Here is a 144,179-nt window from a genome sequence, read left to right as displayed (position 1 = left end):
GTGCAATTGAGTGGGAGCGCTAGCATAAACATGGAATCTATAGCTTCTATCTGGCGAATAGTAAGCAAAGGATGATCTCCTTCGAGCTTGACCAAACGAACATAAATGGTGGAGTACTCATTTCACATAAGCTGAAATATCATTTATACGGGGTCAAGTGTTTTAAGGAATAAATACATTGTAGGGTGTAACGGTAATTTGATCCCTTTACAGTGTAGATCATTCATATAGAGGATCATTGATCACATTAGGATTATAACAATGGATAACTAATGATGTGCCTATATGGTGGAACATATAGAGCATTCTATATACTGAGAGTGCAATTCTGAGTTCTATGCGTGGATTCAACGAAGAATTAATAAGTTAGTGAATTTTAGTGCTAAATTCTTGATCTACTTATTGGAAGCTCGGTTATATAGACCCATGGTCCCCCCACTAGTTGAGATAATATTGCTTGTAAGACTCATGTAATTGGTTTTGATTAATCAATTATAATTCTCAAATTAGACTATGTCTATTTGTGAATTTTTCACTAAGTAAGGGCGAAATTGTAAAGAAAGAGTTTATAGGGGCATATTTGTTAATTATGATACTTTGTATGGTTCAATTAATAAATATGATAAATGACAATATTATTTAATAATTATTTATAGTTATTAAATAGTTAGAATTGGCATTTAAATGATTGAGTTAGGAAATTGGCATTTTTGAGAAAATCAGATGCAGAAAAGATAAAACTGCAAAATTGCAAAAAGTGAGGCCCAAATCCACTAGTATAGGGCCTGCCACTTTTGTAGGAAATTTAAACTGATATTTTTATTATTTTAATGTCAAATAATTCAAACCTAACCCTAGTGGAATGCTATAAATAGATAGTGAAGGCTTCAGGAAAATTACACTAAAATTTTCTATTTTTCCTTCAGAGAAAAACCTGAGCCTTTCTCTCTCCCTATCTTTAGCTGCCACTTCTTCTTTCTCTTCCCTCTTGAAATTTCGAAATTTCTTAGTGTATGAGTAGTGCCCACACACAGCAAGTTATACCTCAATCATAGTGAGGAAGATCGTGAAGAAAGATCATCAGCAAAGGAGTTTCAGCATTAAGGATTCAGAGAAAGAGATCCAGGTTCAGATATTGATAATGCTCTGCTACAGAAAGGAATCAAGGGCTAGATATCTGAACGGAAGGAGTCATATTATTCCGCTGCACCCAATGTAAGGTTTCTTAAACTTTATATGTGTTTAATTTATCGTTTTAGAAAGTTCTTATTTAGGATGTTAATAAACATACTTGTGAGTAGATCTAAGATCCTGGTAAAATAATTTCCAACAAGTTTCGTGGTTGGGTGTTTTCCTATTTCCAGAGTTGGTGTAACCTTAAAAGAATATAGCAGAACCTAGGGTTATGGGTTCGGGTTTCCCGAAATTAGGGTTTTAATCAGGTAACTTATCCGGTTTCATAATGTGATTAGGGCATCCATCTAGCACGAGACTTCTCGTTCAGGTCGGCCCGCACACTTGAATCTGGAAAGAAGGTAAGAACTGCATACAATGTGTGATATGAATATCTGAGTGTATGTATATGTTATGTATATATGCATGCTTAAAGTGTTAGTTGCACTACCAACACTTGTACAGTTAAGGTACATGGTGCATTGGCATAGTTAATGTTATTTGAGCGTACATTACAGTGATACCAGCACAAGTACGGGAAAGTACTGAGGGTGTGTGGTATATCACTTAGTGGTACTCAGGTTATGTAATAAACCCTACCAACACTCTGTTGGAAATTATTTTACCAGGATCTTAGATCTACTCACAAGTATGTTGATTAACACCCTAAATATGAACTTCTAAAACGATTATGAAATAAACACATATAAAGTATTAGAAACCTTACATTGGGTGCAGCTAAATAATATGACTCCTTCCGTTCAGATTTCTAACCCTTGTATCCATTCTGTCTCAGAGTATTATCAAGATCTGAACCTGGATCTCTTTCTCTCTATCTTTAGTGCTGAAACTCCTTCTTGTTGAATGTCCTTCTTCACGATCTTCCTCACTATGATTGAGGTATCACTTGCTGTGTGTGGGCACTACTCTAATCACTAAGAGATTTCGAAATTTCAAGGAAGAAGAAAGAGAAGAAGGTGGTGGCTAGGTATAGAGAGAGAAGGCTCAGGTTTTTCTCTGAAGGAAAAAGTAGAAAGTTTAGTGTGTAAATTTCCTGAAGCCTTCACTATCTATTTATAGCATTTCACTAGGGTTAGTTTTGAATTATTTGGCATTAAAATAATGAAAATATCAGATGAAAAATCCTATAAAAGTGGCCGGCCCTAGGCAATATGGATTTGGGCCTCACTTTTTGTAATTTTGCAGTTTTATCATTTCTGCATCTCATTTTCTCAAAAACGCCAATTTTCAAATTCAACCATTTAAATGCCAATTCTAACTATTTAATAACTATAAATAATTATTAAATAATATTGTCATTTATCATATTTTTTAATTGAACTATACAAAGTATCATAATTAACAAATATGCCCCTAAAACTCTTTCTTTACAATTTCGCCCTTACTTAGTGAAAAATTCACAAATAGACATAGTCTAAATTGAGAATTAGAATTGATTAATCAAAACCAATTATATGAGTCTTACAAGCAATATTATCTCAACTAGTGGGGGGACTATGGGTCTATATAACCGAGCTTCCAATAAGCAGATCAAGAATTTATAACCTAAATTCACTGACTTATTAATTCTTCGTTGAATCCACGCATAGAACTTAGAATTGCACTCTCAGTATATAGAATGCTCTGTATGTTCTACCATATAGACACATAATTAGTTATCCATTGTTATAATCCTCATTTGATCAATGATCCTCTATATGAATGATCTACACTGTAAAGGGATTAGATTACCGTTACACCCTACAATGTATTTTATCCTTAAAACACTTAACCCCGTATAAATGATATTTCAGCTTATGTGAAATGAGTACTCCACCATTTATTTTCGTTTGGTCAAGCTCGAAGGAGATCATCCTTTACTTACTATTCGCCAGATAGAAGCTATAGATTCCATGTTTATGTTAGCGCTCCCACTCAATTGCACTACAGTGTTCCCAAAATGTACGTATCACCCTGACCCAAAAGTAGGCTTAACTAACAAATCAAAGAACACGAATAGCCTCTTGAGATTGAGCCTAATCATAACAGGATTAAGATCATTTGATCTAGGATCAACTAGGCGATATTGACTTGAATAGATATTACGGTAAGTTTAATAAATCTAAGTCAAAGTTCAATATCGGTCCCTTCCGATGCATACTCCATGCATCCAACCTGAGCTTTACTTTAACCAATGCTCTAGAAAGAACATAGCATTTCTCCAAATGCAAGTAAACTCTGTTGTAGATTATCATATCAGTAAAACCCTGTGTCTGATAAATCTAGGAAACTTTATTCACATAGTCATGTTAACTTTCCAAAATGTTGACAACACAATAAACAGGATCAAGTATGTGAAAAGGGTTTCAGATGAATTCATACATTATGTACATATAATCATGAAATAAATCATGTGAACCATGCAACATTAAATGTTATTTCTGATCTATATTAATAAGTAAATCTGATTATATTGAAATGAGTTTTATTTAGGGTATAAAACCCAACACACTCTTACAGTGAGGTACGAAGTGTATGTGGTATAGTGGTTGTACCCTAGTATTTAACGTTCTTACTCATCTTTTGAGCCTTGTAAATAGGTGTATGGGCGCCTAAATACAAGTCGAAAATTATATGATATATTATATGCTTTTCTTACTGAGTCTGTCGACTCACAGTTCTGCTTCCATGTGTAGGTAAAGGGAAGGCGAAAGCTGAACAGGAGTGAACCTGAGCTAGGATGAGATTATACATGTCGAAGCAGCGCGACCTGGAGTGTTTGGTCTCGGGACATCTGGGAATTGTATTTTGTAGTCGCTGAGCGACCTGATTAATATGTATTTTGGTATATTATATTTTAGAAGTTTAAAAATGGGATCCCGACACTTGTAAATATTTGGATATAATATAAAATTTAATATTTAATATAAAAGTTTTAATTTGACACATTTTTCAAGAAAAATTCTTTGATTAGCAAAGTTTGCACTGCAATTGAAAAAACACTGTAGCGTGCCTTAGCATTAGGGCGTTACAATTTTGGTATTAGAGCCGCCAAGTTTGCCTACCGAAGCTTGTCAAGACATGTACAATCTTCATCAGAGAATGCCCGGTTCACGGTTCAGTAAGCCCTTACTTGTTTAGTATTTTAAATGATTATTAAATCATGCTAAGAAGCTTATTAGAATATAATTATTTATTTTAAGTGTGTTGCCTTTAAGTCCATAAGAGTGGTATTAAGTTTTTGATCGCTGTCTAACCTGCCTGGCTTATGGGTTCGCAGGCTAAGTCCTATAAAATGGACGCCTAGTGAAATACAAGAATTCATGGTAATATGGTTGAGACCGGAGGCGGTCAGGGAAATCAAAACCCCCAGAATCCCCGTGGTCGCGGCCGTGGCCGTGGCAGAGCTCAGGGTGGTCACCCTGTAAATCCACCACAAGCTCCTCCAGATTGGGAGCAAAGGTTGTCAGAAACAATGGAACTATGGTTGATCCAAGTAAGATTGAGTCAGTGAAGAATTGGCCGAGTCCAAAATCTGTGACGAAAATTTAAAGTTTACTCGGTTTAGCAGGGTATTATCGACGTTTTGTTGAGGGATTTTCTAAAATATCTATGCCCCTAACCGAATTGACTAAGAAAAATCAGAGATTTGTGTGGTCAGACAAGTGTGAAACAAGTTTTTAGGAGTTGAAGCAATGTTTGATAACAGCTCCGGTGTTAGCTCTGCCATCAGATAAAGAGAAATTCATTGTTTATTGTGATGCATCCAGACAGGGTCTGGGGTGTGTTCTGATGCAAGCTGACAGAGCCGTAGCTTATGCCTCTCGTCAACTGAAAGATTATGAACAGCGTTACCCAACTCATGACCTAGAGCTTGCTGCTGTGGTTTTTGATCTTAAAATATGGGGGTATTATCTTTACGGTGAAAAATGTGAGATTTATACTGATCATAAGAGTCTCAAGTACTTTTTCACCCAGAAAGATTTGAACATGAGGCAGAGGAGGTGGCTGGAATTGGTTAAAGACTACGATTGTGAGATTCTATATCACCCCGGGAAGGCCAATGTTGTGGCTGATGCTTTGAGTAGAAGGGGTCCCGGGCAGGTTTGTACCACGGTTTTGATAGCCCTTCAACTAGCCTCTGAAATGGTTAGTGCAGGGATTGAGTTTGTAGTTGGAAAGTTGCATAACTTAACACTTCAATCTGATCTGTTGGAAAGAGTTAGAAAAGCTCAACTTGAGGATCCTGAGCTAGTCAAAGTTCGAGACAAAGTAATGGCTGGTCGGCCTAAAGACTTTTCTGTCTCGAATAATGGAATGTTGTTGTATAATGCTCGAGTTTGTGTTCCTGGTGTTGATGAGCTTAAGAAAGAGATACTTAATGAAGCTCATACCACACCTTATTCATTACATCCGGGAACCACCAAAATGTATTAGGATTTGAAACCCTACTTCTGGTGGTATGGGATGAAAAGAGATGTGGTGGACTACGTGTCCAAATGCTTAACCTGCCAAAAAATCAAGGCTGAACATGAAAGGCCGGCAGGGTTATTGCAACCTTTGGTCCTTCCTGAGTGGAAGTGGGAGGAAATTGCAATGGACTTTGTAACTAGATTGCCTAAATCCATTGGAATGTATGATTCGGCATGGGTCATAGTGGACAGATTCACAAAATCAGCTCACTTTCTACCAGTGAAAGTTACATATTCAGTGGATCAGTACGCTGTACTGTTTGTAAAGGAGATAGTTCGTCTCCATGGTGCCCCTAAATCTATTGTTTCAGATAGGGATCCAAAATTTACATCAAAGTTTTGGGTGAGTCTTCAGAAGGCTATGGGTACTAAGTTGAAATTTAGCACGACCTTTCACCCTCAGCCTGATGGTCAGTCAGAAAGAACAATTCAGATACTGGAAGATTTATTGCGAGCTTGTGTCATGGACTTTGAGGGTTCAGAGAGTAAGTACTTGCCTTTGATTGAGTTTTCTTACAACAATAGCTACAAGAGTACTATAGGGATGGCTCCCTATGAGATGTTATATGGTAGAAAATGTCGCTCCCCTATTCATTTGGATGAAACTGGAGAAAGGAAGTACTTGGGTCCAAAATTAGTTCAGAGGACCAATGAGGCTATGGACAAGATCAAGGCTCGGATGCTTGCTTCTCAAAGCAGGTAGAAACGTTATGGTGATGCGTGTTGGAAATATTTTACCAGGATCTAGATTTACTACAAAGTATGTTTCATTAACATCCTAATATGAATTCTAAAACAATGAAAAAAACACATATAAAGTTTAGAAAACCTTTCATTGGGTGCAGCGGAATATAATGACTCCTTCCATTCAGATCTCTAGCCCTTGATTCCTTTCTGTAGCATAGCATAATCAAGATCTGAATCTGGATCTCTTTCTCTCCTTCCTTTGATGCTGATTCTCCTTCTTCTTGTTTGGATTCTCCTACAGTCTTACACACTATGATTGAGATACCACTTTATGTGTGTGGGAACTACTCTATCACTCAAGGATTTCGAAATTGGAGAGAGGAAAAGAGAGAGAGGGGCGACAAAGGCTTTTTCTGAAGGAAACAATGTGCAAAGTCATGAGTTTCCTGAAGCCAATACTTTCTATTTATAGAATGCCTTCTAGGTTTAGGATAGAATTTTATGGCATTAAAATAATGGAAAAATAAATGGTAAAAGGCTTGCATAGTGGCTGGCCATATAAGGAAATTGGGCCTCACTTTGCAACTTTCCCATTTTGTTATTTTTCATTACCACTTTCTCAAAAATGCCAATTTTCCAATTTAACCATTTAAATGCCAATTCTAATTATTAAATAACTAAAGAATAATTATGAAATAATATTGTCATTTAATATATTTATTAATTTAGACATATAAAGTCTCTTAATTAATAAATAAACCTAGAATCTCTTTTCTTTACAATTTTGCCCTTACTTAGTGAAAATTCATAAAGTAGACATAGTCTAACTTTAGAATTATAATTGATTATTTAAAATCAATTAACTGAGTCTTACAAGCAGTATGGTCTCAACTAGTATGGGGACCATGGGCCTATATTTCTGAGCTTCCAATAAGTCAAACCGAATTTACCAAGTAAATTCCCTAACTTATTAATTCCTTATTGAATCCACACATAGAACTTGGAATTGCACTCTCAGTCATATAGAACGCTCTATATGTTCCACGATATAGATACGTCATTAGTTATCCATTGTTATAATCCTAATTTGATCAATGACCCTCTAATAGATGATCTACATTGAATATGGACTAAATTACTGTTACACCTTCAATGTATTTTATCCTTAAAACACTTAGCTCCGTATAAATGATATTTCAGCAAAGTGAAATGAGATCTCCACAATTTATCTCTGTTTAGCCAAGCTCGAAGCATATCATCGTTTCACTTCTAAATTCCTATAGAAGTTATAGACTCCATATTTATGTTAGCGCTCCCACTCAATCATACTATCATGTTCCCAAAATGTACGTATCACCCTGACCCAAAAGTAGGCTTAACTAACAAATCAAAGAATATGTATAGTACTCTTGAGATCGAACCTAAACATATTAGGATTAAGATCATTTGATCTAGGATCAACAGGTGATATTGAATTGAATAGATATTACAATAAATTTTAATATATCTAATCAAAGTTCAATATCGGTCCCTTCCGATGTATACTCCATACATCTGATACTGGTAAACTTTGCCAATGCCCTGGAAAGGACATAACACTTTTCCAAGGTGTAAGAATACATATCGCTGATTATCATGTCAGTCTACATCTAGTGAACTAACAAATCAGGGAATAAACTTTCAAACATATAATTAAGATTATATTCCACTGTGCTTACAACACTATAATCATTAACAAATTTATATGTTCTGGATTTAAATAGAATTCATACATTATATATATAATCATGAAATAAATCATGTGAACCATGCAACATAAAATGTTATTTCTGATCTTTAATAATAAGTAAATCTGATTATATTGAAATTGGTTTTATTTAGGGCACAAAACCCAACAAATTCCCACTTGCACTAATATAAAACAAAATGTGCATTTCAAATAATCTCAACACCTTGATATACATATCAAGGGTAGTAGTAGTAAACTCCTCGTAATAGGATCTGATAGGTTGAATTAAACACAACCTCTTGTCCACCATTACTCTTCCTTAATCACAAAATCCTTGATAATGTGAAATTCCTCTCTATATGTCTACTCTTTTGGGATACTGGATTCTATAATTTTGGCAACTACTTTTTGGTTAATTAGGAAAATAACAATAGTAGTTAAGACAAGTTGGAACGGTGCCACAAATGTATAGAACTTTCCTTAGACTGAATAAGTACCTTTCCTGCAACTTTAACATTCAGTCTCTCTCTGGTAGACTTAGAGACTTCAGATAGGTTTTTACACTTCTCCAAAATCACTACTCTACCCCCAGAGTAATCACCACCTTCTCTGGTAGTCTAAGAGTTTTAAACACACCCTTATTGACCTTCATATAGTTCCTCTCCTTAATCTTAAGATTTACTTGATTGTCTTCCAATGTTCTTCTCCTGGATTAATCTGATACTAATGTTGGGTTTTGTGCCCTAAATAAAACTCATTTCAATATAATTAGATTTACTTATTAATAAAGATCAGAAATAACATTTTATGTTGCATGGTTCACATGATTTATTTCATGATTATATGTATCTAATATATGAATTCTTTTTTAAGTCCAGAACATATGAGTTTGTTAAAGATTATAGTGTTTTCAGCACAGTGGAATATAATCTTAAATATATGTTCGAAAGTCTATTCCCTGATTTGTCAGAACACTGGATTTAGACTGACATAGTATAATCAGCGATAGGTATTCTTACACCTTGAAAAAGTTTTATGTCCTTTCAAGGACATTGGATGTATGAAGTTTACCAGTATCGGATGTATGAAGTATACATTGGAAGGGACCGATATTGAACTTTGATTAGATATATCAAAACTTACCGTAATATCTATTCAATTCAATATTTCACCTGTTGATCCTAGATCAAATGATCTTAATCCTGATATGGTTAGGTTCAATCTCAAGAGTGTTATCCGTGTTCTTTGATTTGTTAGTTAAGCCTACTTTTGGGTCAGGGTGATACGTACATTTTGGGAACACGGTAGTGCAATTGAGTTGGAGCGCTAACATAAATATGGCATCTATAGCTTCTATTTGGCAAATAGAAAGTAAAGGATGATTTCCTTCGAGCTTAACCAAACGAAGATAAATGATGGAGATCTCATTTCACTTAGCTGAAATATCATTTATACAGGGTTAAGTGTTTTAAGGATAAAATACATTGTAGGGTGTTACGGTAATTTAATCCCTTTACAGTGTAAATCATCTATATAGAGGATCATTGATCACATTAGGGTTATAACAATGGATAACTAATGACGTGTCTATATTATGGAACATATAGAGCGTTCTATATGACTGAGAGTGCAATTCAAGGTTCTAAGTGTGGATTCAATGAAGAATTAATAAGTTAGGGAATTTACTTGGTAAATTCAGTTCGACTTATTGGAAGCTCGGTTATATAGACCCATGGTCCCCATACTAGTTGAGACCATACTGCTTGTAAGACTTAGTGAATTGATTTTGATTAATCAATTATAATTCTAAAAGTTATGTCTACTTTATGAATTTTCACTAAGCAAGGGCGAAATTGTAAAGAAAAGAGATTTTAGGTTTATTTATTGATTAAGAGACTTTATATGTCTAAATTAATAAATATATTAAATGGCAATATAATTTAATAATTATTTCTAAGTTATTAAATAATTAGAATTGGCATTTAAAAGGTTAAATTGGAATATTGGCATTTTTGAGAAAATGGGAATGGAAAATAACAAAATGGGAAAGTTGCAAAGTGAGACCCAATCCCTTTGTATGTCCGGCCCTATGCATAGGAAATTCCATTTGTAGTTTCTATTATTTTAATGCCATACAATTCTAACCTAAACCTAGAGGGTTTTCTATAAATAGAAAGTGTTGGCTTGAGGAAACACACACACACATCTTTGATCACTTTGTTTCCCTCAGAAAATGCCTCACACGCCTCTCTCTCTTTTCTTCTCGCTAAATTTTGAAACTTTGAGTGAATGAGTAGTGCCCATACACATCAAGTGGTATCTCAATCATAGTATGTAAGACTATGGAAATTCTGCATCAAAGAAGGAGAAAAGAAGATCCAGGTTCAGATCTTGGTGATGCTCTGCTACAGAAAGGAATCAAGGGCTAGAGATCTAAACGGAAGGAGTCATATTATTCTGCTGCACCCACTGTAAGGTTTTCTAACTTTATATGTGTTTATTTTCATTGTTTTAGAATTCATATTAGGTTGTTAATCCAACATACATGATAGTAAATAGATCCTGGTAAAATAATTCCAACAACTGGCACCAGAGCCATGGTAATGATTTACTTTCATGTAATATGAATTAAAACGATAATTTATACGTTTTTGTGTTGATTTGGATAGTTTCATGTTGGTTTATGTGTTGTTTGATGAATGTTGATGTTGTACAGTACCTTTTTCAAAGAAAAATATTTTTTCGATTTTTGAAAATATTTTATTTGGATTCCTTGTGAAAAATTAAGCAATTTTGTTTTTTACGGAACTTAATTCCGATAAAAACTGAGAAAGTTATGAATTTTGGGAAATTGGGATTTCGGGTATGCATGGGTGCTCAATCGCACGCATCAGGAGCTTCGGACAAGCCCCATCCGCGCGCGGGAGCACCCTGCTGTTCCGCCCGTGTCACCCCTACTGTCCGCCTACTCACGCCCACGAGAATCCTGCAGCCCGCCAAGGTTCCTCGGCAGACAGGGCTGCAAACTCTTCCCGTCCGCGCGCATAAAAGTGATTTTGCAGCCTTTGGAGGCTCAACGTGCAGCCTCCTGGGTTGCCTTTCCCAAAATTGCGATTTTTTGGGATTTTTTCCCAAAAATCCAATTTTTTCATGGGATTGTTTCCCAAAATTCATTTTTCCTTTTTTTTTAAAATATTTCTAAATTGAAATGTTTCCAATTTTAAATATTTTCAATTTGGAATTTTTCCAATTTTTAAATATTTCTATTTTGGAATGTTTCCAATTTTAAATATTTCCTATTATGGTCAGATTTAAAAATTTGTTAACTTCTTTAATATTTATTTATTATTTAATTATAAGATTAGATATTTTGATATTTAAGATATTTTAAATTAAAAGATAAATTTGTCTTTTTATTTAAAATATTATATTAAAATTATCTTATATGACAAATTAAATAATTAATAAATTTGAAATTAACATAGATATTTTTATAGATATACTTACCATAATAATTTCAAATTTAAAATTTGTTATTTTGTTAAATATTTAATTATTTATAAATTATAAGTATAAAAATGATATTTTTCTAAATATATCATTTTTTCCTTATTAGAAATTTATAAATCATATCTTAAATATTTAAATAACATAGAAATTTTTGTAGAGATTTGAATATTGCTTAATTTGAGATATTTTGAGATATAATTATGGTAATTATTATTCAATTATTATTTTATTCCTAAAATAATAATTATCTAACCAAATCTATTTTAAAATTAGTTTATTTTATTAAATTATAAGATCTGAAAGTGATATTGAAGATTCTTTCCTTTTAAATCATTGATCTTATTAGATATTTAATTTAATTTGATTCAAATAAACCTAGATATTTTAAAATTAGTTTCCTTTATTTGGTAAGTTTAAGAATAATAATTTAATTATATTAATATCTTATTTCACATCTGTTACATGGACAATGTTTGTTTGTTTATATTGTTTATTCAAAATTTTTTAACAAACCTATTATTTATCTGATCTAAATTGCTATGATTAACTTGTTGACAGATCCAATGATCTAATTTTAATCATAGTCCAATTGATGATATATCTTATAAATAATTTGTAACAAGTAAATTTTGTACTTCTTTCATCTGTGTAAACCTAGCAACATGATAGGGCCCTTCCAAATCATTTGACCTGTGTGAGCCTATATGTTTGCTATTGAGCTTAGATGCATATAGGAAGCCCATTTAAGTTTTACTAAGTAAATGGACTAGGTTGCTAAAATAAAATTTGACATAAGTAATTTTATTTAGGCCCAATTAGATTTGGGCTTATTCAATGAATAACAATTGTTTATTTAAAGGTTAAATTCCTCTCTTTTGGGCCTTGTGTGAGAGTTGGGGGCCAATAGAAATGGGTACGACATACTGAACCCAGCTCCCCCTCACATGAACTACCCCAATTGTGAAGGCCCATTTGCGTTATTTAAATAATTGTATTAGGTTAATTATATTAGTCTAACTTAATTAAAATTGAATTAGCAACATAATTAACTTTTAAAATATATGAAATTTATTTTTCATGTAATATTTTAAAGTTAATTTTAGAAAAACACTTAGTTATGATATATAATCTAGATAGTTATTTCTAGTACTAATTATTATTTCTAATATTAAATAGGAAAATATCATATATTGTGAAATTAATTGTTTCTTAATTAATTTTGGTACAATCTAAGTTTAGTATATTTTCCTAGTATTAAAGTAGAATTAATAATTAAGTTTCCTCTATACTTAATTATTTATTTCTTGATTTTAATACATTTAATTAAATTGAAAATTCAATATCTAAGTTAATTTTCATCATGATACTTAAATATTGATTGTTTTCATGGTATTTAATTAAAGTTGAAAATTATCTTAAGTCTGGAATCTTATTTCAGAATAACTTAAAGCTGAATAATTTTCAGAATATATTTTATTTTATTTTATTAATCATTTCCCAAAATTTTGAAATTGCATTTCTTTAATGCAGAAATTTTGAATTTTATTTAAAAAATAGATTAAAGTTGAAAATTATTTATTTAATTTTGGACCAACTTAAATCAATGATTTTTCATTTAATGATTAATTAAAATAAATGAACTAAAATATATAATAATTAGAAATTGAATTAATTAGTCTATAAAAGTCTAGATAGATATTATCTATTTTGCTTGAAGTATTTTTCTAGTGTATTTAACTAAATAGAAAATTAATATTTAAGTTGATTTTTAATCATGATACTTAAATATTTGAAATTTTTCTTAGATATTTAATTAAACAGAAAAATTATATTTTTTGTTGAAAATTAATTTTATTAATTAAGTTTGGGCCAAGATAAAATTAGAGTAATTTTCCTGGATTTATTTTTATTTTATTTTAAAGCATTTTCGAAAGTAGTATTCTTATACACTCTTTTTTTTTTTCAAAATACAATATATATTTATAGAAAATTAAATTTGAGTTGTAAATTAATTTAAATTAATTTTGAAATAACTTAAATTGAATAATTTTCTAAATATTTATGGAAATTATTACTAAGATGGAAATAATTCACATTAATTTTTATATCCATCTAAGTATAATTTATAAATATTACATTAAAATTTATATTTAGAATTTTTCATTCTAAATTGGAAATTTTAATTAAATATATATTTAAAATAAATGGATTAAAATAAATATTAGGAGAAAATACAACCTTCATTAAATAATGAGCTTTATTATTAGGATATTCGATCTCCATTGTTGGTTTTACATAGCTATTGTTTTAGTGAGTAATCCTTCCTAATGGAGGAACGTTCATTAGCAAGTTAGCACCGTTTAATCTCGAAAGATAAGTAATCTTGTAAGTTTTTTATATAGTTTATGATCACCCTAATGGTGGCGACTGTATAAGACTTGCAAGAATATGAAACAATGGTGGAAGCTCATAAGATAGAATAGCCTTGACTCTCGCCTAAACGGGACAACGCGGATTCACATCTTGATCGAATAAAAGGTTGCTAGAATGTTTGACATTTTAGATGAGCTGACAACTCTATTCAATGGATGGTAGCTTTGACTCTCGCCTAAACGGGACACTGATATCAGTTTGTTGAAAACCTTGGAAATTATTTAGGATTGTATGTTTTAGTATTTTCACTTGTCATTCCTACTTGCTATGTGCTTCATAATTTCTGAATTGTGTATGAATTTGTATTGAACCATGTTATTTTCTGTTATTAAATTGTAGTTTACTTTTGAATCTTCATTGTTGGTCTAACTTGGTTTGTTTTTCTAATGAGATAAATCCCTAATGGATTTTCACCATTAGACTAACATAATAGTGTTAGATCTCGAAAGATAAATATTGTATATGCAACATCTAGCTGTTCATCAATTGATGACACCTTAGACTAGTATTTTACAATATGAAACAAGAAGATTGTATAAATAAGATTACTTTGACTCTCGCTAATCGGAGCATCGTTGGATTCTTATTTAAAACGAAATTATCCTAATTCCTCTTAGCTTATTCATTTCGAATCAACTTAATAACATATCATTGGATGAATGGTCTATAAATCATATAAAGTCATTCCATATTTTCTCTTAAGAAATTAAATGACGTATATGATTATATTCCGGGAATTCTATCCCAAAATGATATAAATCCTCAATCTTAGAAATCTCCTACTTGTATGGGCAAATCATAGAGTTAGATTAGTAGTGGTGGTCCAAGAAAGAATTACTAATTATACAGTTACACTTTTACAAGTGTTTAATAAACATTTTCTTTCAATGGATTCAAACTGTATGAGTTTAGTATTCTGTGACTAGAATCCACTTGCACTATTCTAAGAACTCTTTGATGTAACTAAACTTAAGTCATCGAAAGATTCAACCACATATTTTAAAAATCTATGGCATTTGTATCTCGTTCATAGTGGTTTTGACAAGATCATTCTCTGCAAAGAGTTAATATGCCTATATCCACTGAAAGTAATTTCATCTCATTCGCAGATGGATGTACATTCAGGGGTGGATATGAGTTTTCGTTGTATTCTTAAAACGATCACTCTAGATTTTACCTTGTGCAAAAGAAATTTGAAATACTTGAAAAATTTCATGAATTTCTAGCAATGGTAAGTGGTTAAAGATCCTGCGAACTGATAGGGGTGGAGAAAAAGTTAGTAGATATGCAGTTCAAAGATCATTAATTTGATTTTGAATTATATCCAAACTTACCTCCCCAAAAATTCGAGTTGCATATTGATGATTAGTTACTAGTCGTTGGCTAAATCCTTCTATGGTAATAAAATTTCAGAATGATGCAATGGTTGTATACTTTATGTAAATCATTACTAGATTCATGGATGACCTAATCGAAATCTTAAGAAAAGCTAGAACTGCTAACCTTGGTTTGCATGTTTGTTAGCTATTCTAAGTGATTAAGGGTGGAGCATCCCATAGTCATTAGATAAGAAAGTGTTTGTTTAAACAAATACCACTTTTTCTAAGAAAATGACTAAGTCTGAAAGTAAAGTAGCAAATAAAGGAGATATTTTTTTCTTGATTCCAAAAGTGTTCTATCATCTTATTTTACAAGATGATCCCACTGCCTCTGTTGTCTTCACACAACTGAAGAGGTCTATACCATTTAGTTTTCTTAGACATAGTTCACGGTACCTTGTTGTAGTGGGAGAGTTTCTAGGAACTCACCTTTTTATAACTTGGAAGACACTAGTGATTAAAATCCATTGTGAGTTTAAACAAGTAATGGATTGTCAACATAAGAAACTAAGAAGAAAGCCAATAGAACTATGGTTTGATCCATTCACATGGAGTAACCTAAAGTTTTCTATTACAAGGACATGAAAGGAAATTTTCGTTCATATGTCTATTCAATGCATTTAACAAAAACTTCCTGTTCCTAGTATTATAGGTTTGAGTTTATCTAAACCTATGGCTTGTGGTACACCTGGTAATTACTTACTCTAATGCAAGCATGAGATGCTGAAGCATTTTCTTTCCAATGGCAATCTATAGAAGCTTCACAACTTCTAAGCATAGATTTTATTTATCTAAGGAAAAGTTTCAACTATTCCATAGAAGATAAAACCATGGAAGAATTTCTTAAATCAACAGTGAGAGGTCTCAGATATGCTTTTGTATGCTTAGACCAGACACCTGCTGTTGAGTGGGAGTAATGAGTAGGTATCAGATTAATCCAGGAGAGGAACATTGGAAGACAATCAAGTAAATTTTAATATTAAGAAGAGGAACTATATGTTAGTCAATAAGGGTGGTTTTGAAACTCTTAGACTACACCACATCAGATTTCGAGACTTGCCTGTGTGCTAGAAAGTCTGCTGATGAGATGGTGATTACTTTGGGGGTGGAGTAGTGATTTTGGAGAAGTGTAAAAACCTATCTGAAATCTCTTAGTCTACCAGAGAGAGACTGAATGTTAAAAGTTGCAGGAAAGATACTTATCCAGTCTAAGGAAAGTTCTATACATTTGTGGCACAGTTCCAACTTGCCTTAACTACTAGGGTTACTTCTTGAATAACCAAGAAGTAGTTGCCCAAAAGTATAGAATCTAGTATCCCAAGAGAGTAGACATATAGAGAGGAATTTCACATTATCAAGGATTTTTTGATTAAGGAAGAGTAATGGTGGAGAAGAGGTTGTTTTTAATTCAACCTGTCAGATCCTATTACGAGGAGTTTACTATTATTACACTTGATTTGTATATCAAGGTGTTAATGATTATTTGAAATGCACTTTTTGTTTTATATTAGTGCAAGTGGGAGTTTGTTGGGTTTTGTGCCCTAAATAAAACTCATTTCAATATAATCAGATTTACTTATTAATAAAGATCAGAAATAACATTTTATGTTGCATGGTTCACATGATTTATTTCATGATTATATGTATATAATGTATGAATTCTTTTTTAAGTCCAAAACATATGAGTTTGCTAAAGATTATAGTGTTGTCAGCACAGTAGAATATAATCTTAAATATATGTTCGAAAGTTTATTCCATGATTTATCAAAACACTGGATTTAGACTGACATGGTATAATCAGCGATAAGTATTCTTACACCTTGGAAAAGTGTTATGTCCTTTCCAGGACATTGGCAAAGTTTACCAGTATGGGATGTATGGAGTATACATTGGAAGGGACCGATATTGAACTTTGATTAGATATATCAAAACTTACCGTAATATCTATTCAATTCAATATTTCACCTGTTGATCCTAGATCAAATGATCTTAATCCTGATATGGTTAGGTTCAATCTCAAGAGTGTTATCCGTGTTCTTTGATTTGTTAGTTAAGCCTACTTTTGGGTCACGGTGATACGTACATTTTAGGAACACGGTAGTGCAATTGAGTGGGAGCGCTAACATAAATATGGAATCTATAGCTTCTATTTGGCAAATAGAAAGTAAAGGATGATTTCCTTCGAGCTTAACCAAATGAAGATAAATGGTGGAGATCTCATTTCACTTAGCTGAAATATCATTTATACAGGGTTAAGTGTTTTAAGGATAAAATACATTGTAGGGTGTTACGGTAATTTAATCCCTTTACAGTGTAAATCATATATATAGAGGATCATTGATCACATTAGGGTTATAACAATGGATAACTAATGACGTGTCTATATTATGGAACATATAGAGCGTTCTATATGACTGAGAGTGCAATTCCAAGCTCTAAGTGTGGATTCAATGAGTAATTAATAAGTTAGGGAATTTACTTGGTAAATTCAGTTCGACTTATTGGAAGCTCGGTTATATAGACCCATGGTCCCCATACTAGTTGAGACCATACTGCTCGTAAGACTCAGTTAATTGATTTTGTTTAATCAATTATAATTCTAAAAATTAGACTATGTCTACTTTATGAATTTTCACTAAGCAAGGGCGAAATTGTGAAGAAAAGAGATTTTAGGTTTATTTATTGATTAAGAGACTTTATATGTCTAAATTAATAAATATATTAAATAACAATATTATTTAATAATTATTTCCAAGTTATTAAATAATTAGAATTGGCATTTAAAAGGTTAAATTAGAAAATTGACATTTTGAGAAAATGGAAATGGAAAATAACAAAATGGAAAAGTTGCAAAGTGAGGCACAATCCATTTGTATGGCCGGCCCTATGCATAGGAAATTCCATTTGTAGTTTCCATTATTTTAATGCCATACAATTCTAACCTAAACCTAGAGGGTTTTCTATAAATAGAAAGTGTTGGCTTGAGGAAAACACATACACATCAAAAGATATAAAAGATCTTTGAACTGCATATTATTCTTAACTTTTCTCCACCCCTATCAGATCAAAAGATCTTTTTATTAAACAAATTCTCAAATAATTGTTTTAGAAATAACAATTATTCATAAACATAAAAATAATTTCTAGTGTTTATGTAGCAATAACTCTGTAAGGAGTTTAAATAACTATAGAATTTGTATCAATAATAAAAACACATACACATACAAACATAATAAATATAACAATTGGTAATAGATTTATAAGATAAAGTACTGAAGCTCAACTCATAGATTGCAATTTATTTAAAAAAAAACTTTATTATAAACCAAATTTTTTTTTTTGCAATATTATGAGAACCAAACAGGGAATAAAATCCCAAAACTTGAAATCCAAATTGTTTGAAAAACTAAACAATTAATTCAAAAAAAATTAAGTGAGCTTCTTCTTTATCATAGACGACATTCATCGACCATCCAACTTTCTAATCCAACTCGCTAAGACAACATCTGAGTTTAAGAAGCTTGGGCTATAAGAAGAATAATAAACAAAATTAGTAGTCCATAATTAATAATCCAAAAGGATAATAATTCACTAAAACACATCAGTTTATAAAGAAATACCTTGTTTCTTTGCAAGAAGCTTAGGACATTGGGATTTCCAATGGCCTTTCTCATTGCAGTAGAAACATTTTCCTTTTGGTGTATCACCAGAAGCTCCAGCCTTTTTGTTCTTAGCTGCTTTCGCAGCTTGAGCTCACTTCTTGGCATTTTTCCACTTCTTCTTATGATTGGATTTGGAAGTAGAAGCAACGTGTGCCTCAGGATTACTCGTCTTATTACCATTTCCAGAATTCTGAGGTTTATTCCCTCTTTTCTTGGGACCTCCAATCAAATTTTCATATGTCTGAAGGTCGTTGACTAAAGTATGAAAGTCTTGTTCCTTCTTATTCATGACATAATTTGATGTATAGGGCAGAAAATCTGGAGTCAGAATATTCAAGATGAGACTCACTTGAGTAGTCTAATCCATTTCAGCCCCATGATTCTGGGCTTCCTGGAAATAACTAGCCATCTGGAGAAGGTGATCACGCACATTCTGATGGGGTTCCATCCGTGCGTTGATGAACTTCTTAGTCGCATCAAAGCGAGACTGGATAGATGCCATACCGAATAGCTCAATTAACTGCGTCATGATTTCTGCAGCCGTGACAGTGTTAGCAAACCTTGTTTTCAAGGTGTCAACCATGCTGGAAAGCATGAAGTATCGAGCTTTGTTGTTAGCATTCTACCAACGCTCGAACTTCTCTTTCACAGTTTTGGTTGCATTGTCACCTGGCTGCTCAGGGGACGGCTCAGTCAACACAAACGAGGCACTTTCACCTATGAGAGCAATGTTAATGTTCTCTCTCCACTTTGGAAAGTTAGATCCATTTAGCTTATTTTCAGTTAACAGTGACAACATGGGATTCGACATTGCAATTCAGGATACTACAAGATAATAAATAGATATCAATTATGGTTTAACACAAAATCTTATTCACAAATTATTAGCACATAGCAAGTAGGAATGACTAGAGAAAATACTAAAAAATGCAATCCTAAATAATTTCCAACGTTTTCAACAAACTGATATCAGTGTCCCGTTTAGGCGAGAGTCAAAGCTATCATCCATTGAATAGAGTTGTCAGCTCATCTAAAATGACAAACATTCTAGCAACCTTTTATTCGATCGAAAAAAGAATCCGACGTTGTCCCGTTTAGGCGAGAGTCAAGGTCATTCCTATTTCATGAGCTTCCACCATTGTTTCATACGTTTGTAAGTCTTATACAGTAGCCACCATTAGGGTGATCAATACTAATATAAAAAACTTACAAATATACTTATCTTTCGAGATTAAACGGCGCTAACTTGCTAATAAACGTTCCTCCATTAGGGAGGATTACTCACTAAAACAATACCTATGTAAAACCAACAATGGAGATCGAATATCTTAATAATAAAGCTCATTATTTAAAATGTATTTTCTTCTATTATTTATTTATTTTAAATCTATATATATTTAAATTTTAAATTTAAAATAAAAATTCTAAATAAAATTTAAATTAATATTTATAAAATTAAACTCAAATGGTTAAGAAAATAAAATGAATTATTTCCATCTTAGTATTAATTTTCCAATAAATATTAAGAAAATTACTTAATTTAAGTTGTATTAATTTAAATTAATTTGCAACTCAAATTAAAATTTTCTACAAATATATATATTGTATTTCCAAAAATATACAATTTTCGAAATACATTAAAATAAATCAAACTTTACTTAGAAAAAATACTTCAATCAAAAATACTATCTGACTAGATTTTCTTGACTAATTATTTCAATTTCTAATAATATATTTTAGTTCCTTTATTTTAAATTAATCATTAAATGAAAAGATCATTGATTTAAGTTGATTCAAAATTAATTAAAATAATTAATTTACAACTTTAATCTATCTTTCAAGATAAATTCAAAATCATCTTGCATAATTAAATGCAATTTTGAAAAATGATTAATAAAATAAATAAAATATATTTTGAAAATTATTCAAATTTAAGTTGTTATGAAAATACCCAACTTAAAATAATTTTCTATTTAATTAAATATCATGAAAATAACAATATCTATGTATTATTATGAAAATCAACTTAGATATTTAATTTTCAATTTAATTAAATGTATTAAATTCAGAAAATAAATAATTAAGTATAGAGAAGGCTTAATTATTAATTTCCAATTTAATACAAGGAAAAATATTCTTAATTAAATTGTACCAAAAATTAATTATTAAACAATTAATTTCACAATCAATGATATTTTCCTATATTAGAAATAATAATTAGTATAGAAATAACTATCTAGAAAATATCTTAATTCAACTAAGTATTTTTTCAAGATTTGGAAAATATCTGATTTAAGTTATTATAGGAAGAATCTATAATTTACAACTTAAAATTTTCCAAACAAAATTTAATTAAATATCAAAATTAGGTGGTAACTACCTAATTTAAAGATATTCTCTTTTAAGTTTAAAACCAACTTAAATTTGAATATCTTTTGAATTTAATATTAAGACTTTCTAGCACAAAGGCAAGTCTCAAAATCCGATGTGGTGTAGTCTAAGAGTTTTAAACACATCCTTATTGACTAACATATAGTTCCTCTCCTTAATCTTAAGATTTACTTGATTGTCTTCCAATGTTCTTCTCCTGGATTAATCTGATACCTACTCATTACTCCCACTCAACAGCAGGTGTCTGGTCTAAGGCATACTAAAGCATATCTGAGACCTCTCACTGCTGATTTAAGAAATTCTTTCATGGCTTGATCTTTTCTGGAATAGTTGAGACTTTTCTTTAGATAAATGAAATCTACGTCTAGAAGTTGTGAAGCTTCTATAGATTGCCATTAGAAAGAAAATGTTTCAGCATCTTACTAAAGTAAGCTGTTTGCATTAGAGTAACTAATTACCAAATATACCACAAGCCATAGGTTTAGATAAACTCAAACCTATAATACTAGGAATAGGAAGTTTTGTTAAGTCCATTGAGTAGACTTATTAACGAAAATTTCCTTTTATGTCCTTGTAATAGAAAACTTTAGGTTACTCCATGTGAATGGATTAAACCATAGTTCTCTTGGCTTTCTTCTTAGTTTCTTATCTTGACAATCCATTACTTGTTTAAACATACAATGGATTTTAATCACTAGTGTCTTCCAAATCATAAGAAGGTGAGTTCCTAGAAACTCTCCCACTACGACAAGGTACCGTGAATTATGTCTAAGAAAACTAAATGGTATTAACCTCTTCGGTTGTGTCAAGATAATTGAGGCAGTGGGATCATCATATATAGAATAAGATGATAGAACACTTTTGGAATCAAAAAAAATTATCTCCTTTATTTGCTACTTTATTTTCAGACTTAGTCATTTTCTTAGAAAAGTAGTATTTGTTTAAACAAACACTTTCTTATCTAATGACTATGGGATGATCTACCCCTATTCACTTAGAATAGCTAACAAACATGCAAACCAGGGTTAGCAGTTCTAGCCTTTCTTAAGATTTCGATTAGGTCATCCATGAATCTAGTAATGATTTACATTAAGTATACAACCATTGCATCATTCTGAAATTATATTACCATAGAAGGATTTAGGCAACGACTAGTAACTAATTATCAATATGCAAATCAAATTTCTGGGGAGGTAAGTTTGGATGTAATTCAAAAATCAATTTAATGATCTTTGAACTGCATATCTACTAACTATTTCTCCACCCTTATCAGTTCGCAAGATCTTTAACCACTTACCGTGATGGTTTTTCACCATTGCTAGAAATTTATGAAATTTTTAAACATTTCAAATTTCATTGCATAAGGTAAAATTTAGAGTGATCATTTTAAGAATGCAATGAAAACTCATATCCACCCCTGAATGTACATCCATCTGCGAATGAGATGAACTTACTTTCTGTGGATATAGGCATATTAACTCTTTCCAGAGAATGATCTTGTTAAAACAACTATGAACAAGATACAAATGCCATAGATTTAAAAAAATATGTGGTTGTATCTTTTTATGACTTAGGTTTAGTTACGAGTTCTTAGAATAGTGCAAGTGGATTCTGGTCACAGAATACTAAACTCATATTCTATACTAACATACACTTTGAATCCACTGATAGAAATGGTTATTAAACACCTGTGAAAGTGTAACTGTATAATGAGTAATTCTTTCTTGGAGCACCACTACTAATTTAACTCTAAGTTGATTTGCCCATACAAGTAGGAGATTTCTAAGATTGAGGATTTATATCATTTTTAGGATAGAATTTCGAGAATATAATCATATGTGTCATTTAATATCTTAAGAGAAAATATAAAATGACATGAAATGATTTATAGACCATTCATCCATTGATATGTTATTGAGCTAATTCGAAATGAATAAGCTAAGAGGAATTAGGATAATTTCGTTTTTAAATAAGAATCCAACGATGCTTCGAGAGTCAAAGTAATCTTATTTATACAATCTTCTTGTTTCATATTGTAAATATTAGTCTAAGGTGTCATCAATTGATGAACAGCTAGATGTTGCATTTACAATATTTATCTTTCGAGATCTAACACTATTATGTTTGTCTAATGGTGACAATCCATTAGGGATTTATCCCATTAGAACAACACCCCAAGTTAGACCAACAATGAAGATTCGAAATTAAACTACAATTTAATAACAGAAAATAACATGGTTCAATATAAATTCATACACAATTCAGAAATTATTAAACATAGAGCAAGTAGGAATGACAAGTGAAAATACTAAAACATACAATTTTAAATAATTTCTAAGGTTTCCAACAAACTGATACAGTGTCCCGGTAGGCGAGAGTCAAAGTATCATTCATTGAATAAAGTTGTCAGCTCATCTAAAATGCAAACCATTCTAGCAACCTTTAATTCGATCAAAATAAGAATCCAACGTTGTCCCGGTAGGCGAAAGTCAAGGTTATTCTCATTTTATGAGCTTCCACAAGTGTTTCATGTTTTATAAGTTTATCTCTAAGTAGTCACCGAAGGGGAGAGTCTAATAGAGACGAACACTTACAAAACACTTATCAAATGAGATTTTACGGTGATAAATGGGTTCAACGAATAACCATCCATAAGGGGGACGAAGTCTAGCGTCTCGAGGTTATATTGAAAACATTTAACTATTGTAAGACCAACAATGGAGATCGAATGTCCTAATAATAATAAAGCTCATTATTTAAAGAAAGTTGTATTTTCTTCTAATATTTATTTTAAATATATATATTTATTTAATTGAAAATTCCAATTTAGAATGAAAAATTCTAAATATAAATTTTAATTTAATATTTATAAATTATACTTAGATGGATATGAAAATAACGTGAATTATTTCCATCTTAGTGATAATTTCCAATAACTATTTAGAAAATTATTCAATTTAAGTTGTTGCAAAATTAATTTAAATTAATTTACAACAAAAATTTAATTTTCTATAAATATATATTGCATTTCGAAAAAATTGAAGTATATAAGAATATTATTTTCGAAATTGCTTGTTAAAATAAAATAAAAATAAATCCTGGAAAAATTATCTTAATTTTATGTTGGCCCAAAATTAATTAATAAAATTAATTTACAACAAAAATATAATTTTCATATTTAATTAAATATCTAAGAAAAATTTCAAATATTTAAGTATCATGATTAAGAATCAACTTAAATATTAATTTTCTATTTATTTAAATATCACTAGAAAAACACTTCAAGCAAAGCAGATAATATCTATCTAGACTTTCATTGACTAATTAATCCTTTTTCTAATTATAATATATTTTAGTTCATTTATTTTAATTAATTATTAAATGAAAAAATCATTGATTTAAGTTGGTCCAAAATAAATAATTTTCAACTTTAATCTATTTTTCAAATAAAATTCAAAAATTCTACATCAAAGTGATGCAATTTCGAAATTGTGGGAAAACGATTAATAAAATAAAATAAAATATATTTTGAAAAATTATTCAAATTTAAGTTATTCTTAAATAAGATTCCAAACTTAAAATAATTTTCAATTTTTAATTAAATAACATGAAAATAATAATATTTAAGTATCATGATGAGAATCAACTTAGATATTTAAATTTTCAATCTAATTAAATGTATTAAATTCAAGAAATAAATGATTAAGTATAGAGGAAACTTAATTATTAATTCTAGTTTAATACTAGGAAAATATACTTAACTTAGATTGTACCAAAAGTAATTATTAAACAATTAATTTCACAATCTATGATATTTTTCTAATTAAATATTAGAAATGTAATTAGTATAGAAATAACTATCAAGAAAATATCTCAATTTAACTAAGTATCTTTTCAAGATTTGGAAAATATCTAATTTAAGTTGTTATATAAAGAATCTATAATAACCAACTTAAAAAGTTTCCAAATGAAATTTAATTAAATATCAAAATTAAGCGATAACTACTTAATTTAAGAATATTCCATTTTAAGTTTAAAATCAACTTAAAATATATCTTAAGAATCTTCAATAACCAATTCCTAAAATTCCTCAACTTAATATTAAATTCAAAAGATATTCAAATTTAAGTTACTAAGGAAAATTAGTTAGAAATAACTAATTTATAACTTAAATAGGAATATTTAATGGAATAATTAAAGTAAGTTTCAGAAAGAATCTAGTTAGTTAAAATTCTTTATTTAATTAAATACAAGAAAAATACAAATAGTTTATCTAGAAATTAATTCATTAAACTAATTGTGTTTTTCTTAAATTAATTTAAAAAAAAACTTTAAAATTAATTATGTTGCTAATTAATTTTATTAGGTTAAACTAATTTAATTAACCTAGTACAGTTATCCAAATCAGGCAAATGGGCCTTCACAGTTGGGGTAGTTCATGTAAGGGGGAGCTGGGTTCAGTATGTCGTACCCACTTCTATTGGCCCCCAACTCTCACACAAGGCCCAAAAGAGAGGAATTTAACCTTAAAATGAACAACTGTTATTAATTGAATAGGCCCAAAAACTAAATGGGCCTAAATAAAATCTATCATGGTGTGACATTTTATTTAGCAACAACCTATATGCATCTAAACATAAAGTACATATAGGCTCACACAGGCACACAGATTTGGATGGATCCTATCATGTTACTAGGTCATACACAGATGAAAGAAGAATGTAAAATTTACATGTTACAAATTATTTACTTGACCTATTGACAATTGAACCATGGGTTAAAATCAGATCATTTGATCTGTCAACAAGTTAACCATGGCAATTTAGATCAAGCAATAATAGGTTTTAGAAAAATTTACAAACAATCTAAAACACATACTCCTACAACAAGTTATATTGGATAGTTGGATGTAGGATTTATATAATTTTAAATTAATTAATAAAAAAAAAATCGAAAATAAATTTACATAAAAATATTTTCGAAAAAAAATTTAAAAAATAAACTTACATTTTTCAAAAATTAGGTTTCAACTAACCTAAATATCATTTCAAAAAAATTTGCTAAACGCCTTTTATATTTCATGTTATTTTATAAATTAAATATTCAATAAAATAAAATGATAAATACATACCCTTTTCTGATTTTATAATTTAATTTAAGTAAAAATAACAAAATTTAAAAGTTAGTAAAAATATCTTATTCTATTTAAAATACCATGATTATAGTAATCTTATTTTAAATCTAAATAAGGTCAAATTACTTAACATAGAATATTTTATGAAAAGAATTTAATATCTGACCTTAGATTTAAAAATAAGATAAAATAATCAAATTTTAAAAAAATAAGAAAAGAAGTAAGCAAAAATAGATTTTTATCTATTTTCAAATTCAAATTACACTAATATCTAAAATTAATTTTTAAAAAATCAAATTAATTTATTTTTGATAATTAGATTTGAAATATGAAAAGTAAAAATCAAAATACAAAACTACACAAAAAATCGGAAGTTAATTCCATGAAATAGCATGAAAAATCGAAGAAAAACGAAATTTTTTTGAGCTGTAGGGATGGTCTGCAAGGGGCTACTTGGGCGCACAAAGGGTGCTGCCAGCAGCCAGCCACGCGCACAAGGGTGTGTCACCACCCCTGATTTTTTCAAAACTTCAAAAAATCATAACTAATTCAAATAAAATCGAAATTGAGTTTTGTAAAAAAGAAAATTGCTTAATTGATTCCAAAATATCCAATAAAAATAATTCTAGAAACGAAAATTCAATTATTTTTTATAAAATTTCACAAGCATCAATCAATCATCATGTAACACACAGATCAATATGAAATAATCCAAATCAACACATAACATCGTTTTAATTCATATTTCATGAAAGTAAATCATTACCATGGCTCTGGTGCCAGTTGTTAAAAATATTTTACCAGGATCTAGATTTACTACCAAGTATGTTTCATTAACATCCTAATATGAATTCTAAAAGAATGAAATAAACACATATAAAGTTTAGGAAACCTTACATTGGGTGCAGCGGAATATAATGACTCCTTCCATTCAGATCTCTAGCCCTTGATTCCTTTCTGTAGCAGAGCATAATCAAGATCTGAATCTAGATCTCTTTCTCTCCTTCCTTTGATGTTGATTCTCCTTCTTGTTGTTTGGATTCTCCTATAGTCCTACACTATGATTGAGATACCACTTGATCTGTGTGGGCACTACTCTATCACTCAAGGATTTTGAAATTGAAGAGAGGAAAAGAGAGAGAGGGGCGGCAAAGGCTTTTTCTGAAGGAAACAATGTGCAAAGTCATGAATTTCCTGAAGCCAATACTTTCTATTTATAGAATGCCTTCTAGGTTTAGGTTAGAATTGTATGGCATTAAAATAATAGAAAAATAAATGGTAAAAGGCTTGCATAGTGGCTGCCATATAAGGAAATTGGGCCTCACTTTGCAACTTTCCCATTTTGTTATTTTTCATTCCCATTTTCTCAAAAATGCCAATTTTCCAATTTAACCATTTAAATGCCAATTCTAATTATTTAATAACTAAAAAATAATTATGAAATAAAATTGCCATTTAATATATTTATTAATTTACACATATAAAGTATCTTAATTAATAAATAAACCTAGAATCTCTTTTCTTTACAATTTCGCCCTTGCTTAGTGAAAATTCATAAAGTAGACATAGTCTAACTTTTAGAATTATAATTGATTAATTAAAATCAATTAACTGAGTCTTACAAGCAGTATGGTCTCAACTAGTATGGGGACCATGGGTCTATATAACCGAGCTTCCAATTAGTCGAATCGAATTTACCAAGTGAATTCCCTAACTTATTAATTCCTTATTGAATCCACTCTTAGAACTTGGAATTGCACTCTCAGTCATATAGAACGCTCTATATGTTCCATGATATAGACACGTCATTAGTTATCCATTGTTATAATCTTAATGTGATCAATGATCCTCTATACAGATGATCTACACTGTAAAGGGATTAAATAAACGTAACACCCTAAAATGTATTTTATCCTTAAAACACTTAACCCTGTATAAATGATATTTCAGCTAAGTGAAATGAGATCTCCACCATTTATTTTCGTTTGGTTAAGCTCGAAGGAAATCATCCTTTACTTTCTATTCGCCAGATAGAAGCTATAGATTCCATATTTATGTTAGCGCTCCCACTTAATTGCACTACCGTGTTCCCAAAATGTACGTATCACCCTGACCCAAAAGTAGGCTTAACTAACAAATCAAAGAACACGAGTAACACTCTTGAGATTGAACCTAATCATATCAGGATTAAGATCATTTGATCTAGGATCAACAGGTGATATTGAATTGAATAGATATTACGGTAAATTCTAATATATCTAATCAAAGTTCAATATCGGTCCCTTCCGATGTATACTCCATACATCCGATACTGGTAAACTTTGCCAATGTCCTTGAAAGGACATAACACTTTTCCAAGGTGTAAGAATACCTATCGCTGATTATACCATGTCAGTCTAAATCCAGTGTTCTGACAAATCAGGGAATAAACTTTCGAACATATAATTAAGATTATATTCCACTGTGTTGACAACACTATAATCATTAACAAATTCATATGTTCTGGACTTAAATAGAATTCATACATTATATATATATAAAATCATGAACTAAATCATGTGAACCATGCAACATAAAATGTTATTTCTGATCTTTATTGATAAGTAAATCTGATTATATTGAAATGGGTTTTATTTAGGGCACAAAACCCAACAGTTAGCGCTCCCACTCAATCATACAATCATGTTTCCAAAATGTACGTATCACCCTGACCCAAAAGAAGGCTTAACTAACAAATCAAAGAACATGTACAGTACTCTTGAGATCGAACCTAAACTTATCAGGATTAAGATCATTTGATCTATGGTCAACGAGTGATATTGAATTGAATAGATATTACGGTAAATTTTAATATATCTAATCAAAGTTCAATATCCGTCCCTTCCGATGTATACTCCATACATCCGATACTAGTAAACTTTGCCAATGCCCTGGAAAGGACATAACACTTTTCCAAGGTGTAAGAATACCTATCGCTGATTATCATGTCAGTCTAAATCTATTGTTCTGACAAATCAAGGAATAAACTTTTGAACATATAATTAAGATTATATTCCACTGTGCTAACAACACTATAATCATTAAAAAAATTCATATGTTCTAGACTTAAATAGAATTCATACATTATATATATAATCATGAAATAAATCATGTGAACCATGCAACATAAAATGTTATTTCTGATATTTATTAATAAGTAAATCTGATTATATTGAAATAGATTTTATTTAGGGCACAAAACCCAACAATCCGAAGCGTAGAGATGTCACATTTCAGGCAGGGGAACATGTTTTCCTGCGGGTTTCATCAATGAAGGGTATTAGGCGCTTTAGGAAGAAGGGTAAGTTGAGCCCTAGGTTCATTGGGCCATTTCAGATACTTGAGAAGGTCGGGCAGGTAGCATATCGACTAGCATTACCACCAGCGGTGTCGGCTGTTCATGACGTATTTCATATTTCTATTTTGAGGAAATACGTGTCAGACCTGACTCATATCTTGAGTTATGAAGCCCTTGAACTGCAATCAGACTTATCCTATGAAGAGCAACTTGTGCAAATCTTAGACAGAAAAGAAAAGGTTCTTCGAAACAAGACTATTGCTCTAGCCAAGGTGTTCTGGAGGAATAGTAAGGTGGAAGAAGCCACCTGGGAGTTGGAGTCTGATATGAGGACTCAATATCCAGAACTATTAAGGTTAGATTTCGAGGACGAAATCCTTTTAACGGGGGAATAGTTGTAATGACTGCTTTAGTAATTTGGATTAGTAAAGGTAATTAGCACTAATTTCTGTTAATTTTATAATTATTTATGAATTAATTTATTTGTGGACCCCAATATTATAAATGAGTATTAGAGTTATAATTTCTCAACTCCGAAGATTTTATTAAACTCTAGGGGTATTATTTGTCCTATATGTGAAATATGTTATTTTTGTAATTTTTGCTCGGCGACAACAGAAAATGCGATAGATGGCTAGTTTGATCACATGGGTAAGTTTAGAACCTTATTTCTTAGTAGGAAATATTTTAGAGAAAATAAATTATCGGGATTGAGCGGGGTTATGGAATTCGACCATTTTACCCCTAGCTTTAGAAATATTTAAGTTTTAACCTAAAGGGCATTTTAGTCATTTAAAGGGGTGGTGTGGTGGATGCCTTGGGAGGTGACATGTGGCCTCCTTTATTCAGGAAAGAATTAATTAGAGAAACCCTTTTCTCATTTGAAGGAAAATCAAAAAATTAGGAAAAAGACTTTTCCTCTTGAAGCTCGCTCTCTTTCTCTTACGGCTGGGACAAAACCAGAGGCAATCACCCTCAAAACTTGGAGTTTTGCTGGATTGAAGCTAAGGAATCAAGCACTCTTGAAGCTAAGGTAACCCTAGACACTCCTAGCTAAGTTTTCTCAAGGTTTTAGTTGGTTTCATGTTGCGATTTTAAGAATTAGTGGCTGTTAGGGTTTGGGATGTTTAGAATTCGAATTATTGAGTTCAATTGAGTTGGTATTAGCTTCTTGTAGCTGGTTTTGATGATTGGAATAGGTGTTGTGCAAGTTTGAGCTTTGAGTTCAAAGTTTTGATCTCTAATGGCATAAATTAATTCATTGTGTTTTCTGTGAAATACTGGTTGGAAAATATTGTTTATGCATTGTTTAGGTACTCTGGAAGGTTTGGTAGCATTTGGTGGAAAATTGAGCAAAGAATGAAAAGTTTGGGTTGGACTGGTGCAAATTGGCTAGCCGGTTTTACCAGACCCCTAAAACCGGCTAGCCGATTTTGGTAGGCTCCCCAACCGTTTTTCTCAATTTTTGTCCATTTCAGTGTCGTGGTTGGGTGTTTCCCTATTTCCAGAGTTTGTGTAACCTTTAGGGAATATAGCAAAACCTAGGGTTATGGGTTCGGGTTTCCCAAAATTAGGGTTTTAATCATGTAACTTACCTGGTTTCATAATGTGATTCAGGCATCCATCTAGCACGAGACTTTTCGTTCAGGTCAACCCGCACACTTGAATCTGGAAAGAAGGTAAGAACTGCATACAATGTGTGATATCAATATCTGAGTGTATGTATATGTTATGTGTATATGCATGCTTAAAGTGTTAGTTGCACTACCAACACTTGTACAGTTAAGGTACAGAGTGCATTGACATAGTGAATGTTATTTAGAGTACATTACATTGATACCAGCACAAGTACGGGAAAGTACTTAGTGTGTGTGGTATATCACTCAGTGGTACTCAGGGTATGTAATAAACCCTACCAACACTTGTGCAGTGAGGTACGAAGTGTATGTGGTATAGTGGCCGTACCCTAGTATTGAACGTTCTTACTCATCTGTTGAGCCTTGTAGATAGGTGTATGGGCGCCTAAATACAAGTCAAAAATTATATGATATATTATATGCTTTTCTTACTGAGTCTGTCGACTCACAGTTCTGCTTCCATGTGTAGGTAAAGGGAAGGGGAAAGCTGAACAGGAGTGAACCTGAGCTAGGATGAGATTTTACATATCGAAGCAGCGCGACCTGGAGTGTTTGGTCTCGGGACATTTGGGAATTGTATTTTGTAATGTATTTTGGTATATTATGTTTTAGAAGTTTAAAAAAGGATCCCGACACTTGTAAATATTTTGATATAATATAAAGTTTAATATTTAATATAAAAGTTTTAATTTGACACGTTTATCAAGAAAAATTCTTTGATTAGCAAAGTTTGCACTGCATTTGAAAAAGCACTATAGCGTGCCTTAGCATTAGGGCGTTACAAGTAATTTTGTTTCTATGCAATGTAGATCATCTATAGAGGATCATTGATGATTGGGATTATGACAATGGATAATTAATATCGTATCTATAATATCGTGGATCATTTATGTCACTGAGAGTGCAATTCCAAGTTCTATGGTTGATGCAATGAGGAATTAATAAGTTAGTGAATTTACCTGGTAAATTCTAGATCTACTTATTGGAAGCTCGGTTATATAGGCCCATGGTCCACATACTAGTTGAGACAGACTGCTTGTAAGACTCAGTTAATTGATTTTAGTTAATCAATTATAGTTCTAAAATTAGACTATGTCTAGTTTATGAATTTTTCACTAACATATGGCTTGATTGTGAAGAAATAGTGTTGTGGGGTTTATTTGTTAATTAAGAGACTTTATGGAGTCTAATTAATAAATATTATAAATGACAATTTTATTTGATAGTTATTTTAATTATTAAATAAATAGTTTTGAAATTTATAGGGTTGAAAGTGCAAAAAGTGGTATTTATGAAAAATAGGTAAAATATTTGGGAAAAATGACAAAACCCAAACTTGAGTGGGGCCCATTAAGTGGCCGGCCATCAAGTGTAATTTTTACCCTATTTTATCATTTTTTTTTATTCCTAATTATTCATCCCTAACCTTATTGAAGATAGTATAAAAGGAAGGCTATGGTCTCATCATCCAATTAATGCCTCCAAAGCTAAAAACCTAGCTTTCTGATGCGACCTCTTCCTTCTGCTTCTTCCTCTTGAATTTTCGAAATACCTAAGTCTTTCTTCACAAAATAAATTCAGCCATTAGTAATTGAGTAAGTGCCCACACATCAAGTTGGTCCTCATCAATCATAGTATGTAAGACTGTGAAGAATCCAAACACAAGGAAGGAGAATCGGGCTAAGATCTTGGTGATACTCTGCTACATAAAGGATACAAGGATTAGAGATCTGAGTGGAAGGAGTCATTTAATTCTGTTGCACCCAGTGTAAGGTTTCTCAAACTTTATATGTGTTTATTTACATTGTTTTAGAGATTCATATTTAAGATGTTAAATAACATACATGGTAGTAAATCTAGATCCTGGTAAAACATCTTCCAACAACTGACCTCAGAGCCATGGTAATGATTTACTTTCATGAAATATGAATTAAAACGATATTTGTGTTGATTTGGATGGTTCCATGTTGGTTTACGTGATTATTTGATGAATGTATGCAATCTACAAAATTTTTCCATGAAAATAATTTTATTTTCTTTCTGAAAATATTTTATTTGGATTCTCTGTGAAAATTTAAGAAATTTTGTTTTTTACGGAACCCGATTCCGATAAAAAATGAAAAAGTTATGATGGTTTGAAATTTTAGGTGCATATGGTCGAGCACCATGCGCGCACACCTTCGGACAAGGTGATCCGCGTGCATGGATTCAGACAATTCTTGTCTGAAGCACCCATGTCGTTATATGCTTCACGCCCACGTCGCCCGCACACGGACCCTGCAGCTGACCGAGATTTCTCGGTCAAGGAGGCTGCATTTCCTCCTCCCGCGCGCACATGAGGGCCATTTGTAGCCTGTGATGGCTGCACGTGCAGCCTTGCTGAAAACAGCCCCAAACTCTAATTTTTTGTGGGATTTTCCCCCAAATTTCAAATTTTTGCATTTTTCAAACCCCAATTTCAAAATAAAATATTCTTTTTTATATGTTTAAACTTAAATATAAATTTAAATTAATAATATTTAATTTTTAATAAATTATTATTATTTTTTGATATTTTGAGGTTTAAATTTAAAAATTGATTATTTTATTTTTAAATTGTATTTAGATTTTAAAAATTTGTTAATTTCTTTAATATTTATATATTATTTAATTATAAGGTCAGATATTTTAATATTTGACATATTTTGAATTAAATGATAGCCTTATCTTTTAAATTGAAATATTATATTAAAATCACCTTATATGATAATTTAAATAATTAATAAATTTTAAATTAACCTAGATATTTTTTTATAGAGATTCTAACCATAATATTTTCAAATTTAACCACCCCAATTGTGAAGACCCATTTCCCTTATTTAAATAATTGTATTAGGTATTATATTAGTCTAACCTAATTAAAATTGAATTAGCAACATAATTAGCTTTAAAATATATGAAAAAAAATTTCATTTAATATTTTAAAGTTAATTTTAGAAAAACACTTAGTTAATGAGATATATTCTAGATAGTTATTTCTAGTAACTAATTATATTTTCTAATATTTACCTAATTAGGAATTTTTTTTAAGTTGAAAATTAATTATTTATTAATTAATTTTGGACAAACTTAAATTAGAATATTTTTCCTAGTATTAAATTAGAATTTATAATTAAGTTGATTTTATACTTAATTATTTAATTCTTATATTTAATACATTTAATTAAATTGAAAATTAAATATTTAAGTTGATTTAATTCTTAATACCTAAATATTAGTTATTTTCAGAATTTTTAATTAAATAGAAAATTATTTTAAGTTGGAAATTTTAATTTCAGAACAACTTAAATTTGAATAATTTTCAAAATATATTTTATCTTATTAAACATTTCTTTCCAAAATTTTGAAATTGCATTATTTAAATGTTGATAATTTTGAATTTTTTTTTAAAAAAAATAGATTAAAGTTGAAAATTAATTATTTTAATTAATTTTAGATCAACTTAAATCAATTAAATTTTTCATTAACGATTAATTAAAATAAATAGACTAAAATATACTATATTTTAATTAGAAAATAAAGAGATTAGTTAGTGAAAATCTAAATAGTTATTTTCTGTTTGCTTGAAGTGTTTTTCTAGTTATATTTAATTAAATATAAAATTAATATTTAAGTTGATTTTATTCATGAAACTTAAATATTTGATAATTTTCTTAATATTTAATTAAATAGGAAAATTATATTTGTGTTCAAAATTAATTTATTAATTAATTTTGGACCAACATAAATTAGAATAATTTTTCAGGATTTATTTATTTTATTTGAAGAAATTTTGAAAATGTATTTATTTTTAAATACATTGAATTTTCGAACTTTGATATATATAATTATAGAAAATAAAATTTGAGTTGAAAATTAATTTTTAATTAATTTTCGATCAACTTAAATTGAATATTTTTCATAATATTTATTGAAAATTATTACTAAGATGGAAAATAACTTAATTTATTTTCTGATCAATCTAATGTTGGGTTTTATGCCCTAAATAAAACTCCATTTCAATGTAATCCATTTTATTCAACATCAATAAAGAAACAAAAGTATTTTTCATTCATTTGTGTATGTTTTGGTTCATGTTATCAATTGCTTGTCTATTTGATTTATAAATTCATCTGAAACCTTTTTCACATACTTGATCCTGTTTATTGTGTTGTCAACACATTGGAAAGTAAACATGACTATGTGAATAAAGATTCCTAGATTTATCAGACACAGGGTTTTACTGATATGATAATCTACAACAGAGTTTACTTGCATTTGGAGAAATGCTATGTTCTTTCCAGAGCATTGGTTAAAGTAAAGCTCAGGTTGGGTGCATGGAGTATGCATCGGAAGGGACCGATACTGAACTTTGACTTAGATTTATTAAACCTACCGTAATATCTATTCAAGTCAATATCACCTAGTTGATCCTAGATCAAATGATCTTAATCCTGTTATGATTAGCCTCAATCTCAAGAGTGTTATTCGTATTCTTTGATTTGTTAATTAAGCCTACTTTTGGGTCAGGGTGATACGTACATTTTGGGAACACGGTAGTGCAATTGAGTGGGAGCGCTAACATAAACATGGAATCTATAGCTTCTATCTGGCGAATAGTAAGTAAAGGATGATCTCCTTCGAGCTTGACCAAACGAAAATAAATGCTGGAGTACTCATTTCACATAAGCTAAAATATCATTTATACGGGGTTAAGTGTTTTAAGGATAAAATACATTGTAGGATGTAACGGTAATCTAATCCCTTTACAGTGTAGATCGTTCATATAGAGGATCATTGATCAAATTAGGATTATAACAATGGATAACTAATGATGTGTCTATATGGTGGAACATATAGAACATTCTATATACTGAGAGTGCAATTCTAAGTTCTATGCGTGGATTCAACGAAGAATTAATAAGTCAGTTAATTTAGGTTATAAATTCTTGATCTGCTTATTGGAAGCTCGGTTATGTAGACCCATGGTCCCCCCACTAGTTGAGACAATATTACTTGGAAGACTCATTTAATTGGTTTTGATTAATCAATTATAATTCTCAAATTAGACTATGTCTATTTGTGAATTTTTCACTAAGTAAGGGCGAAATTGTAAAGAAAGAGTTTTTAGGGCATATTTGTTAATTATGATACTTTGTATGGTTCAATTAATAAATATGACAAATGACAATATTATTTAATAATTATTTATAGTTATTAAATAGTTAGAATTGGCATTTAAATGGTTGAATTTGAAAATTGGCGTTTTTGAGAAAATGAGATACAAAAATGATGAAACTGCAAAATTGCTAAAAGTGAGGCCCAAATCCACATAGACATGGCCGACCACTTTTATAGGGTTTATCATCTGATATTTTCATTATTTTAATGCCAAATAATTCAAACCTAACCCTAGTGGAATGCTATAAATAGATAGTGAAGGCTTCAGGAAAATTACACTTTTACATCTACTTTTCCTTCAGAGAAAAACCTGAGCCTTCTCTTCTAAACCCTAGCCGCCACCTATACTCTCTTCTTCCCTCTTGAATTTCGAACCTCTTAGTGATAGAGTAGTGCCCACACACAGCAAGTGATACCTCAATCATAGTGATGAAGATCGTGAAGAAAGACATTCAACAAGAAGGAGTTTCAGTACTAAAGAAGGAGAGAAAGAGATCCAGGTTCAGATCTTGATAATACTCTGCGACAGAAAGGATACAAGGGTTAGAGATCTGAACGGAAGGAGACATAATATTCCGCTGCACCCAATGTAAGGTTTCTCATACTTTATATGTGTTTATTTCATAATCGTTTTAGAAGTTCATATTTAGGGTGTTAATCAACATACTTGTGAGTAGATCTAAGATCCTCGTAAAATAATTTCCAACATCTAAGTATAATTTTATAATTATTAAATTAAAATTTATATTTAGAATTTTAATAAATTGGAAATTTTAATTAAATAAATATATATTTAAAATAAATAGATTAAAATAAATATTAGAAGAAAATACACTTTAAATAATGAGCTTTATTACAAGGATATTCGATCTCCATTGTTGGTTCTACATAGTTCTTGTTTTAGTGAGTAATCCTCCCTAATGGAGGAACGTTCATTAGCAATTTAACGCCGTAGAATCTCGAAAGATAAGTATTATTTGTAAGTGTTTTATTTTTAGTATGGATCACCCTAATGGTGGCGACTATTAGTAAGACTTAAAAAAGTATGAAACAATGGTGGAAGCTCATAAGATAGAATTGCCTTGACTCTCGCCTAAACGGGGCAACGCAGGATTCTCATCTTGATCGAATAAAAGGTTGCTAGAATGTTTGTCTCATTTTAGATGAGCTGACTACTCTATTCAATGGATGATATCTTTGGCTCTTGCCTAAACGGGACACTGGTATCAGTTTGTTGGAAACCTTAGAAATTCTTTAGGATTGTAAGTTTTAGTATTTTCACTAGTCATTCCTATTTGCTAAAAGCTTAATAATTTCTGAATTGTGTGTGAATTTATATTGAACCAAGTTGTTTTCTGTTATTAATTGTAGTTTAATTTTGAATCTTCATTGTTTGTCTAACATGGCTTGTTGTTTTTAATGGGACAAATCCTAATGAATTGTCATCCATTAGAGAAACATAATAGTGTTAGATCTCGATAGATAAATATTTGTAAATGCAACATCTAGCTGTTCATCAATTGATGACACCTTAGACAGGTATTTACAATATGAAACAAAGAAGGAGTTTATAAAAATAAAAATAACTTTGACTCTCGCCAATCGGGACATCGTTGGATTCTTATTTTAAATTCGAAATTATCCTTTAATTTTTCCTCTTAGCTTATTCATTTCAAATTAGCTTAAATAATATATATCATTGGATGAATGGTTTATAAATCATTTGCTTATGATTTCATTCTGTTTCCTCTTAAGAAATTGAATGGTGGATATGATTATATTCCCGACATTCTATCCTGAAATGATATAAATCCTCAATCTTAGAGATCTCCTACTTGTATATGTTTACTTTAGGCAAATCACTCTTAGAGTTAGATTAGTAGTGATGGTCCAAGCTAGAATAAAACTCATTGTACATTTAGTATAAATTTAAGTCTTTGACTTTAAATTTTAGATTCCAAATAGAAATTTTATATTTCTATTTCCAGAATACAATGCAGTTCAACTTTCACAAGTGATTAATATCCATTTTTTGTCAATGGATTCAAACTGTATGTTAATGTATGGAATGTGAGTTTAGTATTCTTTGACCAAGATCCACTTGGACTATTCTAAGAACTCTTTGATGTAACTAGATCTAAGTCATCAAAAGATTACTACCACATTCTGATACATCTATGGCATTTGCATATTGTTCATAGTGGTTTTGACAAGATCATTCTCTGCAAAGAGTAAATATTCCTATCTCCACTAAAAGTAAGATCATCTATATTTGAAGATGGTTGTACATTTAGGGGTGGATATGAGTTTTCGTTATATTCTTAAACGATCACTCTAGATTTTACCTTATGCAAAAGAAATTTGAAATGTTTGAAAATTTCATGAATTTCTAGCAATGGTAGAAAACAATTAAGGTAAGTGGTTAAAGATCTTGCGAACTGATAGGGGTGGAAAAATACTTGGTAGATATGTAGTTCAAAGATAATTAAGTTTATTTTTTGAATTATATCCAAACTTACCTCCCCAAAAATTCGATTTGCATATTGATGATAGTATAAGGTCTATAATTAGTTATTAACCGTTGTCTAAGTCCTTCTAACGTAATACCCTAATGATAGGAAAATTTCAGAATGATGGAATGGTTGGTACTTCGTGTAAACCATTACTAGAATCATGGATGACTTAATTGTAATCTTAAGAAAACCTAGAACCGTTAACTAAGGTTTGCATGTTTGATAGCTATTCTAAGTAATTAGGGGTGGACCATCCCATAGTCATTAGATAACAAAGTGTTTGTTTTAACAAATACTACTTTTCTAAGAAAATGACTCAGTCTTAAAATGAAGTTGCAAAATAGAGGAGATATTTTTTTTCTTGATTCCAAAAGCGTTCTATCATCTTATTCTGTATAAGATGGCCCCACTGCCTCTGTTGTCTTGACACAACCAAAGAGGATAATTCTACTTATGTTCTTACACAGAAAGTCACGGTACCTTGTCGTAGTGGGAGGGTTTCAAGAAAATCACCCTGTTATGACTTAGAAGATACTTGTGGTGAAAATCCATTGTTAGTTTAAACAAGTAATGTATTGTCAGAATAAGAAACTAAGAAGCAAAGCCAAGAGAACTATGGTTAAAACCATTCATATGGAACAACCAAAAGTTTTCTATTACAAGGACAATAAAAGAAATTTTGTTAGTAAGTCTATTCAATGGACTTAACAAAACTTCTTGTTCCTAGTATTAAAGGTTTGAGTTTAGCTAAACCTATGTGTTGACCGAGGTTTTCGGCAACCAATTAAGTAATCTGTATAAGAAAGCTGTGGAAAGTTTAATGCATGGAATTTTTACGTTGTTGGGGCATTAACGAGCCTTAGTCCACGAGTCTTTGTTATTTAGGAGAGTATTTATTACAGAGAATGTTCTTGGTGGATATCTCTCCTAGAATTCTTGACCCCTGTCTTAGTGTGTTTGTGGGGTATTTATAGTGTTTTTTTGGGGCAATCCCTAGAATTGAATCACTTATCTTTCCGTTCAGGTTCAATAGGGGCACATATTCCTAGCAGATACAAAATAGGAAATACATGACCTATGCCGTAGGTATCTTAGGGGTTAGGTGTATATAATCCTTTATCCCTTCTTGATTGATGTGATCCTTCATTAAGTAGCCGTTACTAGCCTCATTAATCACAGCGTAACAGCTGCAACAGAGGGGTTACGCCGTCATTCATATTGTTTATGGTGGTTCCAATACGTTCTCCCCCATGCAGCATTAAATGGGAGGTGATTTCTCAATAGGGTTCAGTACCTCCCGGAGCTGCCTTAATATGGCCCTGGCCTCCGGGAGCATAGAGGTCATTCTCGTATCTTCTCCGGGAGTCATCTTCCCAGAGACACTCTTCTTACATCCAAGACTTGGATGATTTCCTTAGGAGCTGAACCTCTTAGCTCCATGTGTCATCTTTATATCGGTCAACGTATTTTGGGCAAAATTAAGGGTAACATATACCCCCCAAGCCTTGTTTGGTGTTGAGTAAACGAGGCTTGTTTGATGCCTCCGGTTGACTAATCGATTACATGGCATGTGCTTTGGGCGCGTGAGCTGCATTTATGATAGCATCATTAACATTTATTTCCTTTTGCAGGCAATGATTCGCTTCCCGTCCATTAATGATCCGGCGCATTTAATCGGTGCAGAAAAATACTTAAGCGTTTTTAACCGCCCTAATGAGCATTTATCCCAACCGTTGGATCTGTAGAATGTGAATCGATCGCGCTTCCCACCGTACGATGGCGCCTGATCACAGCTATTTTACACCCGTTCCTGCCTATAAAAGCCAGCTTTTCTTCTTCATTTGGTTACTTTCACCACTTCGCCATTTCTTCTCAAGAACACTTTCGAGAGAAAATTTCAAAAACCGTAGATTTCTTGCTGTTATTCCTTCGTCGCTGTAAATCCACCTTTTATCGTCGATCAACACCGACTCCCAGTTCTCAACCTTCATGTAAGTTTTCTGGACACTTTATGTCTTTACTGTTTACTTACACGCCAGGGCAAAAACTTTTTGGCTAAGTGTTTGATATTTTGGAAATAATTGTGGCTAAGTCTGTTACGTGGTGTAGAGGCTCTCCTTTATTTGTGTTTTGTTATTTCTCTTCCTTCTATTTTGCCATCGACCCCTCTGTGGAAAGATTATTTGAGATATGGGGCGATTTTTTGTCTCCACGTTTCTACGTTTTTCACTTTCCCTCTTCCTTCGCTGCTTTTGAGAATTTTGCACCCGATGTTTGCTAAGGAAAATCCTTTGGGTTTCCATCTTTGGCAAATATCCGGAGAGGGCCTCTTTCCAGCGGTTAGGGGACCCCCATTCCCTCTTTTAATACTATGGTATGGTTTGGGGGCTAACTGCTGGATTCTTTCTTTTTACAGAGCCAAATGTCAACTTCTGCATCCGGAGCCAAATCTTCCCGGAAGGGGACGGTCACTATGGCCACCTTGGAGGAAGTGATGAAGGGTCTGGTCACCCAGGGGAACTACACCTGTCGATCCGATGGTTGTGAGGTGGATGAGCTTCGCTCCCTCTGACTTGCGCCCATCAGCTAGAGAAAGTTGTGACTGTAGCTGGCATCAAGCAATCCGCCTCTAGAGTTTTTCACCGTTTACCTCGGGATGATGAGACGCCCAATCATAACTATCGAGGCTTCGGAGCTTGGAGCCAGACCCACCTCATGTCCGGAGCCATGCTCCCCAGTAAAGATTATTTTATTAATTTTCTAGTTTTTGTTGGCCTCGCGCCTTACCAACTCATTCCTCAAGCTTACCGCCTGCTTTAAGGCCTTTTTATTTTTTATGTAGCCCGAGGCTGGGCTTCACCTAGCCCGGCTGAGATTTTGTATTTTTATGAACTTGTTTCTGTCCCCAAGAAGGGGGATAAGTTTAAAGACTGTTTTTTCACACTCCGGGCCCATCCTTCCAACGAGGGTACGGTCCCTTATAATTTTCACAAAAATGTAAAGGAGTACCGCCACCGCTTCTTCTTCTCTTCTGGCTTTCAAGCCGTGGACCGCCCAGAACTACTCACGGAGTGAGCCAGGATCCCTCCAATGTATCGCACTGCTCCTACCCAGCTTTTCCTGCAGCACGCTAAGGTCTTCTCCACTTACGACAAAAATGCCCTTAACGTGGGAGACTTGGTCACAACGGTGAACTGCCGGAAGGCCAAGCTCATCAAAGAGAGCCAGTCTGTGGATGACTTCAACCTTTCTAAGGTCCTTTGCCCCAATATTCGCACCCCGGATGCTGAAAAGGCACTCCGCGCGGACATCATTGCCTCAGCGGAGGACCGGTACCAGAAGTACCTTTTTAGGAGGGAATAGGAGTTAGCCTATATCAAGGCACAAGCTGCTGCTGGGAGGACCCTCCGGATAGAAGTGGGGAAAGAACGGGCGCCTTCTCGGCCTAAGATGCTGCTCCCGGTTCCCAATACTAGGGCTCCTGATGCCAACACATTCGGATCCGGTAAGTCTCCCTTAATGGTCCATCATGTTCCTTACGCTCCAGATTATTCTCGGTGTAGGCCTATAGAATTTGATGAACGTCTCCTTAGATTTAGAATGCCCCATACCCGGTGGGGTGATCATGCCAAGGGTTTTTATTTTTCCAACTTAGGTAATTTTCTAGACCAGTCCCGGATGGGGTCCGAGCCTCCCACACCTATCCCTTTGGATCATTCAGCTTATCTGTCTTCCAGCTGGTTTCTCCCCTCGAATAGCTTTCTTGGGGATGACGAAGCCAGTATTATAGTACAGGACTTTGCTAGGGCTGAATTAGATTGTCTGGGTAGGACTAGTTTTACTGCTTTGTTTTTGTGTGTATATTTTCTCGTGGCCATTCTGACACTTGTTTGTTTGTTTTTTGAAGCAGCCATGCCAATGGAGGAGCTTTTGGCGACTTTTGCCCAGACCTACAGTCCTGACTCCGCTCTTCCTCCGACGCCCGACCAGATGGTGACCCCAGGTAGGTCTTCTTCCAGCGTCCCCTTCGGCCAAATTGTTTTGATTGATGAAGACGGGGAGGTCGAGGAGGAGGAAGAGGGCGAGATTTTGGCCCCCTTGGACCGGAAACGCAAGGGCAAAATGGTGGATGCTGAATCTTCCAAAAAGCCTAGGAAGGTTGATACTCCGGCTGCCAGCTCTGACTCGGGGATCGCACTTGAAGCGGAGGAATACACTGTGCCTCCCAACATCGTCCTTACCTTGGTTCCTGCTGATGAGGAGAGGCAAAACCTCCGGATCGCCAAGCAAAATTATGCTAGGCTGAATATACGAAGGGGAACGCCGAGGTGGAAGCTTTAAAATAGGTTTTAAGGGAGGCCCAGCCAAATTCCTTGCGTAAAGAGTCCTTTAGGAACACTTGGGACCTGAACATGGACCCCCTGACAGACTTGTTCAATCGCTTTGTCGGACCTACCCTCGCTCCATTTGCCTCAGAGTTGACGAGCCACTTTGTCTGCAACCTGACCCAACTCCTGACCAAGAGATATGCAGCCTGCGCTTTCACGAACTCGATCTATCAGATTCAGGATATCAGCGCTGCTATGACCGTTGTAGTCCTCTTTTATTGTTTTTGGGTCTTACTTTATGGCACCTGATCTCCCGTAATTACTCCTTTTTCTTGTATTGCCAGATTGCTGCAGAGACTGGTCGCCTCTTAAAGACTTTAATTGATCATGGGTACGTCATGTCCGAATTCGGTGGCATGGACGAGGCCATGAAGAGTCTAAGAGACTTTGCGGCTGAGAGGAAGGCATTTCGGGAGGAGGCCCAGTAGAGGGAGGCTTAGGCGGAGCGAAGGCATCAGGAGGCGCTGAAGGCTAAGGCTGAGGAGTTGAAGGCCCGGGATGAGGTCGTGGCTAGGGTGAGGCGCGAGCTTAGGGAGGCCAAGGAGGCAGTGGAAGATCTGACTGCCAAGGTGAAGCCCCTGAAGGAGCTGCACCAGACTGACTTGCAGACGACTGGCAACCTAACCGTTGAAGTGAAGGAGCTTCGTAACTTCAAGGCTCAGGCTGAAAAGAAAGCAAAAAGAGATGAGCTCCTGGCCCCCGTTACTTGTCAACACTGCACCAAACGCTTTGATGATGGCATCTTTATGGCCTGGCAGACTAACGGTCAAAACCTTAAGCTCGACTTCTATCCAAAGCCTGAGGAGGTTCTCGTCCGCTTTTGGGAGAAGAAGAAGAGACTTGACGCCCTGTTGGAGGAGCATAGGGGGCCTCGTCTTCCACCCCAAAATGATTAAGCCAGCCGTTTATTACCATTGTCATTATCATTATCTCTCTTTTTTTTTTCTTTTCTATATATATTTAGTCCTTTTCCTCTTTCTCAGACAATTTATATTTTTTCTTAAGGGGAGACACTTAAGGCCCGTCCCCAGGCCCTTATCTTTTTTAGAGCATTTGTTTGGGGTTTGAACACTTTACATTTATGCTTGAATACATATTCTGCTTTTTAACTTTAAAATTTTGGTCTATTTTACATCTATCTGTATGGTATGCCTTACTACCCCCCTGAGTGACATGAAAATTTGTTTTAGGTCACTCAGATTTACAAATTTTAATTTAGAGGTTGCATATACTTGTCCGGTACAAATTTACTTTTCAGAGCATAAACTTTTATTCTTTTGATTATTGGTAATACTTTCGAAGGTGATCAGTATTCCAGGCCCTAGGCACCATTCTTCCGTCCATTCTTTTTAGCTTGCAGGTCCCAGAGCCAATTTCATCCTCAATTTCGTACGGTCCTTCCCAATTAGTCCCAAGCACCCCTGCTCTGGGTTCTTGAGTAGCAGGGAAGATCCTTCTTAAGACTAGATCACCAATAGTAAATTTTCTATTTTTGACCTTCGAGCTGAAGTGTTTGGCCACCTTCTTATGGTAAGCTGCCATTCGTATTTGAGACTCATCCCGGAGTTCTTCAATTTGATCCAGCGCTTCTTGTAATAAAGCCTTGTTTGTTGTTGGATCGTAAGTCGTTCTCTTGTGGGATGGGAATAACATTTCCACCGGGACCATTGCCTCACAACCGTATGCCATTGAGAATGGCGAGTGGCCGGTTGTGATTCTTGGTGTGGTCTGGTAGGCCCATAACACTCTTGGCAATTCTTCAGGCCAATTGTTTTTGTAGGCCAGCAGCTTTTTCTTTAGGGTGACCTTTAGGATTTTATTGACGGATTCTGCTTGTCCATTTGTTTGCTGCCTTGCCAGCGCGGAGAAGCTTTTAATGACTCCGTGTTGGTTGCAGAAGTCGGTAAATTCTTCGCAGTCAAACTGCTTCCCGTTGTCTGAGACTATCTTGTGAGGCAAGCCATATCGACAAACTATGTTTTTATAACAAAGTCTAGTGCTTTTTTAGCAGTTCTAGTCTTCATTAGCTCGGCCTCTGTCCACTTTGTGAAGTAGTCTACTGCTACTATGGCATACTTTACCCCTCCCTTCCCTGTTGGTAGGGACCCAATAAGATCATCGCCCAAACCGCGAAGGGCCAGGGGCTAGTCATCTTGGTAATCTCGTTGGGGTGGGCTCTTAGTATGTTCGCGAATCTCTGGCACGAATCACATTTTAGGACATAGTCTATGCAATCTTTTCTCATTGTTGGCCAGAAGTATCCTTGTCTTAATATTTTCTTTGAGAGACTCGGGCCTCCTGTATGATCTCCACAGAACCCCTCATGGACCTCTAGCATACTTTTCTTAGCTTCAGGGTCCGATACACACCTTAGATATGGCATGTTGAGTCCTCTTCGGTAAAGAATATTATCCATCTTCACATATCGGTGCGCTTGGTACTGTATCCTTCTAGTCAGTGCCCTTTCTTGAGGCAACTCGCCTTTGGTTATGTATTCGATGATGGGGATCATCCAGTTGGGCTCTGGCTCGACTGCTGCCACAATATTTTTGGCTTTAATGCTTGGTTTTGTGAGGCGTTCAACGGGCACCACCCCCAGTTTCTCGATCTCGCTGTCTGATGCTAACTTAGCCAAACAGTCCGCGTGGGCATTCTTTTGTCTGGGGACTCTTTCTACTTTACAATCCGTGAACTCATGGAGTAGCTCCCAGAAAATTGCTACATACGCAGCCATTCTTTCTCCGCACGTTTGATATTCTCCCGACACTTGGTTTACCAACAGTTGTGAGTCGCTGAAGACTTCTACTCTCGTGGCTCCCACGACTTTTGCTAACTTTAGCCCCGCAATCAACATTTCGTACTCAACTTCATTATCGGAAGCTGGGAATTCAAAACGTAGGGCCGCCTGGAGTCGGAGTCCGTTTGGAGATATCATTGCTACCCCAGCTCCGGATCTGTTTTCGTCGGACGCTCCGTCCACGAATACTTTCCATGCTGGAGTTTGGGGCACTGGTACGTTTGCGCTAGCTTCTGCTTCATTGCACTTTGTTATGAAGTCAGCTAGCACTTGTCCTTTTATAGAAGTGCGCGGTATGTAGTGTATGTCGAATTGGCTTAACTCCATAGCCCACTTGAGGAGCCTTCCGGATGCTTCTGGCTTCTGCAGGACTTGTAAGAGCAGGTGGTTTGTCAATACCTTGATTGGGTGAGTTTGGAAGTAGGGTCTTAACTTTCTTGAAGCCATCAGGAGGTAAAAAACTAGCTTTTCAATCACTGGATACCGTATCTCCGCCCCTATCATACGCTTCCTGACATAGTACAAAGAGTGTTGAGTTTTTTCCTCTTCCCGGACTAAGGCTGCGCTGACCGCATTCGCGGAGACGGCCCAGTATAGTAACAAGTCCTCTCTCAGAACTGGCTTTGACAGGATCGGAGGTTTGGCCATGTGCTCTTTTAATTTTTTGAATGCCTCCTCGCATTCTTCTGTCCATTCAAATTTTTGGCATTTCTTCAGAATGTTGAAGGAGGGAATGCATTTGTCAATGGAACGGGAAATAAACCAGTTCAGGGTAGCAATCTTCCCGGTCAAGTTTTGCACATCTTTATGCTTCTTGGGAGAAGGCATGTTTAATAAAGCCTAAATTTTTTCCAGATTTGCCTCTATTCCTCTTTGGCCGACGATAAATCCCAGAAACTTTCATGATTTGACCCCGAAAATGCACTTATTTGGGTTGAGTTTCAATCCATACCTCTGGACCACTTCGAAGCATTCCACGAGATTGTCTGCATGACTCTCATATGCCTTTGATTTGACCAACATGTCGTCCACGTAAACCTCCCTGTTCCATCCCTGAAGGCCTTTAAACATCCGATTAACCATTCTCTGATACGTTGCACCAACATTTTTTAGCCCGAAGGGCATGACCAGGTAGCAGTATACCCCCTTATCGGTCCTGAAGCTAGTGCATTCTTGATCCACAATGTGCATCTTGATCTGGTTATAGTCGGCGTAGGTATCCATAAAGGACAGTAGCTTAAATCTGGAGTTGGCGTCCACCATCTGGTCGATCCAGGGTAAAGGGAAGCAGTCTTTAAGGCAGGCTTCGTTTAGATCGGTAAAGTCTATGCACACTCACCACGTCCCGTTCGGCTTGGGTACTAGTACCAGATTGGCTAGCCACTCCCGATAATACACATCCGGGATCAATCCATTAGCTAGTAGCTTGTCCACTTCTTTTTCTAGAGCTTCTTCCTTTACTGGATCTAGGGGCGCCGCTTCTGTAGAACTGGCGGCATGTTCGGATTAACGTTCAAGACATGAGTAATTGCATGCGGACTTACGCCGGTCATATCTCGTTGGCACCACGTAAAAACATTTGTGGCCGCCCTTAGTGCTTTAACTATTTTATCTTTTTCCTCCAATTCTAGGCTCGTTCCTAGCCGAAGGATCTTGGTGGGATCGAGGTCGCACACTGGCACTTCCTCGACATCTTCCATAGGCTCTACAATTTTTTCGGATCCCACACAGGGATCCAACTCATCTTCCTCTGCCGATTCCGGCTTGATACCTTCACGGACCATCAACACTGGTAAGTGGGCCGCGACATTATAACATTGCCTGGCCTCACCGTGATTGCCCCTCACCGTCCCCACTCCAGCCTCCTAGGTGAGGAATTTTAAACATAAGTGCCGGATAGACGTAATTACACCAAAATCCACCAGGGCCGGTCGGGCGAGGATTGCGTTGTATGCAGTTGGGCAGTCTACCACCACAAATGTGCAGTACTTGAAAGTACTTTGGGTTGTATTCGGGCACAAGGTGACTGGAAACCTCACTTTTCCCATCGGGATAAGCGTGGTTCCATTGAATCCCGTGGGCTGGGAACCGCTTCGTGATAGATCTCGGTCCGTGAGGCCTATTGCTGCGAAGGCTTCTTTAAATAACAAATTCACAGAACTCCCATTATCTATCAATACTCTAGCCACGATCTTATTGGCAATGGGAGTTTCTATGACCAGGAGATCATGGTGAGGGAACCGCACCAACCTTGCGTCTTCTTCCGTCAAAGTAATTGGCTGATCCATGAGCCGGGGCCTTTGCGCTGGAAGCTGAGTGACTACCCATACCTCATCATGTTTAATGGCCCCAGCATAGCGCTTTAATTCTTTTCGAGTGGTCCCCCCGATATGAGGCCCACCAGAGATCATAGCCATTCTCCCGTTAGGTCTTGGTGGCAGGCCAGGGGTATACTAAGGGATTGATGCTCCTGAGGGTGCAGCTGGTGCCAACGCTCCGAGCGTACACCCTGGTGTCCCTTTGGGCAATGGACCCCTTACCGGAACCGGGTTGAGATGGGGTAGCCGGTTCTTAATCCACTCATACAGATGACCCAATGTGATCAAGTTTTCGATCTCATCTTTCAGATTTTTGCACTCATTGGTATCGTGTCCAATATCGTTGTGGTATTTGCATCTTTTGCTGGGATCCCTTCGCAAACTATCTCTGTACAGAGGAGGCGGCCTCTTGTATTGCGTATTTTGCCTCGTGGCGAAATACACACGCTCTTGTGTGTCCATCAACTCTGTGTACTGGGTATATTGGGGAGTATACCCTCTTTTTTGGCGCTTGTCCTCAGTCCGGTTGCTGCCTTTCGAGGACCTCTTGCTCCGGGAGCCTTGAGAAGGTCCAGTTAGGCTTACAGCAGGAGCTGATTGACAAGGGACTTGTCCGCTTACCCCCGGGGGGTTCCCGTAAGGCGAAGATGCGGGAGCCAAGGCTTGGCTCTGATTGTATCCTGGAGTAGCGGAGAACTGTATACCGCTCATTTATGGAGTAGCCGGAGGTAGGGTTCCCGAGAGTTGAACTCCTGGTACATATCTTGCCACTCCGGTTGGGTAATATCCTCCGTAGGCCACTATTTTAGGCTTCTTCCAAGTTGATATACTTTTGGACTCTCTTTTGGAAATCTTGGAGGTTAGCAGCTCCTTCTTGTTGTAACTCGTTCCAGAACGGGGTTCCTATACGGATCCCGGCTTGAAGAAGTGCAAGTTGTTGTCTGTCATCAACTTTCTTGGTTTTTGAGGCTTCTTCCTTGAACCTCTTTATAAAAATTTTCAACGTTTCTGCGGGTAGTTGTTTGATGTTAGTCAGGGCGCTGACCTCGAGATTAATCTTTCTTGCGGCGACGAACTGTCTCAGGAAGCTAACTTGCAATTCGTTCCAGCAGTCCACAGATCCTAGTTCCAACTTTTTGAACCACTCTTCAGTGGAACCGCTTAACGTTAGTGGGAAGCATAAGCACTTGGCATCATTACTGACTCTCAAAACCGTCATTACTCAGCTAAATCGGGACAAATGATTAGCAAAAAGTAGCTCGATATTTTAATCCCGAACTTGAATGCTTTTGTTATTCAATGAATTTTGTTCCTTATTTATAATTATCGTGCAATTGTATTTGTTTTGTTTTTTACAAAGTGCTTTGTATATTTATAGGTGCCTCCCAAGTGACCGAGCAGACTTATGACTCTTGGTCACTTGTATTTTTTACAAGTATACTTTTTGGTCTATTCGGGGTTTTGGGTACGACCAGACCTTTTGTAGGCGCTAGATGGTAAATTTATAACATGCTAATGAACTCGACTCAATTTGAATTTAAATAAACATCTCTATTCATTTATTGGTCAGAAATATGTCTGTTACCGTAGTAACTTACATCAAAGTTATTATGCTGATCTGATCTGATCTTTAGCTTAGCATAGACAAAATAAATTGCAGAAAATAAAAATGGTACTTTCAAAGGTTGTCATCCGACCTAAGTACTTGATAATTTTATTCGAACCTTTGGGCGTGGTCCGCCCAGAAGGCCATTTACTTAAGAGAAAATGTTCTTTTATTTCATACTTGATATGGTCATCCGAGCTGGTACTTTTACTTGTAGTATTTTCTTAAATGTTCCCCGTTCCAATACCTTGGTACTAGAACAAGTTGCATCTTTTCGTCATACTTACCCAATTTGTATGCCCCTGATTTTAGAACTTCAACCACTTGATATGGTCCTTCCCAGTTTGGTCCGAGCACACCTATTGTACAGTCTTTGGTGTTCAAAAATACTCTTCTTAGGACCATATCTCCCACAAAGAATTTTCGTGCTTTCACTTGTTTGTTAAAATACCGAGCTACTTTTTGCTGATGGTCTATCAGTTTTAAGTTTGCTACAGTTTGTTTTTCCTCAACTTCATCAAGTGACTCAGTGAGGAGTACATGATTGGCCTCTTGGCTAAATGTTAATCTTCTATGGGATGGCAGTTCGAGTTCAACGGGCAGCATAGCTTCATATCCATATGTCATGGCAAATGGAGTCTGTCCGGTTGCTGTTTTCTCGATTATGTAGTATGACCATAGAGCTTCAGGAAGTTCTTCTGGGCAGTTTCCTTTAGCATCTTCAAGTTTATTCTTTAGGGTGTCTTTGAGTGTCTTGTTGACTGCTTCAACTTGACCATTTGCTTGGGGATGTGCCACCGCTGAGAAACTTTTTATGATCCCATGGTTCACACAGAAATCAGTGAAGGACTGACTGTCAAATTGTTTACCATTGTCTGAGACTATCTTGTAACTTAATCCGAACCGACAAATTATGTGCTTTACAATGAAGTCTTGCACTTTTTTCGACGTGATGGTTGTCAGTGGCTCGGCTTCCGTCCACTTTGTAAAATAATCAACTGCAACCACCGCGTATTGCACACCGCCTTTGCCTTTGGGTATCTGTCCGATCAGGTCGATTCCCAAAATGGCGAAAGGCTAAGGACTTTGCATCTTAGTTAGTTCGTTGGGCGGTGCCTGAGGTATCTTTGAAAATCTCTGGCATTATCACATTTCTTAACGTAGGCATTGGAGTCTTCAATCATTGTTGGCCAGAAATAACCTTGCCTTAGAATTTTCTTGGATAAACTCTGCCCGGCTGCTTGGTTTCCACAAAATCGGTCATGTACTTCTGATAAAAGTCGTGCAGCTTCTTCTTGCGTGACACACCTGAGTAGTGGCATGGAGAATCCTCTTCTATACATAACTCCCTCTACAATGATGTACCGTGCAGCCTTTCTCTTCATTTTTTGAGCTTCATTGCTGTTATCTGGGAGCTCCCCAATGTTGAGGTAGGCTGCTATTGGTGTCATCCAGTTTGGGGATGTATTAATCATTTCAACCTCTTCTGTGCAGGTGATACTAGGTTTTTCGAGAAACTTGATCAGAATCAAATAAGATTTATTATTGACGTTGCAGCTTGCCAGTCGAGCTAATACATCAACAGTTGTGTTTTCTTCCCTTAGAATTTGCCTGAGAGCATAGCTTTTGAATTGTGCTAGCAGATCATGTATTTTTCTCAGATATGTTATCATCTTTTCCCTTCGAGCCCCGTACTCTCCGGATACATGATTTACCACAAACTGTGAGTCACTGCAGATCTCAATGTGTTCAGCTTTAATTTCTCGAGCTAGCTTTAGGTTGGCGATTAGAGCTTCATATTCAGCTTCATTATTGGATGCTTTAAATCCAAATTTGACCGCAGCGTGTAGGTGTTTCCCGCCAGGTGTGACAAGGGCGATTCTTGCACCGGACAATTGATCTGTAGCCGACCCGTCAACATGTAGCTTCCAAGTCAGCTTGTCTTCACTATTGCTCGGCTGAGGTACTTGTATTGGCTCTGGGTTGTTTTCTGAAATTCTCTCTTCTTTACCCGTACATTCAACTACAAAATCTGACCTGACCTTTAATTGTTGTTTGGGTTGAAAGATAATTTCGTACTGGCCCAACTCCACTACCCATTTGAGCAACCGTCTAGAGGCGTCTGGTTCTTACAATACTTGGCGTAATGGTTGGTCAATATATACCCAAACAAGATGAGCTTGCAAGTAGGGCCTTATCTTTCTCGTTGCTAAGATTAGGCAATAAGTGAGCTTTTCTATCAATGGGTACCGGCCTTCAACTTCAATAAGCCTTTTGCTGATGTAGTTTACTGGGTTCTAGATATTGTTCTCTTCTCTGATCAGTACGACACTTACATCATGTTTCGTGACAGCCAGTTATATTCCTAATTCTTCTCCGTCCAAAGGTTTTGAGAGCATAGGAGGCTTTGCGAGTTGTGTTTTTAGCTCTTGAAATGCTTTTTCGCATTCCTTCGTCCATTCAAATTGCTTATTTCCTTGCAGGATGTTGAAGAATGGGACACACTTGTCTATTGATTTTGAAACAAATCTGCAGAGTGCGGCAATCTGACCAGTCAAGCTTTGAACTTCCTTGGTTTTTGTTTGCGATTTCATATCCAGGAGGGCTTGAATTTTCTCTAGATTGGCTTCAATTCCTCGAGCATTGACGATAAAGCCTAGAAACTTACCCGAGCTGACTCCAAAGGAGTACTTTAGGGGATTGAGTTTCATGTTATATTTCCTCAGGACTTTGAAGCATTCGTCGAGGTCATCCATATGCCCGCTAGCCTTCCTGGATTTTATGAGCATGTCATCCACGTACACTTCCATATTTCGTCCGATCTAGTCTTTGAACATTTTATTTACCAATCTTTGGTATGTAGCTCTGGCATTTTTGAGACCAAATTGCATGACCTTATAACAGTACAGATCCATATATGTTCGGAAACTTGTATGTTCTTGGTCTGGTGGATGCATCTTGATTTGATTGTACCCCGAATAGGCATCCATGAAGCTTAATATCTCGTGTCCTGCTGTTGCATCCATAAGTTGATTTATTCGTGGAAGTGGGAAGCAATCTTTTAGGAACACCTTGTTAAGGTCGGTGAAGTCAATACATACTTACCATTTTTTAATTGGCTTGGGTACCAGTACAGGATTAGCAAACCAGGCTGGGTAGAAAGCTTCTATTATGAAATTATTGTTGTGCAGCTTTTCTACCTCTTCTTTCAGTGCTAGGCCTCATTCTTTGCCCAACAATCTTCTTTTTTGTTGAAGAGGTTAAAAATTAGGGTCAATATTTAGGACATGTGAAATTAAAGAAGGATCGATTCCGACCATGTCCTCATGTGACCATGCAAAAATGTCTAGGTTTGCTATCAGAAATTTTATCAATGCTGATTTTACTTCAGCAACAAACCTTTTCCAATTTTGAGTTTCCTGGTCGAAACATTTCGATCAATTCCGATTTCTTCTAATTCTTCCACTGGACCAACATTAGTATTTGGTTCCCCAAGTCCGGGATCCACATCTTCATCCCTGCCTTGGGCAGTTCCCGATTTGGTAGTGTCTTTCCCCTTGTCCGAACTCTGACTAGAGGATACTTCCTTTTTAGCCTTGGTTAGGGCAAGGTTGTAACATTCCTGTGCAACTTGTTGATTTCCTCTCAGGCGAATGAAATATCGACGTAACAGCCTTTAGGTCATATAAAGTTGGTCAGCCTAACATGACATTAAAGGCTGATGGAACGTCCAATATCAAAAATTGTGCCATTACTGTTATTCTCTTCGGAGCTTGCCCAACAGTGAGGGGTACGCGAATTTGCCCTAGAGGTGGAACACTCTGGCCGGAGAAACCATACACGGGTTGAGGACAGGGGGTTAAGTCTTTGAGTTGGAGCCCCATTTTTTTCATATGGTGTTTTGAACAAGATATTTGTAGAGGCTCCATTATCTATCATAGTTCAGACCACCATTTTAATGGCTATCTGGAGTTCCACGACCAACAGATTGTTGTGTGGGAAATTAATCTTGACAACATCTTCATCATTAAATGTTATGGTGGATTTGTTGGGTTTTATGCCCTAAATAAAACTCATTTCATATAATTAGATTTACTTATTAATAAAGATCAGAAATAACATTTCATGTTGCATGGTTCACATGATTTATTTCATGATTATATGTATATAATGTATGAATTCTTTTTAAGTCCAGAACATATGAGTTGGTTAAAGATTATAGTGTTGTCAGCACAGTGGAATATAATCTTTATTATATGTTCAAAAGTTGATTCCCTGATTTGTCAGAACACTGGATTTAGACTGACATGGTATAATCAGCGATAGGTATTCTTACACCTTGGAAAAGTGTTATGTCCTTTCCAGGACATTGGCAAAGTTTACCAGTATCGGATGCATGGAGTATGCATTGGAATGGACCGATATTGAACTTTGAATTAGATTTTGAAATTTACCGTAATATCTATTCAATTCAATATCACTTGTTGATCCTAGATCACATGATCGAAATCCTGATATGGTTAGGCTCAATTTCAAGAGTGTTACTCGTGTTCTTTGATTTGTTAGTTAAGCCCAGTTTTGTATCAGGGTAATACGTACATTTTGGGAACACGGTAATACAATTGAGTGGGGGAGCGCTAACATAAATATGGAATCTATAGCTTCTATTTGGCAAATAGAAGGAAAGGATGATTTCCTTCGAGCTTAACCAAACGAAGATAAATGGTGGAGATCTCATTTCACTTAGGTGAAATATCATTTATACAGGGTTAAGTGTTTTAAGGATAAAATACATTGTAGGGTGTTACGGTAATTTAATCCTGTACAGTGTAAATCATCTATATAGAGGATCATTGATCACATTAGGGTTATAACAATGGATAACTAATGACGTGTCTATATCGTGGAACATATAGAGCGTTTCTATATGACTTAGAGTGCAATTCCAAGTTCTAAGTGTGGATTCAATGAGGAATTAATAAGTTAGGGAATTTACTTGGTAAATTCGGTTCGACTTATTGGAAGCTCGGTTATATAGACACATGGTCCCCATACTAGTTGAGGCCATACTGCTTGTAAGACTCAGTTTATTGATTTTAATTAATCAATTATAATTCTAAGAGTTAGACTATGTCTACTTTATGATTTCTCACAGTTTAAGGATGAAATCGTAAATAAAAGGGTTTCTAGGTTTAATTATTAATTAAGAGACTTTGTATGTCTAATTAATAATTATTTTAAATGACAATATTATTTAATAATCTATTTTAGTTATTAAATAATTAGTTTTGGCATTTAAATGATTAGAATTGGAAAAATGGCATTTTTGGAGAAATTGAAATAAAATTGAGGAAACTGCAAAATCCAAGTGAGGCCCATATTCCCTCTATGGCCGAGCACTCCCTTTGTGTTTCCCAATTATTATTTTTATTTTTTAATTGTCATGTAATTGCTAATCAAAGCCTAGCTATAATAGGAAAGTGGTGAATCACACTAAATAAGGCAGTTAATCAATTACACAGTAAAAGAGGAAACTGTTTATTTGGAAAGTTGTGCTCTCCCTTCTCCCTATATATAGCAGCCATTGTTCTCTTCTCTTATAGATCATATGATCAGCCACGAAATTAAGAGAGAAAAGAGAGAGAATTTTCGAAATCCTTGTGAGATGAGTAGTGCCCACACACATCAAGTGGTATCTCAATCATAGTATGGAAGACTATGGAATTTCTGCATCAAAGAAGGAGAAAAGAAGATCCAGGTTTCAGATCTGGTGATGCTCCTGCTACAGAAAGGAATCAAGGGCTAGAGATCCGAACGGAAGGAGTCATATTATTCCGCCGCACCTTTCGTAAGGTTTTCTAACTTTATATGTGTTTATTTTCATTGTTTTAGAATTCATATTAGGTTGTTAATCCAACATACTTGTTAGTAAATCTAGATCCTGGTAAAATAATTTCCGACAGGATTCTCCTGTCGGTGGTATTTTTGGCTCCCTTTCTTTGATGGCCAGAATCACCTCTTCTTGCTTGTGCTGTAATGTTCATGCTTTGCCTGAATCTCCAGCTATGTGTGAGCCACCAATAATGACTTGTAAATGCCCGTCCACCGGTGGTGGTAGTAAATCTTCATTATTATCCTTCTGGGTGTCCCTCTGATTATGATCGGCCTTGACGTATTTTTTCACGTGCGGGTTATTCTTTCTTATTAGAAATTCAATTTCCCGCTTCCGATTGTTGCATTCATTGGTGTCATGGCCATAATCTCCATGAAAACGGTAGAACTTGGTCATGTCTCTCTTGCTTACGTCCTTTTTCATGGGGGAACGCTTCTTGTACGGAGCTAATGACTGAGTAGCCATGTAGATGGTTTCCAAGTCCTCTATCAGGATAGAGAGAGCAGTAAACTTAGAAGGATTTTCTATAGGGGCTTGTTCGGTTTTTCCAGCGAACTTTCCCCTTTTTCCATTGCCTTGTCTGTTGTTGTTGTTAGACCTTTTACCGCCTGAGCTTGAATTGCTTGGGTACTGAGGGGGCTGAATAGATGTTCCAGTAGAGGGAGCCTGTGGCTGGTTTAGTTTAAGCTTGAATTCTACTCGCTGAATGGCCTCTTCAAGCTTGATGAAGCCATCTGCATGATCGAGGAAGTCACTCATAGAATCTACTGGTCCATCTCTTTTGATATCCTTCTAAAGCTCTTCGACGACTTCGATGCCCCCCAGTATCGCGGTCAATTTCCCTTCTTCGCTTAACCGTGCAACTTTCGTTGCCTCCGTCATGAATCTGCTGATATAAGCTCAGAGAGGTTCTCCTGACCTTTCCTTCACTTTGACCAGGTCTTTTAAATGTAATGGGAGTTGGCGAGAAGAAGAGAATTTTTCATGGAATTCCTAGGAGAAAGCCTTCCAAGAGTTGAACCTTCAAGGTGTCAACTTGAAATACCATTGTTGGGCGGCTTCTAAGAGCGTGGCAGGAAAAACTTTGCAACATACATCTCCTCGTACTTCTTGCAGGTGTTGGAATATGTTTTACCAGGATCTAGATTTACTACCATGTATGTTATTTAAACATCCTCAATATGAATTTCTAAAATAATGTAAATAAACACATATAAAGTTTCAAAAACCTTACAGTGGGTCAGCGGAATATTAATGGCTCCTTCCACTCAGATCTCTAACCCTTGTATCCTGTCTGTGGCAGGGTATCACCAAGATCTGAGCCCGAATGTCCTTCTCTTGATTTTAGATTCTTCACAGCTTTACACAATATGATTGAGTACCAATTGATGTGTGTGGGCACTTACTCTATCACCCAATGGTATGAAAATATGAAGAGAGGAAGAAGAGAATGTGGTTCGAATATGGTATAGAATAGATGGCTCAACTTTTCCTGAAGGCAAGAATTTTCATCATCTTTTAGTGTGAGCCATCACTATCTATTTATAGGCAACCACCTAGGTTTAGGTTAGAATTATTAGGCATTAAAATAATAAAAAATTAAATGGTAAACACCCTTGGAAGTGGCCGGTCATAGTAAGTGGGCCCCACTTTGTAATTTTGCCATTTTTCAACAATTTTCCATATTTTCTCAACAAAAAATGCCATTTTTCTAATTTTAATCACTTAAATGCCAAAACTATTTATTTAATAATGAAAATTATCAAATAAAATTTCAATTTAGAATATTTATTAATTAGACTTAATAAAGTCTCTTAATTAATAAATAAGCTCTAGAATCACTTTTCTTCACAATTAAGCCCTTGCTTAGTGAAAATTCATAAACTAGACATAGTCTAATTTTAGAATTAAAATTGATTAATTAAAATCAAGTAACTGAGTCTTACAAGCAATATGGTCTCAACTAGTATGGGGACCATGGGCCTATATAACCGAGCTTCCAATAAGCAGAACTAGAATTTACTAAGTAAATTCCCTCACTTATTAATTCCTTATTGCATCCACCATAGAACTTGGAATTGCACTCTCAGTCATATAGAACACTCTATATGTTCTACGATATAGATACACTATAAACATTTAACCATCGTTCTAATCTCAATAATCAAAGATCCTCTATAGATGATTTACACCGAGTAGGGATAAATTTTACCGTTTCACCCCTCAATGTATTTTATCCTTAAAACACTTAGCTTCCTATAAATGATATTTCAGTGAGCTAATATAATCACTGAAACAAGAGCTCTTCCATTTATCTCTATTAAGCCAAGCTCGAAGGAACAAATCGTTTCACTTCTATGTCTAAATAGAAGTTATAGATTCCATATCTATGTTTAGCGCTCTCACTCAATTGTACTATCATGTTCCGAAAATGTACATACACTCTGACTAGAAAGTAGGCTTAACTAACAAATCAAAGAACATGAATAGCAGTCCTAAGATTGAACCTAAGCATGTCAGGATTAAGATCTTTTGATCTCAGATCAACCAGTGATATTGACTTAGAAAGATACAACAGTAAGATTATAATATCTTTACCAAGATCAATATCGGTCCCAGTCCAATGTATACTCCATCCATCCGAAACTAGCATACTTTACCAATGTTCTAGAAAGAACATAACACTTATCCAAGGTATAAGTATACTTTATCGCTGATTATCACATCATTTTAAATCCAGTGCACTGATGAATCAGGGACATTGTCTTTTGAAGCAAATAATCACAATCACATTCCACTGTGTTGACATCACTGTAATTTTGAATAACTATATGTTCTGGACTTAACATATTTTGTAGATATTAAACCATAAACATGAAAAACTACATGTAAACATAAATGATATCTAATATTATATTGCTAACAAATCAGATTAGATTAAACTACGTTTTATTTAGGGCATAAAATCCCAACAGCAGGTCCATTTGCATTTCGAAATATTTAAGATGTGATAAGGGATCTTCCTTCCCAGTATACATCTTCCAGGTCGGCATCTTGAACTTGTGGGGTAACTCTAGAACATTGATCTCTGGAGAGAAAGGGGATCCACGTGCTCGGTCCAATTCAAGGTCGTTGTTCTTCTGCCCGACCAAACCTTGGAACATGTTTTTTAGTTCGTCCAACTGTGCTTGCACAGATGGATTAACTTGTTTGGTCTCTTGGCTGACCAGAGTCATGTCAGGACCTCTTTGAGAAGGATTTTCAACACGGGCCCCAGGCTGAGTGGCTGGCGAGACATACTACTCGTCTAGCCCTCTCCTCCTATTTAGATCATCCCTGAGATCATAAGTTGTTCCCAGTCTATTGAATACAGATTAGCTGATGAACTATTATTTCCAGTCTCTTGCACACCGGGTGCGATTCCATTCAGAGGAGACGTCACACCATGACCTACGGTCATGTTAGATTATGTTTTACCGGGATCTAGATTTACTAATATCTAAAACTAATTTTAATTAATAAAAAAAATAATAAAAATTAGTTTTATTCTGACAATTAGATTTTTAATTGAAAATTCAGATTCTACACAAAATTCTACCAGAAATTGGCTTTTATTTTAATGAAAAACGATTTTTGAATAAAAAGATATGAAGAAAACAAGTTTGAAGCACAGGGGTATGCATTGCATACCCCTGCGCGCGGAAAGCAGGAGACAGCCGAAGGACGAGGCTGCGTGCAGCCTCTGTGGCCGAGAAACCTAGGGGCATGCAGCCTCTTCAGACAGAGGTGTTTCCGAGTGATCTCGGCCATTTCTGTCTGAGTGGGCGTGCGTGTCCGAGCGGCTCCAAGGCTCGTGCGCGCGTGTGTGTGCATTCAAATCTTGATATTTTCGTTCAAATTAAAAAAAAAAATCATATCTAATTCATAAAAAATCTAAATTAGGTTCTATAAAAGCCTAAATTTATTAATTTTTTGAGTACTTTCCAGAAAAAATAATTCCAGATCCAAATAAAAATATTTCAGTAACATACATTGCGATTTCTAAACTATCATCACATAAGCACATAAACCACATGAAACCATCCAAATCAATGCAAATCATCGTTTTAATTCATATTTCATGAAAGTAAATCATTACCATGGCTTTGATACCAGTTGTTAGATTATGTTTTACCAGGATTTAGATTTACTAACAAGTTTGTTCATTAACATCCTAATATGAATTTCTAAAACAATGAAATTAAACACATATAAAGTTTAGAAAACCTTCAATTGGGTGCAGCGGAATAATATGTCGCCTTCCACTCAGATCTCTAACCCTTGTATCCTGTCTGTCTTAGAGTATCACCAAGATCTGAGCCCGAATGTCCTTTTCTTCAATTTGGATTCTTCACAATCTTTCAGACTATGATTGAGATACCACTTGATGTGTGTGGGCACTCACTCTATCACTCAAGGGTTTGAAACTTTGAAGAAGAAAAGAGGGAGAGAGAGGTTCGGCTGTAGAAAATAGGATAGGAGGGTCAATTTTTCTGAAGGCAAAAATTTATGTTTTTTCATCTCTCTTTAAGTGTGAGCCATCACTATCTATTTATAGGTAACCACTAGGTTTAGGTTAGGAATTATTAGGCATTAAAATAATGAAAATTTTAATTGGAAAATCACCATTAAGTGGCCGGCCATGGGTTAATGGGCCCCACTTTGGTATTTTACAATTTTGACAATTTTCATTTCTATTTTCTCAAAAACGCCAATTTTTCAATTCTAACCATTTAAACGCCAAAACTAATTATTTAATAACTAAAATAAATTATTAAATAAAATTTCCATTTAATATATTTATTAATTAGACATAATAAAGTCTTCCAATTAATAAATAAAACCTAGAATCTCTTTTCTTCACAATTTATCCCTTGCTTAGTGAAAATTCATAAACTAGACATAGTCTAATTTTAGAATTATAATTGATTAATTAAAATCAATTATCTGAGTCTTACAAGCGGTATGGTCTCAACTAGAATGGGGACCATGGGCCTATATTACTGAGCTTCCAATAAGCTGAACTATAATTTACCAGGTAAATTCCCTAACTTATTAATTCCTTATTGCATCCACTCTTACCACTTGGAATTGCACTCTCAATCATATAGAACGCTCTATATATTCCACCATATAGATACGCTATCACATTTAACCATCGTTATAATCTAAATAATCAAAGATCCTCTATATAGATGATTTACACCGAGTAGGGATATATTTACCGTTTCACCCCTCAATGTATTTTGATCATTAAAACACTTAGCTACCTGTAAATGATGTTTTAGTGAACTAAAATATAATCATTGAAATAAGAGCTCTTCCATTTACATCTATTTAGCCAAGCTCGAAGAAAATCATCATTTAACTTCTAAATACATATAGAAGCTATATATTCCATATTTATGTTTAGCACTCCCACTCAATCATACTATCATGTTCCCAAAATGTACGTATCACCCTGACCAGAAAGTAGGCTTAACTAACAAATCAAAGAACATGAATAGCACTCATGAGATTGAACCTAATCATATCAAGATTAAGATCTTATGATCTAAGATCAACTAGTGATATTGACTTGGAAAGATACAACGATAAATATTACAATATCTTAACCAAGATTAATATCGGTCCAGTCCAATGTATACTCCATACATTCGAAGCTAGTATACTTTGCCAATGTTCTGGAAAGAACATAACACTTATGCAAAGTGTAAGTGCACTTCATCGCTGATTATCACATCATCGTAAATCCAATGCACTGATGAAACAGGGACTTTGTCTTTCGAATCATATAATCAAAATCACATTCCACTGTGTTGACATCACTGTAGTTGTAGATGACTATATGTTCTGGACTTAACAGATTTTGTATATATATCAAACCATAAACATGAAACAACATGTAAGCATAAATGATTTCTAATCTTTCATTGATAACAAATCAGATTAGATTGTAATGGGTTTTATTTAGGGCATAAAGTCCCAACAAACTCCCACTTGCACTAAAATAAAACAAGTTGTGCATTTCAATCAATCTATTGTCTTGATCTTCAGATCATGTGTAGAATTTTCTTCAGTTGAATAACTTTTTTGTAATTTCGAATTTACAAAGTTATGTATCTTCATTGATGGAGCTTGAATCATTATAGATGAGTTTTTACACTCTTCTAGAATAACTCCTCCACCCCCAGAGTAACCACCATCTCAGATTCTTTATGAGTTGGTGTAGATATAAGGACTACTAATATATACATCCTTATTATCTAACACATAGGTCACATTCATAAATCTTTCTTGACTGACCCTTAATGTTCCTTATTTGATTACATTTCAGATAGCTCCCACTCAACAGTAGGAGTCTGGTTAAAGTCATACATAAAAGTACATTTAACCTCTTACTATTGTTTTGAGGGATATCTTGTTGAGACATATTATCTTAGTCGGAAACTGTAAGTTCCTTCTAGATTAATTCTCAACATAGCAATCTAGTACTTTAAATTGAGTGTAAAATACATGCTAGAGATTAAGTAATCAATAGAGATACTATAAAATTTTATGAGGATTAGGAATTTTTGCCCAAGTCATTCGAATAGACTATGCAAGAATTCTACTATCTTATTCTCATAATTCTGATAAGTTATTTCTATCCATATGAATGGTTAGATTTAATTTCTCAGTTGTGTTCTAAAGTTCCTATCACAAGTGTCAACCAAATGAAGATGAGTAAAGAATTTTAAAATTCTCCCACTCAAATAAGGTAGTGTGATACAATGTCAAAGAGCTTTATTGGTATCAATTTCTATTACAACAGTAATATATTAAATAGAACATAAATCAAGATCAAGAATTTATTCTGATAATTTTGCTAATTCATTATATTACATCCATGTTTAAAATATGTGTGACAAAGAGTACTGTGGTGTATTGAGTATAGTCCAGAGTTCAAAATGAACTACATACTTCAATAGTATAGTCCACCCCTAAGTATATAGAGATTGTGATCCACCCCTAAGGGATATAGAGATCATGGTCCATCTCTTAGTGTTATAGAGATCATGTGGAGTTATGAATATAATCCAGAGTTCAATAGATATAAAAGATCGTTGAACTGTATATTATTCTAAACTTTTTCCACCCCTATCAGATCAAAAGATCTTTCTATTAAACAAATCCTTAATAATTATTTTAGAATTAACAATTATTCATAAACATAGAAATGAAATTCTAAGTGTTTATGTAGTATTAACTCTTTGAAGAGTTGAAGATACTATAGAATTTGTATCAATTATAAAAACACATACACAAGCATTAAAACATATAAATATAATTGGTATTGGCATACATAAGATAAAGTAAATGAAGCTCAATTCATAAATGCAATTCATTTTTTAAAATTAGAAAACTTTATTATAAAATTCTCCAAAATAAAAGAATTGTCTGCAACAATATGAAAAATAGAGAATAAAATCTCAAACTAATAATTGAAATCCTAATTGTTCTGAAACTAAAACAATTAATTCAAAAGTAATAAAAAAAAAATCGAGCTTCATCTTCATCTTGGACTATCTCCACCCTTCTGTCCAACCATCCGATTCAACTCGCTAAGATAGCATCTGTGTTCATGCAGCTGGAGCTGAAATAAGAAGAAAAACGAATAAACATGGTTAGTAGGTCCATAATTAATAATCCAAGTGGATAATAATTCACTAAAACACATCAATTTATAGGAAAAGAAATACCTTGTTTCGTTGCTAGAAATTTAGGGCATTGGGGTTTCCAGTCCCTTTTCATTGCAATAGAAGCATTTTCCTTTTGGTGTATCACCAGTGGTAGCAACCTTTTTCTTTTTAACAGTTTTCACAGCTTGAACAGGCTTTTTGCTATTCTTCCACTTCTTCTTGTTCTTGGGTTTGGAAGTAGAGGCAAAGTTTGCCTCAGCCTTAGTCGCCCCATTACCATTTCCAGAATTATGAGCTTTAGGCCCCTTCTTCTGCAGTCCTCCAATCAAATTTTTATATGTCTGAAGGTCGTTGACTAATGGGTGAAAGTCTTGTTCCTTCTTATTCATGACATAATTTGAAGTGTAGGGCAGAAAGGCTGGAGTCAGACTATTCAAGATAAGACTCACTTGAGTTGTTTGATCCATTTTAGCTCCATGATTCTGAGCTTCCTAAAAATAACTTGCCATTTGGAAAAGGTGATCACGCACGTTCTGATGAGGACTCATCCGTGCATTGATAAATCTCCTTGTCGTTTCAAAGCGAGACTGGATTAATGACATTCCGAATAGTTGAGTTAACTGTGTCTTGATGTAACACCCTAACTAACTTAGGCGTATTACGTGATTTTTCAACGTACTGTGCAGCTCGTTGCTAATCAACGAGGTTTGTGGAAAAAAACGTGATTAATTAAAATTTTGCTTTTTCATTAAACTTATAAACCATTTGCAAAAAGTCTCGGGATCCCGATTTATAAAAATATTTACAAACGTTTTCACTGTTCAACTTTTACATCAAAATAAAGTCGTCTAACGACAATTACAAAATCTCAGCCGTGCTGTCCCGAGGATCGTACGCTCCAGGCCTAACCGCCCCGACATGTACAATCCCATAAGCTCGCTCACGGTCCATCAGCAACTGCCTTGCCTTTACCTACACATGAACGTAAACTGTGAGTCGACAGACTCAGTAAGAAAAGCATAATAATATCATACATAAAACTGACTGCCGTGTCCAACACGATACTGAGTCCCGCTACTGCCATGTCCAACATGGTACTGAGCACTACTGCCATGTCCAACATGGTACTGAGTTTTGAACGTTCAGGGGACGGCACTATTGACAAGTATCCTCCTGATCGGTCGAACCGGTCATACTCCGGCTGCTGGTCATACTCCAGCCTGTACCGACGGGATAGGTCAATAGCACTGAACCACCAACCAGTGTCAGCCTGATCGGTCGAACCGGTCATACTCCGGCTTGGTCATACTCCGGCCGTACCGACGTGACGGGGTTGGGTGGTTCGAAGCCTAAATACATATCTAATGTAAACTAACGGGCTTCCTACATGCACGCTAAACATGTAATCTACATATGCATCTTGTTATACTAATCTTACTCGGATTCCGATTTCAGGTGTGCCGGTCAACCTGACTGGAACTGAAGCTGAACGGCGGATTACTGGCTCCTAAACCATAAAAACCACAACGCTATAAGTGACACGCTAAATCACTTCCCGGGGACTAAAACTTGAAACTAAAAGTTTCCCTATCGATAAAAAGCATGGCAATACCCCTAAAAACCCAAAAACGAGGAAAACTAGGGTTCTGAAAAATCCCCCATCCGGAAGTCCGGTTGCCCAACCGAATTCCGGTTCTGAAAATCTGAACCCCCATCCGAATTCCGGATGCTCAACCGAATTCCGGTTCCTCGCAAAGCAACCAAAAATTCCCATATCTTGACCAATTCGAACCCAATTGATCCCAAACTTTCCGGACTGCTAAATAGACCCTAATAAACATTTCCAAGGCATCAAACCTACCCAGAAACCACATACACAAATTTTGCCATTGGAGCTCAAGCTTTGAGTTCCAAACTCAAGCTTGAGCAAAACCACATAACAAGCATGCAACCCAACTAAAATCAACCTAAACTAGCATAATATAGCCTCTGAAAACAAACAACAACATCCAGCAATTCACAGAAATAAAACATCACATTTTCTTTCAAAATTTCACATATTTTGCATAGAAAACCAAAACCTAGCTCAATCAACTTACATGCTTTCAACAACTCAATTATTCAACACATAAACATGCTTTGATCCTCAAAAATCAATCAACAAAAGCAAGAAGAACAACATTCAAAATTAACATGCATTATCATCCATTTTCATCATTTTTTTCTTGAATAAAACACAAAGGAAATAAAAGGGATCAAACCTACTTGAATTACACTTAGAAGAGGAGAAAATCACAAGCTTGAAGAGGAAAAATCTCTGCCCTAGCAGCCCAACACCAAACCGAAAAGAGGGAGGAAGAGAGAGCTTTGAGTGATTTTTTTCTAATTTCTTTAAAATGACTAAGTGATGAAATTTGAGAAAAGGGAAATATAAATCACATAAATCATCTATTTCAGCCAAATAAACATTTAATTAATTATTCATTTTCCATTTAATAAATCATATAAGACAAAACACTAATGGGGCAAAAAGACCATTTTGCCCCTCCACCATAAAATCACTAAAATCATACTAAAGGGGTATTTTTGGGACATTCTAAATTCCCGGCCATTCCCGACATTCCCAATGTCTAAAACCCGTCCCCAAAATAATAACATACTAAGTTGTGATTTCTACTGAGCCAAACGCCGCGTTCCAAAATACCGGACACCGGAAATGCGAAATATAAAAACTGCTGATGACATAATTATGCATATCTGAATTCCGTAAATAACAACGATAAATTATTTAAATAGCTATAAATAATTTCCTGATTAACATAAATAACTGCTAATTTCCAAATTAACAAAGCGGGCTTTACAACTATCCCCCCCTTAAAAGGATTTCGTCCCCGAAATCTAACCTGAATAACTCTGGATATTGAGCTCGCATATCTGATTCTAGCTCCCAGGTGGCTTCTTCCACCTTACTGTTTCTCCAGAGAACCTTGACCAACGCTATGGTCTTATTCCGAAGGACTTTATCCTTTCTATCCAGGATCCGCACGGTTGTTCCTCATAGGACATATCTGACTGAAGCTGAAGGCTCTCATAACTGATTATATGAGAGGGGTCTGAAACGTATTTTCTCAACATTGAGACATGAAATACGTTGTGCACTGCTGATAAAGCTGGAGGCAATGCTAACCGATATGCCACTTGACCTATCTTCTCGAGAATCTCGAAAGGTCCTGTAAATCTAGGGCATAACTTGCCTCTTTTCCCGAAACGTTTAATCCCCTTCATCGGAGATACTCGCAAAAACACATGGTCCCCTACTCGGAACTCAACATCCCTACGTTTCGGATCTGCGTAACTCTTCTGTCCGCTTTCACAGGAGGCAAGCATTCTAGCTTTTATCTTTTCTATAGCCTCATTGGTCCGCTGAACTGACTCCGGACCTAGGTATTTTCTCTCCCCTGTCTCATCCCAGTGGATAGGGGATCTACATTTCCTACCGTACAACAGTTCGTAGGGTGCCATCCCTATCGTACTCTGATAACTGTTGTTGTAAGAGAACTCTATCAACGGTAGATATTTACTCCATGAACCCTCAAAGTCCATAACACAGGCTCTCAGCATATCCTCCAATATCTGAATTGTCCTTTCGGACTGACCATCTGTCTGAGGATGAAATGCTGTACTGAATTTTAGCTTCGTACCCATTGCCCGTTGCAAACTCTGCCAAAATTTGGAGGTGAATTTCGGATCCCTGTCCGAAACTATAGACTTCGGTACCCCGTGAAGTCTCACTATCTCCACGACATATAACTACGCCAACCGATCCACTTGTAAACGTTGTCCCGACCAGGCGGAAAATGAGCGATTTCGTAAATCGATCCACCACTACCCAGATGGAGTCATACATACCCGTGGTCCTAGGTAACCCGACCACAAAATCCATCGTAATATCCTCCCATTTCCATTCTGGTAGGGTTAGAGGCTGCAACAACCCTGCTGGTCTCTGATGTTCAGCCTTGATCTGCTGACACGTGAGGCATCTCGAAACGAATTCTACCAAATTCTTCTTCATACCGCTCCACCAGAAGTACGGTTTCAAATCTTGGTACATCTTGGTGGTGCCGGGATGTAGAGAATATGGAGTAGAATGAGCCTCCTCAAAGATCTCGTTCCTCAAGTCCACACTGTTCGGGACACAAACCCTGGCTTTATACAAAAGCACTCCACTATCTGACACTAAAAAGTCTTTGGCTTGACCAGCCAATACCTCATCTCGGATCATCACTAACTCCGGATCTGTTGTCTGAGCAACCTTTATTCTTTCTAGCAGATCAGATTGCAGCGTTAAGTTGTGTAACTGACCTACCACAAACTCAATGCTGGATCTAACCATATCCTCTGCTAGCTGAGGTGAGATCTGAACCATGCTAGCCACTTGCCCGGGACCCTTTCTGCTCAGGGCATCGGCCACCACATTGGCTTTCCCGGGATGGTAGAGGATCTCGCAATCATAGTCCTTCACTAACTCCAACCAACGCCTCTGTCTCATGTTCAAATCTTTCTGAGTAAAGAAATACTTGAGACTTTTATGGTCGGTAAAGATCTCGCACTTCTCACCATACAAGTAATGCCGCCAAATCTTCAGTGCAAAAACCACTGCGGCTAATTCTAAATCATGAGTCGGGTATCGCTGTTCATAATCCTTTAACTGACGGGAGGCATAAGCGATAACCCGATCGGCTTGCATCAATACGCACCCCAAACCCTGTTTGGATGCGTCACAATAGACCACGAACTTCTCCTCGTCCGAAGGCAAAGCTAGTACCGGAGCAGTAATCAACCTCTGTTTCAGTTCCTGAAAACTAGCTTCGCATTTATCTGTCCAGATAAATCGCTGATTCTTCTTTGTAAGCTCGGTTAGGGGCATTGAAATTTTGGAGAACCCCTCCACAAACCTACGGTAGTACCCCGCTAATCCCAAGAAGCTTCTGATCTCTGTCACTGTCTTCGGTCTCGGCCAATCCCTGACGGATTCAATCTTCCCAGGATCCACCTTGATCCCGTCTTTACTCACAATGTGCCCTAGGAAGGACACCTGAGACAACCAGAACTCACATTTCTTGAACTTGGCGTAGAGTCTATGTTCTCGAAGTCGTTGCAGTACCATCTGAAGATGTAACTCATGCTCCTCTTCTGACTGAGAGTACACGAGGATGTCGTCGATAAACACAATTACACAGATATCGAGGAAATCCTTGAATACTCTATTCATCAGGTCCATGAATGCTGCAGGAGCATTGGTTAGTCCGAATGACATAACCAGGAACTCGTAATGTCCATACCTAGTGCGGAAAGCCGTTTTCGGAATGTCCTCCTCTCGGATTCTCAACTGATGATAACCCAAACGGAGATCAATCTTAGAAAAGACCGTCTTCCCCTGAAGCTGATCGAACAAGTCATCGATCCTAGGTAATGGATATTTATTCTTCACCGTCAGCTTGTTCAACTCTCTGTAGTCGATGCACATCCTCATAGAGCCATCCTTCTTCTTCACGAACAAAACCGGGGCTCCCCAAGGTGACACACTGGGCCGAATGAACCCTATGTCAAGCAACCCCTGGAGCTGAATCTTTAACTCCTTAAGTTCAGCTGGAGCCATCCTATACGGGGCTTTAGAAACCGGATCCACCCCTGGTGCCAAGTCAATCACGAAGTCAATCTCCCGCTGAGGTGGTAACCCTGGAAGTTCTTCGGGAAAAACGTCCAAAAATTCCCGAACCACATTGATGTCCTCTGGCCGAATGGTGTCTGGCCGAGTGGTGTCCACCACCACGGCCAGGAACCCTAAGCACCCACCGTGCAATAATTCTCTCGCTGACATAGCCGAGATCACCGGGATCCGAGATCCCTGAACCGAACCCACAAATACGAACGGTTCTTCACTTTCCGGTTGGAAGACCACCATCTTCCTCTTACAGTCAATGCTCGCCGAATATTTAGATAGGAAATCCATTCCTAAAATAATATCAAATTCGACTAAGCTCATCTCTATCAGATCAGCGCTTAACTCTCTACCATCTATCCTGATCGGCATAGACCTAATCCACCTATTGGAGATAACCAATTCTCCGCCAGGTAACAGGGTTCCAAACACTGACTCATATCTATCAAAGGGTCTACCCAACTTACTAAAGACTCTGGCCGCCACATAAGAACGTGTAGCCCCAGAATCAAACAGCACTGAATAAAACGAGTCGTTAATAAGAATCTGACCTGTAACAACTGATGGGCTGGCATACCGCATCGGCTGCGTGATCGCGAATACCCTGGCTGGAGTGGGCATCGCTGGAGCTCTCGGTGCCTGCGGCGGGAGCCGGGGACATTCCCTCTTGAAGTGACCGGGCATGCCACAATGAAAGCATCCCTGCCCCTTGCACTCTCCCCGATGGTGCCTCTTGCGGCTAGGGCACTCGGGATAGGAGAAGCGAGTCTCATTACCACCAGGACGACTCCCTCGTTCTGGTTCCCGGAACCTCTTGTTCTGACTCGAGCCGCCGGAAGCAGTGGGTGCCCTCTTCCTCTGATCAATGGCCGAACCACTACTCCCCCTGCTAAAGCCTGATGCAGGAGGGGTAGGAGCTCCGCCACCAACCGGAGTACTGGCTGAATCTGACATACACCCCACTGCGCCCTCAGCTCGCAGTGCCTTCTCCACCATCTGAGCGTAGGTGGTGCTGTCGTCAGTGGTAATCATCAGGTCATGCCTGATCTTGGGATTCAACCCGTCCAGATACTTCTCCTTTCTGCTGAAGTCGGTCGGCACAATACCCGAGGCTAACCTCGCCAACCGGTCAAACTGAGTGGTATACTCAGTGACACTCATGTTCTCCCGCTGGGTCAGGTGAACGAATTCCTTTCTCTTGGCGCTTCTAACCGCCTCATTGTAGTACTTCGCGTTGAAGAGTTCCTGGAACCTCTCCCAAGTCATGGTGGTGACATCGTGAATCTGAGACACCATGTCCCACCATACCAGGGCATCCTCCTGGAACTGAAATGTGGCGCACACCACTCTGTCGTTGCCGGTGACACCCATAAAGTTCAAGATTCTGGTGATCACCGTAAGCCACTGCTCGGCTTTCGACACATCTGGACCTCCCAGGAATACCGGAGGTGCTTGCTTCCGGAACCGCTCATACAAAGGTTCCAATCTATGGGCCGCCACTACCATCTCGGCACAGGCGGCGGGGGGCGGTGCCGCCGGAACTACCTAAGATCGGAACTGCAGGAGCACCCTGCTGTCTCAACCTCTGAATCTCGAGGTCTTGTTCTTCGATCCGGGCTTGCATCTCCGCAAACCGCAACTCCCAGTTCGGGGCTCCCTGATCGGCTGGGGGAGCCTGGGCAGCCTGTGGCGGGTTCTCATCACCCCGACCACGAGCCCTGCCTCGGGGACCTCTGCCTCGGCCCCTAGCAGGTGGGGGAAACTGAGCTCCCTGTCCCTGATTCGACCCTACGGAGTTGCCCTGACTCCTCGTGGTCCGCCTGGCGTCCATCTAGTTAGAACCGCCTGCGAAACCAAGAGTTGGCATATCAGGTCGTATTCAGGGCGAGCTTACTAATGCCGCTTAATTTGGAAATTAGAAATGAAACATGCGCCTATTCTACTATCAGGCTACTAACATGCTTCCTAACAGGCTTTTCTTTTTCATAACTGAATAAAATAAACTACTAAAGCAATAAAGGCTTACTGAACCGTGAACCGAGCTAACTGCTGATGATGATTGTACATGTCGTGACGATCTTCGGAAGACAACCTGGCGGCTCTGATACCAAATTGTAACACCCTAACTAACTTAGGCGTATTACGTGATTTTTAAACGTACTGTGCAGCTCGTTGCTAATCAACGAGGTTTGTGGAAAAAAACGTGATTAATTAAAATTTTGCTTTTTCATTAAACTTATAAACCATTTGCAAAAAGTCTCGGGATCCCGATTTATAAAAATATTTACAAACGTTTTCACTGTTCAACTTTTACATCAAAATAAAGTCGTCTAACGACAATTACAAAATCTCAGCCGTGCTGTCCCGAGGATCGTACGCTCCAGGCCTAACCGCCCCGACATGTACAATCCCATAAGCTCGCTCACGGTCCATCAGCAACTGCCTTGCCTTTACCTACACATGAACGTAAACTGTGAGTCGACAGACTCAGTAAGAAAAGCATAATAATATCATACATAAAACTGACTGCCGTGTCCAACACGATACTGAGTCCCGCTACTGCCATGTCCAACATGGTACTGAGCACTACTGCCATGTCCAACATGGTACTGAGTTTTGAACGTTCAGGGGACGGCACTATTGACAAGTATCCTCCTGATCGGTCGAACCGGTCATACTCCGGCTGCTGGTCATACTCCAGCCTGTACCGACGGGATAGGTCAATAGCACTGAACCACCAACCAGTGTCAGCCTGATCGGTCGAACCGGTCATACTCCGGCTGCTGGTCATACTCCAGCCTGTACCGACGTGACAGGGTTGGGTGGTTCGAAGCCTAAATACATATCTAATGTAAACTAACAGGCTTCCTACATGCACGCTAAACATGTAATCTACATATGCATACTGTTATACTAATCTTACCTGGATTCCGATTTCAGGTGTGCCGGTCAACCTGACTGGAACTGAAGCTGAACGGCGGATTACTGGCTCCTAAACCATAAAAACCACAACGCTATAAGTGACACGCTAAATCACTTCCCGGGGACTAAAACTTGAAACTAAAAGTTTCCCTATCGATAAAAAGCATGGCAATACCCCTAAAAACCCAAAAACGAGGAAAACTAGGGTTCTGAAAAATCCCCCATCCGGAAGTCCGGTTGCCCAACCGGAATTCCGGTTCTGGGAAAATCTGAACCCCCATCCGGAATTCCGGATGCTCAACCGGAATTCCGGTTCCTCGCAGGCAGCAACCAAAAATTCCCATATCTTGACCAATTCGAACCCAATTGATCCCAAACTTTCCAGACCTGCTAAATAGACCCTAATAAACATTTCCAAGGCATCAAACCTACCCAGAAACCACATACACAAATTTTGCCATTGGAGCTCAAGCTTTGAGTTCCAAACTCAAGCTTGAGCAAAACCACATAACAAGCATGCAACCCAACTAAAATCAACCTAAACTAGCATAATATAGCCTCTGAAAACAAACAACAACATCCAGCAATTCACAGAAATAAAACATCACATTTTCTTTCAAAATTTCACATATTTTGCATAGAAAACCAAAACCTAGCTCAATCAACTTACATGCTTTCAACAACTCAATTATTCAACACATAAACATGCTTTGATCCTCAAAAATCAATCAACAAAAGCAGCAGCAACAACATTCAAAATTAACATGCATTATCATCCATTTTCATCATTTTTTTCTTGAATAAAACACAAAGGAAATAAAAGGGATCAAACCTACTTGAATTACACTTAGAAGAGGAGAAAATCACAAGCTTGAAGAGGAAAAATCTCTGCCCTAGCAGCCCAACACCAAACCGAAAAGAGGGAGGAAGAGAGAGCTTTGAGTGATTTTTTTCTAATTTCTTTAAAATGACTAAGTGATGAAATTTGAGAAAAGGGAAATATAAATCACATAAATCATCTATTTCAGCCAAATAAACATTTAATTAATTATTCATTTTCCATTTAATAAATCATATAAGACAAAACACTAATGGGGCAAAAAGACCATTTTGCCCCTCCACCATAAAATCACTAAAATCATACTAAAGGGGTATTTTTGGGACATTCTAAATTCCCGGCCATTCCCGACATTCCCAATGTCTAAAACCCGTCCCCAAAATAATAACATACTAAGTTGTGATTTCTACTGAGCCAAACGCCGCGTTCCAAAATACCGGACACCGGAAATGCGAAATATAAAAACTGCTGATGACATAATTATGCATATCTGAATTCCGTAAATAACAACGATAAATTATTTAAATAGCTATAAATAATTTCCTGATTAACATAAATAACTGCTAATTTCCAAATTAACAAAGCGGGCTTTACACTTGAGTTCTTCAGCCGTGACAGTGTTTGCAAACCTTGTTTTCAAGGTGTCGACCATGCTGGAAAGCATGAAGTATCAAGCTTTGTTGTTAGCATTCTGCCAACGCTCGTACTTCTCTTTTACAGCTTTGTTTGCATTGTCACCTGGCTGTTCAGGAGATGGTTCAATTAACACAAACAGGACACTTTTCACCAATGAGAGCAATGTTAATGTTCTCTTTCCATTTAGGGAAGTTACATCCACTCAGCTTATTATCAGTCAACAGTGACAACATGGGATTGGTCATTGTCATGTTGGATACTACAAATAACAATAAATAAAAATCAAGTAAGGTTCAACGCAAAATCTCATTCATTAATTATTAGCACATAGCAAGTAGGAATGAAAAGTGAAAATACTAAAACATACAATCCTAAATAATTTCAAAGGTTTTCAACAAACTGATATCAGTGTCCCGTTTAGGCGAGAGTCAAAGCTACCATCCATTGAATAGAGTTGTCAGCTCATCTAAAATGATAAACATTCTAGCAAACTTTTATTCGATCAAGATAAGAATTTAGCGTTGTCCCATTTAGGCGAGAGTCAAGACTATTCTATCTTATGAGCTTCCACCATTGTTTCATACTTTTGTAAGCCCTATTAAATTCGCAACTATTAGGGTGATCCATACTAAAATAAACACTTACAAAAAGTACTTATCTTTCGAGATTCTACGGCGTTAAATTGCTAATGAACGTTCCTCCATTAGGGAGGATTACTCACTAAAACAATAACTATGTAAGACAAACAATGGAGATCTAATATCCTATAATAATAAAGCTCATTATTTAAAATGTATTTTCTTCTAATGTTTATCTTAATCTATTTATTTTAAATATATATTTATTTAATCAAAATTTCCAATTTAGAATAAAATTCTAAATAAAATTTTAATTTCATATTTATAAAATTATACTTAGATGGATATGAAAATAAAATGAATTATTTCCATCTTAGTAATAATTTTTTAATAAATATTTAGAAAATTATTCAATTTAAGTTGTATTAATTTAAATTAATTTGCAACTCAAATTTAATTTTCTATAAATATGTATTGCATTTCGAAAAATTAAAGTATATAAAATACAATTTTAGAATTGCTCTAAAATAAAATAAATCCTGAAAAATTATTCTAATTTTATGTTGGTCCAAAATTAATTAATAAAAATTAATTTTTAACTAAAATATAATTTTTCTATTTAATTAAATATAAAGAAAAATTCAAATATTTAAGTATCGTGATGAAAATCAACTTAAATATTAATTTTCTATTTAATTAAATACTACTAGAAAAATACTTGAAGCAAAAACAAATAATATCTATCTAGATTTTCATTGACTAATTAATTCACTTTCTAATTATAATATATTTTAATTCATTATTGTAATTAATCATTTAAATGAAAAAATCATTGATATAAGTTGGTCCAAAATTAATTAAAATAAATAATTAATTTTTAACTTTAATCTATTTTTCATTAAAAAAAAATCAAAATTCTTGCATAATATATGCAATTTCAAAAATTGATTAATAAAATAAAATTAAAATATCTTTTGAAAATTATTCAAATTTAAGTTGTTATGAAATTTAAAAAAAAAATCAGCTTAAAAATAATTTTCAATTTAATTAAATATTATTAAAATAATAATATTTAAGTATCATGATGAAAATCAACTTAGATATTTAATTTTCAATTTAATTAAATGTATTAAATTCAAGAAATAAATAATTAAGTATAGATGAAACTTAATTATTAATTCTAATTTAATATTAGGAAAATATATTTTATTTAAATTGATCGAAAATTAATTATTAAACAATTAATTTTCAATCTAAAATATTTTCCTATTGAATATTAGAAAAATAACTACTACTAGAAATAACTATCTAGAATATATTTCAAATAACTAAGTGTTTTTCTAAAATTAACTTTAAAATATTAAAATGAAAAAAAAAAATCATATATTTTAAAAGTTAATTATGTTGTTAATTATATTTTAATTAGGTTAGACTAATATAATTAACCTAATACAATTATTTAAATAAGGCAAATGGGCCTTCACAATTGGGGTAGTTCATGTGAGGGAGGGTTGGGTTCAGTATGTCGTACCCACTGCTATTGGACCCCTAACTCTCACACAAGGCCCAAAGGAGAGGAATTTAACATTTAAATGAACAATTGTTATTAATTGAATAAGCCCAATTCTAATTAGGCCTAAATAAAATTACCTAAGTAAAATTTTATTTTAGCAACCTAGTCAATTTACATAGTAAAACTTAAATGGGCTTCCTATATGCATCTAAGCCCAATAGCAAACATATAGGCACACAGGTCAAATGATTTGGATGGGTCCTATCATGTTACTAGGTTTACACAGATGAAAGAAATTGTAAAATTTACCTGTTACAAATTATTTATAAAATCTATTGACAATTGGACTATGATTAAAATCAGATCATTGGATCTGTCAACAAGTTAATCATAGCAATTTAGATCAAATAAATTATAGGTTTGTAAAAAAAAATTGAATATATAATATAATAATCAAACAATACAAATAAACAGGTAACTGATCTGGAATATCTGGAAAGTAAGCTAAAATATCTTAATTTTAAAATTTAAAAAAAAATTAAATTTTAAAATAAATGTCTCAACTAGAATTCAAATTTAGGTTGTTAGAGAATATTTGAAAAAATTCAAAATTCAACAAACTCCTAAATATCCTAAATTCTTACAAAAAAAAATCAAAAATATCTAACCAATTTTTCAAATATCAAGTTTATTCAAAATTTAAATTTATTTAAAATTTCTAATAAGATGATATAATAAAATATATTGAATTTTAAATTTAGATATTTCAATATTATATTCTAAGTCTTATAATTTAATAAATTTAAATATTACATAAATAAACTAATTGAAAAATAAGATATTTTATTTGGTTAGAATATTTCATTAAAATAATAAAATAAAACAAGTTTGAAAATTTATAGTTTTGAAACCCTAAAATTTCTATTCAAACCTAAACTAACCAACTTTTTCAAATTTCATGTTATTTTTGCCAAAAAATAATTTTAATAAAAATTGTCTAATAAGGTAAAATGTTAAACCTAACATATTCCTAATCTTATAATTTTAATTAATAAAATATATTTTAAAAATAACAAATTTGAAAAAAAAAATATGATATGGTTAGCAAATTTTTAAATTCGAACAAGATTATTTTAAAAAATAATATTTTAATATCAAAGTAAGATCATTCAATTTTAATAATAAAAAAAATGTAATATCTGATCTTATAATTAAAATAAATAAAATAATCTAAAATTTCAAAATTAACCATAAGACTATTATTGTGAGAAATCAAATTTTCAAAAATCAAAGCCTACTAATATCTAAAACTAATTTTAATTAATAAAAAAAATAATAAACATTAGTTTTATTCTAAAAATTAGATATTTAATTGAAAATTCAGATTCTACACAAAATTCTACCAGAAATTGGCTTTTGTTGCAATGAAAAACGATTTTTGAATCAAAAGATATGAAGAAAACAAGTTTCAGGCACAAGGGTATGCATTGCATACCCCTGGGCACGCGAAAAGCAGGAGACAGCCGAGGGACGAGGCTGCGTGCAGCCTCTGCGCCCGAGAAACCTGGGCGCATACAACCTCTTTAGATAGAGGCATTTCCGAGTGATCTCGGCCTTTTCTGTCTGAATGGGCGTGCGTGTTCGAGCGGCTCCAAGGCTCGTGCGCGAGCGTGTGTGCATTCAAATCTTGATATTTTTGTTCAAATTCAAAAAATCATATCTAATTCATAAAAAATCCAAATTAGGTTCTGTAAAAGCTAAAATTTATTCATTTTTCGTCTACTTTCCAGAAAAAATAATTCCAGATCGAAATAAAAAATTTTCAGTAACATATATTGCGATTTCTAAACTATTATCACATAAGCACATAAACCACATGAAACCATCCAAATCAATGCAAATCATCGTTTTAATTCATAATTCATGAAAGTAAATCATTACCATGGCTCTGATACCAGTTGTTATATTGTGTTTTACCAGGATCTAGATTTACTAACAAGTATGTTTCATTAACATCCTAATATGAATTTCTAAAACAATGAAATTTAACACATATAAAGTTTAGAAAACCTTACATTGGGTCCAGCGGAATAATATGTCTCCTTCCACTCAAATCTCTAACCCTTGTATCTTGTCTGTCGCAGAGTATCACCAAGATCTGAGCCCGAATGTCCTTCTCTTCAATTTGGATTTTTCACAATCTTCCAGACTATGATTGAGATACCACTTGATGTGAGTGGGTACTCACTCTATCACTCCAGGGATCAAAACTTTGAAGAAGAAGAGAGAGAGAGAGAGAGAGAGAGAGAGAGAGAGAGAGAGAGAGAGAGAGAGAGAGAGAGAGAGAGAGAGAGAGAGAGAGAGAGAGAGAGAGAGAGAGAGAGAGAGAGAGAGAGAGAGAGGTTTGGCTATAGACAATAGGATAGGAGGCTCAATTTTTCTGAAGGCAGAAATTTCTGTTTTTCCATCTCGCTTTAAGTGTGAGCAATCACTATCTATTTATAGGTAACCACTAGGTTTAGGTTAGGAATTATTAGGCATTAAAATAACAAAAATCTTAATTGGAAAATCACCATTAAGTGGCCGGCCATGGGTTAATGGGCCCCACTTTGGTATTTTGCAATTTTTACAATTTTCATTTCTATTTTCTCAACAACGCCAATTTTCCAATTCTAACCATTTAAATGCCAAAACTAATTATTTAATAAATAAAATAAATTATTAAATAATAGTGCCATTTAATATATTTATTAATTAGACATAATAAAGTCTTTCAATTAATATATAAAACCTAGAATCTCTTTTCTTCACAATTTAGCCCTTGCTTAGTGAAAATTCATAAACTAGACATAGTCTAATTTTAAAATTATAATTGATTAATTAAAATCAATTATCTAAGCCTTACAAGCAGTATGGTCTCAACTAGAATGGAGACCATGGACCTATATCACATTTAACCATCGTTACAATCTAAATAATCAAAGATCCTCTATATAGATGATTTACACCGAGTAGGGATAAATTTACCGTTTCACCCCTCAATGTATTTCGATCCTTAAAACACTTAGCTACCTGTAAATGATGTTTTAGGGAACTAAAATATAATCACTGAAACAAGAGCTCTTCCATTTATATCTATTTAGCCAAGCTGAAAGGAAATCATCATTTAACTTCTAAATACCTATAGAAGCTATAGATTCCATATTTATGTTTACCACTGCCAATCAATCATACTATCATGTTCCTAAAATGTACGTATCACCCTGACCAGAAAGTAGGCTTAACTAACAAATCAAAGAACATGAATAGCACTCCTGAGATTGAACCTAAGCATATCATGATTAAGATCTTTTGATCTAAGATCAACTAGTGATATTGACTTGGAAAGATACAACGGTAAATATTATAATATCTTAACCAAGATCAATATCGGTCCAGTCCAATGTATACTCCATACATTCGAAGCTAGTATACTTTGCCAATATTCTGGAAAGAACATAACACTTATGCAAAGTGTAAGTACACTTCATCGCTGATTATCACATCAGTGTAAATCCAATACACTGATGAAACAGGGACTTTGTCTTTCGAATCATATAATCACAATCACATTCCACTGTGTTGACATCACTGTAATTGTAAATGACTATATGTTCAGGACTTAACAGATTTTGTATATATATATATTAAACCATAAACATGAAAACAACATGTAAACATAAATGATTTCTAATCTTTTATTGATAACAAATCAGATTAGATTGTAATGGATTTTATTTAGGGCATAAAATCCCAACAGGTCGGAGGTTGTTCAGGATTCGTGGCTAGTGGAACCCCTGCATTTCTTGGATTCTGCAGTGCGGGTTCCATTGCCGGTGGATTTGATGGATCGATCACGCCTCTACGAGTCTGTACCACCATCGTGTTTTTGAATAAATTTGAGGAAAAGGGTGAAATTATGATTCTGGCTCTTAATGAAAGTACCAAAATATTGACCTCACTTTTAGCCAACTACAATGAGTCTTAATTGTAAGCGATAAGTGATATAATATAGAGATAATATGATAAGATAAATAAAGAGCACCGAGTTTTTAAAGAGGTTCGGCCTTGAACAGTGCGGTAATAGCTTACTCCCCTTGATTTGTATTGACTTAAGAACAAAGAATGCAGTGATTCTTCTCTTAGAGCTCTTACAGTGATATCTCTAACTAAACTCTCTTAGATAAGTCTTTTCGACCTTTTGCCCAGTGAGAATAGATCACTATTTATAGGGCCATATTCTTGAGGGAAAGTTTCCCTTTTGTTTAAAATGTCTATAATCAGTAAGATTACACATTAAATACAGAATACATTGATTGAGGGATTTGGACAGCTTGCCATATCTCTATGATATGATCCCTGAGTTATAGGGATTGCCTCTATGATTCACGATGCAAGTGCTGATGTTGCTAAGTGTTGGCATGTTGTTCGGATTGTCCACTATTCGGCTAGGAAGACTTCGTCCCGGCAGATATGTGTGGTGTTCTGTTCGGAACATCTTTTTTTGGGCAGATTATGGGGAGTCGATTCCACGTGTCACCAGCCTGTGATGCCATGTCAGAGTACCCAAATTGGGATAACAATTATTATTATTATATTTTTGTAAAAAAAAAAAGCCAAAAACGTTAAGGTATATATGTTGATTGATATTTTATGTATGTATATAAAAAAATTTACGATTAATTATATTTGATTTAAGTTTAATATTCTTTTTGGAATTTATTTTTTATTTTCTAACTTTTTTTAAATATTTTATATTTTTATAGAAAAATTATTAAAAATATAGTAAAATATCAATTCATAGATTTATGATTTTTATAGAAAAATTATTAAAAAAAATAGGTAATGTCAATTTATAGATTTATGCTTTAATAAAATATTAAAATTGAAGAATTAAGGAGAGAAGAGAAAAATAGTTTAGTGTGATTTTAGAATGCCATGTTACCGCTTCATACTTCTCATTTATGTATATATATATATATATATATATATATATATTGATAGATAGATATAAAGAGTTTAGTAGTGAGTGATAAAAAAATGATTATTTTTTAAATATTTTAAAAAAGCCAAAAGTCAAAATATGATGATAGATTTTGGAGTTATCAATTGTTTAAAACATGTCATTTTTAAATATCTTAATTTTTTTTTTTTAAAAAAAAAAAAGCTAAAAGCACAAAATTGTTATAGCCACAAATCTTAGGGTTATCATTTTTTAAAAAATATTATTTTTAAATATCTTAATTAAAAAAATAGGCCAAAAATACAAAAAAAAAAAGAAAAATACATCACTCACGTGTGATTAAAACAAAACAAAAAGTTAAAAAAAAATACAAAAAAAAGAGAAAATTTTGAGAAAAATAAATAAAATATTCTATATTAATTATTATTTATGAAGCTAATAAAATATTAAGAAAATGAGAGAATCAATAATGTTAATTAGAGAGATTTTAGAGTGCCACATCATTGTCTCATATCTCTCCTTTACATATATAGATATTTTCTAACTTTTTTAAAATATTTTATGTTTTTATAGAAAAATTATTAAAAATATAGTAAAATATTAATTCCTAGATTTATGCTTTTTTTATAGAAAAAATATATAAAAAATAGTAAAATATCAATTTATAGATTTATGCTTTAATAAAATATTAAAATTGAAAGAATTAAGGGGAGAAGAGATAAATAGTTTAGAGTGATTTTAGAATGTCATGTTACCGCTTCATACTTCTTCTTTATATATATATAGTAAAATATCAATTCGTAGATTTATGCTTTTTCATAGAAAAAATATAAAAAAAATAGTAAAATATCAATTTATAGATTTATGCTTTAATAAAATATTAAAATGAAAGAATTAAGGAGAGAAGACAAAAATAGTCTAGAGTAATTTTAGAATGACATGTCACCACTTCGTACTTCTTCTTTATCTATGTATATTGATTGATAGATAGATAGGTAGATATAGACAGTTTAGTAATAAGTGATAAAATCATGATTATTTTTAAAATACCTTAAAAAAAAGCCAAAAGTCAAAATATGATGATAGATTTTAGCGTTATCAATTTTTTTAAAACATATCATTTTTAAATATCTTAATTTTTTTTAAAAAAAAAAAAGCCAAAAGCCAAAAGCACAAAAATGTTATAGCCAAAAATTTTAGAGTTATCATTTTTTAAAAAATATTATTTTCAAATATCTTAATTAAATAAAAAAGAAAAAATAAAGCCAAAAACACAAAAAATACAACACTCACGTGTGATAAAAAAAGCCAAAAAGTTAAAAAAAAATACAATAAAAAGATGAGAAAATTTTGGGAAAAATAAATAAAATATATATTTTATATTAATTATTATTTATGAAGCTAATAAAAAATTAAGAAAATGAGAGAATCAATAATGTTAATTTGAGAGATTTTAGAGTGTCACGTCACCGCCTTATATCTCTCCTTTATATAGATACTAGTTAACATGCCGCGCTTCGTGCGCTCCTTATAGAAATTTTAAATTATATGTATGAATATTTATCAAATAATAAAATCATATCAAATAATTTTAAAATTATTTTTATGTAAAATTTAAAATATATATTTATTAAAAAAATTATATAAAGAACTCTAAAAAATTTTTTTGTTTAAAAAAAAAAACTATCCATACAATTTCTCATATACAAAAAATATCTTCAAATATACATTGTGAAAAAAATTAAAAATTGAACAATACTCAAAAAAAAATATAGGTATAAAACAAAAAAGAAGATCGTAAATTTATTAAAAACTAATGAGATAATTTCAAAAGAACTGTCATTATGGTATCTCACTTACAGTCACCACTACATTTAAAGTTGATGTCATCACCGTATCGCCACGTTACTGCCTTATGACTCAGCTTTATAATATATAGATAAATAAATATAGCTAACTTGAAATTTTTATTAAAAGATATTACTAATCAAAAATTAAAAAATATGAGTGATATTGGAATAAGGTTTTAAAAATAAAAAATAAATAACTTCTTTATTTATGCACGTAATATATATTAATATATATATATATACTACATAATATATTTAATATATACATAAAACACATAATATATGTGATATTTGCTTATTTAGATTTTTTTAATTAATAAATCAATTAATATTTATATATTTAGTAAGAAATTAAAAAAATAAGAGAATTAAGGACATAATAGATAGTATAGAATAAAACCAATCTAGAATAACATGTCACTGCCTTCTATTTCTGCATTCTTGTAAATTTTTGAATGGTTTACAGTGCCAAAAATAAGAATATCAAGAACTTTATTTTAGGCATTGTAAACTATTCAAAAAAAATTTAAAATTTTATAGGCATGATACTGTAATTAAAATAAATACCGTTATGAAAAAAAAAATATTTCGGCATGTAATTTCAGGCATGAAGGTTAACTAAAAGGTTGTAATAAAAAATTATAATTAGCACTATGGCAATTGATTTTCCAAAATAAATGATTTTTGTCGATATATAAATGAATTTTAATAGATATTTTTAAGTTAAAAACAAAGTTTATAAATATTATTAAATGTAATTTAGACTATGGCAATTGAAAGAACTTTCTAAAATTATTTCATATTTTGTCTATATATTGTATAATATAATATTATGTATAAATATATAAATTACATATTGAAAGAAAAAAAATTACCTATACATTAAATTAATTCTTTTATTTACATAATATATATGCCAAGTACTGGTTATATATAGATTATATATAACTTATAGATTTTAATTTAAAAAAAAAATGGAAGAAGTAAAAAAACGTGACAGTAAAAATAAATCAAAAAAACAAAATGAAAAATTGATGATAAATTTGAAGTTATAATTTATTTAAAAATAAATTAAAAAAAATGAGAGAATTAAAGAAAAAATAAATAAAGATATATATTTTATATCAATTATTATTTAAGAAGTTAATAGAAAATTGAAAAACAAATGAGAGAATTAAGAAGAGAATAAGTAAGGCTAATTAGAGAAATTTTAGACCGTCATGTCACCACGTCACATAGTCTAGAATCTCATACTTCTCATTTATATAGAACTAGGAAACAAACTGCGCTTCGCGTGCGGTTGTTTTTTATTTAGTGATAATTAAGTTATATAACGATCTTAGAATGTTTTTAGATTGCTACACCACTATCTCACTTTTTCATTCTAAAAATTAAAATTGATAAATAAGATTATTTGAATATTGTATTTTGATCAATATATGTCTAAAAAAATATTTTCAAGATTGTATTTGATCAAAATATTAAAATTATTTATAAGAAAAATTTATATTTATTGAAAAATTTATGTTTTAAGTAAAGATGAATACTATTTTTAACCCTAATTTTTAGTCCTTATTCGTGTAGAGTCTTTATTTTATTTATATATATATGGGTGACTATTCAATGGTTACATTTTTATTGTAACCATCATGGTTACGTTTTTTTTTACTTGTAATAGCAGGTTACGAATAGATAAAAATTCTATTTCTAGAATTAATTAATTATAATTAACTACTTTTTAAATAATTAAATAAATATTTAACAAGACCTTTTTTAGCAATTAAAATTTATAAATAATTTTTTTATTTATATATAATCCGTTTATAATTATTTGAACAGTTAAGTCATTTAATTATAATATTTATAATTTTTTTATTACAAAAATTAAATTTATTTTTATATAAATTAAAATTTTATTTTTTATAATAAATTTTTAAATAACTTTTTTTTGTTACAATTACGAAAGTAAAAGGAGGGAATAAGTCAATTTTTAAATAATTAATTTTTTACAATTACAGTTACAATTCTGTCGTGTTTCGAATTTTTATTTTATGCCCAATCATGATGTTTCATTTCCATTATCAAGCTCGATTAATTTTGTTTTTAATTTGATTATCTTGCTTCACCACCTTTAATATTGATTATTTGGGAAAATAGAGAAAAACGAGGGAAATGAGTTTATTATTTTTTTTTTTTGATTATAAAATGTGTGTACAACACAAACACAGACAACAACAAAACAAACACCCAAAAACAACCAACGAAGGAACAGGGAACCAGCAAAACAAACAACAGAAAAAACATCTAAAGGAATAACAACCAAAACAAAAGGGCGAACTAAAAGAACAGACCAACACCTCCCTAACCAAAGATCACCAACTCCTCACATATCACCAAGATCCCACTCCGTGAGGTCATCGAGAACAGATTCGTCTAGCCCTTCAGGATTAATACAGCCAATTACTCTCGAATTAGAAGCCCACTTTGCAATGTTATGAGCCATATAGTTGCACTTGCGCGAGATGTGGACAATACCCCAGTCATTCAGCTTGTCACACGCGTGAAGAAACCTTGATTTGGCTTCCTGCAGACTGAAGGCCACACAATTGGATATAGGAGCTTCGAATGCTTTCACGACACAACGATTGTCACATTGGAAGATGATGTTTTTAAGACCCAATTCAATCGCCTTTTCTGCTGCCAGGCACACTGCATGAGCTTCAGCAAGCTTAGGCGAAGTTGCCATACTTGTCTTAACTATGATGGAAAGAATTGTACCCGAATCATCTCGAATGACTGCAGATAACACGCAGCCTGTAGCAGAAATTGCTACATCGGACTTACAGCACGCCCATGAGGGTGGAGGCGGAGTCCATTCTAGAACCTCTTCAACTCTATTCGAGGCAACCATGACATGGTCAAGGATCTTCTGGCGGACCGAGTCTATGATCAACACTAACTCAGTGTCCTTTTTAGCATGTACTCTTTGGTTTCTTTCTCGCCAAATAGCTTCCACAATACATAATGATGTAGCCATGAAATCGTAGAATTCGACGTTCGGAGGGAGATTCGGACCTTTGTAGAACCAATCAAGCCAATCCTTCCAACAAGTGGCGGTAACTAGTTCAGTTCGGATGCCCCATCCAAGGCTAAACTAAATGGCCTTAGCAAAGCTGCACTTCCAGAAGAGGTGAAAAGAAGTTTCACACTCCTCCTTACACATAGGACAAGGTCCTAAAACTCCATCCAAAAATGGGGCCAGTTTATCTTTGGTGGGAAGAATCCCACGAAACAATTGCCACCATAAGAATTTGAGCCTCATATGTAATGGGGAGTTCCAAATGAGTTTCCACAGATCATTCTCAGTATTGGCGGAATGATCACCATTGATGAGTCTACAAGCTGACCTTATGGAGAAGTTCCCATTTTGCTCCACAATCCAAATCCATGAGTCCTCCACACGCTCATCAGGTAAATCTATGTTAAGGGTTGCAGCAGCGTCCGTCGGATTAAACCATTCTCTTACCATTTGTGAATTCCAGCGATTATTTCTTATAATAAACTGTTCAACCCAAGCTACTCCATGAGACACATCCTTTAAAGGTGTGGGGGTACGGTTGGGGGTAGGAACCCAAGGATCGAACCAAATGGAAGTCTTCTCCCCATTTCCAATTTTCCTGCAGATGCCTTTTTCTAGCACCATTCGAGCATCTAGAATGGCTTTCTACATGGCCGAGTCATCTCTCTTTCGGTCAAGCAGTAGAAAGTTTTGGTCTTTTATGTATTTTGCATTTATCACCGCACTCCAAACGCTTGATCGATCAGTGAGCGCTTTCCAAGCCCACTTTGTCATAAAGGCTCTGTTTATCACTCCTCCGCTTCTAAATCCCAGACCGCCTCTCATCTTGGACTGGCATAGAGCATTCCAAGCCATGAGATGCATCTTCCTCTTTTCATCAGTATCCCCCCACCAGAAGTCCCTTACGCATTTATCCACAGTGTTTACCACATTAATTGGTATTGGATCCGAGGCAGCCACATAAGTAGCTAGGGATGATCCGACTGAGTGGATTAAGCAGGCTCGGCCAGCTTTCGATAGGAGTCTAGTTTTCCAACTTTTCACTCGTTGTAGAACACGATCAACCAAGAACCGCATATCCTTTGATCGATTCAGTGATCTAAAGAGGGGAAGCCCCAGGTAAGAGGCATCCTTCTTCATTCTCTTCATATTTAGCAGGTCCGCGATATCTGTTGCACATCTCATAGGGACCTCCTTAGAGAAGAACACTGTTGATTTTTGGTAGTTGACTGCTTGTCCAGACCAAGAGCAGTAGTCTTCAAGGCATTGAACGAATCCTTTAGCTTCCTTCAAAGAAGCTCGCCCAAATAAAATTAAATCATCTGCAAACATCAAGTGGGTGACAGCCGACCCATCTCTAGATAATTTGAAGCCTTCCAGACGACCCTCTGCCTTTCTACCCACAATCAGTCTTGAGAGAACATCAGCTGCAATGATAAAGAGAGTAGGGGAGAGAGGGTCGCCCTGGCGAAGACCAGAGGAAGGGGACAGAGTTCCATGGACCGAGCCATTAATAAGCAGCCCCATTTGTTTGACCATAATGCATTTCTCCACCCAATTGACAAAAGTTCGATGAAAACCTAACCCCTTCAAAGTAGCCAGGATAAAGCTCCAGTCCATCTTATCATAGGCCTTCTCCATATCAAGTTTGATCATCATAAATCCTTTTTTTCCTTTTTTCTTACTCATAGAATGAACGATTTCCCTAGCTACTGCAGTGTTTTGCGCAATTAGTCTTCCATGAACGAAGGCGGTTTGCTACGGAGATATGATGGAGGGCAGAACATGCTTCAAGCGGAGAGCCAAAACTTTGGAGATGCATTTATTCGCTACATTGCATAGCGCAATTGGCCTGTAGTCATTGACCCCAGTGGGACAATCTTTTTTTGGAACTAACACAATGTTGGTGTTGTTTATAAACTGGGGAAGATCCATTGTCAAAAAGAAATGTGTCACCATGTCAATGAAATCCCGTTTCACCACGTTCCAATGTTGAAGGTAGAATCCCGTCGGCATCCCATCTGGGCCTGGAGCCTTATCATGCCCCATCGATCTAAGACAGTCTTCTATTTCTTTGGCTGAAGGAATGCATATAAGCTTCCTATTATCACTCTCAGTAATCAGATTATTACATGCTATGTTCTCCTCTAGTGTACTTGTAGAAGGATTCTTGGAGAAGGTGCCATTAAACTTGTCAATAAACATCTTCGCAATGACCTTGATGTCGTTGACCCATTCGCCATTTTCCTTCTTCAGAGTCTGTATGAAATTCTTTCTACGCCTAATCACCGTTGAGGCGATGAAGAATTTGGTGCAACGATCTCCCTCTTTTAGCCAAGCAACACGAGACTTTTGTCTCTAGAAGATCTCTTCCCTACTAAGCGCCTCATTCAACTTGGCTTTAGGTTCATCAAACTGCGCAATCTGCATATTATTGGAACTTTCGATCTTATCTAGAGTCTTTTTTGCATCAACCACTTGTTGTTGGATTTTCCCAAAGTGCGTTTTATTCCATGTCTTCAAATGCTCCTTTGTTTTCCTTAGTTTCCGGTACAAGTTCACCATTGGGTCATGGTGAAGATTGTCTCGCCAAGCATTTCGCACTACCCAGAAGCATCTCGGATCCCTCCCCCACATTAACTCATACTTGAATTGAGGCTTCAAACACCTTGTTCCCCCCTCAGTATTTAGAAGGATTGGTTTGTGATCCGAAGTACCAACTGTGAGGAGCTCAACAACCGCATTTGGAAATAAAATTCTCCAATCTATGGAGGCTAAGGCCTTGTCTAGCCTTGCTCTTCTAACCGAAGCTCCCCTAGTAGATTGAGAGGCCTTTTGGAACCAGGTGAATTTTCCGCCAAGGCAGCCAAGATCTACCAAGCCGGTTCTCGCCACCATTCCCCTCAAGTCAAAGGAATATCTAGCTGAATTCCTCTGATTGGCATAGTTTAGGCATTCATGATCTGCAAGTGTTCCATTCAAGTCACCAATAAGGACCGTGGGTGACGATTCGTTTACTATCGAGTCTCCAATACGATTCCAGAAATCTTCTCTTCCTGACATTGTAGGCGGCCCATATATTCCAATGAAGTTCCATTTGGTGCCAGGAGGATCGGATTCAATCGAACCTAGCAGAGCATTTTTATCCGCTTCCTTAACCTTGCAAACAACCCCTTGTTTCCAACATACCCCAAACCCGCCCGAGAGACCAATTGTAGGTATGTACACAAACTCAATAAAATGAAGTTTATGAATCAGTTTTTCAAATTTATCAAGAACCAACCTTGTTTCAGATAGGATCACCATATCGGGATTTGACCGGCGAACGATTGCCGTCAGTTGTCGAACTGCCGCGGCATTCCCGAGCCCGCGACAGTTCCAAGCTAGTAGCTTCATGGGGACGTTGGAGACTTTTCTGGGCAAGTCTCCATAGCCCCGAACTGAAAATCCTGTCCTTCAGCATTTGCTTCAATGATTCCAGAGCACTTTTCCGTAGGTTGGTGCAGTTTGTCACTCTCTTCCAATTCTTCTATTACGCAGCTTGGGTGCTCTGATTTTTTCTTTTCAATCACCACAAAATGGTTGTCTAGGTCTATAGCAAGGTCAAAACACTTAGCATTCCATAAATTACGGTAGTGATTAGTTTTACCTCTAGAGGAAGAATTCGCTCCTCTTTTCTTCAGGCTCTTGGGGGTTACACCCGTCCACGCTTTGTCCCTTGGGGGTCTTCCACGTTTTTTGTCAGTTGCTACCGGAGTGGAGGTTGGGTCATCACATTTACGGGGTCAGCCTCTTTTCCGTTTGGCCGGCTTGTCGTCACTGGAGCCTGGGGAGAATATAGAAGCCGTAGTCTCCTCTATGTCCGGTTGAAGTTCAGTATTTGCCAAAGTGTTTTGATTATCATCAAGTGTGGGAATAGTTTCTGGGCTTGGTATAACTCCAGGTATCATATAAAATCCATCCATAGCCCTTCTTTTCCTAGTCCCATGTTCCGATTCATAGCAGTTGAAATCATCAATGCAAAGAATTGGGTTGAAAATAGTGGATTCTCTATGATATTTATCAACTGTTTTTGACCCAGTTAGCGGCCCAAAGGCTGAAGCCCAACAAGCTCTTGAAGGCCAATCTAATGGTTGGGCCTGCGGCCCAAGAAGAGGGTTAAAAGATTGTCCTACTTGAAACTTGGTCATCAATGTGAAATTCCCTTCATCTCTAACGGCTACTTTGCTACCATTAGAAGAGGAAGCAATATCAGAGTCAAAGGGATTCCCAGGTGATTTCATTCCTTTTCTGGGTAAGTTTTCTTTCCCGCCATTCTCCAAACCATTGAGAGTTACATTTGTCTTGTCCGGTCATTCAGCATGGGAGCACGCCTCTGTAGCAGAACCTGGCTCCAAAGCATTAGTGCTATATGTTTATGTATGCTTTGGTGGACATAATGAAAGATTTTAGTCAGGTTTATTATTTCAGCTGTTCCAAAAAATGAAAAGAAAAGTTTTTGGGGGCATGGGATCATCGTAATTTTGGCGAGGAAAAACTCTTTTTTTAAGGAGAAAACTTATTTTAAATTATAAAGAGTTTTGTTATAAAAATTTAAATAATTTAAGTGTAAAAAAAATGCTAAAAGATCCTTATTTAATAATAAATTATAAAAAATTAATTAATAATTATATTTAATTTAATTTTAAAATATAATTAATATTAATTAAAGTTTTAAAAGGAAATATATTAACAGGTTAATATCAGGTTACAAGTCATTTTTTTTTATTTATTTATTTAATTTCTAAATTAATCACAACCATTTAATAGTGATCCAATGACTAAAAAAATGTAACGATGATGGTTACAATAAAAATGTAACCATCAAAACCTCCTCCATATATATATATATAAATTAAATTTTGGACATCATGTTTAGTGAAGCTAAAAATTTAACCATATATTTTTGCTAAAAATAACAAAAAATCAAAATTCTATTCAGACCTTTTATATTTTAAAACTCTTAACTATAATATTCGTTTGGACCCTTTATTATTAAAAATTAAGATTTTTAAAAAGTTAAAAAATAAGACTATATATCAGCAGTGAAGCTTAGTCTACCTAACTTACCTATTTTTAACTATAAATTTATTCGAATTATCTTTAATGAAGTCAGTTTTAGACCGATGCCTAATTCCTTTTTTTCTAGTAGTGGGAAAAAAATAAAATAGATAAAAATAATAATTTTATGTTTAATAATATTCATACAATCATGATAGATAAAAAATGATGAATGAGAGTGAAAAAAATAGTGTAAAAGTATTAATTGATGGATTTTTTTTTTCTGAAAATTAATTAACAATAATATGAGTATATTCACAATTAGTAGTTATACCCATGGCATAAATATTTATATTTAAATTATATATGAGTAACATTAACAATAAATAATTAGAACTCATTCATTTCCATTGAAAAAATTGGTCCCTATTTGAGAATGAACATTGATAGTGAAAAATTAGAATGAAATTTGTGTACATGTAACATATAAAATAAAATAGAAAAATAATTCTATCTATTTTTATTGTTTGAGCCTCCTATTAAAAAACCATCCTTGCATTGATTAATTCTTAAATTCATATTAGTATTATACAATATCATAATAATATAAAATCTATGATTGTAGATAAACCCATAAAAAATCATTAAGATTTTTTTCTTAAAAAAAAAAGAAAAGATATCTCATTAGTAAATTAAAATGCACCAAACTCCTAAGTTTTTCTTTAATTTGCAACTTGTAGAAAAAACTAATGTATCTTAGTTTGATACAAATATAAATAGAAAAAACTAATGTATCTCAGTTTGATACAAATATAAAAGAATTAATAATTTTTTAAAAAATAATTTCAAAAAAAAAAGACCAAAACTTGAGTTTAAAAAGCTAATAAATAAAATATTATTTTTTAGACTTATCATTTTTTTAAACATATAAAATAAAAAATAAATAAAAAATGATTGAATTAATATATTTTATATTAATTAATATTATAAAATTAATAAAAAATTAAAGAAAAAAGAGAATTAAAGAGAGAACATATAATACTCATTAGAGAGTTCTTAGACTGCCACATTACCACATCATACTTCTTTTTTTTTATATATATATATAGATTTATAGATAGATATATAAATTTATGATTTTATCTAATTTTTATTTTATAATAATTGATAAGTATAATTTAATTTTTAAAACTAATATTAATATGTCAACATATTTTTTTTTGAATAAAAGTAATTCATTAAATAACAATATCCGCTATTACAATAGACTGAAGAGCAGAATGAACATTGCTCTAAGTAAAAAGACGATCACACCAAAAACAAGCACCGCGAGCAACACAATGTGGGGCTTTGTTAGCAGATCGTTTAACATGAAAAATAAAAACATTATGTAAAGAAGAAAGAATCAATTGACACTCCTGAATAAACAAACCAAAAATCGATGGAAGAGCAACCGAGCTATTAAGAGCTTGAACAATAGCAATACAATCTGTCTCAACTAGCACATTGGACAAATTCTTCAACTTCAACCAACTAAGAGCCTCCTTGACGCTCAATACTTCAACCACAGCCGGCTGACAAGCCCAAGAATGCAAAGAGGAACTAGCTTCGATTTACTTCCCATGACAATCTCTAATGACCATGCCCGTACCGTATTGAGTTGTTGCCTCAAAAATCGCCCCATCAGTGTTAATCTTCAGCTTCCTAGCAGGCGGCTTCACCCAACACACACTGATACCAACAACAGTAGCATCAAACAACAGCGGTTCAAACCTGTTCTCTTGAGCCAACAACCAACTAGAATGACATGACCTTGCCACTCAAACCACATCCGCAGCCTGAGAAGAATGACCCTGCCAAAGAAGCTCATTTCGAGCTTTCTAAATACTCCATGCTACCATCAAGAGCTCATCCACCAAATCCACTCTACCCCCTGTCAGAAACGCCTTAAACCAATCGGCGAAGGTAGTTTCTGCAAAAAACTGCAACCCCAACCCCACAATCGACCTATGCCAACATGATTGCGCAAAATGGCAGCCAACCAAAACATGAATAATGGTTTCTTCATCAGAATTACAAAACACACAGCGAGGATCAACAGGAACATGTTTTTTACGCAATTGGGTATGAGTTGGGAGACACCCCGAGATAGCTTTCCAAGCAAAGTGAAGAACCTTGGGGGGGACTTTAACTTTCCAGAGAACCTTCCACAATTCAGACTCCAATTGAATACCCCATTCTCCTTTCAGTTCTTGGAGATAGCGGTAGGAACTCTTAACCGAGTAAAACCCATTCGACTCTTTACCCCAAAATCAAGAATCAACATTAACATTATCACTCAGAGGAACCTACATTATCAAATCGATATGCCTTGCCTAAAACAAATCATGCGAGACCTCAAGATCCCATTCCTTACGATCAATGTGCATCAACTGTGAGACCGTGCTATGAGCCAATGTCTAGAAATGACAAAAGATTTTACATCAGAAATCAGCCAAGGGACATTAAGCACAGGGGTAGACACACCAGACCCGATTCTCCTTCTAGCACCATCACGAACCAGTTGTTGTGATTCAAACACACTCTGCTAAAAAAAAAAACTTGGGTTAGGACCTATCTCAGCCGTAAGGAAATTACCATTTGGAAAGTAGAGGGCCTTGTAAATACGTCCCATAAGAGAATCTTCATACAGAAGAAGACGCCATCCCTGCTTTCCTAACAAGGAAAGATTGTAATCCCGCAAATTACGAAAGTCAATCCCACCTGAATTCTTGCTTCTACAAAGTCGTCGCCAACTAAACCAACTGAGACCTTTTGTTCTATTATTAGAGGACCCCCACCAATACTTTGACATTAAGCTCTCAAGGTGTGAAATAGTCTTAACCGGAATAAGAAACACAGACATCGCATAGGTTGGCAAAGCTTGATCAACCGTTTTGAGCAAAACCTCACGACCAACCTTTGATAACAGACGACCTTCCCAACTCTGTATTCGCTTCAGCATCTTATCTTTGAGAAAACCCAATATTGCATCTTTATTCCTCCCCATAGTACAAGGAAGTCCCAAATAAGTACTTTGTTCATCAGCCATGGGCATTCTCAGCATGGAGCACATTCTTTCACGAATAACAAGAGGAGTATTAGAACTGAAGAAAATTGAAGACTTGGTAAAATTCACCTATTGTGCAGTAGCTGCTTCAAACAATTGAAGGAGCCCCAGCACATTAGAAGCTTCCCTCACATTAGGATGACAATAGACATAGCTATCATCAGCAAATAGCATATGTGATATTATAGGTGCCCCATTCGCAACCTTACAACCCTTTAAGAGACCATCAACTTCAAACTTTTTGATGAGAGAAGTAAAACTTTCAGCACAAATGAGAAAAAGATAAGGAGATAAAGGATCTCCTTGACGAATACCCCTTCCCGGCACAAAAGAATCTGACACATGGCCGCCATGAACAATTTTATACTTCACTGAGTTAACCATAGCCAAAACAAGGTTTACGAAACGAGTGTCGAAGCCCATTCTCTCCATCATATCTCGAAGAAAACCCCATTCAACTCTATCATAGGCTTTTCTTAGGTCCAATTTCAAGGCCATATATCCCTCCTTACCCTTACGTTTCCTCTTCAGATAATGCATTACTTCAAAAGCTATCATAATATTATCGGAGATTAAACGACCAGGATTAAATGCAGATTGAGTTAGAGAGATAGCATTTGGCAAAACTACTTTAAGGCGATTCGCAATCACCTTAGAAATAATTTTGTATATCACATTACACAAAGATATAGGTCGCAGATCACTCATAGAAACATGCTACTTTTGTTGGGTTTTATGCCCTAAATAAAACTCATTTCAATATAATCAGATTTACTTATTAATATAGATCAGAAATAACATTTAATGTTGCATGGTTCACATGATTTATTTCATGATTATATGTACATAATGTATAAATTCATCTGAAACCCTTTTCACATACTTGATCCTGTTTATTGTGTCGTCAACACATTGGAAAGTAAACATGACTATGTGAATAAAGTTTCCTAGATTTATCAGACACAGGGTTTTACTGATATGATAATCTACAACAAGAGTTTACTTGTATTTGGAGAAATACTATGTTCTTTCCAGAACATTGGTTAAAGTAAAGCTCAGGTTGGATGCATGGAGTATGCATCGGAAGGGACCGATATTGAACTTTGACTTAGATTTATTAAACTTACCGTAATATCTATTCAAGTCAATATCGCCTAGTTGATCCTAGATCAAATGATCTTAATCCTGATATGATTAGGCTCAATCTTGAAAGGCTATTCGTGTTCTTTGATTTGTTAGTTAAGCCTACTTTTAGGTCAGGGTGATACGTACATTTTGGGAACACGGTAGTGCAATTGAGTGGGAGCGCTATCATAAACATGGAATCTATAGCTTCTATCTGGCGAATAGTAAGCAAAGGATGATCTCCTTCGAGCTTGACCAAACGAACATAAATGGTGGAGTACTCATTTCACATAAGCTGAAATATCATTTATACGGGGTCAAGTGTTTTAAGGAATAAATACATTGTAGGGTGTAACGGTAATTTAATCCCTTTACAGTGTAGATCATTCATATAGAGGATCATTGATCACATTAGGATTATAACAATGGATAACTAATGATGTGTCTATATGGTGGAACATATAGAGCATTCTATATAACTGAGAGTGCAATTCTAAGTTCTATGCGTGGATTCAACGAAGAATTAATAAGTTAGTGAATTTTAGTGCTAAATTCTTGATCTACTTATTGGAAGCTCGGTTATATAGACCCATGGTCCCCCCACTAGTTGAGATAATATTGCTTGTAAGACTCATGTAATTGGTTTTGATTAATCAATTATAATTCACGAATTAGACTATGTCTATTTGTGAAATTTTCACTAAGTAATGGCGAAATTGTAAAGAAAGAGTTTATAGGGGCATATTTGTTAATTATGATACTTTGTATGGTTCAATTAATAAATATGATAAATGACAATATTATTTAATAATTATTTATAGTTATTAAATAGTTAGAATTGGCATTTAAATGATTGAATTAGGAAATTGGCATTTTTGAGAAAATCAGATAAAAAAGGTGTTAAAATTGCAAAATTGCAAAAAGCAAGGCCCAATCCACTAAGTTTAGGGCCAGCCACTTTTGTAGGAAATTTAAACTGATTTTTTCATTATTTTAATGCCATATAATTCAAATCAAACCCTAGAGGAATGCTATAAATAGATAGTGAAGGCTTCAGGAAAATAACACACTTTCTGAATCAGAAAAACCTGAGCCTCCACTCTCTTCTCTAGCCGCCACTCTCTCTCTCTTTTCTTCCTCAATATTTCGAACCTCTCTTAGTGATTAGAGTAGTGCCCACACACATCAAGTGATACCTCAATCATAGTGAGGAAGATCATGAAGAAAGATCATCAGCAAAGGAGATTCAGCATCAAAGATTCAGAGAAAGAGATCCAGGTTCAGATATTTATAATGCTCTGCTACAGAAAGGAATCAAGGGCTAGATATCTGAACGGAAGGAGTCATTATATTCCGCTGCACCCAATGTAAGGTTTCCTAAACTTTATATGTGTTTATTTCATCGTTTTAGAAAGTTCATATTTAGGATGTTAATAAACATACTTGTGAGTAGATCTAAGATCCTGGTAAAATAATTTCCAACAACTGGCCTCAGAGCCATGGTAATTGATTTACTTACATGTAATTTGGACTTTAAAACGATTGTTTGTATGTTCTTTGGATGGTATCATGTTGTATTGAGTGTTATTTGATGATTGATTGATGATTGTGAAATTTTCGTGAAAAATAATTGTTATTTCGGTTCTGGAATTATTTTTATTGGATAGTATGGAAAAAATTAAGCAAGTTAGCCTTTTACAGAACTCAATTTGGATTTTATTTGAATTAGTTATGATTTTTTGAAGATTTAACAAAATCGGAAATTTTGTCTTCGATAGTTTCCTGCGATCGCAGAACTGTCCGTACAGTTTCGGATTTTTTCCTTTTTCTTCAATTTTTCATACTTTTTCATGGAATTAACTTCCAATTTTTTGTATGGTTTTGTATATATACTATTACTATTCCTAATTCAATTCTAATTATCATTTTGAATTAATTTAATTTTTTTTTAATTTAATTCAAGATATTAGTGTAATTTGAATTTGAATAGAATTAGTATTTATCTTTTTGCTTAAAAAATCTATCTTATTTTAAAATTTGATTATATCTTATCTTATTTTAAATTTAAAAATAAGATATTAATAATCATGTAATTTTTAAATGATATAAGATATTTTGCTATTTTTTTAAATTTTGTTATTTTATTTATTTAAATTACATTTAAAATTTGAAAAAGATATTTATTTATCTTTTCTAATTTTTTATTTAATTTTTATTTATAAAATAACATTTAAAATTTAAAAGTAGTTAGCAATTTTTTTTGAAATGATATTTAGGTTGGTTGAAACCTAATTTTTCAAAAATTGTAGGTTTAATTTTAAATTTAAATTAAAAAAAAAAAAAAAAAAAAAAAAAAATTTCGAATTTTTCAAATTTTTTTAAATTTTTCGAAAAATTATTTTTTATTTAATTAATTATTTTCGAAATTAAATATTTAATTTAAAATTAAATAAATCCTACATCCAACTATCCAAATTAACCTTGTTGCAGGAATATGTGTTTTAGCTTATGTGTAAGTTTTTAAAACCTATTATTACTTGATTGCAAATAGCCATGGTTACTTTTTGCCAGATCTAATGATCTGATGGCTCCCTTGGTCAAGATAATAATTTGTAACAGGTATATTTACAATCTTCTTTCATCTGTGTATGACCTAGCAACATGATAGGACCCATCCAAAGTGTGCCTGTGTGAGCCTATGTGTTTAATTTTATTATAGATGCATATAGGTTAATGTTGCTAAATAAAATGTCATAGTCATTGATAGATTTTATTTAGGCCCATTTAGTTTTGGGCTTATTCAATTAATAACAGTTGTTCTTATTAAGGTTAAATTCCTCTCTTTTGGGCCTTGTGTGAGAGTTGGGAGCCATAGAAGTGGGTACGACATACTGAACCCAGCACCCCCTCACACAAACCACCCCAAGTGTGAAGGCCCATTTGCCTGATTTGAATGACTGTACTAGGTTAATTAAACTAGTTTAACCTAATAAAATTGATTAGCAACATAATTAATTTCATTTATTTTGAAATTAATTTAAGAAAAATATAGTTTAAGGAATTTTATATTCTAAGCTAAACTATATGTATTTTCTTGTATTTAATTAAATATAGAATTATAACCATCTAGATTCTTTACGGAACTTAATTTAAATTTTTCATTAAATATTCTTATTTAAGTTGATATTTAGTTATCTACAACTAACCAACTTAAATGTAATATCTTTTGAATTTCAAATTTCAAAATTAAGTTGAGGAATTTTAGGCATTGGTTATTAAGATTCTTAAGATATTTTTTAAGTTAATATCTTTTCGAATATTAACTTAAAATGGAATATTTTTGAATTAAGTGGTTACAACTTAATTTTTTGATATTTAATTAAATTTAAATTTGAAAATATTTAAGTTCTAGATTTTTTCTAGTATAACTTAAATTAGATATTTTTTTCAAATTTTGTGGAAAAGATACTTAGTCAAATAAGATATTTTCTAGATAGTTATTTCTAGACTACTTATTATTTCTAATATTAAATAGGAAAATATTATACATTGTGAAATTAATTATTTAAATAATTAATTTTGGTACAATTTATTTTAAGTATATTTTTCCTAGTATTAAACTAGAGATTAATAATTAAGCCTTCTCTACACTTAATTATTTATTTCTTGAATTTAATACATTTAATTAATTTGAAAAATTAAATATCTAAGTTGATTTTCATCATGATACTTAAATATTTCTTTTTCATGACATTTAATTAAATAGAAAATTATTTTTAGTTGAAATTTATTTTTTCAACTAAATTTAAATAATTTTCAAAATATATTTTTTTCTTTATTTTATTAATCAATTTTCGAAATTGCATTTCTTAAATGCTAGAATTTCGAATTTTATCTTGAAAAATAGATTAAGTTGTAAATTAATTATTTATTTTAATTAATTCTTGGATCAACTTAAATCAATGATTTTTTCATTTATTGATTAATTTAAAATAAATTGAATTAAAGTATATTATTAGAAATTGAATTAATTAGTCAAAGGAAAATCTAGATAGGTGATATTTTTGCTTGAAGTATTTTTCTAGTGTATTTAATTAAATAGAAAATTAATATTTAAGTTGATTTTTATCATCATACTTAAATATTTGTAATTTTTCTTATATATTTAATTAAATAGGAAAATTATATTTTTTGTTGTAAATTAATTTTATTAATTAATTTTGGGCTAACATTAAATTAGAATAATTTTTCCAGGATTTATTTTTTATTTTAATATGCATTTTTCGAAAATTGTATTCTTATATACTTTAATTTTTCGAAATGCAATATATATTTATAGAAAATTAAATTTGAGTTGTAAATTAATTTAAATTAATTTTGTAACAACTTAAATATTTTTTTCTAAATATTTATTGGAAATTATTACTAAGATGGAAATAATTCATGTTATTTTCATATCCATCTAAGTAAAATTTATAAATATTAAATTAAAATTTATATTTAGAATTTTTCATTCTAAATTGGAAATTTTAAATAAATATATATTTAAAATAAATAGATTAAATAAAGAGAATCAAAGAAAATACAACTCACTTTAAATAATGAGCTTGATTATTATTAAGATATTCGATCTCCATTGTTGGTCTTACAAAAGTTAAATGTTTTCAATATAACCTCGAGACGCTAGACTTCGTCCCCCTATGGATGGTTATTCGTTGAACGCATTTAACACCGTAAGATTTCATTTGATAAGTGTTTTGTAAGTTTTCGTCTCTATTAGACTCTCCCCTACGGTGACTACTTAGAGATAAACTTATGAAACATGAAACAATGGTGGAAGCTCATAAAATGAGAATAACCTTGACTCTCGCCTACCGGGACAACGTTGGATTCTTATTTTGATCGAATAAAAGGTTGCTAGAATGGTTTCTATTTTAGATGAGCTGACAACTCTATTCAATAAATGATGCTTTGACTCTCGCCTACGGGACAATCGTATCGGTTTGTTGAAAACCTTGGAAATTATTTAGGATTGTATGATTTAGTATTTTCACTAGTCATTCCTACTTGCTATATGCTTATAATTTCTGAATTGTGTATGAATTTATATTGAACCTTGTTATTTTGTTATTAAGTTGTAGTTTAATTTCGAATCTTCATTGTTGGTCTAACTTGGCTTGTTTATCTAATGAGATAAATCCCTAGTGGATTTTCACCATTAGACATACATAATAGTGTTAGATTTCGAAAGATAAATATTGTACATGCGACATCTAGCTGTTCATCAATTGATGACACCTTAGACTAGTATTTTTACGATATGAAACAAGAAGATTATATAAATAAGATTACTTTAACTTTCGCTAATCGAAGCATCGTTGGATTCTTATTTTAAACGAAATTATCCTAATTCCTCTTAGCTTATTCATTTCGAATTAGCTTTCAAAACATATCATTGGATGAATGGTCTATAAATCATTTCATGTCATTTTATATGACGCATATGATTATAATCCCGAAATTCTATTCCCAATTGATATAAATCCTCAATCTTAGAAATCTCCTACTTGTATGGGCAAATCTGACTTAGAGTTTGTATTAGTAGTGCTGGTCCAAGATAGAATTACTCATTATATTTGGTATAAATTTAAGTCTTTGACTTTAATTTTAGATTCCAAATAGAAATTTTCTTAAATTTCTAATTCAAGAATACAATACGCTTACACTTTCTCAAGTGTTTAATATCCATCTTTTATTAATGGATTAAAAACTGTATGGAATGTGAGTTAGGTATTCTGTGACCAGGATCCACTTGAAGTATTCTAAGAACTCTTTGATGTAACTAAACCTATATCATCCAAAGACACTACCATTTTTTTTAATCTATGGCATTTGTATCTTGTTCATAGTGGTTTTGACAAGATCAATCTCTGCAAAGAGTTAATATGCATATATCCACTGAAAGTAGTTCATCTCATTCGCAGATGGATGTACATTCAGGGGTGGATATGAGTTTTTCGTTGTATTCTTAAAATGATAACTCTAGATTATACCTTATGCAAAGAAATTTGAAATGTTTGAAAAATTTCATCAATTTCTCAATGGTTAAACACCATTAAGGTATGTGGTTAAAGATCTTGCGAACGGATAGGGGTGGAGAAATAGTTAGTAGATATGCAGTTCAAAGATCATTACATTGATTTTTGAATTATATCCAAACTTACCTCCCCAGAAATTTCGATTTGCATATTGATGATTAGTTACTAGTCGTTGCCTAAGTCCTTCTATGGTAATACAATTTCAGAATGATGTAATGGTTGTATACTTAATGTAAATCATTACTAGATTCATGGATGACCTAATCAAAATCTTAAGAAAGGCTAGAACTGTTAACCATGGTTTGTTAGCTTTTCTAAGTGATTAGGGGTGGACCATCCCATTGTCAATAGATAAGAAAGTGTTTGTTCAAACAAATACTACTTTTCTAAGAAAATGACTAAGTCTGAAAAACAAGTAGCAAATAAAGGAGATATTTATTCTTGATTCCAAAAGTGTTCTATCATCTTATATAACATATGATGATCCCACTGCCTCTGTTGTCTTGTCACAACCGAAGAGATCAATACCATTTAGTTTTCTTCGACATAATTCACGGTACCTTGTCGTAGTGGGAGAGTTTCTAGGAACTCACCTTCTTATGACTTGGGAGACACAAGTGATTAAAATCCATTGTGAGTTTAAACAAGTAATGGATTGTCAAGATAAGAAACTAAGAAGAAAGCCAATAGAACTATGGTTTAATCCATTCACATGGAATGACCTAAAGTTTTCTATTACAAGGACATAAAAGGAAATTTTCATTAATAAGTCTATTCTATGGACTTAACAAAACTTCCTGTTCCTAGTATTATAGGTTTGAGATTATCTAAACCTATGGCTTGTGGTATACCTGGTAATTACTTACTCTAATGCAAGCAACTTACTTTAGTAAGATGCTGAAGCATTTTCTTTCTAATGGCAATCTATAGAAGCTTCACAACTTCTTAGGCATAGATTTTATTTATCTAAGGAAAAGTCTCAACTATTCCAGAAAAGATAAAGCCATGGAAAAATTTCTTATATCAACAGTGAGAGGTCTTAGATATGCTTTTGTATGCCTTAGACCAGACACCTGCTGTTGAGTGGGAGTAATGAGTAGGTATCAGATTCATCCAGGAGAAGAACATTGGAAGACAATCAAGTAAATCTTAAGATAAAGAAGAGGAACTATATGTTAGTCTATAAGGGTGTGTTTAAAACTCTTAGACTACACCATATCAGATTTCGAAATTTGCCTATGTGCTAGTAAATCTTTCTGATAAGATGGTGATTACTCTGGGGGTGGAATAGTGATTTTGGAGAAGTGTAAAAACCTATCTGAAGTCTCTAGGTCTACCAGAAAGGGACTGAATGTTAAAGCTGCAGGAAAGTTACTTATTCAGTCTAAGGAAAGTTCTATACATCTTTGGCACCATTCCAAATTGCCTTAAAACTACTAGTGTTAATTTCCTGATTAACCAAAAGTAGTTGCCAAAGGTATAGAATCCAGTATCCCAAGAGAGTAAACATATAGAGAGGAATTTCACATTATCAATGATTTTGTGATTAAAGGAAGAGTAATGGTGGAGAAAAGGTTGTGGTTAATTCAACCTTTCAGATCCTATTACGAGGAGTTTACTACTACTACACTTGATTTGCATATCAAGGTGTTGAGATTATTTGAAACGCACTTTTTGTTTTATATTAGTGCAAGTGGGAGTTTGTTGGGTTTTATGCCCTAAATAAAACTCATTTCAATATAATCAGATTTACTTATTAATATAGATCAGAAATAACATTTAATGTTGCATGGTTCACATGATTTATTTCATGATTATATGTACATAATGTATAAATTCATCTGAAACCCTTTTCACATACTTGATCCTGTTTATTGTGTCGTCAACACATTGGAAAGTAAACATGACTATGTGAATAAAGTTTCCTAGATTTATAAGACACAGGGTTTTACTGATATGATAATCTACAACAAGAGTTTACTTGTATTTGGAGAAATACTATGTTCTTTCCAGAACATTGGTTAAAGTAAAGCTCAGGTTGGATGCATGGAGTATGCATCGGAAGGGACCGATATTGAACTTTGACTTAGATTTATTAAACTTACCGTAATATCTATTCAAGTCAATATCGCCTAGTTGATCCTAGATCAAATGATCTTAATCCTGATATGATTAGGCTCAATCTTGAAAGGCTATTCGTGTTCTTTGATTTGTTAGTTAAGCCTACTTTTAGGTCAGGGTGATACGTACATTTTGGGAACACGGTAGTGCAATTGAGTGGGAGCGCTATCATAAACATGGAATCTATAGCTTCTATCTGGCGAATAGTAAGCAAAGGATGATCTCCTTCGAGCTTGACCAAACGAACATAAATGGTGGAGTACTCATTTCACATAAGCTGAAATATCATTTATACGGGGTCAAGTGTTTTAAGGAATAAATACATTGTAGGGTGTAACGGTAATTTAATCCCTTTACAGTGTAGATCATTCATATAGAGGATCATTGATCACATTAGGATTATAACAATGGATAACTAATGATGTGTCTATATGGTGGAACATATAGAGCATTCTATATAACTGAGAGTGCAATTCTAAGTTCTATGCGTGGATTCAACGAAGAATTAATAAGTTAGTGAATTTTAGTGCTAAATTCTTGATCTACTTATTGGAAGCTCGGTTATATAGACCCATGGTCCCCCCACTAGTTGAGATAATATTGCTTGTAAGACTCATGTAATTGGTTTTGATTAATCAATTATAATTCACGAATTAGACTATGTCTATTTGTGAAATTTTCACTAAGTAATGGCGAAATTGTAAAGAAAGAGTTTATAGGGGCATATTTGTTAATTATGATACTTTGTATGGTTCAATTAATAAATATGATAAATGACAATATTATTTAATAATTATTTATAGTTATTAAATAGTTAGAATTGGCATTTAAATGATTGAATTAGGAAATTGGCATTTTTGAGAAAATCAGATACAAAAGGTGTTAAAATTGCAAAATTGCAAAAAGCAAGGCCCAATCCACTAAGTTTAGGGCCAGCCACTTTTGTAGGAAATTTAAACTGATTTTTTCATTATTTTAATGCCATATAATTCAAATCAAACCCTAGAGGAATGCTATAAATAGATAGTGAAGGCTTCAGGAAAATAACACACTTTCTGAATCAGAAAAACCTGAGCCTCCACTCTCTTCTCTAGCCGCCACTCTCTCTCTCTTTTCTTCCTCAATATTTCGAACCTCTCTTAGTGATTAGAGTAGTGCCCACACACATCAAGTGATACCTCAATCATAGTGAGGAAGATCGTGAAGAAAGATCATCAGCAAAGGAGATTCAGCATCAAAGATTCAGAGAAAGAGATCCAGGTTCAGATATTTATAATGCTCTGCTACAGAAAGGAATCAAGGGCTAGATATCTGAACGGAAGGAGTCATTATATTCCGCTGCACCCAATGTAAGGTTTCCTAAACTTTATATGTGTTTATTTCATCGTTTTAGAAAGTTCATATTTAGGATGTTAATAAACATACTTGTGAGTAGATCTAAGATCCTGGTAAAATAATTTCCAACAACTTTTTCTTTGGAATAAGGACAATATTTATATCATTAAGAGCATCAGGTAAAATAGCAGTATCAAAGAAAACTCTAACCTGCATAACCACATCATCCTTCACAACATTCCAATATTTCTGAAAAAACCCAGGCCTCATATCATCAGGTCCCGACGATTTGTCCAGATGCATATGAAACAGAGCACGCCACACTTCCTCCTCGGTGACCGGACCAAGGAGTTGCTGATTATGAGCCCAAGTAACCGCATTGGGAGTAGCATCAATGACCGGAGAGAACTGTAAAACTGATGTCGTAAATAGATTCTTGAAATAACCCAACATAACATCAAGAAGCCTATCATCCCACGAAATCGAACTACCCGAATCATCTTGAAGGCGAGAAATCGTATTATGCTTTTTCCTAGCAGTAGCTTTAGCATGGAAGAACTTGCTATTACTATCACCTTCACGAAGCCATAATTGTTTGGATCTTTGGCGCCAGACAATCTCTTGCTGGTTTAGGGTCTCACTTAGCTTCAGTTCAGCCTCACGAAATCGCTGAATAGAAATAGAGTCTCGCCCTTGCTTACATCACCGAATCTCTCTTTTGCACTGAGAGATTTTTGCTTGAAATTACCGGTATACTCTTTTCCCTAAACACGAAGCCTCTCTCCACAATACTTCAACTTCTCACTAATCGGTTGGCCACTACAATGCTCCCAACAATCAGACACAACTTGTAGACACATGGGCTCACACAACCACGCATTCTCAAAACAGAATTGTCGAAAAGGAACTATAAAGTTATTCGTGATTGGCTCAAGTAATAACGGACAATGATTCGAAGTTGTTATTTCAAGATTAGTGAGCTTGGCAAGATTAAATCGTTGATACCACTGAGAACTTACCAAAGCACGATCCAGACGGACCTCTATGCAAGTATCAGTACCTCTCCCACGCTCACAAGTAAATGGATACCCCAACAAGTCAAGATCAATGAGATCACACTCAGCTAGAACATCATTAAACCCATCCAGTAACCACCGAGGATAATCGTTGCCTCCCCTCTTATCTAGATGACTAGTAACATTATTCATGTCTCCAATAACACACCATGGGAGAGTAGATTCAAACTTGAGAGTTCGCAACAAATCCCAAGTCTTATACCGTATACTCCTATTAGGCTCACCATAAAGACCAGTCAACCTCCAGGGAGAAGAAGCAGTGTCAGAAATCTCTATGACAATATGGTTGAAAGAATAGCCAAGTAACCGAGCTTCAATGTCATTACGCCGGAGCATAGCCAAACCTCCACTATGTCCTCTAGCATCAACCGAAAACAAACCATCAAATCCCAACTTCACCCGAAGTCTTTCAAGTTTCTCTTTACGAGAAAAAGTTTCACAAAGAAAAAGAAAATTTGGTTTTTTTTGGACCACAAGATCCACAAGGAATTGATAAACCCACGGGTTCCCAAGCCCACAGCAATTCCAACTTATAATACACATAATGACCGTTGGGCCTGGGAACCACACCAACCGAAAGGCCATTTTTCGAGCCCAAAAAATCATTCACAACAACCTCATCACCAATCTCCATCTCACTATCAATAGCCACCACATTGAACCTATCTACTTGTGCTCGACCCACATTAGACCCATCCAATTGGGTTCAGCCTACATTTGCTTCCACCATACGGCGTCGTTTGGTATCCAGCACAATTAAACTATCAACCCCATCTTCCAACTCATCCAACATATTCAAATTATCATTATTTAATTCAAAATCAACCTTACCATCAATCCCCAAAGTTTGCTACTTATTTGTAGGAGCTGAAAAAATATCTGGAGATTCCCTCCTAACCATACGCCCAATCCCACGATCCTCTCCAACAACCACAGTAATCGGCCTAGCCGAAGATCGCCCCCCACTGCCCCCGTCGAACTGTTACTCCCGCCAGTAAACGCCACATCCGATTCTTCACCATCACGCAACCACTGCGATCCAACCAAATTGTACCTCCTCCGGGGTTGAGCCCTCATTAAAATTCCTTAAGGTTTTACAATTTCTTCAATCGGCATTTCAAAAAGCTTGGAGCAGAACTTTTCAGAATGTCCAATAACACCACAAATAAAACAAAAAGTAGGAACATACTCATATTTAAATTCTGCCCAAAAACCTGGATCATCCACGCTTCGCCGGAGCTTCTTCATTCGTTTTAATGGTACAGTAATGTCGATGGAAACTCGGACACGAATGTATTCACGCCAAACATGCTGAAAATTCTTCGGATTCGACTTGATAAACATCCCGACAAAACCTCCCAAACGTTCCACAACAGAGGCCGATTTGAAACCGATTTGTAAGCCATGTATCTGAACCCACATATCAAGGGTATTGATGACCACCTTCTTAGGATCTTCACCCCTTTGTAACCTTCGAAAGACGAATTGTTGTCAACATATTTTATTAATTAGACACCTAATGGTAATTTTAACAAATCTATATATCTATATATCTATATCTATATCTATATATATAGGAGAAGTATGATGCGGTGATGTGTCACTCTAAAATCGCTCTAAAACTATTTTTCTCTACTCTCCTTAAGTCTCTCATTTTTAATATTTTATTAGAGCATAAATCTGCAAATTAATGTTTTACTATTATTTTAATAAATCTTCTAAAGTTATTTTTTCTACTCTCCTTAATTATTTGATTTTTAATATTTTATTAGAGTATACATTAGCAATCTAAAATCAATTTTAATTTTAATTTTTTTTAATTTTTTAAATAGCATTATTTTTTCTCTCATTAATATTCCTATTTGTTTTGGTTTCAAATTTTTATTAAATTTATAAATATTAAATTAAAATTATAATTAAACTAAAATTGTATAATATATTTTAATTTTAAAAACACTAAATTAACTTATACGTGTATATATAGATGATGGTATGTTTTTTAAATTTTTTATTAAAGCATAATTATCAATCTATACATTACTATTTTTTTTAATAAATATTTTATAAAATACTAGAATATCTAGCATTTGTTCTCTCTTTATTTTTTAATTTTTTTTACTAAATTTATAAATATTAAATTAATGTTATAATTAAACTATAATAATATATTTCAATTTTAACAACACTAAAATAACTTATATATATATGGTAGGTTTTATTTTTTTTAATTTTTTATTAAAGCATAAATTATCAATTCGTTCTTTACTATTTTCTTTTTTAATAAATATCTTATAAAACATGAAAATATCTAGCATAAATTAATTATTCAAAAAATTATACATATAAATATATTACAAGTTTTACTTTATCACACGTATATTACCATACATAATTACCAGCATATATATATATGTGTATGCTCTTAATGGGTATTATTCATGTATGGGTATTTTATTCTTGACCATTGGATCAAATATTTAATGGTTGATAGTTATAATCATTAATTAAATATTAAAAAAATTAATATTTCCTATTTTGCCACTTTTTTCTTTGATTTTGTTATTCTCTATATTCTTAAAATAGATAAAACTATTAATAGAAATAAAAATTGATACATGGAATTGTTATTTAAAAAATAACACACTAAAACAACTAACAAACTATTTTTTTTAATAAAAATCATTTTAAAGATTAAAAAGAGAAAAAATGTATACTTATCTTTTTATAAAATTTCTTCAAACTAGAATTCTAAATTGCATTACTGAGAACAAAAAAAAAAATTTAAGCATCGAGCTATAATACATATAAAATGTATAAGATTTTTTCTAAACCTAAAATCTTTAATTTCATAATAATTAAAAATCATTTATATGTTTTTAGTTTTAAAACCAAAACATGTAAGAACAAAATCAATGAAGAAAATTTTAACAAAAAAAAAATGAACGAAGAAAAAAAGTGGCATAAACATATTGAATAATGACAATTGCCAACACAAAAATTTCAACACAAAAAATTATACTTGACCCCTAGACAAGATTATTATCTTCCAATCCTAAGAATATAAATAATGAACAACACCTCATTACTTATTATAGAAGAATGATGCATGGTAATGTCAAGAAAATCATTAGATGATAATAATATTTCTCTAACAATGATACCCTAAGTAAGAACTAAGAAGTATTGTAGCGTTTTATTTTTAAGAGCATGAATAATATTAAGACAATTAGTGCATGTTTGGCATCATAACTAAAAAACTGTTTTTTATTTTTAAAAACAGAAAATTATTTTTAAAAACAATTTGGCTTGTTTGGCCTTGTTTTTTAAAAACAGTTTTCAGAAAACAAAGTTACAAAAAACAAGAATTTTGAAAACAACAAAATGTTGTTTTCTGTTTTAAAAACCAATTCACTTTTGGTCAATATTGTTTTTAAAAATCACTAACCAAACGTGACTTGTGTTTTAAAAACTTCAAAAATTATTTTTTGTTCTCATTTCTAAAAACAATTTTTTAAAACAAAAAACAGAAAACAATACCAAACATGCTTAGATTCCACAATCAAGCTCTTATTCTCCTAATAAAAAAAATACATTAATATACATGTAAATGATTCTTAATTTTACAATAATAAATTATTAATAAACTCACAGTTTCATAAATAATAAAGTAGTAATTTCAATTAATTTTTAAAAGTAATTTATAATTTTTTCAAATTATTTGTTGTAATTATTATTTCCAATTTTATAAAAAATATATATATAATTTTTTAAAAAAAAAATAGTTGTTGGAAACTTGCCATAAAAAGTCATTAGATTATTATCTTATTAATTTTTTTAGTGCCTATCAATAGGTATTATTACCCATTAAAAACTGTTCCATATATATATATATAAATTCAAGTTACATTTTATTCTACAAACTACTAGGTGGTGGGCATATGAATTTTTCTCTTCCCTCTCAATATAATTTTACGATAATGTTATCATAAGATATCATTATTGTTTTTATCTATGAGTAATGTATATTTTAAAAGAACCATGTATTATATATAACTTTTTTTATTATTCTTTTATTTATAATATGAAATTTTTATATGCATTCAATTTATGATTATATGATTTGTTTAGTTTCAATTATTTTATTTTTTTGCTATTTTAAATTCAAAATAAAAATATCTTCATTAAAATTTCAGTAAAATATTTATTGATAATTAATTATGAAAAGATAATAATAAGTTATTCAAAAAATATAATAATAAATTAATGATATATAAATTGACGTTATATAAGTACACTAGATACGAATTAAAAGTATTTATATAGTATAATAAAGTTAATTATCTATCAATAATAATATTAATTTAAATGTACATGTAATTTGTTAATAACAAAGTTTTTCATAACTATATATATAGTAGTAAAATTATATGAATATGATTATATTTATTCTATAGTTTCATTATCAAGTCTACCAATTTAATCTATTTTCTCATTTTTAATAGCATATATCATTTGAATTTCAATTTGAATTCCTTAGATATTTATATATCTATCCATCTATTTAAATTTGCTTCCAATATTTTTATTTATTTATATATTTATTTTTTTTATTTATTTTATTTTATTTTAAATTCTCCCTTTAATTATCTTTTTTCTTTTGTATCTTCTATCAACTTTCTCCTTAATTAGTTCTCTTTATTTTTTAACTTTAAATTATTTCTTTATTAATTCCCTTATTTTTTTTTATTTTTCATTCTATTTTATTTAATTAAAAGGTCAATAATTAATTAAAAATTATTTTTTTTTTGCATAATCATGATAACTAATAAATAATTATATATATTAAAAAAGAACTATTAATCTACATATTCAATTGTATAGAGAGAAAATACATACAATTAATATTAACTAATTATCCAAAAATAGATAATGAATAATTTATTTTATGTATAGAGCGAACCTATGATATTAATGATGACTACAAGTGATACGATGATGGCATCAACTTTAAATATAGTAGTGAATACAAGTGAGGTACAGAAATAACAATTGTTTAGAAATTATATAATGTCTTTTCTATAAATTTATTATCTTCTTTTTGTTATAGATCTCTATTTTTGTTTGATGATTGTTTAATTTCAAATTTCTCTTCACTCTAAAGTACATTTGAAGATATTTCTTTTTATTATTATTATTATATAAGAAATTGTATAATAATTTTTTTAAGAATTCGTTAGATTTTTCTATATAAATTTATGGTTTTTTCAAACCAATATTTTTACAAAAAAAATTATCACTAAAGAAATACAACTACACGCGAAGCGCAACTTGTTGACTAGTTATTAAAGAATCATGACCAATGTACGCGCGCATGAAAAGAGAGAAATTACAATATGAAAAGATATCTTATTATAGCAATTTTTCCTTTTTTCTTTCTCTTATTTTTTATTTTTTTTTAAAACTAAACTTAAACTACCTAAAAGGAACTAGTATAATCAAATTAATTTAGTTGAACAATATATCATTTTTTAAGGGATTTATACACCAAATACTAAAATTTTAAATTCTTTCTACTTTTTTAGTGTGGGGCAAAAATTTTTTTCATAAATATTCGTTGAGTTTTTACTGCTGTTTCACTTTTGTTTTTTTAGTTCTTCCACTGTTTTTTCAATTGTTCTATTTTGTTATTTTATTGTTATTTTACATAAAGATAGTATTTCTTTACAAAATTCTGTATAGTAAAATTATAAATATTTATTCAAAATCCAATATTTTTGTAAGAACCCATTTTTGTAATAGCTCTAATTTTTCTTTTTATGCAATAAATCATTTATTTTGAGTGTTAATAATTATAATAAAACATTAAAATTTTTCATAATAGGTATTTTTGGCAAAACTTTGATTATTAATTTATTTAGTATTTACTATTAAAATTTATTTATTTTTATTAAACTTTTTTTCCAAATCCAATTATTAATTGGATTTAATCAGATTAGAAAAAAAAAATGTTAGAATTGATGGGATGCCCAATCCTACTAACGATACCTCATCCACCATCGCACTCCCCAAACCCAGATTCCCAGCTTCGTAACCAATAATGATTCTCACCTCCCCTCTTCATAAACCCAAATTTAGACCGAAAAATAATCTCCCACCCGAAGACTTTGTGAAAGCCATAGATAAAGACCATTACCACTCTATTTATTCTTGTATGATATAGAATAGTTTAGTGTACTATATAAAATAGAGAACAAAAAAATTTGAGACACAGGACAAAAATGTTGGTGTATGAGATACTGGGTAAAAATTAGAACTTTGTACTTCTTAAAATAATAGACAGCTTGTATTCATTTAAAATTCCAAACCAAAAATTGTCATTGACCTATATATTCATTGATGCTTGTCATGAAGATAACTCATGTATTTGTATTTGATAGAAATTTTTAAAAGCAAAGGTTTTAAAAAACCATGTCTAATAATAAAATAGGATAATATATGGCTTCCAGTCAGGTGCGATTGGGTTTGTGGTTTCTAGTTTTGTTGGTGCGATCGTAAGACTGCGTGGTTGGGTGAGCGAATCATTCTTGGTAGCGAATTTAAGTTTCAGGGTCTGGAGAGTGCGATGGTAGAGGACGTACCCTGAGTGACTTTTTTTTTTGAGGGAAAATGGTAACTTTATTAATAAGAAGATTCAACCATTACAATAGAAAAAAAATCAGCGGGAGCATCATCCTCGCTAAAAATACGATCTGGATACAAACAAGAGCTACGAGCAAGACAATGTGCAGCTTTGTTTACCAAACGTTTAACAAAATTAATTGAGACTAACAGCAAATCGGCCAAAAGAGAACGACAAACCGCCACCTGAAGCCCAAAAGGAGAAGGGATATCCACCGTGCTTTGGACTGCCTGGACAACAACCAAAGAATCAGTTTCAACCTCAACCGGTCCCCAATGTTTCCTCTTTATCCAACTCAAAGCCTCCTTAACCCCTACCAATTCAGCCATAGCCGAATCCACACACCCCACTCGTAAAACTGTGAAGCCTTCAATGAATCAACCCTGAGAATCCCGGGCCACCCCTGCCGCTCCAAATCGACCATCACTAGCAAAGATTGCACCATCGACATTAACCTTAATCTTTCCCATAACCGGTTTCACCCAATGCTCTAAGTCCATTCTTGAACCCGCAGGAACAAGTAAAGACCCCATCCTCCTTTGTTGAGCATTTCTCCATTGATTAAGGACTACTCGTGCCAAAAGAATAACCTCCGCCGCTGACATTGATTTGTCCTGCCAAACCACCTCATTTCGGGCATACCAAATCGCCCAAAGAACCATGAGCAATTCTTCCTGGGCCGTGGATGAGTGTTGTAACAGAATGTGGCTAAACCAATCCCAGAAAGACTCCATAGGCGTAACTCCAATTTATAACCGAAAGATTCCAACAAGACCGTGCGAAAGAACAGTGCACCAACAAATGGAAAATGGTCTTAGGCACCTGGTTACACATAGGACACACTTGGTCTAGAGGAATATGTTTGGTAGTAAGTTGAACCTTAGTAGCCAAACAACCAGATAAAGCACGCCACATGAGTTGGTGCACTTTGGGGGGGGGGGGGGACATGAAGCTTACATGCAATTTTCCATATCTTAATCTCCATCTCACTAGTATTAGTGAGCTCTGAGTGATGCAGCAAACGATATGCCTCCCTCACAGTATAGAACCCATGAAGATCCTTATGCCAATACCAAGTGTCAATGGGAGTCTCCTGATCAATGTTGGTTCGAATGATAATCTCTTTATCTCGGTCATTGAATATATCTGAGACCACCTTTAGATCCCAAGACCGTTCTCCTACCACCATGAGATTATTAACCGTCCACGTCTCCATACCATTAGCGCTAGAAGTAACCCACGGTCGAGAATCATCCGCAAGCCACGGGTCAAATCGAACACTAATATTCGTACCCGGACCAATCCCCCAATGAGCTCCCTCCCTAATCAAAGCTTGCGTTTCAAAAATACTCTTCCATATGAAACTAGGATTCGGCCCAAGAGAAGCACTCAAAAAAGAACCCTGAGGATAATATCGGGCCTTATATACCCGACTAACAAGAGAATGAGCCTGTGTAACTAACCTTCAAGCTTGTTTTCCCAACATGGCTAAATTGAAATCCCTTAAATCTCGAAAGCCAAGTCCCCCATGATGCTTATGGCGGCACAACTTCCTCCAACTCACCCAACTTACCCAACGATTCTGATTGGATCCCGAATTCCACCAATATTTGCTCATCATGCCTTCAAGCTTATTACAAGTTTCCACCGGCAACAAGAAAATAGACATAGCATAGGTAGGAAGAGATTGAGCAACTGTTTTAATCAATACCTCTTTGCCCGCTTTTGAGAGCAGCCGGCCTTCCCAACTCTGAATTCTCTTCTGCATCTTATCCTTCAAGAAGCCAAGAATAGCATTCTTATTACGACCCATGATACAAGGAAGGCCAAGATACAAACTGTTTTCAGGAGCTTCATTCATTCCAAGAAGATTACACATATCTTGTCGAGAGGTCGAAGTTGTGTTGAGGCTAAAGAAGATAGTAGATTTAGAGTAATTAACACACTGACCTGAGGCTTGTTCAAATAGTTGAAGCAGAAGAAGAACACTACGAGCCTCCCTTTCAATAGCCTTGCAATAGATATAGCAATCATCCGCAAACAACATATGAGAAATTATGGGGGCACCATTACACACACGGCAACCATGAAGGGCTCCCCGAGCTTCAAATCTTTTTATGAGAGAAGAAAATCCTTCAGCACACAAAAGAAATAAATAAGGAGAGAGCGGATCTCCTTGTCTAATACCCCTTCCAGGAACAATCGGCCCCATCTCACGACCCCCATGAGTAATAGTGTATGAAACCGTTGAGACACAATGCAATATAAGATCAACCACACGCACATCAAAGCCCATTTTTAGCATTATATTCTTAAGAAAAAGCCACTCAACACGGTCATACGCTTTACTCATATCAAGCTTAAGAGCCATATAACCTTCCTTTCCAACTCTTTTCCGCTTAAGGTAATGCGTCACCTCAAACGAAATCATAATATTATCAGTGATAAGACGCCCAGGAATGAAAGCACTCTGATTCTCTGAAATGACTGCAGGAAGAACATGCTTCAACCGATTAGCTAGAACCTTGGAGCAAACCTTGTAGAGGACATTACAAAGAGCAATCGGGCGCATGTCACCCATAGTAGTGGCATTTTTCTTCTTAGGAATCAACACTAAATTAGTATGATTAAGACCAGTAGGCAACTGACCAACTAAGAAAAAAGAGCGGACCTGCTTGATAACATCATTACCCACAATTGCCCAACACTTTTGATAAAAACCCGGAGTCATGCCATCGGGCCCAGGGGATTTATCTGGGTGCATCTGAAATAGAGCCTCTTTCACCTCCTCATCAGTCAAAGGTTGCAAGAGAGAGTCATTCTGAGTTCAAGTCACAGTAGAAGAAATCCCATCAAGAACATCATCCATAGTACAGTTGGAACTAGTAAACAGATTCTGGAAGTAAGAACACATGACATCTGATAGACCCGATTCCCAGTCAACCTAACTTCCATCTTCGCATTGGAGTTTATCAATAGCATTCATATGGCGCCGAGAAGAGGCCGTTGCATGAAAAAATTTGCTATTTTTATCCCCCTCCTGAAGCCACAATTGTTTCGATCGTTGACGCCAAAACACCTCCTTCTGAGTGAGAACTTCAAAAAGTTCTGTCTCAGCTTCCTTATATTTAGAAATAGCATCAGGATCTCTACCTTGCTTCCACCGCCTCACCTCCTTCTTCCAATATTTTATACGAGAAGCAAAATTACCCAAATAATCTTTACCCCACACCGAAAGAGATTCCCCGCACCTTTGTATCTTCTCCTGGATACCCGCTAAATTATACTCCTCCCAACACTCCTTTACTACCTGATAACATAGAGGTTCCCAGAGCCAGCAGTTTTCAAAGCGAAATTTGCAACACCCGGAAGCTATATTATGCCGAACCAAATCAAGGAAAAGGGGACAATGATCAGAAGAAGATACCTCAAGATTGATAAGTTTAGCCCGTGGGAACAGTTGGAGCCATCTGTCTGTCACCAGAGCACTATCTAAACGAACCTCTATCCAATTATCGGTTTCACGACTTTTCTCCCAAGTGAACTGATGCCCCACATTGTCTAAATCAATTAACCCACACTCCTGAATAGTGTCCCGGAAGCCGTCAACTAACCAGTTTGGATAGGGATGTCCCCCTTTTTTGTCCTCTTGAGATAAAACATTGTTCATGTCACCAATTACACACCAAGGAAGAGTGTTTCCACGAGCCAACGTCCGAAGTTGCTCCCAAGAAGCCCCACACAAGCTTCTCTTAGTCTCCCCATAGAACCCCGTAAGACGCCACTCCCCCACATCAGTAGGCCGAACCTCCACATCAATAAAATTCGTGGCATAGTTCAAAACTTTGACTTCTTCCTTATTCCTCCACAGTAAAGCAACCCCCCCACTCCTACCACACACATCAACCGCAAACATACCTTCAAACTTCAACTTAGCTCGAACTCGCCCCAACACATCCTTACGACACAAAGTTTCACATAAAAAGATATAATCCGGTTTCCTATGGGCCACAGTATCATATAAGAATTGTATCGCCCGTGGGTTGCCCATCCCACGACAATTCCAACTTAATGTACTCATAATGGCCGGTGGGCCTGGAAACCAGAACCCACCTCAAACTCGTTTTTTGAGAGTCCATTAACATCCATATCAGCACTATCCTCTGCATCCATGTCAACACAGTCAGGCCCACCAACCCCTTCATGTTGGCACCATTTTTTGGACTCAGTAGAAAGCCCACGGCCTCCTTGTCCTCCATGTGGGTCGATAATTCCACCAAGGAAAAGTGATGGTTGACCTTTCCCACTTGGCACATGATTTCCAAACACAACCGACTTTCCTCTTTCATGGACACTAGACTTGGAAGCATTAGTCTTATTGCCATTAGTATTCAACTTCTCATTAAGAGGAACATTCCCATCATCCACCAAGTCCGGAATATCATCAATCCCCTTTGACTGGGAATTATTCTCAAACTCCAAACAAGGTAACTTCCCAGTTTGCATGGCCGGCCGATCCTCCTCCTCCTCATGTCGCACCGGGGATGTATGGTCAAACTGCTCATCGGCCTCCGTACCCGTACGCAAATACTGAGAGCTCAATAGATAATTTTTCCTTCGTGGTTGCGCACGCATAAAGCTCCCATAGGGTTTAACGATCTCATCTTCAGGTGTATCAAATAGCTTAGGAAAAAAGTTTTCTGAATGACCTATCAAACCACAGATAAAGAAAAACGTCGGAGCAAATTCGTATTTAAAATTGGCATAAAACTACTCACCACCCGCTTTCTTAAGCTTCATTCGTCGTTTCAATGGGACATCAATGTTTACCGTCACTCTGACTCGGAGATAATCCCGCCAAAGACCATTATAATTCTTAGGATCCGATTCAACAAAGGAGCCAATGTAGTTTGCAGCTGTAGAGACAAGTTTCTCCATCATAAATCCCGTAGAAAGGCCATGAAGCTGTACTCACATATCCAGTTGATTAAGTTTTACAGCCTTCGGATCTCAACCTCGTGGAACTCTACCAAATATCAATGGTAGCCTATTAAAAGTCCAAGGACTACCATTGATAACACGCTTAATGTCGATCTCATGGTAAAACTGAAATAGGAAAAGGTTTGGCCCCAATTCCTTGACAAACAAGCCTTTGCCCGGCTTCCATAACCCAGCCAACGTATGTTTCATAGCGTCAAAATCTATCGATCTCGCATTCAAGAACCTCCCCACCACACACCAACGATCATCCACCAGAACCGCTTCCTCAACGTCGTGCTCAATCTCAAAACAACATTCTTCCTCATCATCTAATTCTATATGCCCATACTGAAACTGTTAGGTTTGGTGCCCTAAATAAAACTTCATTTCAATGTAATCTATTTTATTCAACATCAATAAAGAAACAGAAGTATTTTTCATTCATTTGTGTATGTTTTGGTTCACTTTATCAATAGCTTGTTTATTTGATTCATAAATTCATCTTAAACCCTTTTCACATACTTGATCATGTTTATTGTGCTGTCATCACATTGGAAAGTAAACATGACTATGTGAATAAAGTTTCCTAGATTTATCAGACACAGGATTTTACTGATATGATAATCTACAACAAGAGTTTACTTGTATTTGGAGAAATAGTATGTTCTTTCCAGAACATTGGTTAAAGTAAAGCTCAGGTTGGATGCATGGAGTATGCATCGGAAGGGACCGATATTGAACTTTGATTTAGATTTAATTAAACTTACCGTAAAATCTATTCAAGTCAATATCGCCAAGTTGATCCTAGATCAAATGATCTTAATCCTGTTATGATTAGGCTCAATCTTGAAAGGCTATTCGTGTTCTTTGATTTGTTAGTTAAGCCTACTTTTAGGTCAGGGTGATACGTACATTTTGGGAACACGGTAGTGCAATTGAGTGGGAGCGCTAGCATAAACATGGAATCTATAGCTTCTATCTGGCGAATAGTAAGCAAAGGATGATCTCCTTCGAGCTTGACCAAACGAACATAAATGGTGGAGTACTCATTTCACATAAGCTGAAATATCATTTATACGGGGTCAAGTGTTTTAAGGATAAAATACATGGTAGGGTGTTACGGTAATTTAATCCCTTTACTATGTAGATCATTCATATAGAGGATCATTAATCACATTAGGATTATAACAATGGATAACTAATGATTGGTGGAACATATAGAGCATTCTATATACTGAGAGTGCAATTCTAAGTTCTATGCGTGGATTCAACAAAGAATTAATAAGTTAGTGAATTTTAGTGCTAAATTCTTGATCTACTTATTAGAAGCTCGGTTATATAGACACATGGTCCCCCCACTAGTTGAGATAATATTTCTTGTAAGACTCATATAATTGGTTTTGATTAATCAATTATAATTCACGAATTAGACTATGTCTATTTGTGAAATTTTCACTAAGTAAGGGCGAAATTGTAAAGAAAGAGTTAATAGGGGCATATTTGTTAATTATGATACTTTGTATGGTTCAATTAATAAATATGATAAATGACAATATTATTTAATAATTATTTATAGTTATTAAATAGTTAGAATTGGCATTTAAATGATTGAATTAGGAAATTGGCATTTTTGAGAAAATCAGATACAAAAGGTGTTAAAATTGCAAAATTGCAAAAAGCAAGGCCCAGTCCACTAAAGCCATGGCCGGCCACCTATTGTAGCTTTTTAAGTTGATTTTTTCATTATTTTAATGCCATATAATTCAAATCTAACCCTAGTGGAATGCTATAAATAGATAGTGAAGGTTTCAGGAAAAACACACTTTCTGAATCAGAAAAACCTAGCCTCCACTCTCTCTTCTCTAGCCGCCACTCTCTCTCTTGCTTCTTCCTTTGAATTTCGAAATTACTTTAGTGATTAGAGTAGTGCCCACACACATCAAGCAATACCTCAATCATAGTGAGGAAGATCGTGAAGAAAGATCATCAGCAAAGGAGATTCAGCATCAAGGATTCAGAGAAAGAGATCCAGGTTCAGATCTTGATAATACTCTGCTACAGAAAGGATTCAAGGGTTAGAGATCTGAACCGAAGGAGTCATTTAATTCCGCTGCACCCAATGTAAGGTTTCTTAAACTTTATATGTGTTTAATTTATCGTTTTAGAAAGTTCTTATTTAGGATGTTAATAAACATACTTGTGAGTAGATCTAAGATCCTGGTAAAATAATTTCCAACAGAAACTCCATATCATCCATGGCTCTACTCGACGAAGCCATCAAAACCAGAAAAACGACAGAACCGAGAACAATAATCCAACCACACAATAATCTTCTCAACACGCAAACCAAAAAACCCCATCGCAAGAACCAGTCAACAAAGAAATCTACACTCTGACGCAATCCCAAAGACGCAAACCTCTGCTGAACCCGCAAGAACCAAGCGTTGAAGGAGAAGACACTCTCGACCAGCCAAGCAACCCCAGAACACAATCTTGATTCTTCTAGAAACCTAGGAAAATCAACGAGGGAACCTATACAATTGACGTCGTGCTCCACCGATGAAAACGCAACAAACAGAAACGAGAAACCCAATCGCAAGAAACCAGTCGCAGGTGCAGAGAAAACCCAGAACCCGTGAGAAATCAATCCAAAACGCAGCCCTGAAACTCTGGAAACCTTTGAAAATATGAAGGAAGAACCTAAACATTCGACATCATGCTCCACCAGTGAAAACGCAGTGATCGGAACGTGAAAACTCAAACGCAAGAACCAGTCAAATGTAGAAACAGACGTATGAAAGTTGAGAGAAAACTCTCACACATGCCAGCTGGCAAGACATTCGTTTTTTAACTATCAATTCACCCTGAGTGACTTTTTAGTTTTTAACTTTTCTAAAAAAATTATTTTATTGTTTTCTTTATTTATATGTTTAAGAAGAAAATTTAATATGTTGTAATTCATTTTATCAAATAATATTTATCTTAGATTAGGTGCAAATGAAAAATTAGAATAATCAAAGCAGTACACGTGTACATTTCACTAACATAAGTTAGTGTAGCGGTGTGCATAAATCGATCCAATCCAATGGGAACTCACCGATCCAATTACAATCGACCACCAAACATTGGATATCCAATTGTGATCGGATCAGATTGGATGTTATTTTTAAATATCCAATTGGATCGAATCGGATGATGGATGGGGTGTCTAAAAATCCAATACATCCAACCTACAATCGAACTAATTACTATTTTCTTTTAATTTGGATGAGTAATTAGATTTTATATTGTTATACGTCAAATCTATATGTATATATGAAAATTAACATTAAAATTTTACTCTTTTTTTCTTGGATTGGATGGATCCAGCCCAATCCAATACATACTGGACCTAAAATATTGGATGGATCCGATCCGATCCAAAAAATACTAGGTCTAAAATATTGAATAAACCCAAATTAAACAAATAAATTTATATGAAATACATCCAATGGATAGAACCGATCCAGTCCAACATCCAATGGATGTTGGATCGATTGGATGATGAAAATTAATTGGATCGAATCGGATGGTAAAATCTAACATCCAATATATGATTGGATCAGATATGAATAAACCTAAAAACATTGAATGTGATCTAATGATTACTGGGTACAAACAACATTCTGTAAAAATGAGATTGTGAAATTTTTTTCCATTATTTTTAAAAATTGGGTGCTTATTAATAGCAAAATATACAAAATGAACATTTATGATGCAAATATGTTAGTCGTTGGCTTAAGAACCAAATCATTTGTCTCACTTCTTGTATGCCCACATGTCCCTATCCAATCAAAACATTACAAATAATTTAAATGCCACATTCTATTTAATAGTGTAATGCATAATTATCAAACATATTTTACACTTTTCTTTTAATTCAGTAGAGGTTCAGGATCAGATTTTGGCAAAGATGCCGTGAAATTGAACAAATGGATTCTTGATTCATATTATTTTAAGAATAGAATAATAAATAAATGATAAGTTTCAAAATTATAAGTTAAAATATTTCATTTTAACTTTTTTTTCTAAAATTTTTACAAAAATATATAACTTATTCAAATATATATATTATTATTTATAAATTTTTTATAAGTAAAATGTTATAATATTATAATAAATATTATTTTTTAAATAACAATTTATATCATAAAATAACCAATTTATGAATTTAAAATTTTTATGGTTATGATGTCTATGAAAATATTTAAGTTAATTTTGGATTTATTGTTATTTAATTTATTATATAATATAATTCATAATAAAATATTTCAAATTAAAAGGATAAAAAAATATATATTTTAATTTAAAATATATCTAATATTAAAATATCTAATTTTATTATTAAATAATCTATAAAATTTAAGAAATAAACAAATTTTTAAAATCTAACAATAGATAAATATAAAATAATTAATTTCTAAATTTAAACTTTAAAATATCAAAAATTAATAATAAACTATTAAATAATTAAATATTATTAATTTCAAAATTTGTTATTTAGGTTCAAATATTAAAAATAATATTTTAAATTGATATTTAGGATTTTGAAATGGAAAAATTTGAATTTTGGTAAAAAAATCACAAAAAATTGAATTTTTGGGTGCAAAGCACCCTTGGCTATCCACACAGGTTGCGTGCAGCCGCATCCGCGCAAGCAGGAGGTTGCTCGCAGCCTCGTCCGTGCGTGCAAGAGGCTGTTTACAGCCTGGATCATCGAATAGCAGCTGTGTGCTCGTGGCTTTAGACACGAGCAGACATAACCTTGTCCGAGTGTCTGCGGGCATGGTGCTCCATGCTTTACACACAATGCACCAAAATTTTCAAAAACCTCATATCTCATTTTTAATCAGAATCGAGTTCCGTAAAAACCAAACTTGCTTAATTTTTCACAAGAAATCCAATAAATTATTTTCAGAACAAAAATAAAATTATTTCTCAAAGAAAATTTCGTAATTCACATTCAATCATCAATTAACACATAAACCAACATGAACACATCCAAATCAACCAAACATTATTTTAAATCAATATTTCACAAAAATAAATTATTACTATGACTCTGATACCAGTTGTGAGAACTTATTTTATCAGGATCTACATTTACTAACAAGTATGTTTTATTATAATCAATAATCTAACATCATAAATATGAATCTCCTAAAATAATGAAATAAACACATAAGAGACTAAAATAATGACTCATTAAATTCAGATCTTTAGCCCTTGATTCTTGTCTGTAACAGAGCATTATCAATATCTGAACTTAGATCTTCTCTCCTTTAATTTAGTTAGACACAGTCTTCCTCACTATATTAGGTATTATTTTGACATGAATGGGAATACTCTCAATTCACCATGTATCACAAAATTCTATAAAGAAATCTCAAGAAGAATTCAAAATATAATAACAGAAATTAATAGGCTTTCTTTTGATTCATTCTGTCAGACAAGAGAGAGTCTAGAGTCATCTATTTAATCAAAACACTTAATGTTCTATTCATAGGGATTCATTAGGTTTAGTGTAAAACCCGCTTAGTTTAATTTAGAAATTAGCAGTTAATTATGAAATTATTTATAGCTATTTAAATAATTTATTTATACTGTTATTTATTGAATTCAGTGATGCATTTTATGTCATTAAGTAGTTTTCATATTTTGCGTTTCCGGTGCCCGGTATTTTGGAACCCAGCGTTTGGCTCAGTAGAAATCACAACTTAGTATGTTAGTAGTTTGGGACGGTTATTAGACATTGGGAATGTCGGGAATGGCCGGGAATTTAGAATTTCCCAAAAATACCCCTTTAGTGTGATTTATGTGGTTTTAGTGTGGAGGGGCAAAATGGTCTTTTTGCCCCATTAGTATTTTGTCTTCTAGTGAGTTTATTAATTGAAATTAAGTGTTTATTTTATTTATTTGTTGGCTGAATATATGGGGGGTAATGACTCTTATTTCCTTTTCATTCAAAAATTCTAAGTTAAAGAAAAATAGAAAATTTTCAAAAGCTCTCATTCTCTCTCTCTTTTCGGCCAAGACTTTGGCTGCTAGGGATGGGTATTTCTGCTCAAATCTTGTGATTTTCATCTCCTCTTTGTGTAATCCAAGTCAAGGTTTGATCACTTGTAACTTCTCTTTGTGTTTTCTTGTGTTTTAAGAAAGTTTGATGTAATGCATGCATGAATTTGTAATATTGTTCCTGCTGTGATCTTGTTGTTGTTTTCTGAGATGTAAGCATGTTGATTAGAGTTTAATTAAGCTTCTTGTAATGCTTGATTGTTAGATTATTTAAAGTTATGATTTTTCTATGCAAAAATGTGATTTTTGAAGAAAATGTTGTGAATCTGTTGCTGTGTTGTTGTTAATGTTTTTAATTGTTTTCAGAGGCTTAGTTATGCTTGTTTAAGTAGATTCAAGCTAGTTTGATTGCATGCTAGCTAGGTTTGCTCAAGTTTGAGTTTAGAACTCAAAGCTTGAGCTCTAATGGTGATTTTTGATTGGGTGCAATCTGGGTGGTTTTGTGTGCTTTAGAAATGTTCTAGGGGTTGTATAGAATAGGTCTGGAAGGTTTCATGTGATTTGGGGTTGATTTGTGCAAGTTATGAATTTTTATGTTTGCTGCCTGCGAGGAACCGGAATTCCGGTTGTGCATCCGGAATTCCGGATGGGGGTCCTGAATTTTCCAGAACCGGAATTCCGGTTGGGCAACCGGTCTACCGGTTGGAGAATTTTCAGAAACCCTAGATTTCCTCGATTTTATGTTTTAGGGGGTATTGCCATGCTTTTTATCGATAGGGAAACTTTTAGTTCCTAGTTTAAGTTCCCGGGAAGTGATTTAGCGTGTCACTTATAGTGTTGTGATTTTTATGGTTTAGGAGCTCCGTAACTGGCCGCGTTAGCTTAAAGTTCCAAATAAAGTTGACCCAAGCACACCTGAATTCGGAATCCAGGTAAGATTAGTATAACAGTATGCATATGTAGATTACATGTTTAGCGTGCATGTAGGAAGCCTGTTAGATTACATTAGTTATGTATGTTGGCTTCGAACCATCCAACCGTGTCACGTCGGTACAGGCTGGAGTATGACCAGCAGCCGGAGTATGACCGGTTCGACCGATCAGGCTGATACTTGGTTGGTGGTTCCGTACTATTGACGTATCCCGTCGGTACAGGCTGGAGTATGACCAGCAGCCGGAGTATGACCGGTTCGACCGATCAGGTGGATATAGTAACACGTCGGTACAGGCTGGAGTATGACCAGCAGCCAGAGTATGACCGGTTCGACTGATCAGGTTGTTACGTGTCAATCGTACCGTCCCTATGAATGTTCAGAACTCAGTACCGTGTTGGACACGGTAGTAGTGGCTCAGTACCGTGTTGGACACGGCAGTAGCGGGACTCAGTATCGTGTTGGACACGGCAGTTAGGGTTGTGATCGGGGGTATGGGCGTCTGATCATGACCGGGATTTATGTGTGAGTATTATTATGCTTTTCTTACTGAGTCTGTCGACTCACAGTTCTACGTTTATGTGTAGGTAAAGGCAAGGCTAAAGCTGATGGACCGTGAACGAGCTTGTGAAGATTGTACATGTCGGGGCGGTTAGGCCTGGAGAATACGATCCTCGGGACAGCGAGGCTGATTTTGTAACTAGTCCCTAGGCGACATTATTTTGTATAAACAGTTAAATCTTTTTGTAAATGATTTTGTAATCAGGATCCCTAGACTTTTGTAATATTATTTTATAAGTTTAATTAAAAAGCAAAAATTTTAATTAATCACGTTTTCCATAAACCTCGTTGATTAGCAACGAGCTGCACAGCATGTTTAAAAATCACGTAATACGCCTATGTTAGTTAGGGTGTTACAATTTGGTATCAGAGCCGCAAGGTTGTCTTCTGAAGATCGTCACGACATGTACAATCATCATCAGCAGTTAGCTCGTATCACGGTTCAGTAAGCCTTTATTGCTTTAGTAGTTTATTTTATTCAGTTATGAAAAAGAAAAGCCTGTTAGGAAGCATGTTAGTAGCCTGATAGTGGAATAGGCGCATGTTTCGTTTTAATTTCCAAATTAAGCGGCATTAGTAAGCTCTCCTTGAATACGACATGATATGCCAACTCTTGGTTTCGCAGGCGGTTCTAATCAGATGGACGCCAGGCGGACTACCAGGAGTCACGGCAACTCAGTGGGGTCGAATCAAGGTCAGGGAGCTCAGTTTCCCCCACCTGTTAGGGGCCGAGGTAGAAGTCCCCGAGGCAGGGCTAGTGGTCGGGGTGATGAGAACCCGCCACAGGCTGCCCAGGCTCCCCCAGCCGATCAGGGAGCCCAGAATTGGGAGATTCGGTTTGCGGAAATGCAAGCCCGGATTGAAGAACAAGACCTCGAGATTCAGAGGTTGAGACAGGAGGGTGCTCCCGCAGTTCCAGTGCCCGTAGTTCCAGTGGCACTTGCCCCTGCTGCCCATGCCGAGATAGTGGTGGCGGCCAATAGATTGGAACCTTTATACGAGCGGTTCCGGAAGCAAGCACCTCCGGTTTTCCTGGGAGGTCCGGACGTGATGAAACCCGAGCAGTGGCTGACGGTGATTACCAAGATCCTGAACTTCATGGGTGTCACCGGTAATGACAGAGTGGTGTGTGCCACTTTTCAGTTCCAGGCGGACGCTTTGGTCAGGTGGGACATGGTGTCTCAGATTCACGACGTCACCACCATGACCTGGGAAAGGTTCCAGGAACTCTTCAACGCGAAGTACTACAATGAGGCGGTCAAAAGCACCAAGAGGAAAGATTTCGCTCACCTGACCCAGCGTGAGAATATGAGCGTCACCGAGTATACCACTCAGTTTGATCGGTTGGCGAGGTTAGCCTCGAGAATTGTGCCGACCGACTTCAGCAAGAAAGAGAAGTATCTTGATGGTTTAAATGCGAAGATCAAACATGATTTGATGATTACCACGGACGACAGCACCACCTATGCTCAGATGGTGGAGAAGGCGCTGCGAGCTGAGGGCGTAGTTGGGTGTATGTCGGAGTCAGCTAGCACTCCGGCGAGTGGCGGGGCTCCTACCCCTCCTGCATCAGGCTTTAGCAGGGGGAGTAGTGGTTCCGCCATTGATCAGAGGAAGAGAGCACCCACTGCTTCCGGTGGCTCGAGTCAGAACAAGAGGTTCCGGGGGAACCAGAACAGAGGGAGTTGTCCTGGTGGTACAGAGACCCGATTCTCCTATCCCGAGTGCCCTAGCTACAAAAGGCACCATCGGGGTGAGTGCAAAGGTCAGGGCTGCTTTCACTGTGGCATGTCCGGACACTTCAAGAGGGACTGTCCCGAGCTTCGATCAGAGGCACCGAGGGCTCCGGCGATACCCACTCCAGCCAGGGTGTTCGCCATCACTCAGGCTGATGCAGATGCCAGCCCATCAGTTGTCACAGGTCAGCTTTCTATTAATAACTCGCTATATTCCGTACTGTTTGATTCTGGGGCTACACATTCTTATGTGGCGGCCAGAGTCTTTAGTAAATTGGGTAGACCGTACGATAGATATGAATCAGGGTTTGGAACCCTATTACCTGGCGGAGAATTGGTTATCTCCAATAGGTGGATTAGGTCTATGCCGATCAGGATAAATGGTAGAGAGTTAAGTGCTGATCTGATAGAGATGAGTTTAGTCGAATTCGATATTATTTTAGGAATGGATTTCCTATCTAAATATTCGGCGAGCATTGATTGTAAAAGGAAGATGGTGATCTTCCAACCGGAAAGTGAAGAACCATTTGTGTTTGTTGGTTCAGTTCAGGGATCTCGGATCCAGGTGATTTCGGCCATCTCAGTTAGAGATTTATTGCACGGCGGATGCTTAGGGTTTCTGGCCGTGGTGGTGGACACCACTCTGCCAGATACCATTCGGCCAGAGGACATCAAGGTGGTTCGGGAATTTTTGGATGTTTTTCCCGAAGAACTTCCAGGGTTACCACCTCAGCGGGAGATCGACTTCGTGATAGACTTGGCACCAGGGGTGGAACCGGTTTCCAAAGCCCCGTATAGAATGGCTCCAGCTGAACTTAAGGAGTTAAAAATTCAGCTCCAAGGGTTGCTTGACATAGGGTTCATTCGACCCAGTGTGTCACCCTAGGGAGCCCCGGTTTTATTCGTCAAGAAGAAGGATGGATCTATGAGGATGTGCATCGACTACAAGGAATTGAACAAGCTGACGGTGAAGAATAAATATCCATTACCTAGGATCGATGATTTGTTCGATCAGCTTCAGGGGAAGACAGTCTTTTCTAAGATTGATCTCCGTTCGGGTTATCATCAGTTGAGAATCCGAGAGGAGGACATTCCGAAGACGGCTTTCCGCACTAGGTATGGACATTACGAATTTCTGGTTATGTCATTCGGACTAACCAATGCTCCCGCAGCATTCATGGACTTGATGAATAGAGTATTCAAGGATTTCCTCGATATCTGTGTGATTGTGTTTATCGACGACATCCTCGTGTACTCTCAATCAGAAGAGGAGCATGAATTACATCTTCAAATAGTACTGCAACAGCTTCGGGAACACAAGCTTTATGCCAAGTTCAAGAAATGTGAGTTCTGGCTATCTCAGGTGTCTTTCCTAGGGCACATTGTGAGCAAAGATGGGATCAAGGTGGATCCCGGGAAGATTGAATCCGTCAGTGATTGGCCGAGACCGAAGACAGTGACAGAGATCAGAAGCCTCTTGGGTTTAGCTGGGTACTACCGTAGGTTGGTGGAAGGGTTTTCAAAAATTTCAATGCCCCTAACCGAACTTACAAAGAAGAATCAGCGATTTATTTTGTCAGACAAGTGCGAAGCTAGTTTTCAGGAACTAAAACAGAGGCTGATTACCGCTCCAGTGCTAGCTTTGCCTTCAGACAAGGAGAAGTTCATAGTTTATTGTGACGCATCCAAACAGGGTTTGGGGTGTGTATTGATGCAAGCCGATCGGGTCATCGCTTATGCCTCCCGTCAGTTAAAGGATTATGAACAAGGGCTATCTAAAGCCCTTTGTCACGCCGAGCTTACTCGTTCACACGAGGCTGCATGCAGCCTATTCCCTCGGTCAAGCTCCCCTTACATGCGCGCAAGGAGTATGCAATGCATACTCCTTGTGCCCAATTTTAATTTTGTGATATTTTATTATTCAAAAATCATTTTTCAGTGAAACAAAATTCAAATTTTGGTAGAATTTTGTGTAGAATCTAAATTTTCAAATAAAAATCTAATAATCAGAATAAAATTAATTTTAAATTAATTAAAATTAGTTTTAGATATTAGTAGCCTTTGAATTTGAAAATTTAATTTTTCCACAAACTAGCCTGATGGTTAATTTTGAAATTTTGTTTTATTTATTTTAATGATAAGCTCAAATATTACTTATTTTGTTATTAAAATTTGAAATGATCTTATTTTAATGATAATCTAGTTAGAATTTCATGTTTGCTAACCATATCAAATTTTCAAAATTTGTTATTTTGAAATATATTTCATTAAATTAAATTATAGGATTAAAAAGTGTTAGTTTTGACATTTTATCTTATTGGATATTTATTTTAATTAAAAATTTATATTTCGTCAAAATAACATGAAATATTTGAAATGTTGTTAATTTTGGTTTGAATAGAAATTTTAGGGTTTGGTCACCATACAATTTTAAAACTCAAGATATTTTGTTTTATTTAAATATTAAATAGAATCGATAACATCCTAACCTTCAAAATATCTTATTTTCAATTTTGTTTATTTTTTAATTTATTTTTTATTAAACTATAAGATTAAAAATATAATATTAGAAATATCTCAATCTTCAAATTAAGATATTGTATTATATTATTTTATTTGATATTTAATTGGTTGAATTTTTTTTTAAATAAACTGAAAATTTGAAAATTGGTTGGATATTTGAATTTCTTTTCGAATTTTATATATTGAACAGATTTGTTACATTTTAAATATTTTTAAATATTTTTTCTAACAACCTAAATTTAAATTCTAGTTAAGATATTTTATAAATATTTTATTTTAAAACAGTTATATCTTAACCTACTTTCGAGATATCTATTACATGTTTGTTTTGATTGTTAATTTATTTATTTATACAATTTTTTTAAGACAAACCTATTATTTATTTGATTTAAATTGCTTTGATTAACTTGTTGACAGATCTAATGATCTGATTTTAATCATAGACTAATTATCAGTAGATCTTATAAATAATTTGTAATAGGTAAAATTTGTAATTTCTTTCATCTGTGATAAACCTAGAAACATGATATGGCCCATCTAAATTATTTGACCTGTGTGACCCTATATTTTTGTTTTTGGACTTAGATACATATAGGAAGCCCATTTAAGTTTAGTGAATTAAATGGACTAGGTTGCTAAAATAAAATATCACTTTGATAGTTTATTTAGGCCCAATTAGTATTGGGCTTATTCAATGAATAACAATTATTTATTTAATGACTCCAGCCCTCCCTCACACAAACTACCCCAATTATGAAGGCCCATTTGCCTTATTTAAATAATTATATTAGGCTAATTATATTAATTTGACCTAAATAAAATTGAATTAGCAAAATAATTAGTTTTAAAATATATGAAAGATTTTTCATTAGATTATTTTAAAATTAATTTATAAAAACACTTAGTTTAATCAAATATATTCTAAATGATTATTTCTAGTAAGTAATTATATTTTCTAATATTTAATTTATTAGAAAAATATATTTAAGTTGAAAATTAATTTTAATTTATTTTAGACCTGTTAGGTTTTATGCACTAAATAAAACTCCATTTAATGTAATCTTTATTATTCAAATATCAATAAAGAAACATAAGTATTTTCATCACTTATTGTGTCATTTGGTTCATGTTATCATTTATTTGTTTATTTGATTTATAAATTCATCCAAATCCTTATCACATTTATATTCTTGTTTATTGTGTCGTCAGCACAGTGGAAAATAATCAAGATTATGTGATTAAATGTATATTCCTAGATTTATCAGTACACATGGTTTAACTGATATGATAATCTACAACATAGTTTACTTGCACCTTGGATAAGTGCTATGTCCTTTCCAAGGCATTGGTTAAAGTAAAGCTTGGGTTGGATGCATGGAGTATGCATCGGAAGGGACCGATATTGAACTTTGAATCAAATATGATAAACTTACCGTAATATCTATTCAATTCAATATCACCTAGTTGATCCTAGATCAAATGATCTTAATCCTGTTATGGTTAGGTTCAATCTCAAGAGTATTATACATGTTCTTTGATTTGTTAGTTAAGCCTACTTTTTGGTCAGGGTGATACGTACATTTTGGGAACATGGTAGTGCAATTGAGTGGGAGTGCTAAACATAGATATGGAATCTACAACTTCTATCAGGGCATAGAGGTGAAATAATGATTTCCTTCGAGCTTGGCTAAACAGAGATAAATGGTTGAGTACTTATTTCAGTGATTATGTTTAGTTCACTGAAATATCATTTATAGGTGGCTAAGTGTTTTAATGATAAAATGTATTGAAGGGTGTAACATTAATTTAATCCCTATACAATGTAAATCATCTATAGAGGATCATTGATTATTGGGATTATAACAATGGATAACTAATAGCGTATATATATCGTGGAAGTGAAATAATAATGTCCTTCGAGCTTGGCTAAACAGAGATAAGTGGTTGAGTACTCATTTTAGTTCACTGAAATATCATATATAGGTTGCTAAGTGTTTTAAGGATAAAATGCATTGAATGGTGTAACGGTAATTTAATCCCTATACAATGTAAATAATCTATAGAGGATCATTGATTATTGGGATTATAACAATGGATAACTGATAGTGTATCTATATCGTGGAACATATAGAGCATTCTATATAACTGAGAGTGCAATTCCAAGTTCTATGGTGGATCCAACAAGGAATTAATAAGTCAGTGAATTTACTTGGTAAATTCTGGGTCTGCTCATTGGAAGCTCAGATATATAGGCCCATGGTCCCCGTACTAGTTGAGACAATACTACTTGTAAGACTCAGTTAATTGATTTTGATTAATCAATTATAATTCTAAAATTAGACTATGTCTAGTTTATAAATTTTCACTAAGCAAGGGCTTAATTGTGAAGAAAGAGTTTCTAGGGTTTATTTGTTAATTAAGAGACTTTGATTAGTCTAATTAATAAATATATTAAATGACAATATTATTTAATAATTAATTTTTAGTTATTAAATAATTAGAATTGACATTTAAGTGGTTAAATTAGAAAATTGGTATTTTTCATAAAATAAGATGAGAAAATGAGAAAATAGCAAAATTGCAAAGTGGGGCCCAATATCCAACCTGTGGTCGGCCACTCTATAGCAATTTACCATTTATTTTTTTTTCATTATTTTAATGCTAAATAAATCAAACGTAACCCTAGGTGGTTTCCTATAAATAGGTAGCGATGACTTATGGGAAAAAATGATGCATCTCATTCCTTCAGATAAAATTTGAGCCTCCTAACCCTAGCCGAAACCATACTCTCTCTCTCTCTTCCTCTCTTCTAAATCAAGCCTATAGTGAAAGAGTGAGTGCCTACACACATCAAGTAGTACTCAACCATAGTGTGTAAGGTTGTGAAGAATCTAGTTTCAAGAGAAGGAGATTCAGACTCAGATCTTGGTGATACTTTGCTACAGAAAAGATATAAGGGTTAAAGATCTGAGTGAAATGAGACATTATATTCCGCTGCAACCACTGTAAGGTTTCTTATACTTTATATGTGTTTATTTCATATCGTTTTAGATTTCCGTTGAACTTAAATTAGAATAATTTTACAAATTTATTTTATTTTTTTTATTAATTATTTTCCACAATAATTTTGAAATGAATTTATTTTTTTAAATGCAAATATTTTAAAATTTTGAAAAATAGATTAAAGTTGAAAATTAATTATTTTAATTAATTTTAGACCAACTTAAATTAAGTAAATTTATCATTAATGATTTATATAAAATAAATAGACTAAAATGTATTATATCGAATTAGAAAATAAATAGTTAGTTAATGAAATATCTAGATAGTTATTTTCTGTATAGACTTATTGTATTTTTCAAGATATATTTAATTAAATAGAAAATAATATTTAAGTTGATTTTATTCAAGACACTTAAATATTTGATATTTTTCTTAAAAATTTAATGAAATAAGAAAATTATATTTGTGCTGAAAATAAATTTATTAATTAATTTTGGACCAACATAAATTAGAATAATTTTTTTGAATTTACTTTATTTTATTTTTTATAAATTTCGAAAATGTATTTTTCTAAATACATTGGATTTTGAATATAGTCATATATTTATTAGAAAATTAAATTTTAGTTGAAAATTAATTTTGTAATTAAATTTGGACCACCTTCAATTAGGTAATTTTTCATAATATTTATTGAGAATTAATACTATGATGCAAAATAATTTTGTTTATTTTCATATCAATCTAAGTATAATTTTATAAATATTAAATTAAAATTTATATTTAGAGTCATCTAAATTCGTAATTTTAATTATATAAATAAATATATATATGTTAAAATAAATAGTAGATAAAAATAGACTTTAAATAATGAGCTTTATTATAAGGATATTCAATCTCCATTGTTGGTTCTACATAGTTCTTGTTTTAGTGAGATTCATTCATAATGGATGAACGTTCATTAGCAATTTAATACCGTAGAATCTCGAAAATAAGTATTATTGTAAGTCTTTCATCCTTAGTAACGTCCACCCTAATGTGGCTGCTAAGAATAGGGCTTACAAAGTATAAAAAAATAGTGGAAGCTCATAAGATAGAATAGCCTTGACTCTCGCCTGAACAGGACAACGACGAATTCTCATCTTGATCGAATAAAAGGTTGCTAGAATGGTATCCATTTTAGACGAGCTGACTGCTCTATCCAACGAATGATATCTTTGACTCTCGCCTAAACGGGACACTATATAAGTTTGTTGGAAACCTTGGAAATTATTTAGAATTGTTTGGTTTTTGTATTTTCACTTGCCATTCCTACTTGCTAAGTGCTTAATAATTTCTGAATGTGTATGATTTTGTATTGAACCTTACTTGATTTCTATTTATTGATACTTGTGGTTTACACCATGACTATGAACAACCCCATTGTGTCGCTGTTGACTAACAACAAGCTCTTTGGAGCTAACTTTGTAATATAGAAAGAGAACATAAATATTGCTCTCATAGGTGAAAATGTCCTATTTGTGTTAACTGGAGATGCTCTTGAGCAGTCAGGTGATAATGCAACCAAGGCAGTTAAGGAAAAGATCGATTATTGGTAGAATGCTAACAATAAAGCTCGATACTTTATGATGTCTAGCATAGTTGACACCATGAAGACAAGGTTTGCAAACACTCTCACGGTTGTAGATATCATGAACCACTTTACTGAACATTCAGGATGGCGTCAAATCAAGTTCATTTTGAGACTACCAAGAATTTTATCAAAGCATGGATGAAGCCTCATCAGAACGTGCGTGATCACCTGCTCAACATGGCAAGTTACTTCCAGGAAGTTGAGAATCATGGAGCTATTATAGATCAGGAAAATCAAGTGAGTTTTGACTTTAAATAGTTTGACTCCAACTTTTCTTCCCTTCACCTCAAATTATGTCATGAACAAATTGACTTTTGACTTCATCAAGTTAATCAACAACCTTCAGACTTTTGAAAATTTGATTGGAGGACCGCAGAAAGGAGGAAACAAAGCTCCTAGTTCTAATACTGCTACAAATGGTACGGCCAAGCCTGAGGCAAACATTGCCTCTACTTCAAAACCTAGAAAGAAGAGAAAATGGAAGAATAGTAAGAAGCCTCTTAAAGCTGTTAACATAGCTAATAAAAAAAGCTGCTAATCAGAAATCAAAAGAAAAAGGAAATCGCTTCTATTGCAGCGAAAAGGCCCACTGGAAACCCAATGTCCTAAGTTTTTGGCAAAGAAATAAGGTATTTCTATCTTTGTTAAAAACTCATATGTTTTAGAGAATTATTATCCCATTGGGTTATTAATTTGGATTTACTAACCATATTTATTTTTTTTCTTATTTCACCTCCAACTGGTTAAACTTTGATTGCTATCATATCGAGTTGAGTCGGATGGTTGGACAGAAGGGTAGAGATTGTTCAAGTTAAAGATGAAGCTCGTTTTTTATTTAATTTTTGAATTGATTGTTTTAGTCAATGAACAATTTAGTTTCAATTATTAGTTTAGAAATTAATTCCCTATTTCATATATTGCAGACAATTCATTATGATATTTTTGAGAATATTAATCAAATTTTCTCTTCAAGATATTTTCATTATGAATTGCTTTTATGAAATTGAGCTTCGTGTTTTTTAACTTGTATGCCAATACCGTATTATATTTATATGTTTATCATTTTTTATGTGTTTATTAATGATACAAAATCTATGGTATATTAATCTCTACAAAGAGATAATACCACATGAACAATTAGAATTTAAATTCAATGTTTATGAATAATTGTAAATTCTTAAGAAATTATTAAGATTTTGTTTGATAAAAGATCTTTTGATTTGATAGGGGTGGAAGATGTTAAGAAGCAATATATGCAGTTCAAAGATCTTTTACATCTATTGAACTCTAAATTATATTCGAAACTCCCAAGAATCTCTACAACACTTAGGGGTGGAAGAAGTTATTGATATATGTAGTTCAAACTTTTTTAACTTTGAACTCTAGACTATACTCAATACACAACAGTATCTCTATGACACACATATTTTGATTAGACATGGATATAATATAATAAACAAACTAGGAAACTAATAGAACTTTTTCTTGATCCTGTATATGTTCCAGTGTTTCCCACTATAAAAATTGATACCAGTAAAGTTCTTGGACATAGTATCGCAGTACCTTATCTTAGTGGGAGAATTTAAAATTCTAGCCCATTATTATTTGGATGATACTAGTGACTAGCCTACTATGTTATTTTAAAGATAAGAACTTTAATTTAAAACAAAGAAAGTAAATCTAACAATTCATATGAATAAAAATGACTTATCAGGATTGTAAGGATAAGATAGAAAATTTTGCAATGTCTATTCGAAAGACTCAAAGCAAAATCCCTGTTTCTTATGAAATGTTTTGTGGTATCTACATTGATTATAGATTCTTAAGCAAGTAGTTTACATTATACTAGAATGCTATGTTGATGAATTAGTCTAGAAGGAACTTATTGTTTCCAGACTAAGATATAATGTCACAACAAAAGGTCCCTAAGCACCAATGGTAAGAGGTTAAATGCACACTTATGTATGAATTTAACTAGTCTTTTTCTGTTGAGTGGGAGCCATCTAAGATGTAATCAAACAAGGAATATTAGGACACAATCCAAAAAGAATCTCTAAAAGTGACCTATATTAGGACACAATCCAAAAAGAATCTCTAAAAGTGACCTATATGTTAGATGATGGGGGTGTATACTAGAATTCTTTTATCTACACCAGCTTAAAACTATGTATTAGAGATGGTGGTTACTCTTGGGGCGGAGAAAGTATTCTGTCTATAATAATTTAGTTCCACAAGTGAAGCTAAATAACTTTGTTGCTTTCGAAAAGCACTGGAAAGTTATTCAAACTGAAGAAAGTTCTTAACTGTTTTATCTCTATTCCATTTGGATAGAATTAGAGATGTGTCTTGTGTATATTCAGATGCACTTAATAAGCGGTAAAGAATTCAGTATGCCTAAAAGAATAATACATATAGAAACATGATGTTGCATAATGTTTTATGAACACGAAAGAAATAATGGTGGATAAAGCAGTTGCTTACCATAGGCTTACAATTATTGTTTTTTGGTTTAGTCAAATACACTACACTTGATCTGGATATCAAGACAATGGATAGATTGAAATGCACTACTTGTTTTATGGTAGTGCAAGTGGAAGTTTGTTGGGATTTTATTGCCTAAATAAAACCCATTTCAATACAATCTTATTTGTTATCAATGAAAGATTAGAAATCATTTATGTTTACACATAGTTTTCTTGTTTATGGTTTAATATACAATTTCTGTTAAATCCAAAACATATAGTTCTTTACAATTACAGGGATGTCAACACAGTGGAAGGTAATTGTGATTATATGCATCAAAAGATAATGTTCCATGATTCATCAGTGCACTAGATTTACACTGATGTGATAGTCAGCTATAACGCTTACTTACACCTTGGATAAGTGTTATGTTCGTTCTAGGACATTGGCAAAGTATGCTAGTATCGGATGTATAGAGTATACATTGGACTTGAACCGATATTGATCTTGGTAAAGATAGTATAATCTTACTGTTGTATCTTTCTAAGTTAATATCACTGGTTGATCTTAGATAAAAAGCTCATAATCCTGACAGGGTTCGGTTTGATCTCAAGAATGTTATGAATGTTCATAGAGTTGTTAGTCAAAGCCTACCAATTAGTTTGGGTAACACATACAGCTTGGGAACGTGATAGTAGAATTGAGTGGGAGCACTAATCATAGATATGGAATCTATAGCTTCTATCTGGACATCGAAGTGAAATGATGATTTTCTTCGAGGTTAGCTTAATAGAGATAAATGGAAGAGCCTTATTTCAGTTATTATATTAGTTTACTAAAATATCATTTATAGGAAGCTAAGTATTTTAACAATAAAATACATTGAGGGGTGAAATGGTAAATTTTTCCCAACTCGATGTAAAAAATCTTATAGAGGATCTTTGATTATTGGGATTAGAACGATGATTAAATTTCATAACATATCTATATCCTGGAACATATAGAGCGTTCTATATAATTGAGAGTGTAATTCCAAATTTATAGTGGTGCAAGGAGGAATGGATAAGTTAATGAATTTACTTGGTGAATTCTAGATCTACTTATTTGTAGCTCTATTATATATGCTAATGTTCTGCATACTAGATGAGACAATACTGCTTGTAAGACTTAGTTAATTAATTTTAATTAATTAATTATAATTCTTAAATTAGACTATGTCTCATTTATGAATTTTCACTAAGCTAGGGATTAATTGTGAAGAAAAGAGATTTTAGGGTTTATTTGTTAATTAAGAGACTTTATTAATTCTAATTAATAAATATAGTAACTGACAATTTTATTGGATAATTAATTTTAATTATTAAATAGATAGTTTTGACATTTAAGAGTTTGAATAGGAAAATATAACATTTGTGAAAGAATAGGATAAATACTTGAGTAAAATGGAAAAATTGTAATTGGTGACCCACATCCTAATGGCCGGCCACTTAAGCTCAACTTAGCCATTTACTTATCAATTTTTAATGCCTAATAATTCAAACTTAAACCTAGAAGGATGTTGGAATATGTTTCACCAGGATCTAGATTTACTAACAAGTATGTTTCATTAACATCCTAATATGAATTTCTAAAAGAATGAAATTAAACAAATATAAAGTTTCAGAAAACCTTACATTGGGTGCAGCGGAATATAATGTCTCCTTCCGCTCAGATCTCTAACCCTTGTATCCTGTCTGTTGCAGAGTATCACCAAGATCTGAGCCTGAATGTCCTTCTCTTGATTCTAGATTTTTCTCAATATTCCACTTCTAAATACCTATAGAAGCTATAGATTCCAAATCTATGTTTAGCGCTCCCACTCAAGCATACTATCATGTTCCCAACATGTACGTATCACCCTGACCAGAAAGTAGGTTTAACTAACAAATCAAAGAACATGAATAGCACTTCTGAGATTGAACCTAAGCATGTCAAGATTAAGATCTTTTGATCTAAGATCAACTATTGATATTCACTTAAAAAGATACATCGGTAAGATTATAATATCTTAACCAAGATCAACATTGGTTCCAGTCCAATGGATACTCCATACATTCGAAACTAACATACTTTGCCAATGTTCTAGAAAGAACATAACACTTATTCAAAGTGTAAGTACACTTCATCGCTGATTATCACATTAGTGTAAATCCAATGCACTGATGAAACAGGGACTTTGTCTTTTGAAGCATATAATCACAATCACATTCCATTGTGTTGACATCATTGTAATTGTAAATGAGTATATGTTCTGGACTTAACAGATTTTGTATATATTAAACCATAAACATGAAAACTACATGTAAACATAAATGACTTCTAATCTTTCATTGATAACAAATCAGATAAGATTGAAATGGATTTTATTTAGGGCATAAAATCCCAACAAACTCCCACTTGCACTAACATAAAACAAGTTGTGCATTTCAATCAATCTATTGTCTTGATCTTCAGATCAGGTGTAGTATATTTGACTCATCCCAAATTCCTGGAACTATGTTCATAAAACATTATGGAACATTATTTACTATATGCATTACTCATCAAGGGATACTGAATTTCTTACTGCTTATAAAGCACATCTGAATAAACAGAAGACATATCTCTCATTCTTTTCTAGAATGAAATAGATATAACACAGTGTACAATTTTCTTCAGTTGAATAACTTTCTGGTAATTTCGAATTTACAAAGTTATATATCTTCACTGGTGGAGCTTGAATTATTATAGATGAGTTTTAACACTCTACTAGAATAACTCCTGCACCCCTAGAGTAACCACCATCTCAGATTCTTTATGAGTTGGTGTAGATATAAGGACTTGTAATATATACATCCCTATTATCTAACATATAGGTCACTTTCATAAATCTTTCTTGACTATCTCCCTATGTTCCTTGTTTGATTACATCTTAGATAGCTCCCACTCAACAGTAGGAGTCTGGTTAAATTCATACATAGAAGTACATTTAACCTCTTACTATTGTTTTTGAGGGACATCTTGTTGCGACATATTATTTTAGTCTGAACTGTAAGTTCCTTTCTAGACTAAGTCAACAACATAGCAATCTAGTATTTTAACTTGAGTTTAAAATACTTGCTTGAGATTAAGTAATCAATAGAGATACCATAAAATTTTATGAGGATTAGGAATTTCGCCCAAGTCATTCGAATAGACTATGCACGAATTCTACTATCTTATTCTCATAATCTTGATAAGTTATTTCTATCCATATGAATGGTTAGATTTACTTTCTCAGTAGTGTTCTAAAATTCCTATCACAAGTGTCAACCAAATAAAGATGGATTTAGAATTTCAAAATTCTCCCACACAAATAAGGTACTGTGATACAATGTCAAAGAAGTTTTATTGGTATCAATTTCTATTACAACAGTAAACATTAATTGGAACATAAATTAAGATCAAGAATATATTCTTATAATTTCTAGTTCATTATATTACATCCATGTTTAATTAAAATATGTGTGCCATAGAGTACTATGGTGTATTGAGTATAGTCTAGAGTTCAAAATGAACTACATATTTCAATAGTATAGTCCACCCCTAAGTATATAGAGATTATGATCCACCCCTAAGGGATATAGAGATCATGGTCCATCCCAGAGTGATATAGAGATCATGTGGAGTTATGAATATAATCCAGAGTTCAAATAGATATAAACGATCGTTGAACTGCATATTATCCTTAACTTTTTCCACCCCGATCAGATCGAAAGATCTTTATATTAAACAAATTCTTAATAATTGTTTTAGAATTAACAATTATTCATAAACATACATTTGAAATTCTAAGTGTTTATATAGTATTAACTCTTTGCAGAGTTTAATATACTATAGAATTTGTATCAATAATAAAACACATACACATACAAACATTATAAACATATAAATATAATTGGTACTGTCATACACAAGATAAAGTAAATGAAGCTGAATTCATACATGCAATTCATTTCAAAATAGAAAACTTTATTATAAAATTCTCCAATATAAAAGGAATTGTCTGCAATAATATGAAAAATAGGGAATAAAAAACCCAAACTAATAATTGAAATCCAAATTGTTCTGAAAATAAAACAATTAATTCAAAAATAATAATTTTAAAAATAGAAGATTCCGAGCTTCATCATCATCTTGGACTATCTGGCAAAGTTTGCCTCAGCCTTAGCTGCCCCATTAGCATTCCCAGAATTAGGAGTTTTAGATCCTCCTTTCTATGGTGCTCCAATCAAATTTTCAAATTTATGAAGGTTGTTTACTAACTCGTGAAAGTCAAGTTCCAACTTTTTCATGACATAATTTGAAGTATAAGGTAGAAAGGTTGGAGTCAAACTGTTCAAGATAAGACTCACTTGAGTGGTCTGATCCATAACAGCTCCATGATTCTGAGCTTCTTGGAAGTAACTTGTCATTTGGAGAAGGTGATCACGGACGTTCTGATGAGATTTCATCCGTGCATTGATGAAATTCTTTGTCGCTTCAAAGAGAGATTGAATTGATGCCATCCCGAATAGTTCAGTCAACTGGTTCAAGATATCTGCAGCCATGAGAGTGTTAGCAAACCTCGTTTTCAAGGTGTCAACCATGCTAGAAAGCATGAAGTATCGAGCTTTGTTGTTGGCATTCTGCCAACGCTCGTACTTCTCCTTTACAACTTTGGTTGCATTATCACCCGGCTGTTCAGGAGACGGTTCAGTTAACACAAATAGGGTATTTTCACCATTGAGAGCAATGTTAATGTTCTCTCTGCATTTGGGAAAGTTAGATCCATTCAGCTTATTATCATCCCACAGTGACACCATGGGGTTGGGCATTATCATGTTGGATACTACAAATAACAATAAATAGAAATCAAGTAAGGTTCAACACAAAATCTAATTCAGAAATTATTAGTACATAGCAAGTAGGAATGACAAGTAGAAATACTAAAACATACAATCCTAAATAATTTCCAAGGTTTTCAACAAACTGATATCAGTGTCCCATTTAGGCGAGAGTCAAAGTTACCATTTATTGAATAGAGTTGTCAGCTCATGTAAAATGATAAATATTCTAGCAACCTTTTATTCGATCAAGAAGAGAATCCAGCGTTGTCGCGTTTACGCAAGAGTCAAGGCTATTCTATCTTATGAGCTTCTACCATTGTTTCATACTTTTGTAAGTTTTACTAATAGTCACCATCATTAGGGTGATCCATTCTAAAAAAAATACTTACAAAAAGTACTAATCTTTCGAGATTCTACGGCGTTAAATTGCTAATGAACGTTCCTCCATTAGGGAGGATTACTCACTAAAACAAGAACTATATAGAATCAACAATGGAGATCGAATATCCTAGTAATAATAAAGCTCATTATTTAAAATGTATTTTCTTCTAATATTTATTTCAATCTACTTATTTTAAATATATATTTATTTAATTAAAATTTCCAATTTAGAATAAAATTCCAAATATAAATTTTAATTTAATATTTATAAAATTACACTTTGATGGATATGAAAATAAAATGAATTATTTCCATCTTAGTAATAATTTTTCAATAAATATTTAGAAAATTATTCAATTTAAGTTGTATCAAAATTAAATATAAATTAATTTACAAATCAAATTTAATTGAGTAAAATGGCAAAATTGTAATTGGTGGGCCCACATCCTAATGGTCGGCCACTTAAGCTCAATTTAGCCCTTTATTTATTAATTTTTTAATGCAAAATAATTCAAACCTAAACCTAGAAGGAATCCTATAAATAGATAGTGATATACTCAAAACTGATAGCTTAGAATCATTAGCCTTTCAGTCAAATTTGAATCATTCTCCCTATTTTCTTCTTCAATTTTCGTCCCTCTTAGTGATTGAGTACATGCCCACACATAGCAAGTTACTACTCAATCATAGTGTGTAAGACTATGGAGAATCCAACAACTGAAGGAGAATCGGTGTAACACCCTAACTAACTTAGGCGTATTACGTGATTTTTAAACGTACTGTGCAGCTCGTTGCTAATCAACGAGGTTTATGGAAAAACGTGATTAATTAAAATTTTGCTTTTTCATTAAACTTATAAACCATTTTACAAAAGTCTCGGGATCCCGATTTATAAAATCATTTACAAACGTTTTACTGATTAACTTTTACATCAAAATGAAAGTCGTCTAACGACAGTTACAAAAATCTCAGCCGTGCTGTCTCGAGGATCGTACGCTCCAGGCCTAACCGCCCCGACATGTACAATCTCATAAGCTCGCTCACGGTCCATCAGCAACTGCCTTGCCTTTACCTACACATGAACGTAAACTGTGAGTCGACAGACTCAGTAAGAAAAGCATAATAATATCATACATAAAACTGACTGCCGTGTCCAACACGATACTGAGTCCCGCTACTGCCATGTCCAACATGGTGCCGAGCACTTCTTGCCATGTCCAACATGGTACCGAGTTTTGAACGTTCGGGGGACGGTACTATTGACAAGTATCCTCACGATCGGTCGAACCGGTCATACTCCAGCTGCTGGTCATACTCCAGCCTGTACCGACGGGATAGGTCAATAGCACTGAACCACCAACCAAGTGTCAGCCTGATCGGTCGAACCGGTCATACTCCGGCTGCTGGTCATACTCCAGCCTGTACCGACGTGACAGGGTTGGGTGGTTCGAAGCCTAAATACATATCTAATGTAATCTAACAGGCTTCCTACATGCACGCTAAACATGTAATCTACATATGCATCTTTGTTATACTAATCTTACACGGATTCCGATTTCGGTGATTAGCGGGTCAACTTTATTTGGGCCCGAAGGCTGAACGAGCGGATTGCGGCTCCTAAACCATAAAAACCACAACGCTATAAGTGACACGCTAAATCACTTCCCGGGGACTAAAACTCGAAACTAAAAGTTTCCCTATCGATAAAAAGCATGGCAATACCCCTAAAAACCCAAAAACGAGGAAAACTAGGGTTCTGAAAAATCCCCCATCCGGAAGACCGGTTGCCCAACCGGAATTCCGGTTCTGGGAAAATCTGAACCCCCATCCGGAATTCCGGATGCACAACCGGAATTCCGGTTCCTCGCAGGCAGCAACCATAAAATTCCATAACTCGACCAATTTAACCCCAATTGATCCCAAACTTTCCAGACCTGTTCTAAATACCCTAAAGAACAAATCCAAGGCATCAAACCTACCCAGAAACCACAAATACAAAATTTGCCATTGGAGCTCAAGCTTTGAGTTCCAAACTCAAGCTTGAGCAAACCACCTAAACAAGCATGCAAACCAACTAAATTCAACTTAAACTAGCATAATATCACTTCTGCAAACTCATAGAAACAACAGCAACATCACAGAACATAATCACAACATTTTCCTTCCAAAATTCATGCTTTTGCAAAGAAAACTCAAGGCTTTAACAATCTAACCTACATGCTTCTAACATAGCTTAATTCCTATCAATTTAACATGTTTTAATCCACATAAAACAACCACAGAAAGCAGCAGCAACAACATCCAAAACAACATGCATGCATCATCACTT

The 144,179-nt window shown here is 34.0% G+C and overlaps 3 protein-coding genes across 3 annotated transcripts; all 3 read right to left on the bottom strand.

The window, feature by feature from the left end:
- Positions 1–49,564: 49,564 nt before the first annotated feature.
- On the bottom strand, positions 49,565–49,978 carry LOC133038391 (uncharacterized). The gene has a single exon (XM_061116523.1). The coding sequence runs from the start codon at positions 49,976–49,978 to the stop codon at positions 49,565–49,567; it is 414 nt and encodes a 137-aa protein (XP_060972506.1).
- Positions 49,979–88,477: 38,499 nt separating this feature from the next.
- On the bottom strand, positions 88,478–89,515 carry LOC115717543 (uncharacterized). The gene has a single exon (XM_030646529.2). It carries the CDS (start codon positions 89,513–89,515, stop codon positions 88,478–88,480), a length of 1,038 nt encoding a protein of 345 aa, XP_030502389.2.
- Positions 89,516–113,079: 23,564 nt separating this feature from the next.
- LOC115717544 (uncharacterized) lies at positions 113,080–113,436 on the bottom strand. Its single transcript, XM_030646530.2, has one exon. The coding sequence runs from the start codon at positions 113,434–113,436 to the stop codon at positions 113,080–113,082; it is 357 nt and encodes a 118-aa protein (XP_030502390.2).
- Positions 113,437–144,179: the final 30,743 nt, after the last annotated feature.

The sequence above is a fragment of the Cannabis sativa genome, chromosome 5 (assembly GCF_029168945.1).
Source record: "Cannabis sativa cultivar Pink pepper isolate KNU-18-1 chromosome 5, ASM2916894v1, whole genome shotgun sequence".
Classification (NCBI taxonomy): domain Eukaryota; kingdom Viridiplantae; phylum Streptophyta; class Magnoliopsida; order Rosales; family Cannabaceae; genus Cannabis; species Cannabis sativa.
This window is presented reverse-complemented; position numbering and strand designations above follow the sequence as displayed.

What these genes read in the sequence shown, in the direction of transcription:
- LOC115717543 (XM_030646529.2), bottom strand. Translation starts at nt 89,515, where the DNA reads ATGAAGCTACTAGCTTGGAACTGTCGCGGGCTCGGGAATGCCGCGGCA.
- LOC133038391 (XM_061116523.1), bottom strand. Translation starts at nt 49,978, where the DNA reads ATGACGGTTTTGAGAGTCAGTAATGATGCCAAGTGCTTATGCTTCCCA.
- LOC115717544 (XM_030646530.2), bottom strand. Translation starts at nt 113,436, where the DNA reads ATGGAGTCTTTCTGGGATTGGTTTAGCCACATTCTGTTACAACACTCA.